The sequence below is a fragment of the Styela clava genome, chromosome 7, assembly GCF_964204865.1.
Source record: "Styela clava chromosome 7, kaStyClav1.hap1.2, whole genome shotgun sequence".
Lineage (NCBI taxonomy): Eukaryota > Metazoa > Chordata > Ascidiacea > Stolidobranchia > Styelidae > Styela > Styela clava.
The window spans coordinates 8,295,554-8,415,633 of record NC_135256.1 but is presented as its reverse complement, the minus strand read 5'-3'; the positions used below and the strand labels follow the sequence as shown (position 1 = coordinate 8,415,633).

General features: G+C 33.2%; 5 protein-coding genes and 2 long non-coding RNA genes across 9 annotated transcripts; 4 read left to right on the top strand and 3 right to left on the bottom strand.

Annotated features, from left to right (window-relative positions):
• Positions 1–29,049: 29,049 nt before the first annotated feature.
• LOC120328472 (protein RCC2-like) lies at positions 29,050–37,980 on the top strand. Its single transcript, XM_039394979.2, has 10 exons — positions 29,050–29,224; positions 30,131–30,224; positions 30,605–30,748; positions 31,289–31,474; positions 31,974–32,120; positions 32,570–32,736; positions 33,891–34,071; positions 34,588–34,670; positions 35,445–35,546; positions 35,983–37,980. Exons 1-10 carry the CDS (start codon positions 29,108–29,110, stop codon positions 36,163–36,165), a joined length of 1,404 nt encoding a protein of 467 aa, XP_039250913.1. The 5' UTR covers positions 29,050–29,107; the 3' UTR covers positions 36,166–37,980.
• A 3,211-nt stretch (positions 37,981–41,191) lies between these two features.
• On the top strand, positions 41,192–65,649 carry LOC120328470 (forkhead box protein J2-like). Its single transcript, XM_039394976.2, has 15 exons — positions 41,192–41,314; positions 41,522–41,641; positions 42,866–42,989; positions 43,219–43,293; positions 43,941–44,018; positions 52,300–52,395; positions 53,054–53,153; positions 53,574–53,672; positions 54,630–54,720; positions 56,809–57,044; positions 57,762–57,857; positions 58,537–58,707; positions 58,784–58,894; positions 61,837–61,939; positions 62,586–65,649. Exons 1-15 carry the CDS (start codon positions 41,232–41,234, stop codon positions 62,656–62,658), a joined length of 1,656 nt encoding a protein of 551 aa, XP_039250910.1. The 5' UTR covers positions 41,192–41,231; the 3' UTR covers positions 62,659–65,649.
• A 910-nt stretch (positions 65,650–66,559) lies between these two features.
• On the bottom strand, positions 66,560–69,267 carry LOC120331939 (cytidine deaminase-like). The gene is made up of 3 exons (XM_039399127.2): positions 67,659–69,267; positions 67,376–67,430; positions 66,560–67,014 (listed from the first exon to the last, which is right to left on the bottom strand). Exons 1-3 carry the CDS (start codon positions 67,904–67,906, stop codon positions 66,895–66,897), a joined length of 423 nt encoding a protein of 140 aa, XP_039255061.1. The 5' UTR covers positions 67,907–69,267; the 3' UTR covers positions 66,560–66,894.
• Positions 69,268–73,745: 4,478 nt separating this feature from the next.
• On the top strand, positions 73,746–77,323 carry LOC120331955 (sorting nexin-10B-like). Its single transcript, XM_039399142.2, has 5 exons — positions 73,746–75,240; positions 75,591–75,680; positions 75,813–75,910; positions 76,279–76,377; positions 76,521–77,323. The coding sequence occupies exons 1-5, from the start codon at positions 75,214–75,216 to the stop codon at positions 76,942–76,944; spliced, it is 738 nt and encodes a 245-aa protein (XP_039255076.2). The 5' UTR covers positions 73,746–75,213; the 3' UTR covers positions 76,945–77,323.
• A 2,203-nt stretch (positions 77,324–79,526) lies between these two features.
• LOC120328487 (uncharacterized) lies at positions 79,527–81,423 on the bottom strand. Its single transcript, XR_005567658.2, has 3 exons — positions 81,274–81,423; positions 80,661–80,765; positions 79,527–80,059 (listed from the first exon to the last, which is right to left on the bottom strand). It is a non-coding gene; the product is annotated as an uncharacterized LOC120328487 (long non-coding RNA).
• Positions 81,424–84,623: 3,200 nt separating this feature from the next.
• Positions 84,624–113,700, bottom strand: LOC120328463 (transient receptor potential cation channel subfamily M member-like 2). Of its 3 annotated transcripts, XM_039394956.2 has the most exons (32): positions 113,534–113,700; positions 112,104–112,271; positions 111,188–111,295; positions 109,692–109,970; positions 109,260–109,340; positions 108,184–108,334; positions 107,652–107,728; positions 107,338–107,476; positions 106,890–107,045; positions 104,625–104,779; positions 104,083–104,246; positions 103,462–103,555; positions 101,035–101,250; positions 100,419–100,586; positions 99,644–99,824; positions 97,898–97,969; positions 97,433–97,569; positions 96,867–96,998; positions 96,302–96,417; positions 94,533–94,665; positions 93,626–93,809; positions 92,963–93,104; positions 92,195–92,394; positions 91,546–91,678; positions 90,784–90,974; positions 89,910–90,011; positions 89,155–89,240; positions 88,443–88,648; positions 87,716–87,908; positions 87,082–87,231; positions 86,631–86,744; positions 84,624–86,543 (listed from the first exon to the last, which is right to left on the bottom strand). In XM_039394956.2, the coding sequence occupies exons 2-32, from the start codon at positions 112,248–112,250 to the stop codon at positions 86,427–86,429; spliced, it is 4,524 nt and encodes a 1,507-aa protein (XP_039250890.2). In that variant the 5' UTR covers positions 112,251–112,271; positions 113,534–113,700; the 3' UTR covers positions 84,624–86,426. The 3 variants fall into 3 exon arrangements, with proteins under 3 accessions (XP_039250890.2, XP_039250889.2, XP_039250891.2); XM_039394955.2 differs by lacking the exon at positions 113,534–113,700 and having other exon boundaries at positions 112,104–112,684; XM_039394957.2 differs by lacking the exons at positions 89,910–90,011; positions 113,534–113,700 and having other exon boundaries at positions 112,104–112,689.
• A 2,274-nt stretch (positions 113,701–115,974) lies between these two features.
• Positions 115,975–119,749, top strand: LOC144425032 (uncharacterized). Its single transcript, XR_013477204.1, has 3 exons — positions 115,975–116,194; positions 116,842–116,986; positions 119,578–119,749. It is a non-coding gene; the product is annotated as an uncharacterized LOC144425032 (long non-coding RNA).
• Positions 119,750–120,080: the final 331 nt, after the last annotated feature.

The window sequence follows — 120,080 nt, the reverse complement described above, 5'->3', positions numbered from 1 at the left end:
ATTTTATTTATGTTTATCAAAAAACTCAGGGACCCCAAAACACCAATAGACTAGCCAAAAACCAGCTATCAATACTTTTAAATGGCAGGGATGAATATTTTGAATGAAAATGGTGGTTATAAACATGTAGGACTATTTGTAAAAGCCAAATGACGAAAATACTCCCAAATGACTAATCAAAAATTTTGCAATGGAGTCGAAGGTTGGTTTCCCGTGAATGCGAAGAAAGGTGTGACTAAAGTAACTTGAACATTATGATTTCTCTTGGAAATTATACTTGAGTACTTTATCACTATAACAAGGAACAAACACGAAGTCGATGTGTTTTTTCACCAGTCACTCGACTAGAATTTTCTGAACATTTTTCATATTATCAGCTGTTTCATCACAAAGTTTCATCAATTTATCGGACGCGAACTGTTATACGAATCGCCTTGTTGGAAACATTGTAGCGATAAAAAAAACATTCTACGTAACCAATTGACCAATCGATTTCAATCAATCAGAATTTAGTACTTGAAGATGTTTGTAGCCGCTGGAAGGCCATCACATTTTTTTCAAATTTTCGCGTGTAACCTGATATTTCGATGATTTAATTCATGGGAGCACTTCAGTATATATGACTTTTCACTTCGGAATGATTATTGCGTTTTTGCCCGGGCTGAATTTATTTACTCATTATTACTCATGTGTTTTTGGATCCCACTCATTTTCCCATTAATATGGTTCTCATTTCTGTTTCGTCAGCTGTTTGTAACAGGAGGTTTATTACGTGAAAATGTAAGTCTATGTTTCGTATTGTTGCTGTATTCTTTGTGATGTTCTTAATGATAAAATAATGCTCTACATAAATTTGTGATTCATTTTTTGGAAATATTTTGGCCAACATTATGTGTTGATTTAAAATAAAAATCTATCACACATTGGCAATTATAATACAGGTCGAATAACTTACTCATTTGGCCTCAAAGTTTATATTCGATATATGCATCATCTTTAACATGATTTCGTTCGGATTTTGACTTAAATTATATGTCTTCGTGCGAGACCAACGACTAACATACCGTGCGAGACTGTATTTAACAAAAATAAGACGTAGGCTATATATATTTTTTTAGTTAGTAGCTGTGTGTAATCATTGATGAGTCGAGTAAATAATGTACATCATGTAATAAATATCATATATTGTTCGACCTTCACAGATGTATTAAATGAAATGAAAATACCTACTGGTAAAAAACTACTGATATAAACAACAAACCTGGTTGAGATATATGGAGAATTGACTTCAAAATTGAAATTGTATATAGACGTTATGAAGACCCTGTATATCTGTGATCAAATGCCGTAGAAAAAATCTAAGAAGCACTCAAAAATATTAAGCCTACATCAGTTGATGCTGAGGCTACTTTTGCATCTGTTGTGGTTACTTGTGCTAATAAAATCAAGGGTCAATGATAACAGCAGTTCCATAATAAATTTATGTACCCATCCAAATTCCGGTACAATACGAAATAACCATTTTCAACAGTCAAACAAAACGGAAACGTACAATCCGACTTGCAACTGACAAGAGCCAACTGGACGTTTTTGTTTGCCGTCCAGTAAACAAAGTCACGTGACCCGTGCAAGTCCTCTATACCTTACAATTGCGAAATTTACGTACAATCCGACTTGCAACTGACAAGAGCCAACTGGACGTTTTTGTTTGTCGTCCAGTAAACAAAGTCACGCGACCCGTGCAAGTCCTCTATACCTTACGATTGCGAAATTTTTGGGGCATATTTTAAGAGTGGTTTTGCGAGTTGGCGCCTGTAAAATGGGGTACTTGTTTCAAACCATCAATATAATTCATCGCATACAGCAATCTGTTTTTTAAAAGTACCGGTAAAGAATTTCAGCCTAGTCTAGCACAGCTATTTCTACACTATTTTTTTTATAACTGCAATCAAATTAAAACTTCTGAGAAGACAGAGTGAACATTGAATTATCTGATGTATATTTAAATTTCCGAAACACACTTGAAAATTAACGAATAGAGTTCAAAAACGCGAGAACGAAGTAATGTTTACGATCACGCCTGAAAACCTGTCTGGGTGATAAAAGTGTCTGAGCGGAAGTGTGAAGGAAGCATTGTTACGTCTCATTTTGAATCTTGCTGATTGGCCAATGTCACGAAGTAAACAAGGAAGTCGATGCCCGGGGGAAGGTTCATTTCTAGACTAATTTTTTATTTCCACTTCCGTGGTAAACACCACCACCAGTGCCGCTGTCGCGTTCAGTTGACTTCGCGCGAGTTCCGATCCAACAAAGACTTTGACAGCCGCTTTGTTTGCGCTTCTATCTAATTCAGACCACTGTGAAGCTAGCAGCACTTTCAGCCAGAATATTTTTACACATTGAATATAGGTTCTACGCGCAAATAGTCTTCACTTATAATTACATATAAAATTGAAAAAGTTGATCAAAATATAATTTTAGCACGGAAATACATGAAAAATCTTCAAACTGACTGAATACAATGAATTTGACAAAATATAGTGTTTAAGAAAAGACCAACTGAGCGAAAAATGAATTTTCAAGTATTCCGCAAATACGAAGTTTCGAAAAATTATCGTATTTAAAACGTCGATTTCTCGAAAACCGCCAATAAAGGCAGCACTACAACACATTCGGAAAAAAGCAGGTACCTTATAGATTCGATTTTTATATGTCAGAACAATAGCAGCACGTTTTGACTTGGCCATATATAATACCAAAAATAGCGTATAATTTTCAATTTTATCAACTATGTAGATATAACATATTTGAAAACGGTTTGGTATTTCAACTGAATTTACTGGATAATTCATCAAATACTTTTTTCTCTTGGTCATACATCAAAATCGTACGTTTATTAAACTTGGAATAAGTGGGCAAATCTTAAAATAACAAAAAATGATTTTACGCCCTCTTGTGGATTTTTTCCAAAATTTTTAAAAAAATATCGTGTTTGAAAAGGCGATTTCTCAAAAACCGCCAATAAAGGCAGCACTACGACACATTCGGAGAAAAGCAGGTACCTTATAGATTTAATTTCATTATGTCAGAACAGTAGCAGCACGTTTTGACTTGGCCATATATAATACCAAACATAGCGTGTATTCAAAATTTTATAAACAATGCAGACATTGGTTATTGGTGTATGTTTAATAGAAAAAGATGTTTGATGTATTATCTAGTAAATTTAGTTGAAATACAAAGCACTTTTTAAATATGTTACGTCTGCATTGTTTATAACATTTTGAATACACGCTACGTTTGGTATTATATATGGCCAAGTCAAAACGTGCTGAGACTGTTCTGACATAATGAAATCGAATCTTTGAGGTTTCTAGTTTTTACCAATGGTGTTGCAATGCTGCCTTTATTGGAGGTTTTCATGAAACGACCGTCCTAAACGACGAAAATTCAGTCATTTTTAAACAACTCTCAAAAAAGTATAAAAAAGTTTTATGCCCTGTAACAGTCGCTTTAGCTTGTTTACTATGTATTAACAATACGAGGAGTGTAGTTAATGATTGTTTTGCTTTATTTGCTATTGTGAAACTAATCAAAATGTACACTTTCTTTTAAAAATGATTGGGAATTCAATTTAATTTTACGCGTGGGTATTTTCTCCGATTCTGTCAGTCACAATTTCGTGTTTTGCTGCTAGCTTCACAGAGGTCTAATTCAGTGATTCCAATAGAATGGAATTGTTATTAGCCTATTGCAACCGGATTCACATGATAGTGTAGAAAATGATATTCTCAATTCTTTTTATTTTGAAGAAATTCCTACAACAAAAGAATTACCTCTGGGAAGCTAGCAGCAAAAAACGAAATTAAGACTGACAGAATCGCAGAAAATACCCACGCGTAAAATTTAATGTTCCCAATGATATGTCTTGTTAAAATATGGTAAACAAGCATAAAAAAGGAAATGCCGGATTGAAGAAAGCAAAGAAAACGTAGAAGGGACGGTTTTAAAATTTCGAATGAAAAATATAATCATAAAAATTGTAAGCAGGAGCAAATGAATTTCTATCAGAAACTCAAAATTTACATGTCAATATTTATGGCGATTTTGGTGTTTTTCAAAGCCCAGCAGCATATGGTTCCGGTCAAGAGGGGGTTGATTTTATTTTTTCAAATTAAAGATATAGTCATATAGATTATAAGCAAAGTTTAATGAATTTCAACAAAAACTTATAAATTTTTGAATTTTTCGATTGAATTTCGATAATCTGACGCAAAATTGACGTAACTCATATATGGCGATTTTGGTGATTTTCAAAGCCCAGCAGCATGTGTTTCCGGTCAAGAGGGGATTGATTTTATTATTTTAAATTAAAGATAAAGTCATACAAATTGTAAGCAAAGTTTAATGAATTCCAACAAAAACTTGGAATTATGTGAATTTCCCGATTGACTTTTGATAATCTGCCGCAAAATTGACATAACTCATATATGGCGATTTTAGTGATTTTCAAAGCCCAGCAGCATGTGTTTCCGGTCAAGAGCGGGTTGATTTTCTTATTTTAAATTAAAGATATAGTCAAACAAATTGTAAGCAAAGTTTAATGAATTTCAACAAAAACTTGGAATTATGTGAATTTTCCGATTGGCTTTTGATAATCGGCCGCAAAATTGACGTAACTCCTATATGGCGAATTTGGTGATTTTCAAAGCCCAGCAGCATGTGTTTCCGGTCAAGAGGGGGTTGATTTTCTTATTTTAAAGTAAAGATATAGTCATATGGATTATAAGCAGAATTTAATGAATTTCAACAAAAACTTATAAATTTTTGAATTTTTTGATTGCATTTTGATAATCTGACGCAAAATTGACGTAACTCATATAAGGCGATTTTGGTGATATTTAAAACCCAGCAGCATTTGTTTCCGGTCAAGAGGGGGTTGATTTTATTATTTTAAATTAAATATATAGTCATATAGATTATAAGCAAAGTTTAATGAATTTCAACAAAAACTTGGAATTATGTGAATTTTTCGATTGACTTTTGATAATCTGACGCAAAATTGACGTAACTCATATATGGCGATTTTGGTGATTTTTAAAGCCCAGCAGCATGTGTTTCCGGTCAAGAGGGGGTTGATTTTATTATTTTAAATTAAAGATATAGTCATATAGATTATAAGCAAAGTTTAATGAATTTCAACAAAAACTTGGAATTATGTGAATTTTTCGATTGACTTTTAATAATCTGACGCAAAATTTACATAACTCATATATGGCGATTTTGGTGATTTTCAAAACCCAGCAGCATGTGGTTCCGATCAAGAGGGGGTTGATTTTATTATTTTAACTTAAAGATATAGTCATACAAATTGTAAGCAAAGTGTAATGAATTTCAACAAAAAATTGGAATTATGTGAATATTTCGATTGACTTTTGATAATCTGACGCAAAATTTACATAACTCATATATGGCGATTTTGGTGATTTTCAAAACCCAGCAGCATGTGGTTCCGGTCAAGAGGGGGTTGATTTTATTATTTTAACTTAAAGATATAGTCATACAGATTGTAAGCAAAGTTTAATGAATTTCAACAAAAACTTTGAATTATGTGAATTTTCCGATTGACTTTTGAAAATCTGACGTAAAATTGACGTAACTCATATATGGCGATTTTGGTGATTTTCAAAACCCAGCAGCATGTGTTTCCGGTCAAGAGGGGGTTGATTTTATTATTTTAAATTAAAGATAAAGTCATACAAATTGTAAGCAAAGTTTAATGAATTTCAACAAAAACTTGGAATTATGTGAATTTTTCGATTGACTTTTGATAATCTGACGCAAAATTTACATAACTCATATATGGCGATTTTGGTGATTTTCAAAACCCAGCAGCATGTGTTTCCGGTCAAGAGGGGGTTGATTTTATTATTTTAAATTAAAGATAAAGTCATACAAATTGTAAGCAAAGCTTAATGAATTTCAACAAAAACTTGGAATTATGTGAATTTTTCGATTGACTTTTGATAATCTTACGCAAAATTTACATAACTCATATATGGCGATTTTGGTGATTTTCAAAACCCAGCAGCATGTGGTTCCGGTCAAGAGGGGGTTGATTTTATTATTTTAACTTGAAGATATAGTCATACAGATTGTAAGCAAAGTTTAATGAATTTCAACAAAAACTTTGAATTATGTGAATTTTCCGATTGACTTTTGAAAATCTGACGTAAAATTGACGTAACTCATATATGGCGATTTTGGTGATTTTCAAAACCCAGCAGCATGTGTTTCCGGTCAAGAGGGGGTTGATTTTATTATTTTAAATTAAAGATATAGTCATATAGATTATAAGCAAAGTTTAATGAATTTCAACAAAAACTTGGAATTATGTGAATTTTTCGATTGACTTTTGATAATCTGACGCAAAATTTACATAACTCATATATGGCGATTTTGGTGATTTTCAAAACCCAGCAGCATGTGTTTCCGGTCAAGAGGGGGTTGATTTTATTATTTTAAATTAAAGATATAGTCATATAGATTATAAGCAAAGTTTAATGAATTTCAACAAAAACTTGGAATTATGTGAATTTTTCGATTGACTTTTGATAATCTGACGCAAAATTTACATAACTCATATATGGCGATTTTGGTGATTTTCAAAACCCAGCAGCATGTGTTTCCGGTCAAGAGGGGGTTGATTTTATTATTTTAAATTAAAGATAAAGTCATACAAATTGTAAGCAAAGTTTAATGAATTTCAACAAAAACTTGGAATTATGTGAATTTTTCGATTGATTTTTGATAATCTGACGCAAAATTTACATAACTCATATATGGCGATTTTGGTGATTTTCAAAACCCAGCAGCATGTGTTTCCGGTCAAGAGGGGGTTGATTTTATTATTTTAAATTAAAGATAAAGTCATACAAATTGTAAGCAAAGTTTAATGAATTTCAACAAAAACTTGGAATTATGTGAATTTTTCGATTGACTTTTGATAATCTGACGCAAAATTGACGTAACTCATATATGGCGATTTTGGTGATTTTTAAAGCCCAGCAGCATGTGTTTCCGGTCAAGAGGGGGTTGATTTTATTATTTTAAATTAAAGATATAGTCATATAGATTATAAGCAAAGTTTAATGAATTTCAACAAAAACTTGGAATTATGTGAATTTTTCGATTGACTTTTAATAATCTGACGCAAAATTTACATAACTCATATATGGCGATTTTGGTGATTTTCAAAACCCAGCAGCATGTGGTTCCGATCAAGAGGGGGTTGATTTTATTATTTTAACTTAAAGATATAGTCATACAAATTGTAAGCAAAGTGTAATGAATTTCAACAAAAAATTGGAATTATGTGAATATTTCGATTGACTTTTGATAATCTGACGCAAAATTTACATAACTCATATATGGCGATTTTGGTGATTTTCAAAACCCAGCAGCATGTGGTTCCGGTCAAGAGGGGGTTGATTTTATTATTTTAACTTAAAGATATAGTCATACAGATTGTAAGCAAAGTTTAATGAATTTCAACAAAAACTTTGAATTATGTGAATTTTCCGATTGACTTTTGAAAATCTGACGTAAAATTGACGTAACTCATATATGGCGATTTTGGTGATTTTCAAAACCCAGCAGCATGTGTTTCCGGTCAAGAGGGGGTTGATTTTATTATTTTAAATTAAAGATAAAGTCATACAAATTGTAAGCAAAGTTTAATGAATTTCAACAAAAACTTGGAATTATGTGAATTTTTCGATTGACTTTTGATAATCTGACGCAAAATTTACATAACTCATATATGGCGATTTTGGTGATTTTCAAAACCCAGCAGCATGTGTTTCCGGTCAAGAGGGGGTTGATTTTATTATTTTAAATTAAAGATAAAGTCAGACAAATTGTAAGCAAAGTTTAATGAATTTCAACAAAAACTTGGAATTATGTGAATTTTTCGATTGACTTTTGATAATCTTACGCAAAATTTACATAACTCATATATGGCGATTTTGGTGATTTTCAAAACCCAGCAGCATGTGGTTCCGGTCAAGAGGGGGTTGATTTTATTTTTTTAACTTGAAGATATAGTCATACAGATTGTAAGCAAAGTTTAATGAATTTCAACAAAAACTTTGAATTATGTGAATTTTCCGATTGACTTTTGAAAATCTGACGTAAAATTGACGTAACTCATATATGGCGATTTTGGTGATTTTCAAAACCCAGCAGCATGTGTTTCCGGTCAAGAGGGGGTTGATTTTATTATTTTAAATTAAAGATATAGTCATATAGATTATAAGCAAAGTTTAATGAATTTCAACAAAAACTTGGAATTATGTGAATTTTTCGATTGACTTTTGATAATCTGACGCAAAATTTACATAACTCATATATGGCGATTTTGGTGATTTTCAAAACCCAACAGCATGTGTTTCCGGTCAAGAGGGGGTTGATTTTATTATTTTAAATTAAAGATATAGTCATATAGATTATAAGCAAAGTTTAATGAATTTCAACAAAAACTTGGAATTATGTGAATTTTTCGATTGACTTTTGATAATCTGACGCAAAATTTACATAACTCATATATGGCGATTTTGGTGATTTTCAAAACCCAGCAGCATGTGTTTCCGGTCAAGAGGGGGTTGATTTTATTATTTTAAATTAAAGATAAAGTCATACAAATTGTAAGCAAAGTTTAATGAATTTCAACAAAAACTTGGAATTATGTGAATTTTTCGATTGACTTTTGATAATCTGACGCAAAATTTACATAACCCATATATGGCGATTTTGGTGATTTTCAAAACCCAGCAGCATGTGTTTCCGGTCAAGAGGGGGTTGATTTTATTATTTCAAATTAAAGATAAAGTCATACAAATTGTAAGCAAAGTTTAATGAATTTCAACAAAAACTTGGAATTATGTGAATTTTTCGATTGACTTTTGATAATCTGACGCAAAATTTACATAACTCATATATGCCGATTTTGGTGATTTTCAAAACCCAGCAGCATGTGGTTCCGGTCAAGAGGGGGTTGATTTTATTATTTTAACTTAAAGATATAGTCATACAGATTGTAAGCAAAGTTTAATGAATTTCAACAAAAACTTTGAATTATGTGAATTTTCCGATTGACTTTTGAAAATCTGACGTAAAATTGACGTAACTCATATATGGCGATTTTGGTGATTTTCAAAACCCAGCAGCATGTGTTTCCGGTCAAGAGGGGGTTGATTTTATTATTTTAAATTAAAGATAAAGTCATACAAATTGTAAGCAAAGTTTAATGAATTTCAACAAAAACTTGGAATTATGTGAATTTTCCGATTGATTTTTGAAAATCTGACGAAAAATTTACATAACTCATATATGGCGATTTTGGTGATTTTCAAAACCCAGCAGCATGTGTTTCCGGTCAAGAGGGGGTTGATTTTATTATTTTAAATTAAAGATTAAGTCATACAAATTGTAAACAAAGTTTAATGAATTTCAACAAAAACTTGGAATTATGTGAATTTTTTGATTGACTTTTGATAATCTGACGCAAAATTTACATAACTCATATATGGCGATTTTGGTGATTTTCGAAGCCCAGCAGCATGTGTTTCCGGTCAAGAGGGGGTTGATTTTATTATTTTAAATTAAAGATAAAGTCATACAAATTGTAAGCAAAGTTTAATAAATTTCAACAAAAACTTGGAATTATGTGAATTTTTCGATTGACTTTTGATAATCTGACGCAAAATTTACATAACTCATATATGGCGATTTTGGTGATTTTCAAAACCCAGCAGCATGTGTTTCCGGTCAAGAGGGGGTTGATTTTATTATTTTAAATTAAAGATAAAGTCATACAAATTGTAAGCAAAGTTTAATGAATTTCAACAAAAACTTTGAATTATGTGAATTTTCCGATTGACTTTTGAAAATCTGACGTAAAATTTACATAACTCATATATGGCGATTTTCAAAACCCAGCAGCATGTGTTTCCGGTCAAGAGGGGGTTGATTTTATTATTTTAAATTAAAGATAAAGTCATACAAATTGTAAGCAAAGTTTAATGAATTTCAACAAAAACTTGGAATTAAGTGAATTTTTCGCTTGACTTTTGATAATCTGCCGCAAAATTGACGTAACTCATATATGGCGATTTTCAAAACCCAGCAGCATGTGTTTCCGATCAAGAGGGGGTGATTTTATTGATTTAAATTAAAGATAAAGTCATACAAATTGTAAGAAAAGTGTTATGAATTTCAACAAAAACTTGGAATTATGTGAATTTTCCGATTGACTTTTGATAATCTGACGCAAAATTGACGTAACTCATATATGGCAATTTTGGTGATTTTTAAAGCCCAGCAGCATGTATTCCCGGTCAAGAGGGGGTTGATTTTATTATTTTGAATTAAAGATAAAGTCATACAAATTGTAAGCAAAGTTTAATGAATTTCAACAAAAACTTGGAATTATGTGAATTTTCCGATTGACTTTTGATAATCTGACGCAAAATTGACGTAACTCATATATGGCGATTTTCAAAGCCCAGCAGCATGTGTTTCCGGTCAAGAGGGGGTTGATTTTAATATTTTAAATTAGAGATATAGTCATACAAATTGTAAGCAAAGTTTAATGAATTTCAACAAAACTTTATATAATTTTAAAACTTTTCGATTGAATTTTGATAATTTGACGCAAAATTGAAGTAACTCACAAATGACGATTTTTGTCATTTTCACCAGCAGCATGTTGTCCAATCAAGAGGGGGCTGAGTTTATTCAAAATACGTATATGTTGTTAAAGATTGTAAGCGAAGAAGAATTAATGTTATCAAAATGTTGTAATTTTGATTATTATTTTGAATTGAATTTTGATTTGAATTTTGAATTTCGATTGAATTTTGATAATTTGACGCAAAATTGAAGTAACTCACAAATGACGATTTTGTCATTTTCACCAGCAGCATGTTGTCCAATCAAGAGGGGGCTGAGTTTATTCAAAATACGTATATGTTGTTAAAGATTGTAAGCGAAGAAGAATTAATGTTATCAAAATGTTGTAATTTTTAGTATTATTTTGAATTGAAAATATTATCTTTAAATCTATAAGCCAATCGAATGAATTTCAGCGGGTTTCTTAAAATTCTCCTCATGGTAAAAAATAGGATGGATATGAAATATTGAAAAAAAATGGCAATCACATCTTACGAAAGAATTTGAGCAAAAAAAAAAAAAAATATCGGATTAGATACGTAGGTCGTAGTGAACTAAATTGAAAATTGGCTCTGTGATTGAGCTGTGAAACGATCAAATTGGATTGGAAAGTATTATTTTGAAAGCTGTAATAATACGAAATCGAATCACTGAATGAATTACCTGGTTATTGTTCCATTGAATACTTGAAATTGATTCTGTATCAAATTCTACATGAAACAAATCAAACTTGAGATTTTTTAAAACATAAATGAATCAATAAAAATATTTACAAAGAAACAACACAAATTTTTTTTATGGTTTTCAATTTTTTACTTTTTTTAGTGAAATTTTTTAATTTTATCGTTTGAAAAATAATAAGTAAACATATAAGACGAATAATAAGAAAATACAAGACGATTACATTGCAAAATACACACTAAGTACAGTTCGTAGCGATCAAGTTTGTAATCGAGTTGGCCTATAACAGTTAGAAAAAAATTGTACGGTTTGTCACAAGCCAAACATTCGAGTCAAACTGAGCTTTGGTAAAATTACTAAAAATGAATTCATTGAACGAAATTATAATAACATTTATAGTCGGATGTGCAGAAAAGTTGCGTATACCTTGGCGCATCCTAACACATTTTGATAAATGACAAATAACGAATTTACAATATATTAAGGATGGGCTCTCTTTTGTACTGGACTCACTAATACCAGCTTCAGTTTGACTCGTATTCAAAAAAAAAAAAAAATTCTAATGTGTATGCAGGCCTTGTTTGTCTATTGGGTATGCGTTTCAAGCTCGCCATTGACTTTTTGAAATTACAACGTCGAGACACTCGAGAGTTTGAAAACATTACTCGTGCTCAAACTATCTCACATCAACAAAAACAAGTTAAACTCGAAACTCCACAGCCAATTTCACAAAATATACTGACAGGTAGCAGTATAAATTATAAATCAGTAAGAAATCAGAAATGACGAATCTGTTTGAATATTCAGTGTTGCTGTGTCTATCAGCGATAGCAAGACATGAAAATTACAAGATAATCGATAATAATATATGTGTCACTTGAATCAGTGAGGACCATAACCGATGTATTAGACAATTTCTATATTTTTAATTTTATCAAAATCTAACAAAATAGAAATACGTAGTAAAACAATTATAAATAAAACACATGTCAAGTGTGACATGATTGAAATTTGAAACTTTCGCTTCTGAGTAATAATAGATAATAAAATACATGATTAATTATGATGACTTGCACCCTGTATCAGGCAAAAACAGGAATAATAGCAACTAGAACCGTAGTTTGAATTGTACAGTGAATTTCAAATCCTTAATGAGGACAAAATTTTTCACACGGACGGCACTTTTCCTATCTCACAAGTATCCCCCTTCACGAGTTTTAAGCCACAATTTTTTTTATCGAAATGGTCGTAGGCATAGCGGTTGAATCGTGGTGGCAATGGCATATAAGATTGTAATGTCTCAAATCTTAAAAATTCAAACTATACCAACATACCGGACACCAGAACAGATGCAAAACTTCGTAAATCGCAAGTGATTACCGTGCATAATAATGTCAATTGAGAAGAGGAACATAGCGAAAAGAGAACAAATAATGTCATTGTTTATAAGTTTTAAAAAAATTGTCGAAAGTATCACAAACACCCAAGTTTTGACCCACATCGTGATATGTGTCATTGGTTTTAGACATGCGATAATAAATCAGTGCCTCATGAACCAGAACCTGCTTTATGTAATTTTTTATATGCTGTTTACCTGATTCAAAAAGTGACACTAAATCACTTCCTCTTTTAAAACAATTAGATTTGTAAATTAACATTTTTGGGGGAGTGGGTATTTTTCTAAATCCCAGACTATAATTTGTATTAATTGCAATTTCACAGTACTTAGAATGTAAGTATTTTTCCATATTTATGAGAAAGATACCCTCACCAAAAACCATATCTAATTTTCTGTTGATTGATGCTAATAGTCTATTATAACCCTGTAAAAACATTGAATGTCGAAACCCGGAGTACTCAATTCTGGCTCTTTCGAATGGAAGATTCACAGTTTTTTCGAGCTCTGAGCAAATCAAATCTAAAGTAGAATTTTTGATAGAAGACCAAGTTTCATCAGACTCATAAATTGGATCAATCTTTTGTATTTTATGTTTTACCACAGAAACACGGTTGTTTTGCGACAAAGATGGGGGAACCCTGTACCATTTTCGTTTGACAGTCTTGATAGTGTCGTGAACTGGGGAATGATCTATTTTTTATGACCAACTTTGACATAAAATAGGAGAACACAATTCTGTTTTATCAATTCAATACAGTCCACGTAAGGCATGATAGAAATATTGATATCATCAAATACAGCAACTTGAGAACTTTGTGGTATAAAAGAGTACGTAACAAAATGACCACGGTCTACTCTTGAACCCAAATGGATAACACAGCTGTGTAATTCATATTCGTTATATGAAGAGGCAGAATCATCATACATCGTGATTTTATCTTGTAACTCAACCGGTTGCGTTACTTTTCCGTCCTCTGCACATCTGGCTACAGCAAAAGTCAACAATAGAGGAGTCAATATAAGTTTACTATTACATTGAGCTCGTTGACCACAATTGTTACAGAATTTATCACAGCTTAGTTGACGATCTATACAGACTTGGGGTGAAACATTGAAATCATTATTAAGTGAAATTTGAAAATAGTTAACATCAGTCATTGTTTGCGAAGTATTGTGACCACATGAATCACACACATTGGTCCAAGAAAATATGCAATTCGTGGTTATTCCAATATACTCCAATACACCTCTTTGTATTAATAGTATTGCAAATTCGACCACATCATGATGCTCGCCAAGATTCCATCTAAACTCCTCACATACCCCCATTAGAACCGAATGCAATTTATCCTTTTCTAGATCATTCCCGTCTTTTAAAATTTTCAAAATACCACATATACTCTCATTCAACCAGTTTTTAGCGGAACAACCTTCTACTTCTACATGTAATTTTGATAGAATAGAAGCAAAAGACTGGAGGGCGGAATTGAACCAACAATTATTCCAATTATTGATCATTTTTGTATGCATGGCGTAACTTCTAATAACAACTTCTGGATCTGTTTTATCGCCATCTCCAAATTCGCCCAAATTGAGCAGTTCATAAGTTATGAAGTGACGGTATTTGAATATCAATTCTGAATTAAAAGCAGGTGGTTCACTCAACGAGCACCAAACATCAGTAGCAATGCATGTACAGACCCCACAACTGCTATTGTCATTTTGACGAATCAAACACCTTTCATTGTATTTGATTTTTTTTTCAGCTGTGATGTTTTTTTCTAAAAACGGAATGAAGTGTTTCTCTATCTTTTCTTTGAGTATTTTGTTCACTTCTCCCAATGAATCGATAACGGTAATATTATGGGTTTTGATTGATAAAGCCATTAGAACAAAATGTGAATTATAAAGCACAGGAAATAAAACATATTCAATAGAAGACATGTTTTTTTCATAATGCAATATTCGTTGCAGAGTATTTTTAGGATTTTTAAATTGATAACCATTTAGTACCTGTCTAACAAATATGGTATCGGTACATGCAAAAATGACCCTATTCAATGAAGCGTTATGGCGGGTAACAGTGCAATAGATGTAAGCGCTAACAGCATTCTCGGTTAGCTGGCCAGGTTCATAATCGATTTCATTGGCATGTTTTTTTAAAGCTGAAACAACTACTTCGTTCTCAATTGGGCATACAGAGCATACATCCATCCAAAAAATAGGGCCATATTTTATCTTGAATGCAATGTGTGATAGGGTCTCTAATTTGTTTGTCCAGATATTTTCTGAAAACGACATTATTTTTTGCATTTCGGTATTGTCAAGATTCCAAACGTAGGGAGCGCACCAAGTTAATTTAGATATATTGCAGTTATTATACGCAGTATCAATTTTGTCAGATGTTTTTTGCTGTGGTATATTGTTGTACTTTTTAACAAATTTCGCCGAAAGATGCTCATTGTAGGCGCCCCTCCCACGACATTTTCCTCTTTTTTTGAACTTGGATTCAACCATTGGGCTCTTTTTGATAGTGTCTTTAAGTATATTTTTACGTTTTCTCAAAAGATAACCACGATGTTTGACCAAGTCACCAAATTGTTTTTCAATAATTTTCAGTTGTTCTATATATCGATAAGTGAAATCATCAAGTCCAGAAGCACGGGTGTTATTGAAAAAGGTTCGCTTCATGTATCCAAAATGCTGTTCAATAGCACCCTGTGTTCTGTTATCCGAAGCGATATTTTGAACAGGGCACTTAGACAAATTGGAATACATCTTGCTGAAATTAGCAAACAATTCTTTCTGTTTAGCATTAGAGGATTCTGTTTGATGTCGAGAAAGGTCGCCAATCATAAGAGCAGAAGTGGCAACAACCCTGCTCAGTACGTACTTGACAACCACCTGGCAAAAGTTTTCATTATAAAAAGGGTTTATTTCATCAGCAGTACCAATGAACTTGTGTGTTAAATAGGTTGGAGACTCAAAAAATTCGTTCAACATTGTAGCATATCTGGCATAAAAGGGAGATTCTATTTATTGTTTCAAGTCCATTTTTTCGTTTGCAATGAGAAATTCATCACTGGATTTTTCAACCCCGTGTGATGAAATTTCACTCAAATTGATATTAGAACCTTTTCCTAAAACTAAATTTAAGAGCGCATTTTTTACATATGTTGAATTTTTACGACAGTTCGTCACTACAAAGAAATTTGCAACTAAATCATCAAGCTCATCGAGCATTGTGCAATTGAAAAATTTGGACATCCACACCATACTATCTGTGACATGAGTGAAATGTTTAGAGCACATGATAAGAGCGGCTCGCATAGCATGGCTATAACAATTTTGAACAATTGAATGATCCAAGTCTGAATGTTTTGGTTTGCCAATAATGATTCGAAAACATCTGTTGTAATATTCAACTCGAGTCTCCCCGCAAAACGATTTTAGGACACCATTCCAAATAGCCATGGACCCATCAATCATAATTCTTAATGGCTTTCTACAATGGCCCAATTCTGCGACTTGAAAGGCTTGGACTTGATCAAGAAACGCACTAATGTCAAGCGCCCTATGTCTCGATGTCACAAAAGACGCAACTGGTAGTGAGAGGTATCCCCGATGGGGGTTTCTCGCAAGCAAAGTGTAAATTTGAAAATCACTACTGGAAGGATTGCGCCTAATGATACCTCCAGTAGCATCCAAATAAATAATATCCTCCTGAGAGCGGGCGGAGTAATATTTCAACTGTGTTTTGCTCATAATTATTATGCTGGGTGGCTCTGCACCAATGAATCTTATGTAATTATCTCCCTCATATTTTTCCATCATATTTTTCAGATTCACGATAGAAAATTTTGTCTGCCTAAAGTCTTTTTTCTCATTTTTTATTTTCCGCAACACGTCACTTGAAGGGGCGTACGAGTGCGAACCAAATTCCCTCTCTTCCTGTGTCAGTTTATCGTAAGCAATATTATAATGAACAGAAGGTGGAATAAATTTCATTTCATCTCTTAGTTTTTTCCTAACCTCACCCCGTACATAAATGCTTCGCTTACAGCCAATATTATGTTTGCGAAAGCCGGTGATTTTTATGCGACCCTCCAACCTACCAATTGTTTTGTAGAACATAATAGCAATATCAACGGAGCATTTGCAGCATTTTTGATGAGCACACTGCAGCTTTAGGTACCCTATTGGTTTCAAGATTTCAGTCAAAGGTTCAGCGACACTTTCTGGGGCATATAAATAGTGATATCGCAAAGTTGGTACACAACATTTATACAATTTTTGCACTTCCGCAATAACAAAATTTTTAGCCACATAGATACCATCAGAGCTAAGTCTATGCTCCGTACGATCACACATGATATGATTCCAGATCGTTGGAGATATTAAAAATACGCTACACAGATCTACTTGCACACATGTGCTATAGATCTGTGTTTCTTCACATGTATCATGTGTTTCAGCAACATTGCTCTGTACTTCTTTGCGAATATCCAAATCTGAAAGATTGCAAATTTTGTTGGAATAAGGTAATTCATCCGAATTTTCAGTCACATGATCAGCAGGAAAAAAATCTGTCTCGCTGCAATCCATTTTTTGTTCAGTTTGAGTGTCTTGTTTAGAGTGGTACGAAGTTTGAGTTTTTTTGTTGTCACTATGTGTAGAATGTTGAGGTATTGGTAACACACTTTTGTCGTGTACAAAAATGTACCCGCTTGAATTTGGACTATGAAAAGCAACTTTCGTATTCGAGCATACGAGTAAAATATTTTCCCATTCTTTATCATTCACATATTTCAAATACTCACTTTGGATGACGCATGCAGGGTGAAACCACCTTTTACATTGGTCGCATTCTACCATTATTTCATCTCCTTTCCACTCACTCTCGCAATCACAAAAAACTTGGCCTTCATAATCGGATACGTTAAATATATCACCTGTATTTTGAGGCGGTATCTCAAGAATGTTACTATTTTCAATGGCCTCAGCGGGAGGGACAAATGGAGCGCAATCCACTGGTTCCATCGAATCAATGTCGCGAATAATTCTGAGAACATTTTTTTCACTCCGATCAAGGTGCTTTGAAGAAATTTCTTGCAGCGCTACTGCTCTCTTGTCTGAGCGCTTCAATGAATCATGGCAGGGCATGATCTTTTGAGAGTGAATGGGCAAGCATGCATTGCGTATTTCGTTTCCATGTTCCTTGAAAAAATTAATTAAAAGCAACTGTCTTGTCTTGTTAGATCTCTTTTCCCAAAATTTATTCATACGAAGAAAGCTGACTTGATGGTCAAAATCCGCAAAATCTTTAAGATTATTTTGTATTAAATATTTGGCAATAGCCGTACATATCTTTTTTATCCATTTAGAATTCCCTGAACATTTGATAGTTTTTTCGCTATTAGTTTTAAAATTAGAATTCAGAACTTCTGTCGTTTCGCCACGTTTTTCCCCTTCAGATTCCAGTAGTTTTTTCGAATTTTCCAAAGAAAAATGCATACTATTTGATATCAAACGGTTAGGAAACCTTCCCTCACTTCTTAGGAAGAGAATTGGACGTAATAAACTCGATTAAATAAACGAACACTTGACACCAATGCGTGCAAATCAAAACGACTTTCAAATGTCGGAAAGATATGAAAGCTTTAGGAAACCTTCCTCACTTCTTAGGAAGAGAATTGGACGTAATAAACTCAATCAAAAAAACGAACACTTGACACCAATGCGTGCAAATCAAAACGACTTTCAAATGTCGGAAAGATATGAAAGCTTTAGGAAACCTTCCTCACTTCTTAGGAAGAGACTTGGACGTAATAAACTCGATCAAAAAAACGAACACTTGACACCAATGCGTGCAAATCAAAACGACTTTCAAATGTCGGAAAGATATGAAAGCTTTAGGAAACCTTCCTCACTTATAAGAAGAGAATTGGACGTAATAAACTCGATCAAAAAAACGAACACGTAACGCCAACGCGTGCAAATCAAAACGACTTTCAAATGTCGGAAAAATATGAAAGCTTTAGGAAACCTTTCTCACTTCTTAGGAAGAGAATTGGACGTAATAAACTCGATCAAAAAAACGAACACTTAACACCAATGCGTGCAAATCAAAACGACCTTCAGATGTCGAAAAGAAATGCGATCGATATTTTTTCTGCTACAGTTTAAGAAGTATGTTTGAACCACGCCGTTGATTATGACGCAGCAGTTACAGCGAACCGAGCAACGCAAGCGTGGAAAATGTTGCCCCGAGAATCGATTTCCTGAACAATACCTCAATTATGACGTAAGCGAAGTGATTTGTCCTGCGGTCCAAGGACTTCTTTCGTTCACAGCCGTACACAGTTTTCAGAAACTAGATGTGAATCACTAGTTGTCATCATGCCTTCCCGGGAGTTTTAGTTTACCAAATTTATTCAGATATAACGTGCACTCTCTAAACACGGTGTATTAATTTTGATTAAAAATTGGTATAAATATTATTCTACTTTACTTAATATACGATGTACTAAAAAGTAACTCAAATAAAAAGAGGTTGAAATGCTACTTGAAACATTTAACACTGACATCTTATAACAGGTTTGAACTACGGTGGAATGCCATCTGAACATTTAGGAACTGACGCTTTTTAACAGTTACTTTTTTGATGCTGTCATGGCGAGAAATTTTACCTTAATTTTGCGTTTTAACACCCTGTATATTACGCATGTATTACGCACATGGCACATCCTTGGTTTTTTTGCATAAATATGCGCGGTATACGCGAATAAATACGGTAATTGCAATATTCAAAAATTAGTCCCAGAAAAGTCATGATAGACTATCATTACCTGTAAGCGGTATGTATTTTTTTTTTCAGAAAATAGATATTTAAAAAAAAGGAAATGAGTTTGTAAGTGCCAACTCTTCAAATCACTTAAAAATAATCATCAAAACTTTTGCAATAGTTAAGTAAAAAAATATTTTTAGAGGGTTCAAGTGTCTAGGAAAAATGAATATGAAAAAGTGTTCCAAAGCGAAAGTTTTGGCTCTTAACGGATGATTAGTAGTCAATTGAATGGACGTCGTGGGGAGGAGAGTTTGGGATGTATATTCGACATTGAAATTAGAATGAACATCATTGATTTGACCGAAAATCGCCATATACGAGTTACGTCAATTTTGCGTCAGATAATCAAAATTCAATCGGAAAATTCTAAAAGTTATAAGTTTTTGTTGAAATTCATTAAACTTTGCTTACAATTTGTATGACTTTATCTTTAATTTAAAATAATAAAATCAACCCCCTCTTGACCGGAAACACATGCTGCTGGGCTTCGAAAATCACCAAAATCGCCATATATGAGTTACGTCAATTTTGCGTCAGATTATCAAAAGTCAATCGGAAAATTCAGATAATTCCAAGTTTTTGTTGAAATTCATTAAACTTTGCTTACAATTTGTATGACTTTATCTTTAATTCAAAATAATAAAATCAACATCCTCTTGACCGGAAACACATGCTGCTGGGCTTCGAAAATCACCAAAATCGCCATATATGAGTTACGTCAATTTTGCGTCAGATTATCAAAAGTCAATCGGAAAATTCACATAATTCCAAGTTTTTGTTGAAATTCATTAAACTTTGCTTACAATTTGTCTGACTTTATCTTTAATTTAAAATAATAAAATCAACCCCCTCTTGACCGGAAACACATGCTGCTGGGCTTCGAAAATCATCAAAATCGCTTTATATGAGTTTCGTCAATTTTGCGTCAGATTATCAAAGGTCAATCGGAAAATTCACATAATTCCAAGTTTTTGTTGAAATTCATTAAACTTTGCTTACACTTTGTATGACTTTATCTTTAATTTAAAATAATAAAATCAACCCCCTCTTGACCGGAAACACATGCTGCTGGGCTCCGAAAATCACCAAAATCGCCATATATGAGTTACGTCAATTTTGCGTCAGATTATCAAAAGTCAATCGGAAAATTCACATAATTCCAAGTTTTTGTTGAAATTCATTAAACTTTGCATACAATTTGTATGACTTTATCTTTAATTTAAAATAATAAAATCAACCCCCTCTTGACCGGAAACACATGCTGCTGGGCTTCGAAAATCACCAAAATCGCTTTATATGAGTTTCGTCAATTTTGCGTCAGATTATCAAAGGTCAATCGGAAAATTCACATAATTCCAAGTTTTTGTTGAAATTCATTAAACTTTGCTTACAATTTGTCTGACTTTATCTTTAATTTAAAATAATAAAATCAACCCCCTCTTGACCGGAAACACATGCTGCTGGGTTTTGAAAATCACCAAAATTGTCATATATGAGTTACGTCAATTTTGCGTCAGATTATCAAAATTCAATCGGAAAATTCACACAATTCCAAGTTTTTGTTGAAATTCATTAAACTTTGCTTACAATTTGTATGACTATATCTTCAATTTAAAATAATAAAATCAACCCCCTCTTGACCGGAAACACATGCTGCTGGGCTTCGAAAATCACAAAAAAAGCTTTATATGAGTTTCGTCAATTTTGCGTCAGATTATCAAAGGTCAATCGGAAAATTCACATAATTCCAAGTTTTTGTTGAAATTCATTAAACTTTGCTTACAATTTGTATGACTTTATCTTTAATTTAAAATAATAAAATCAACCCCCTCTTGACCGGAAACACATGCTGCTGGGCTTCGAAAATCATCAAAATCGCTTTATATGAGTTTCGTCAATTTTGCGTCAGATTATCAAAGGTCAATCGGAAAATTCACATAATTCCAAGTTTTTGTTGAAATTCATTAAACTTTGCTTACACTTTGTATGACTTTATCTTTAATTTAAAATAATAAAATCAACCCCCTCTTGACCGGAAACACATGCTGCTGGGCTTCGAAAATCACCAAAATCGCCATATATGAGTTACGTCAATTTTGCGTCAGATTATCAAAAGTCAATCGGAAAATTCACATAATTCCAAGTTTTTGTTGAAATTCATTAAACTTTGCATACAATTTGTATGACTTTATCTTTAATTTAAAATAATAAAATCAACCCCCTCTTGACCGGAAACACATGCTGCTGGGCTTCGAAAATCGCCAAAATCGCTTTATATGAGTTTCGTCAATTTTGCGTCAGATTATCAAAGGTCAATCGGAAAATTCACATAATTCCAAGTTTTTGTTGAAATTCATTAAACTTTGCTTACAATTTGTCTGACTTTATCTTTAATTTAAAATAATAAAATCAACCCCCTCTTGACCGGAAACACATGCTGCTGGGTTTTGAAAATCACCAAAATTGCCATATATGAGTTACGTCAATTTTGCGTCAGATTATCAAAATTCAATCGGAAAATTCACACAATTCCAAGTTTTTGTTGAAATTCATTAAACTTTGCTTACAATTTGTATGACTATATCTTCAATTTAAAATAATAAAATCAACCCCCTCTTGACCGGAAACACATGCTGCTGGGCTTCGAAAATCACCAAAATCGCTTTATATGAGTTTCGTCAATTTTGCGTCAGATTATCAAAGGTCAATCGGAAAATTCACATAATTCCAAGTTTTTGTTGAAATTCATTAAACTTTGCTTACAATTTGTATGACTTTATCTTTAATTTAAAATAATAAAATCAACCCCCTCTTGACCGGAAACACATGCTGCTGGGCTTCGAAAATCACCAAAATCGCCATATATGAGTTACGTCAATTTTGCGTCAGATTATCAAAATTCAATCGGAAAATTCACACAATTCCAAGTTTTTGTTGAAATTCATTAAACTTTGCTTACAATTTGTATGACTTTATCTTTAATTTAAAATAATAAAATCAACCCCCTCTTGGCCGGAAACACATGCTGCTGGGCTTCGAAAATCACCAAAATCGCCATATATGAGTTATGTCAATTTTGCGTCAGATTATCAAAATTCAATCGGAAAATTCACACAATTCCAAGTTTTTGTTGAAATTCATTAAACTTTGCTTACAATTTGTATGACTATATCTTTAATTTAAAATAATAAAATCAACCCCCTCCTGACCGGAAACACATGCTGCTGGGCTTCGAAAATCACCAAAACCGCTTTATATGAGTTTCGTCAATTTTGCGTCAGATTATCAAAGGTCAATCGGAAAATTCACATAATTCCAAGTTTTTGTTGAAATTCATTAAACTTTGCTTACAATTTGTATGACTTTATCTTTAATTTGAAATAATAAAATCAACCCCCTCTTGACCGGAAACACATGCTGCTGGGCTTCGAAAATCACCAAAATCGCCATATATGAGTTACGTCAATTTTGCGTCAGATTATCAAAAGTCAATCGGAAAATTCACATAATTCCAAGTTTTTGTTGAAATTCATTAAACTTTGCTTACAATTTGTATGACTATATCTTTAATTTAAAATAATAAAATCAACCCCCTCTTGACCGGAAACACATGCTGCTGGGCTTCGAAAATCACCAAAATCGCTTTATATGAGTTTCGTCAATTTTGCGTCAGATTATCAAAGGTCAATCGGAAAATTCACATAATTCCAAGTTTTTGTTGAAATTCATTAAACTTTGCTTACAATCTGTATGACTATATCTTTAATTTAAAATAATAAAATCAACCCCTTCTTGACCGGAAACACATGCTCTTGGGCTTTGGAAATCACCAAAATTGGCATATATGAGTTACGTCAATTTTACTGCAGATTATCAAAATTCAAAAATTCATAAGTCTTTGTTGAAATTCATTAAACTTTGCTTATAATCTTTATAAATATATCTTTAATTTAAAATAATAAAATCAACCCCCTCTTGACCGGAAACACATGCTGCTGGGTTTTGAAAATCACCAAAATTGCCATATATGAGTTACGTCAATTTTGCGTCAGATTATCAAAAGTCAATCGGAAAATTCACATAATTTCAAGTTTTTGTTGAAATTCATTAAACTTTGCTTACAATCTGTATGACTATATCTCTAAGTTAAAATAATAAAATCAACCCCCTCTTGACCGGGACAACTTGCTGCTGGGCTTTGAAAATCACCAAAATCGCTAAATACGAGTTTCGTCAATTTTGCGTCAGATTATCAAAACTCAATCAAAAAATTCAAAAGTTTATAAGTTTTTGTTGAAATTCATTCGACTCTGCTTACAATCTATATGACTATATCTTTAATTTAAAATAATAAAATCAACCGCCTCTTGACCGATACAACATGCTGCTGGGCTTTGAAAATCACCAAAGTCGCTAAATACGAGTTTCGTCAATTTTGCGTCAGATTATCAAAACTCAATCAAAAAATTCAAAAGTTTATAAGTTTTTGTTGAAATTCATTCGACTCTGCTTACAATCTATATGACTATATCTTTAATTTAAAATAATAAAATCAACCGCCTCTTGACCGGGACAACTTGCTGCTGGGCTTTGAAAATCACCAAAATCGCTAAATACGAGTTACGTCAATTTTGCGTCAGATTAACTCAAACGAAAAATTCGAAAGTTTAGAAGTTTTTGTTGAAGTTCATTCGACTTTGCTTACAATCTATATGACTATATCTTTAATTTGAAATAATAAAATCAACCGCCTCTTGACCGATACAACATGATGCTGGGCTTTGAAAATCACCAAAATCGCTAAATACGAGTTTCGTCAATTTTGCGTCAGATTATCAAAACTCAATCGAAAAATTCAAAAGCTTAATAAGTTTTTGTTGAAATTCATTCGACTTTGCTTACAATCTATATGACTATATCTTTAATTTAAAATAATAAAATCAACCGCCTCTTGACCGATAGAACATGCTGCTGGGCTTTGAAAATCACCAAAATCGCTAAATACGAGTTACGTCAATTTTGCGACAGATCATCAAAATTCAATCAAATAATTCACATAATTCCAAGGTTTTGTTGAAATTCATTTGACTTTGCTCACAACTGTATCTTTAATTTAAAATAACTAAATCAACTCCCTCTTCTCCGGATTGTAATGTTCGTCCGACGTCATTGTTGCTTTAGATTTCTTACCGTAGCTGATTTAGTTGAAATACAAATCCATTTTATGATGTCCACATTGTTTATAAAATTGAATAATATACGCTATGTTTGGTATTATATATGGCCAAGTCAAAACGTGCTGCTACTGTTCTGGTATAGTGAAGTCGAATCTATAAGGTATCTGCTTTTCTCCGAATGTATCATGGGGCTGTCCTTATTGGCCGTTTTTGAGAAATCGACGTTACAAAAACGATAATAATCTTGTATACCTGAAAAATAATTTTTAAATCACTTAGTCTTTTTTAAAACACTATTTTGCAGTCAAATTCGTTGTATTCATTCAGTTTAGAAATTTTTCCATGTATTTCCGTGGTCAAATTTTACTTTATCAACCTTTTCAATCTTTATATGTAACTATAAGTGAACTTATATGCGCGTGGAAACTATATTCAATATGTAAAAATATTCTGGCTGAAAATGCTGCTAGCTTCACAGTGGTAAAGAATTGCATATAGCCTAATGTATGAAAAACAATACTGGCATAATAATTTCATTAATACTGTAATAGGAAAGTATTGAATATTGCTCAGATCAGAGGTATAGCATAACAAAATACGATATAAAATGGATAGATATCTGGGATTACTAGACTATATTCCAAAAAAATTGCAAATATTGGGATGGAAAATATCACATACAGACATATGGTACCGGTATGGCATTAGAAACGAGGATAAAATAAGGCAGTACCGGTAAAGCGTCGGGTAGAAAATGATGATGGCTTTTGATGGGTATTTTGAGCTCTGTAATAACTGTAGAAACATTTATTTTTGAATGTGTTTATGTTCGACAATTCTGGGAAAGGTGTAACATTACACCTCTCCAGTACTAATGTTTCTACAAAATGTAAAACCCATATTACTGTATTAGGACTAATTATTGCGTGCGCGAAAGGGGCAATACTGCAATATGGGATTTCCGAAATTATATTATATTTGAAGAAGGGCATACTTACCAATCAACCATGCGAACAATTTTTAAAATGCAAGCTGAAAGCTTCAATCAAATATATGGGGGAAGGAACAAAATTGAAAATAATAAGCGATGAATCCATTAATGTGTTACTTGATAAATCTGTTATGCTTTAAACAGTCTGTGTATAGTGCTATTTCAATTAAATTTATAATATCTACGGTATTTATTGTGGATCATGGTATGGAAGTTTTTCTTATTCCTATCTAATTTTTTGAAAACTTTTAATTTTCCATGCAAATTAATTACTAATGGTAATATAATTATAAATTAACATGATGACGCGGATCAACTATACTGAACTTCAAATGGACATGGATTTAATATATATATGGACTATATTTGATTAATAAGTTGGGGGTCTTGCTACTTACTGAATACAGCGCAAAACACCGCAAAAAGAAAAGAAATAAAGGAAAGTAGCGCAAAACAGACAGACAGAGGTCAACAGGGCAAAACGGGAGACGCAGTCATTACCACCTCCTGTCACGGAAGAACCACGGCGCCTGTCGCCATGGTTTTATAGCGGTATTTCTGGTATATTTACAAGGTTAGGTACCGGATTCTAGGTCATCATGCGAAATTTTAGCTACTTTTTTTTTATCTAACCCTAACCCTAAAACCAAATCAATCCAAACTGTATCCATATGGAAAATGTTCTAAATTATGGTATCAAAAATTAGTCACCAGCATGGGCAGACCTGCCATTGCCATTACAGCCTACATGTCTTGGTTTGTGTTTTCAATTTGCTCAATTTTTTTTCTGCTTTGCGCTGTTTTGCGCTGTATTCAGTAAGTAGTAAGTAAGACCGATAATTTGGCATTTGTATATTATAATTTGTATATGCAATATTTTTTCGAATGGTGACTTTTTCGAATGGTGGTAATTAAAACCATGATATTCAAATTTCTAATGAATGATTAATAATCTTGATCTAATTCAGAAACTAATGAGAATAAAAGTAAAAAAAATAGAAAAAAAAAAAATTTCAGCGATTCCTGGAGTATGATCTTGTTGTAAAATTTATATGACCAATTGCATGCCCCAGAATCCGGATCATGTTGATATCGTAGTTAGGGTAGTGAATAGTCTGGTTGTACTGTACTGTCTGACTGTAGAAGGGCATTTAATAATTTAATTTTAAAAATATTTTCACATTATCAGTTGCAAACCATACAAAATGCGAAACCTGCAGTTATAACTAGTCTATGCGAAATATTCTCGAAATTTGTCATAGCCCTGTAGGCTTGTTTTTGAGGCTTGTGTAGTTTTGTACCTCAAGTACTTCTAGTGCAGAAGTGGGTGTAGTAGCATAATCTACAGGGGTGGTGACTCTTCTACGGCCCATCTAATTGGGCCACATAGGCCGTGGCCCATCCAGCTATGGGCCGAGGCCCATCAGGAAAAATTCAATTATCGTACCAAAATTTTCAATTATATTCGAACCAAAAAAATCACAGGATGCCAGTATGCCACCAAACCTTTTTCTTACAATAAGCCTTTACATAAAAATAAAGCAAAATACCAAGCTACAGAAAAGAATACATCTGAAGTATGTGTACCAGGTTAGGGTTAGGACAAAATTTTGTTCAGATTTTTCTCATTATAGGCCTAGTTCTATTATGAGTTTAGGGAGTGGGTAGGATTTACATATTTATTAGTCTTTATTATTTTATCCCTTTACAAAAATTGATGGACCGCGGCCCATAGCCTGATGGGCCGAGGCCCATTTCAATGGGCCGTGGCCCCGACCCATGGGCCGTAGAGGAGTCACCACTCCCACTCAGCATAACGGTAAGGATTTTTGCACATGTCAATCCTGACTCTGCCATCCAAAAATTATGTCCCAATCACGTCATACAGCTTTCCAAAGTATACCTACAATCGCCCGAAATAGCATCTTCAACGATAAAGAAATCGGGTCTAGTGTAGTTTCGTACCTACAGAGTACTAGTACAGACTACAAAGTACTTCTAGTGCAGGGGGGGGGCAACCTTTTTCGACTCGCGTGTCAAAATCGGCTAAATTTAACGACAAAATTCTTCCGCGTGCCAACCAAAATTAAAAACAATGGTTTGCTGCTTTAAAAAAAATACAAAATAATAAACCTTTTTAACATTAGACAGATTCACTATTCGGGGAAATATCGGTCCGGCAAATAGACTTTATTACTTTTCTCATTCTATATTAGTGAGACTAATTAGTCCCGTATTGAGAGTAGCCCAAAAGATGAAACCAAGTAGTAAGTGTATTCTTTTAAAGTTGTAATATAGACCCAATGTAAAATCTCTATCAGCGGTTAATGCAGCAGCTGAATGAAGTCTTACTGATATGGAATAAGAAAAGTTATAAAATCTATTTTCCGGACTGATATTTCATATTATGACTGAAGTTCATAACTGGAAACAGAGATATTCAGAACATTCAGAAGCATATGTAGATGAAAACGTGAAGAGTAATGCAGTTGCAAAGTTTTTAGGACACAAAATATTTTCGGGAATGGCACCCCAATCACGCAGTAGTTCGTTTTCTGCGCTTTTCTTTTGTATTCCCTTCCCTCATCGCTTATATTTCGAAATTAATTTATAAACGTAGGTAAGCAAGTAACTCTAACCATCATGAGCTGTACAACTTCATAAATCAAGCAGAATGAAGAAAAAGGATGGCACATACAAATCTTATCTCCCCTGTTCTAGTGGGAGAAGCATAACAATTTTTGCATATGTCTGTATGTCAATCCTAACCTCCACATGACTGCACCATCCAAAAATTATATCACTACGAGTCTACGACATCACAGTGACGTAATAAGGCTCTTCAAACTATACGAACTGTCAGTTCGTGAAGACGATCACCCGAAATCGAATAAGCTATTTTTAGCATTTTCTCGACGAAATGATATGACAGACATCGTTGTCGTTAGTGAGTTCTTTATCATCGGCGCAGATGCCATTTCGGGCGATTGTAGGTATACCTTGGCAAGCTCTATAGCGTGTTTGAAGGACGTTATTACGTCACCGTGACGCTGTAGTGACGTAATTTTTGGGTGACCTAGTCAGGTGGGGGTTAGGATTGACATATGCAAAATTTGTTATGCTACACCCACTAGAAGTACCTGAGGTACGAAACTACACTAGACCCTAGTTTTTAGCTATGTGAATAACTAGGCTTCAACTTGATCTCTCATTTACTAATGAAATGATTTTTAAAATATAGGAACTGTTATTTACTAAACCAGTAAACCTAGACATACACAATGCCAAGACGAAAAAATGATCCTAGCAAGCTTGAAACTGAATCTCCAGACGAGAAGAGAATCAAACAAGATCTGTCTACTGAAGATTCCTATGAGGATGATGAAGTGGATGTAATGGTATGTGTCACTTACCACAGGCAGACAGTGATTCCGGAGCCATAGTGTCTGGGTGTATTTGAACTCCGGCTGTGGGTCTACATTTTTTACTTCGGAGGCGGCTCCATAACCATCTACGTTTTCAGGTGTCACCACTATCATTAAACATCAGCTCCAATGCAGTTTCGTGAAAGCTGGACTCTAAGGGTTTTAAACTTAAATTTTAAAATTCATATGAATTTAACTCAAAATTCAATGAAGTAATAGAAAATTATAAATGTGAATTAATAATCGGATGGTTAGGAGCTGCTGCTGGAGCCACTAAAATTTATAGTAACTTCGTCTCCAGCTCCACAATAGTGTACTTTTTGTCCTATTTTTTGTAATTTATTATTTAATTTTTTTCCTTGATTGACTGTCCGAAATTTGAGTTCACCTGAGCGGATTTACCCCTTTATTAATTATCTTAACGTCTCATTGCCATTGGTCTAACACGTTTTTCAAACTTGACGCAAAATTTTGTGCCAAAGAAACACAACTACCGGTAATTGTTGACGTCCTTGTCGCACAAAACATGCATTTGCAGAGGGATACTTGGGAGAGAAGGAAATATAGTTTACTGACATAATACCGATGTTCACAGCCATATAATTACATCTCACTGATGAAAACAATCAGCTTTTGCAACAGAATTCAGAAATTGGCAAAAATTTAGCATTATTAGTGATTTTTCAGTCTTCATGAAATTTCAAATAGAGCGGGAGTCCTAAGTGCAGTGTAATTGTGATCTTATTATGAATGATCTTCACTGCAGAGGCAACTGCCTAGCTATACCTTGCACATATGGGACATTGTGGTGATAGTAGTAACCCATTATGAACTTACTAAAATTCAATCTTCACATGATATTTTATATTTATTTTTTAGAAAATTCCATTACCTACTGAAGAAGGTGAATTGGTTATTACTGGGGGATTGAATTGGAGTACTAATGGAAGAAGAAAGCCAAAAAAAGGAGATGGTACGAATAAATCTTCAGGCTTTAATTTTTTATCTTAAAGGCCGCTAACTTGCATGTGGAATTAGCGTTATTTCGATACATTAATGAGTGCTTAGATATAATTATCCTAAGACTTTCAATTCTTTACATTTTATTATAAGCAAAACTTTTTAAATATATTTTCATGGGTGCTCCTAAAGTATGCGCACCAAGATGTCGCAAAACCTGAACCCTAACCTGGTACACAACCTGAGTTCAGGTTGTGCACCATCTTGGTGCGCATACTTCAGGAGGTCCTTTTTATGAATAAAAATCCAACGCAATTATCATGTGTAAGTAAGTGATGTAGTATAAATATTACAGGACTTTTGCAGTGTATGATATTGTTATTTTATTTGCAGAGAAATTTGCCAATATCGGGAGAAATTTGTACAAACCTCACAGATATAAGGGTTACTGTGGAATAAAAGTTGCCAAAATAATAAGTGGATGTACAGCTAACCACAACCTTGCTATATCAAAAGAGGGAAAACTTTATTCATGGGGTAAATGATTTTAAGTATTTATTATAAACTTATGGCATATATCATTTTCAAGTGAGACTTTAGTGAAACTTGATTGCAGAGTGCAGACACCAGACAGTAATCTTCTTTGTCACATAGCGCTGTATTTTTTGTTTATATTTCTGTGATCTCATTTCCTGCTATGGATTGCTGTTTTAAACTAGGATGTAAAATACAGGCAGTTGTCGGCTTGAATAGCTTCTGGTAATATGAGTTTAATAAATGCCTTAAGCTTTGATGGTAACTTGTCTTTATTATAATATGATATAAAACTGAACTTCCTTGATTAGCTTGGGTTAACTGGCGACAGTTCTATCAATTAATATCAATATATTGATAGCAAAAATTTGTCATAAATGTGTATGTATTATTTGTACAGAGTTTTTGTTGCATTGTGGTTATATGGATTACCAGCAGTGCTTGGATCCAAGCCTTGAACATTTGAGTTTTTGGACTTGAATCGTGATTTGATTAATTATTTTTGGTTTTTATAATAAGTTGTGTCCATTTTAATCTGTAAAGGCAGAAATGAATTTGGTCAACTTGGGCATGGTGACACAGACAGGTATGATCTTCCCAAGCAAGTCGAATCGCTTTCTCATTTAAAAATTGTCAATGCTGCAGTTGGTAAAAGTCACACGCTTTGTCTGACTGATTCTGGAAAAGTTTATGCTTTTGGAGAAAATACACAAGGACAGTTGGGAATAGGTTTGTAATATTCACTTCTTTTTGTTGTTTTCCACTTCAAAGTAGAAGTCAGTGAGTTCAAAGTAGAAACTAGAGTAGGCTATATCATTTCATGGTGCATTTTCACTTACCATATGTTGTGAAACATGTCTCTAGACAAGTAACCTCTGATATATAAAGAACTACTATTTCATGCCGAAATCCTTTACCTTGGGCTGTCCTTGACTTGGGCATTAAACCAAAGATTCTCAACTCTCCGACACCAATATAGTTAGTTGCACTGCTCTACCCACAGCAAAAATATGCTCAAATCCGTTTCGAAACTTTGTGAAGAACAGTTAGATTTGTGACTTCTGTATTTATAATTTGACAGTTAGCATAAATGTTAAACCTAAATTATGCACAAGAATCTCAAAATACCTAATTGATGTTTGATGTTCATATGTCTGATCTGGGATTGATGACAACTTCACATGTTTTGACGTTTGTTTTGCAACGATGTATATATTCAACTTTCCAGGCAAACAAAGCTCATATGTGCCTAGTCCAACTCAAGTAAATATGAAGAGTTTTGTTGTTGATATCTCATGTGGAGGTGAATTCAGTATGATTGTTGATATTGATGGTTATGTGTATTCATTCGGATGCCCTGAATATGGACAGCTTGGTAAGATATTAGTTAAGAATGGCACTATATATAGATAATATTTTCTGACATTTTTCAGAAATATGAGTATGTGCAAATATCTATTCCAGATCAGTATAATTGTGGTAGTAATACATATGCATGATTTACTATTGATATTGCTTTTATATGTTCCAGAGGACATCCTACGAAAATTGTGCCCAACTAAAAGAAATTTTCTAATTATTGGAAAAGCCTTTTTGTTCTGTATGCTAGTCTCTTGTTGCTTCAAAATAGAGTAGGACTTGCTATATATCACTATTTTATTCTCCTACTTCAAAATTCTGAAAATTCAGAATGAAAATTTATTTGCAAAAATGAAAGTATATTTACCGCCAACTTATTATTGCAGCATAGCATTTCATGTCCCCTTCCCAATAAGGCGAGTATTTACTGTAAATATTGTTCAAATGAATTCATTTTCATTGTAGGTAACAACACCGATGGAAAATATTTTGTGGCAAGTAACAAATTGTCTTTTGATTCCGTTTCTTCACCATTTCGTATCCCACTGTGGAGAGAAAAAACTAGAAGTGGTCAAGTTATTCCAGTTCAAGATGTCAAAGTCATCAAGGTCGAATGCGGAAATAATCATACAGTGAGTGAGAATTTTTGGAGCAAGAAGCAAGCACGCAAATAGGGAAATAGGGTACATCAGTGGTTCCCAAACTTTTTTAGAGTTGGGACCCACTATTTATTACCACAGCTTATGGCGACCCATTTAACTTTTTATGACATAACACAGAACACAGCAATGGCTAATCATCGCAAAACTACCGTGTTTCCTCGAAAATTAGACCAGGCCTGAAAATAGGGCCTAATTTGAATTTTAAAAATGATTTTGGTTAAACCCTACCCTTAACATAAATTTAAAATGTCTGGGAGAGGAAAGGTTCAAAGACCTGAGGTAAGGTAAGCTAATCAAGCCACTATTCAAGATTGTGTGATTTCACAATCACAATTATGATATTTGTCACTTGATTTTTGTATAGTAAATACAAATAAAAACAATGGATGTCGGTTTTCATATAATGTTTATTAAAAATCTCGTGATTTTCTACAATGTAGTTTTATTTTGGATAGATGAACACTAAAGACCTCTTCCAAAAAATAACCATGGTGTTATTCTTCAAAAAAAAATAAATATAAATCCTGTCTAAATTTCGGGGAAACACGCTAAGAAGTGCTGTACAGTGTACAAAACTGCTAAGCGTAAAAATGCCACATGGTCATTTTTCGTGTAGCAAATTTTTGTTCCTTTGAAACCGTAAAAGGAAACTTTCACAGATTAGAATTCAAATTTTTTTTTTTTTTTTTGAAGATTTACGTATCCGATCCTAATAACGCGTATAATTAATCAAAGCTTTCTACATCTTTTCACGACCCACTAAGATTCCTTTTGCGACCCACCAGTGGGTCGCGACCCATAGTTTGGGAACCGCTGGGGTAGATTGTTCAAAGAATTTGAATAAAGAGAATTGAATACAACATGATATGTTTATTTGTTAATTGTAAACATCTCGACAACAATCTATGGAGTAAATTTCCTCAAGCATTTATTTCATTTTATTACCAAAGTGAAGGATCACTTTGCTTGTCCCATAATATTAGCTCTCTGCTTATTTAAGCTTTTCATTTTCATCAATTCAAACAAAGGTGTTATAAAATCTCTACTTGATTTGTAATTCATATCATAATAATGGCTTGTCAACATACCAGCGAATTATACAAACATATACTACTATTTTCCAGATTGCATTGGATTCCAAGAAAAGAATATTTACTTGGGGATTTGGCGGATATGGACGACTGGGTCATTCAGAGCAAAAAGATGAACAAACTCCTCGCTTGGTTGAAGCGTTTAATCGAGAAAATAGAGGAGCAACACGTATATTTGCCGGGTCTACATTTTCACTTGCAATTAATGAATCGGGTAATTCAATTGCACTTTTGAATAAACTATAATCTGAAATCAAATAGAAACAAGTTGTATAACGGTACGATTCAGTTTTTGAGCAAAATATGTATAATTAGTGACTAGAGATTGAAATGTTATTTATTTAGTCATAATATTGGATCGTTTTTTTTTTCTGTATTCCTGGCGAGTAAGTGGTCACTTGTGAGTTTATATTGTTAGTGAGTTTTTCCTGATCTCTGAGTGACTGCGTGTGATTTTGCATGAAGCAATTATCCAATTATTTTCCAATTATCAATTTGTACTATAATTATACTTCGGGCTGCATGAATAATAATAATTGTTAGTGGCCCTCTTTCATAAATGCTTCAAAATTAATTATTTCATCAAATTATTCAATTTACCAAATGATGTACCTACCTACCTACCTAAGTATTTTGTACTTCTTATATTTCCCATGAACCGTTTTAGGTAGGATTTGCTCGTTTAAGTAAGGTTAATCTTTCTTATTATATTTATCTACTTTCCTTTCAGGTATGACCATGTTCTGGGGTTTGCAAGGAACTATTAGTAGTCGTGAAACCACAATGTATCCTAAGCCAGTGCAAGATCTAACTGTGAGTCATACTAACACATTTTCAAACCTTTTCTTTAAAACTTTTCATTGCTCTATTTCCTTAATTAGCTTTTTGTCAATGACAAAAAAAAAATATAGGCTATATGAAAGTCATGTGAGTGAGTGCATTTCAGACAAAGCTGCACCTAGTAGTGATGAGCTGTCAGGGATTTACCAAACGGTGAATTCTGTAAATAAATTTATGTTCATTGATTATTTCACTCTCCACCAGAATATACCTAAGTTCTCAAATTACTTTGGTAATACCAGGTCTTTGGAGTCGGGGTTATGCATGTTTACATTCACGTTGGTGCCTTAATTTGACACACTGGAAGCCAAAGACTTATTCCTTAGTCACCGGAATCAGAATTTCTTACAAAAACTAAAAGAGCATTGGGTGGACTGAGCCTTCTTGCTTATGCCAAAAATTTTCTGGTTAAAATTAGATTTACTCGCTGTTGAAGCTGGAGTCTGAATCAAAGACCCCTTAACATGGTTGAGAGTCAGAGTCTGGTGTAATTTGTCTTGACTCTGCTTATGTTCTCATCCCCAACACTTTACAACTTCTAAGTGTGGAAATAGCCAATAGAAATATTTATAGTCAAAGATCAAATTAAGATAGCATAGTCAAGAAATATTTAACTGCTATTCAATTTTTGGTACCGGGCATCTTATCATAATTTCAACGTTTGTGCTTCAGTTTATTACAATATTACCAGTGTTTCTGTTAAGCCACAATGCAGGGTTAAAATAGTTGGTTATCTACATATTTCAGGGATGGAATGTTAAAAGTTTAGGATGTGGATCCAGGCATATTGCAGTATCTGCAGATGATAATGTTATTGTCTGGGGAATTGGTACAAGCAGTGGAGAGTTGGTATGTATTTTTATTTTCTGTTAATTTAATTCAAGTGTTAGTCTGATGTATATTGAACACAATATAAAGGTATTATGCCTGTCTTTTTATTCATGAGTTGTGGGTGAAATGTTCATTAGCAGCCAGGTATACATTAATTTCAAGTTCAAGACGTCAGGTACAAATTATGGTGCTCCAGAAGTGTGTGTCCCAATATGGAAGTAACTGATTTTGTTCGCCTACTTTACATCAAGTTGTGTAAAGGGACTGAAACCTATGGACAAGGGGCCGAACTCGTAATAGAACTAAATTAGGGAAAATCGAAATAAAATTATTACCTAACCCTAACCTGGTACACACACTACAGGAGTACCCAAATTATAATATAAATGAAATTATACAAACAATGTTTTGCTGGAAATAGTGTTAATTTTTTTGCATTATTTCATTATTCCAGGGTTTAGGTGAGCAACGTAAGAGCAGTGCCAACCCACTAATACTGAAGGCAATGGAAGGTTTAAGTGTTCTAGAGGTCGCTTGTGGACAAATTCACACAATCTTCAAAGTGAGAAACGATTCAGAACAGGACGAGGATAGACTGAAGCAACTTCCATTATTCGATAGCAATAACGGGAAGTGATTCAGATGATTTTCGGTTCCCTTGTAGAATCAAAGATTTCAAGATATCAGCATTTACATGCCGCTGGTATTACTTTTGTATCGTCCTAATTGTGTCTAAGTTTTTGACAGTGTGGTAACTGGAATGACCATGATTGTGACAAACTGTCATCCAGCAATTTCATAATTGAGTGAAAAACTGTGTCTTTTTCTGTTTCTCATAATCAGAAAAAACAAATTCTGAAACCAAATGGCATCAATTTCAATTGTCTGAATTCTTGAAATTGACCTTATTTAAAAATCTTCATTTTCTGAATATTTTATCAAATTTGGAGAACATTTCTTATTATAGCAAATAAGGTTTAGGCGACCATTCCCTCTCTCTTGTTTCACTTATGCCACATATGCTGTGTCATTGTGGCTATTATCGATTTTGGAAACATAGCGTTGCATTTTATGAGCAAGGGTCATGAAAAATGATTGTAAAATTGTTCTTGACTTGCCATGCTCTACTTAGGCATAATATGTGTATTTTATATACATTTTGGTGTTGATAATTTTCTGATTTTTTTGTTGAAGATGAGACTTGTGATTGATTAAGTATTAAAATAAATTTGAAAACTGCTAGTAGAGAAATTCTTCACATGAATGTGTTTATATGTCATTATTTATCGTTGTGCAGTACAGTTGATATTTTTTGTTTATACAATAATCTTACTGGCCACAGGCAATGGCTACAAGCCGCAAGCTGAAGCAAGTCCACTGATGCTTCAGTAACTGCGTCCTCTGTCTTGAAAATGAATACACAATTATCTGTTGCGGTTTGTCATTCGATTTGTATCAATTGTATATTTTTTCATTTTGTTTGTGATTTTTTTTTCAATGTTACTTCTGGCCTATTCTTAGAATTTTCAAAGCAGCTGAGTACTGCTTACTACAATTGAAATTTATTTGAAACTGCTGGCACCGCCTGTAAACGGCATGATGTTGTCACCCTATTTTGGTACAAAAATTACCCTTTTTGTATTTTGATACAAAATTATGTATGTTAAGAAGTGCAATCTCACAATTCATTAATAATAAGGTACCATGGATATTTACATAATATTATGAAAATTGTTTTTCTTGAGTACTAGTTGCTGCCATTGTCATTTTTTCTTAATTTCATTTCTTCCATTTTTTGTGTGTTGAAAAAAGAGTTCACATTTTTGCATGTTTTCGTTGTTCGTTCTGTGCTATTATGGTATGTTCAAGTCTGATATGGATTTCTGCATACATTTTCTATTCAGTGAGCGTTGTGTATGGTAAACTGTTCATAAATCATATGCAGATGGAGCTATCTAGCACTTGGAATTGCCGTCTATCAGAGAAGCCATTCAAGTGTTGTTTCGTACAAAGAATCCATCGCTAGTCCCAATTATTTAATGAAGCATGGTTCTATTTGTATGTTTCTGCAGTCTATGTAGATTTCACCTGCTTGTAGTGACCGTGAAGCTATGATATTATTTTAAAATGTTTGTATTTCTCGGTTTGTGGTACAAAATAATCACACTCATGATCAAGCTTAATTTATTTCTGGATAAAGCGGTATTTCCAGATATTTGTGAATGCATTTTTGGATTTGCCTGCTTCATCCTTTCATTGCTTGCCCAATGTTTCATATCAAATTTAAAACTAGTAAATCAAATTGTTTTATAATTTGCATGAGATGCAATTTTCTGATACTTGCTAGTTCATTCCAAAACTGTTTTGCATTAAGTGAATTCTGACCAAACTCAGGATTATGATTGAGTGTGCTTTACCTCAATTTCTTAGAAATAAAAGATGCTGTAAAATATGTTGTTCATTTTTCAATATGAAACTTGAGGGTGGAACGTCGTCAGCCTATTGATTCTGTCTCAAGGCGAAAATCAAGAGGGACAATTCGAACCGGGGCGGGGCGTCTTTTTCTTGGTTAGACGAGTCTTAACCTGTACTGTGACAGGATCACTCTTTTACTTTGATGTAAACTTTGGGCAGTTATAAAATTTCAAGTAGGTAAGTAAGCCGCTCCAAGACGGAGAGGAGTCCTGGAATCCTCTCCCACGTAATCATCACAATAGGATTCGCCACTGCTAACCCGAGCATGTAGGTTATCTCTCAATAAGTGAACGTTGTAGATTTGATAAAAAAGAAGGCTCTTCATTTACTAACGAGGTTTTTTCGATTTGAAAATGTAGCTGAATTATTTCGCATTTCATCACTTTTTCACCTTTAGGTTCCGTTTTACAAGTTGTTAGAGAGAAAACAAATTACTGGGTTTAATATAGGACTGATAGAAAATGGATGCTGATAAGATAGAGGATTTCGCGTTTATCCCTCCCTGGTAAGATGAAAGCCATGAGTATGGCTTAATTATGTGGGAAGCCACATTCTCTCGATTCGCCAGTCCAAATATTATAAGACGAAAATTAATATATTTAAAATTAAATTGCTGCAGGTGCTTAGACTTGGATGGCGGAGGAAATCGTTCAGATTTTTGATCACCCATGCAGAGATTTAAGATATATTAAGAATATTTTTGGTTGTGTTCTTAATTTTTTTTCGGGATTGAGTTCTCGAAATGCTTCGTGATTTAAACATTAATATTGGTTTCTCGCTCTCTGTTTTATATTTGAGCATTGTGTGACGGGAATGGAATACGACTACCGAAACAACTGCTATCAAACAGAATATACGTTGTTGTGAATGGTCATGCTACACGAGCGCGAAATGATGCGTAAAGGAATGTTACTACGTACGCTCCGTATTGCGCGATAAGGCCAGAGAAAGTGACGTTTGACGTTTAGCGGCTGCAACGACGTTCGTTGTTTTCGGATCTGATGTTCATTCGCAGATAAATGTGCAGATATGTGATAGCTTGAATACTAGCCATCTCATATATATAGATTGAAAGAAATAGTTACCGATCTCGTGATATTAAACAGTCTGCTGTCCTGAAAGTGAACTTAATTAATAAACTAGTTTTTCGCGGTTTCGAGGTAGGTGCATGTATCTTACATTTATAAACTTTCCACATTTTATTTCTGTCGGACTGTACCGATACCAAGACTCAGTACAGTATTACTGAGAATGTGGGATATGTGCAAAGCTCAGAGTTCCCCGATATATTAGAAGATATCAACATGCAGCTATTTATGCATAGCGTAATACTGTAATAGAATTTTTCATGGTCATCCCACTCGGGTATAAGAAAGTCTATTACGAGTCTCATGTAGTTTCATACTTAACATACTTCTAGTAGGCGTGCATGACAATTTTTTCACGTATCAATCCTAACCCTCACCTGACTACATCATCCAAAAATTACGTCAACACGACGTCACAGTGACGTAATAGAGCCCTTCAAACTATACGAACTGGCATCCAAGACGCGCAAACGAGTACCCGAAATCGAACAGTAGACCAGGGGTGGGCAAAAATTTCGCCCACCCAAATTTTTTTGCAATCTCAACAAATTCCTTGAGCTATTTTTCAGCTAAACATCAAAATATGGTTTTAGTTCGGTTGTCTGGTTGTGGCAGCATCAGGCGCGCCAGATTGAATTACCCAACGGGCCGGATTTGGCCCTATGGCCTTAGTTTGCTCTAGACCACAACTTTCCTTAACCAGTGAAACGTTAAAGATGTATGGATTTGAGGAAGTATTACTGTAGAAATTAACCAGATACAGGGATATGACTTACTGATATAGTTATATGAAGCACCTTGTGACAATTGAGAGTCCAACAGACATTTTGTACATATTTAAACACACATAATTTGGACCTGCAAATACAGAAATAAGAGTACCAGTAATGATTTTAACTCGCTGAGCACAGATTGAAAAATCAATCAAAATTCTTTATTTTAGATATTTACTAATACTAAATAGGAACATTTTTATGAATTGCAGTGGGAAATATAGTTTTTTGTGCTTATTTGGTGTACAGTGTTGTCATTTCTCTTTTTGTTACATAGCCTGTTGCTAATTAATACTGTAATATGTTTGTTTCAATCGAAAAATGGTGTAACTTTGGTATGCAATCTCATTGTCACCTCAAACTATTTTGGTACAGGATCTCACTTGATTAATATAATTTCAATTATTTACCAAGTTAATTATGTGGACCCAGCTACTGGGGCCCACACTCAGTCTATTCCAAAAATCGAATACTGATAAAATTGAGTGGTGTACCTACAAATACCTTCCAATCTCATCTGGATTATTTTTGCTAACGAAAAATGAGAAAGTCATCCAACGATCTTTTTTTTGCTTTCTAATCTGATATTGTTACAAGGAAAATTTTTTTTTAAAATATTTAATTAAACAAATCATATATATCAGATAACATATTATACAATCACATAGCGAATTGGCACTCAAAAAAATAGACATATATTCACAAAGTTATAATCCTAAATGTACTCATGATTGATTGCCCACATTACTTAATTATGTCTGTGTCTGTAATAGTGCCCATGAGGGACCACCAGGCAATAATTTGTGTCATGGGTCTCCAGTTGCCCTCTTACACACATTCATGAAGGATACTCTGTTACAGTTGCAGACTTGAGCCGGGCTGATATTCATTATTATGCTTTGTGGTATTATATTCTGATTTACATATTTGCTCTGAACAAGGCTTCAGACAAGCAGTCACTTATATGTAGCGATCTATAATGTATTTGAAGAGCCTGAATGAGGTTTGATTCGAGATCTTTAACACCATGGACTTAGTTAGACATGTTTGGTGTGCTTATGTGCTGCAATACCAAAATGGAGTGGCATCTCATTTTTAGCATCATAATAACATGAAATTGATGAAAAGTGTATTATGATATGAAGTTTTCTTGTATGTGTTGGTGGACAAAACCTCTTGGGGGATATATTTCAATTTTTGGATCGCAAAACCATGATTTTTTCATTATTGTTACATTGTTGGCCATTGCATGACAGTATTGGTTTTGTATTTAAAATATTGTTTAAATTAATCCATTATTCATTACTATTATATTGCATTTTTATTCTGTTGATTAAGTTAAACTTTTTACAACAAAGATTATATATATGTGTGACATCCTACCACCCAAAATGTCTGACCGGACTACTGATTTGGAGGCCAGTTTGACATCAATGGACTGGCTGCCGAAGTGAGTGATTTATATTTCTGCATATAAAAAGTCATGTATAACATTGAATATATATCATCTGAAATGTGTCCCATGCATGCAACATCTTTCAACTTTTTCATTTGATGGGAAGGGTTCTTTTGGGATTGTTTTAACTTGGTAATTTTAGCTACAATATTAATTAATCATGAGTTTTCAGATAAAGATCAATTTTTTTGTATAATTCAGATTAAATGTCCGAGACATCAGTGAAAAAGCAAAAAACGAAAAAGAAGAAAAATCAAAGAAAAAAACAAATGGTGATGCAGATGGTGATGGACATTCAAAAGATGGTAAACCTCCTTACAGGTAAATGAATTTGATAATACAATTTTTATAAAGTTTTCATGAATTGTGGGATTCATTCAAAACCACAAAAATTTATCATTTCTTATCCCAGCTTCGTTGCATTGAAAGTATGTTGAACAAACCATAGTAGTTCTGCATTAATATCATTATAAAAATGGATGCATCATATTTTGCGATCAAATAAATCTGAAAACTAGTAGCTTTATTTGTTTAGTTTCGATTATAGCAAATCATTATTATCAGTTATGGTCACTTAAATGACGTGATACTCATTTACTTAGTGTTTAAAAGTTTTATTGCAGATGTTCTGATGACGCATTTGTGTCGTCTGTTTCTTACTGTGGTATGCTGTTATATTATGTAAATATTAGTATATTTCAAAATGTAGTAGTAGTGACGTTTGGCATGTGTCAAAAAATTTCCAATATGAGATTCAAGCTTAGGTATAAGATATCAGATAAAAGGTATCAATTAGACAGAAAATGCCTCATTTAGATTTCTGTCAAAATTCTCATTAAAATTATCATATTCATGTATAAACAATCTTGAAATAATTGTTCATTTCAAATGTGAATGCTTCACTATGCAATTGACTCGAATGTAATGTATACCTTCGAAAAAAAAATTCTATGTCTGAATCAAATTATTCTGATTATTTAATATCTATAATTATGCATTAGCTTACCATGCTTTGTAATGAAAATAGAAAAATTTTGAATGTTTTCTTTTTTCTGCATTTCACTTGAAAACTAAAGATGTATGTGACATATAAGAGCGTTCACACAAACTGATTTCCTGATTTCAAAATCAATTTTTATTTATTTTTCTATCAACCATTTTAACGTCCTTTCCTGCTGAATATGAGGTCAAAATAAACTTATTAACCTATGTTCAGTGATATAATATGGAGTTTAGTTTCACTGAAATATTCGTTTGGCGACTGCTTTATGATTTTTAGTTTTCTGATATATTAAAAATCATACTCTCATTGTTCACCATTCTTGGCTGTTTTTATGATGTGCTTTATTCCTAGACTCTGACCATGTGTGTGTGTCTGATAATGTTGGTTGAGCTATTTTTTTCATTACAAAATCCATCTTTACTTACGGTAGCTGTAATGGAACAGGGAAAATAGTTCTAAATGGTGGCAATTTGCTAGACAATGCGACATAGTGTGGCATATTTCATACGAAAACTAAGAATCTTCATACCTTTTTTTCAAAGTTATGCAAACCTGATCACCCTTGCGATAAATTCATCAAAAAGCAGAAAAATGACATTGAGTGAGATATATAGTTGGATATGTGAGAATTTTCCTTATTATCAAGATATTGGAACTGGTTGGAAGGTAAAATTGTATTTTGATAAATTTGGATCCTGTTGTAATAATATAGATATTTGGTACTATGCTGTTCAATCAGGAAGTTTAAAAGACTGGGCATTGATGTGGAGCTAATGATTTGGGATTATTTTAATATGAAAAGTATTTCAGAATTTTGTTGTCAAAAAGCTTGTATTTCTTATTATTGTATTTCTTAAAACTATTGTTATCCATATTAATATGTATTTTTGTTTAGAACTCCATTCGACACAATTTATCTTTAAATAAATGTTTTATGAAAGTTGCGAGAACAAAAAATGATCCTGGGAAGGTGAGAGTGGAATTAAAAAATATAGATAAATATTTTGTCTACCATAAGGCTATGGCTGTTTTGCTGATTCACTTGTATTGCTTTGTGTCTCGCATCAATCGGTATACCGTCGCATTATGCAGCACCAGCTTTTAGTATTCATTAATCATCATATAACTTTGCACACAGATTAGTCTCATTTAGGGGTGCTCCCGAAGTATTCGTACCAAGATGACGCACAACCTGAACATGGTATTGTATCAGGTTAGGGTTGTTCAGGTTGTGCGCCATCATGGTATGAATACTTCCGTAGCGCCCATTCAGGTGAATGCCCATAACCTTGTTTTAAGCAAATTCTCCTCCACCAAAATTTGAAAGATTTTTTTCTGAGTTTAGGCATCAAGGGCCCAGTGCAAGTTGTGTTGCATACATTGAGGGGCATGGAACTAGCCTTCAAGTTTTTTTATGTTGAATATTATTGATGCTTAAATTATTCGTTTTGATTAATGTTATCGAAGTCCACTAATAATTTCCAATTGTTTTGTGTATCTTTATTTAAAAATTGAATTTATTTTGACTCCCAAATGCTGATTTTCTGAATTTAAATTTGCTTAAATTTCTTGCATATCATTCGTTCAAATATCTCATACAAATATACTTATATATAGGGATCATATTGGGCAATTGACTCTAGTCCACAAGATGAACCAATACCATTCAAAAGAAAACGACATTCTGATGAAATGGTATGTACAGTTTTATAGTATATAATTTATTTATATAGAACAAAAATTAAAATCTGGTCAGAGTATATTTTCTTGAGTTTGTGCTTGGTTGAATACGATAATATTATGAAACATGCTGCAGTGACGCATTTAACTGTGTATGGTATGTGTGGATATCTTTGTTTTATTGTCTATTAGTCATAAAATCATATTTTATCAGAAAAGTAAATAGAAAGAAGATAAACAAAATTATCTCTGCTGTAGGCTGTAGCTAATCAAAGCCTTTCATATTTATAGCATTGATATGAATTGAAAATTAATAGATCATAACGTTTACTTCATCTTCATCACTAGGATCATGTTATTGATTCCCTTGAATTCCCAAATTTTATTCTTGATGTGACATAGTTAGTGGTTATAAAATGAGTACCGGTAGGTATAATATTTGACTAAATATTCAAACTTGTTTGATAATGTCTGTTTTGTTATTTGTACACATAAGATCCCATCTAAGAGAGGCAATGTTCTGTGATATTTGTGATCAGCATTTAAACAATTGTGTATACAAGACCGAACGCTTGTTCAAGATCAAATTCATGTTCAGTATTGTTAATCTATTCAAAGAAAAGTTTATCTATTTCATGAATGAACAATTTTTGTATGGTTTGTTCATACCTCAACACCTGCATCTGTTTGTTTGTTATGAAAAAAAAAGTTACAAGTAAGCAGATATTGTTGTGATTCAGCATATCCCACCCAATATATAATTTTTATATAGGTATATTATGAAGATTATCTTACATGGTAGACATATTGACAGATGGTGGGTGAATTAATGGCATTAGCTTGATAAAGTGTCTGCATAATCATATTATCTTCACTGAGATTATCAAATAAATAGGAAACCAAAGTTTTCAAAAGCAAAACAAGGGAAAGCTTTTTAGTTTTTACATTTCCACCCTGGGCCATCAATTCTAATTATTCTCCACATTATGAATTGTTCTTAAATTATTCCTAGTACCGCATTGTTTTGCTATTTTTTACCCCTTTTATTAGTGAACTTATTATCTAAAGTTAATTTGCAGACAGTCTTTAACTGAGACAGAGTGTCGTGTGGGCGGATTATAATGATACTATTAGTGAAGCGATAAACACAATTTGTCTGGAATAGTCTCAAACTCTGTCAATCCATGCATAAAATCTTACTAGATTGTTTATAATTAGTCATGGTAGATATATCACAGATGAAACATGTTTAGTACTGTTAGAAAAAGATATAAACAAAAATCTGAACCATGCTTTGAATCCAACAGTAAGTATGATTTTGATTATTCATATTATAATTATAAGCGAAGTAAATAGACGTTTGAAATACTCTTTCTCACACATATTTGATTGAAGATCCATTCACTTTGCGAAGCCTAATATAAAATGATAGGCTTTTGGACATATATTTGTTGTTAGGCATTCCAAGTGAGCGCTTGCTGAAAAGTTATAATGTGACCAGTATCTGAAATGCTAAACTGAGCATCATCAAATTATTGATCGCCTTTAGTGTTTGTTGGTGATGAAATATCCAACATTTAATTTCAAGGTTTCAGTGTCTGATTTTAATCCAAATTGTTTCCTTATGAGATGAGGGACTTCTGTCATTATTCTGTTTTAAAGCCATTATGTCGTACAAATGTCAAATTCAAATTTTCTACAGTAGTCTGTCAGTTAATGTAGATCATATATAATGTATGTCGAATATCAGATTAAAATTAAAGAATTTCATACCTGCTCATCTACAGTGTACATCTTAGGTTAGGTTTGATTTGCTAACTCAACAAACACAACTGTTTGCTGTTCTCGCGTCTTTGCGTAAATGAGATTTGGCCGATCTGTCTGTCTTGTCTGACACATTTTACAGATGTTTGTTGAAGCTTTTTACTAAGATCCATTACATTATTTCACAAATGAATGCTTTTGGTATTTAAATTAATGTAAGGCATCCTGTTAATTTCAACGAATAGTTATTATTTTAATTTTGTTTTCTAACATTTTGTGGTAAATCGTTGATATCATCTCTATTACCGTAATCATAGTGTGATCAACAACCAGAAATGCCAAATTATTGGAAACTATGAAATTTACATTTGTCTATTAGAATGATGGTTTTGCAATTCGAAAATGTATATAATTTAATAAAGTTTGTTAAGCATTTTGGCTTGAAAGTCTTGAATACTGTGATTTTTTGTCGTCGGTTGTAACAGAGTTTTCTTCTTGTTCTACCCCCAAAAAAACTTGTTGGAATAAAGTCATTTTAAATATTGTTTATCAGTACCGTAATTACCGGTGGTGATTTTCCTTGTTGTCTATTTGTTATAGTTCTCCATTGAATTATGAACCAAATTATAATATTTCCGTTATTTCATATTAGAAAATTAATTTCAGAATTTATCATTTACGAATTGCCATGTTATCACATATTATATTCTTACCGCATACTCGATTATACATAATATCCATTTTCATTGAGACAGTGAATTGCGGTATTTCAATAATGCGATGGTTACTGCATTAAGAAAACAAACTGCTGCTTAACATCACTTCTTAACCGATTTCAAATTACCTGAACTTAACATGTTTTTAATGGTACTTGTTGCACCATTTTACACAATACTGCTTTTTTTGTTAAAACATTTGCAATTGTTGTTGTCCCCCCATCTATTACATATTTGAAACTTGAAATAGCAAAAGGAATATGCAAAAGATTTTGTTTACTTGAATTCTTGTTAGAGATGACTAAACTGAATCGAATATTGAGATTCGTTGTATTTAATATACCGAAATAAATTCCTGATTTTGGGAATATTTTTAAAAATATGATAAATATCATTTTGAGCATTTGACAATCAGATTGAGGGGTTATTAAATATCTGCTTTTGCTAGTAAACGGTTATATGGATAAAACCTTGGATGATTTCATGTGATAAGGTACCGGTATTTGCCTATATCTTTAATGCAAACAAAGCTGCAGACACGCTAAACTTTGATATGCAGACATTGCAGACAAACATTGTCAAGAAGCAATACGCTATGACTTCAATGTTTTGACCCGAACAGTGCAAAAGTATTAAAGGAAAAACTATATTTCACATTTCTGCCCAAAACGGCACTATTAAAATGGAAAAACAGCTGACGCAGTCACTGAATTAAAAGACATCATTTGGTTATGCAAATTGATGAGGTAATTGAATCATGAATTAAAATTATTCTATCAAATTTTACATTTTCATTGAGAAAATTTCAAGTCTAAATTTAACTAATTACCGAAGATCGCTTTTACATTTGATCCCCCTTGAGATCAGAACTTCTGTCATGCGTTATTTTCAAGTGTGTGGTACAGTTGTTTAAGTGCCCTCAGAAAGTACGGTACTTACAACTAACCAACTTCACTATTACAAAGAATGAATACGTGTGCGATTCATTTGCGTCACTTTTTTAGGGCCATCTTTGTCTTGTGTCTATATCTTGAAACTTCTGAAATAAATTTTGAATTGATCCTTTTTTTAGTCACAAAAATATGATATGCCTCACACACTGATAAATATGATCGGCCATATCGTTCATACCATATCATGGGCATGTTATACCAGTGTCAAGTACCTTGTTATTTAGATAGATTTGTAGATTCAAAATCTGAGATACAATCTTTTTGTTCTCAACTTCTCACATATTGTGATTAATTGGGCAAGTCATGTCAAGAATATTCATATTCTTCCAAACATTGCCACATATTGATTGGCTGATGGTGTAGAAGCTTGCTTGTAGCGGAGATAATGAAAAAACGTGTGAAAATAACATGGCATTAAATTTATATTATTTCCAACTCAAAATACCTTTTGTCATTTAAAATCATGAAAATGTAAATAGTATTCTGTGTCAGTGTTTCATAAGTCTGGACTGTGAATAATAGATAAAAGGGTATATTGGAAAAAACATGAATATTTTATATCAGCAATAAATGTCTTGCGATGAATGTTATCTTTTGAAAGAATTTTTCTTATTGGCAGGTTGAACAAAGTAAAATTGGTTTATAAAAAATTGAGATATGCGATATTATATAAGGTATTTTTATTAATAGTCTTATTAATATTGGACTACACTCGCCCCAAATTCTGGATAAATGGTTTTTGGGAATCATAAAGTAATTTCATGAATGTCTTATGTATAATGATAAATGTAGCTTTCATACTCATATTTTCTGGCATTTCTCATATTTTCTGGTTGCTTTTTGAATTTTGTGATTTCAAGGTTATGTTCTACTGAAACTGTTTTTAGTACATTTTCACAAAATAATGACTGTTTTTATGACTATAATAAAGGTTAAGTAAGACTTTCCATAGCTTCGTTAAATTTTATGTTAGCAATAGTTGCTTTACCTCGGAACTTAAAATGCATGCGGGATGCCAATAGACTGTCAGTGTTGAGCTAAGCAAAACAAATACATGAAATAATATTTAATCGGCCATCAGTTGATTTCATCATACCGTAGCAATCTGTTTTTTCACTCAAGTATGCAATTGTATATTTACTGTAAAGGAGCTTTTTACAGCAATTATATGTTTTTTATATGTAATTTGTTTGTCTAATTGATCGGAACCTTTATAGTTTCATATGATTTCTTTACTTAGCTCCATCTCAGTCTCAGCAGCACTGTAAAATATTTGCCAATATTGAATGTCAACAATCTATGCGTGACATAAAGCAATGACTAATATTATATTATACAAAACCTACATTTGACATATTTTATTTGTTGTTTGTGAACATATCACACAATGTGATATGATGGAAAAGATTTTGACAATGTTATATTTGCTAATAATTTGTTCATTCATGTTTTGATGGCAAATGATAACTTCAAATATAATTTTAGATATGTTGCAACAGGCTTCACTTTATTAATCCTTGTTTGACTGGTTTAATTTTGAGAATTCACAATAGTATTTAATATTTATTATTTTACATTACTCCTTAGCAATATTGTGATATAACCAAATTTAGTGATCTTCAATAGTCATTACCGTATATAATTTTTTCTAACTTACATATTTTTTAATAGTCTCTATTTGGAAGTCATTTAATTTTGAAGCAACACTCACCCACAACCGCTATAAATACATGCTTATTAAGGCTAAATTTAGTGCATACTCAAAATAGGTTATGTAAGTAAACCTGATGCATTAGGTTATATATGTTTAAGAATGCTCGTTAATTGTATAAACTATCACATTTAAAAATCTGATCGGAATCGTAAATTTTTACATACAATATTGCATTTACATAGTTTGGCTTGCAAGTCATCTCTCCTTTCACATACAGTAATACAAACAATAATTCAATGTATTACTGGATATTTATTTATCAACCCATTCTTATGTGATACGAGTACAAAATCACATTGATATGAAATTCAGCTACTGTTCAGTTGTCTGACTGTTTTCAACACTTCTTGAAGAAGGAATTTTAAGTTATATGAGACAAAATCAAAAAAAGTGAAAGTTTCGAAAGAAGAGAAAATTTTCTCATCAATATTCTCATCAGGGTTGCCAGACCCCAGCGATCAAAAAAAGCCAAATCAAGACATAAAAAAAGCCAGAAAAAGCCAACAATTTTACTAAGTACAAAAGCCCCATGATTTGTCAGATTTTAAGCCATTGGCAACGTACTGATGATGATATAGAGTCATTAGTTCATTCAGTGAGGCACACGAATAGAAAGTAAAGTTCCTATACAACTGTAGAAAGTAAAATAAATATCGAGCGGACAGCATTATTTTACCATTCAGTATATACAATACAGGGTGCCGCTTCAGTCTGTCAGTATGTAATATACCTACATGTTTCTAATTAAACTTGTGATATACCTTAAAAAATTCTCCCTATATCTTACTCTACTATTGAGAATTTTTTCATTTTCAAAATTTATAAACCATAAATTTTATTAAAAAATTATCTAACCCCCTGCCGCTCATAGGTGGACCACTGATATCTTATTCAGTAATTTTAGCATAGTTGATTCACATTGTTACTGCAATTGCAGAATTAAACTAAAGCTCACATAAACCATATCAGGCATAGTGAAAATTGAGTTATACCTACAACTATTTTTTGGAAACAGAACGTAAAACTGACAAATAACACGCAAAACTATAAAAACGATGCTGGGTTTACAACCCTGCTTGAACATCTGTCTGAGCAGCTGCAGAAACTGCAATTATTTCTTATTGGGTATGGTTAAAAGTCAATGTAACAAACAAGGAAATCGATGCTCCAGGAAATCCTAATGTTAAGTAGCTAAGTACAGGTAATAGGCTATGGACCTTTCCCAGACCTTTGACCCCCGGAAAATTCTTCCTATACTTTACCATTGCAAAATTTTCAGTGCTATTTTAGGAGTGCTTTTGCGAGTTGGCGCCTGTAAAATGGGGTATGTGTTTCAAACCATCATTATGATTCATTGCACACAACAATCAGTTTTTTCAAAGTACCGGTAAAGAATTTCAGGCTAGTCTATCACAGCTATTTCTACACTAATTTTTATTACTGCAATTAAATTAAAACTCCTAGGAAGACAGAGTGATCATTGAATTATCTGATTTTTATTTAAGTTTCCGAAACACACTTGAAAATTAACGAATAGAGTTCAAAAAAGCGAAAACGAGGTAATGTTTACAACCACGCTTGAAAATCTGTCTGAGTGAGAAAAGTGTCTTAGCGGATGCAAAAAGGGGGCATTGTTACGTCACTTTTTTCATCTTGCTGATTGGCCAATGTCACGAAGTAAACAAGGAAGTCGATGCTCGGGGAAAGGTCCATTGTTCAGTTGTTACACACTAAATATTGTATTTCATATGATTCTAATAATAGACACTAGAATAGACTTGAAAAAAGCCAAAAAAACGCCAAAAAGCTAAACGGGAATTCTGACGCCAAACGCGTTTGAAAAATGGCAAATTTGGCGTTAAAAAAGCCAATATGGCAACCCTGATTCTCATACTGATGCTATTATATTTGCATGGCATAATATGGGAGTGTCATGTTTTTGTAATTTGATTACAGATATCTATTGTCTCTTGTCTGTCATCTTAGACAAGCATATGTTATTAAGGATTTACCGTGCTTGAGACAAAGATGATTTCTTTTTAAATATACTTTTCTTGCATAATTCATACTTGATGACAAAATATTCCACAAACATTTTTGTCACGCACAACTGCTATGATTGGTTTGAAATGTGTTGAATTTCTGTAAGCTAACTTACAATAAATATTATTAAGTTTGCGTATCTAAGTGTACAATCCATGGGATGATAAAAGGAATTGTATTATACATATTTATAGTTGATTCAGTTATTGCTTATCATAGTTTATTATTCTACCCATTGTTAACCAGTGCATGATAGAGGATGTAACTGCTGTAGTATCAGCTTGGCATGCCCAAAAACAATGTTACTGTCACTCATGCATCGTGAATATTCGAAAGATATACCTCTATTCAACAAAATTTCGCCAATTGTGTAATTTTTATAGCATAATTTTTCATTTCAGGAGACGCTCGAGTTGTAATAATCACTTCTTTTCCTTATAACACTAGAAAATACTTCGGTCACAATTTCACAAATGAAAATCTGCTTTATCTACGTGAAAAAAAGCAATGCAACATTTTGGTCACAAGTTTCAAAAAACGACGAAAATTTGACTCTGAATCATAATACATAATCGTTCTCAGTTGCTCTATCATTTTTAAATATATTTTTTTTCAACTTCATATCAGTTGATAAATGTTGGTGTCTAAAAGTATTACTAAGATGATTTATTGAGGCTTTTATGCTTGAGTGAGTGTGTGGGTGGCTAAGAACATATTGTACAGTTACTAATAGATTGTTTGTCTAGTGAGAATAAAGTAGCACACTTACCAAGACAGAAAAACTGTTTGTATATCTAAGAACTCATTTCAATTTGTTTGATATTTTCTTTCAATAAGTTTCGATTTTGTTAATGCTGGGCATTGCATGGTGGCTCTCTAGCTGTACCATTTGCCTTCCTTTATTTGTGAACCATTTTTGTTGACAAAACAACAGTAAACGATTTAAAAAATGTAAAATGACCTAAATTTTCTCTGGATTCACCCAGCAGGCAAATTACGTTGATATCCTCCATTAATAATACATTCTCTCAGTCTAGGCTGGTAAAGTTTGAAAACTGATTTTTATAATGTTGTTGCTGTGTTTCACTTTTTCCTCATTTTTACAGAATCAGATTCGATATGATGAAAGTTCCGGCACAAGTTTTAACAGTTCAAGTGGAAGTCCTACGTTTACGCCGTCAGCACCACCATATGCTGCAATGGTAAGAACTAAGATTCATTATTATATTGCATCTATTGTGATTTCCACTCACATCCGATCCATCTCATCTAATGCTCTAAATGGAATATGTTATTATACAACATTTTCATATTTAATAATTAAAAAAAGCAATCCTAAATAATTTTATGTGTAACACAATAGAATAAAAACTTTTTACAGGATTTCTTGTATATTTATAGATAGGATTTGCAATTTATTCTTGGGGGAAGCTACTGAAATGATTTATCATGAGACAACAATGAACCTTTGTCCTCAAATCCCTGTCACAGACAGTGTGCATGATTTGGTCATTCAGCATTGCTTATGTGGACTAATCTAATTGTGGGTAATCGCGAGGACACCTGAGAAAGAGAGAGAGAAAGTTTATTTCATTTTGTCAAACCAAGAAAACAATATATGCGTACATATATAAATATCAAATAAACAGATGTTTTCGGTACATGACTGGGAGGCATTGATTCGACCTACAACTTTTTGGTTTCATCGGATTCAGTTGCCAACTTGCTAGTCAGTTGCCTGCCAACTTGCATATGATAATCTCTAAGATTTTAGAATCTACGAAAACAAGCTGTTTTTTGCGTCAAGTTTAGTCATTGGTAAGAGTGTTAGTGTTAATGCATGTCATGTATATTTTGCAGACATCACCTGAACATGCAGGAAGTCCTTCACATCACTCGACACCTCTCAATCACTTCCATTCGCCGCTGTTACCTCACAACGATCATAATAATAATCAAAGTAAATCATATTATGCAGATTTTGTTTTGTTTTAGACAAGTTTATTATTTTTTCATTGTATCAAATTGTTTTAATAAATCATTTTTTCAAAATTGCTTTGTAACTGATCTTTTTGAAATTTTTTTAGTTTATATTTTTATTTAATTTATAAGGCTCAATGATGACTTTTTCTCATCTGTATCAAATTACTGTTATGTTCCACATCTTAAACGTAAAGTTCGAAAGAATTATAGTACTTCAAATCCGTCAGGTTTTCTATGAGCAATCATCAAGATATATGCCATCAGGGATGTGGTATATCTTTCACTAATGATATGAATGTATCCTGATTTCTGTTTTTAGTATTTTTCGAGTTCTGGTGTTCTTTTTTTACGAATCTTGGTTAAAATCTTACATTTCTGAATATTTATTTCTTTTCAGATGTTGATTCAAGTTTCAACCTGACAAATCTGCCATTAACAGATTTGAGTGCTTCATTTAAAAGTTTTTACAGATCTGTAATTGAACCAACTTCACAAGGTAATATATTGCGAAATAGTTGGATGTTAGGTTGTACCACTGTAATTCAAGGACTTTGGAATTGTTGTCAGTGTTCTTCGAACTTTTACCTACTTGCTGCTGCGACCAAATTTTTTCACGACCCTGATGGACTAAAATGAAAATAAAGTCAAATTTAATAACACAGCAAAAATAATTAAATAGTAAAATTTACACTACCTTTAATGAGACAAATATGCTTGCATATTCTCGTACAAAAGATAGAATCTTGGCTTAATTTGGTGATGGTAGGTCTGGGTACTGGTTCCAAATCTTTTAAATGTGATCAATATTTTGTTTTAACAAGTTGATGTCAAACAATATTTTTTCCAATCCCTATGGAGCCCTGTCATGACCCACCTTTGGAGTTACCCACCGGCCCCCAGTTTGAAGCGCCTTGGTCTTGATAGTCCAGCGTGTTTCTATTGAAAGTGGAGTCAGATTTTCAAACTCTGACTGCCTTGGAATCAAAACTAAATTCGTTGGATACAGAATTTTGGAAATTTAATGATGATAATCGAAGTCAAAATTCCCAAATAGAGCTCACAATTTTTTTGTCAAACGTGACTCGGAGCCGAATTAAATGGTTTCGAGTGGGAGTTCTGCGTAATTTTTTCAGTGGAGAGGAAAGCTGATAAGGCTGACCCTGTAATCATATGCCAAAGTTCTCATACAGTTACTAGTCCAGATGGTGTGTGGGTATAAATAGTTTATGATTCCAGAAGTATTATCTTTAATTAACCTGAATGAGTTATGTTCAAAGTTTATTTCTGCCTGTATTGAGCCTGGTTCAGAATGAATGTGTAAAAACGTCTCAAAGAAAACCTGTTGGTATATTGACTTTTGTGGATCTATAAACATTCATAATATTTCAATGAATATTTAAATTGGGTTCAATTAAGTGAGAGTAATTTTTTCTTGTCTGCTTGTCTTATCTAGGTTTCAATAGAAGTAACGCATCAATATGTAGCAATGATCCTGCAGTGAATCATTCTTACAATAGTTCATGTTCAGCACAAAGTTTTAACAAGTTAGTTGAATTTTATTTAATATTTTGTTATTTTTTCGTAATTTTCTCTTGAATAATTTATTTTACGTGGATGATGATAAAATTTGAAACTGAGGGATTTCTAAATTATTTAGTTGTGTAATTTTGCTGATTAATAAGTGTATTAATATTTGACGACAAAATTTGCAATGGAATACAAAGCAGTTATTTTGAAATAATACCAATGTTCATTGTTCATATCCAGATAGTTTGATATTATGAATTTGCAATTAATAGTGCAATTTATTTTAAAATCGAATAGTGTATATAAACTTTTAATTTTATGACAATTTATTTGTAATACATCATGTTTTATTGAAATTTAATCCCTAAAAGGCACTCCACAAAAACAAAACAGTAATCTCAAAAAGAGAATTTTTTTAGTTAAAAAGCGTCTTTTCGAAAAAACATCATTTTTTCTAATTCTAATATAAAAATATATATTCCTGGTCATTCTTAATCAAATTTTTCAATTACAATCATTAATTTGCACTCAAAGGAAACCATTTGTATTTTTTAGCATTAAGCATTATTGTAAAGCAAAAGAAATGTCGGGTTCTTTTTTTTCATATACCGGTAGTATTCTATGATATCACCGATTTCAAGAATGCCAATGATATTGCAGTATTGAAGCAGACAATATCACAGAGCTCCTACTCATCGAAATATAAGCAGATGTTCATTGCTTTGAGACAACCGCAATAAATAATTGCTAGTATTTTATTTTTCTCAATTCTGTGCTACAGGACGGTATTGTTTTCAGTTTCAGTGACATTCAAATTTAATCTTATTCATCCTTATTGATTGTGGTCTTCTCAACCTTTAAATGTCTGCCCACAAAGCATGCTTCTGTAAAATGAACTTACGTATAAATAATTAATATATCATTAAGGTCGATGACATTGAGTGTCTGACATCATTCAACTTATTATAAAAGGGTATTATGTGCTTTAATAATGCCTGTTGTTATATTAGATTATGAATTTAATGTTTTCAAGAAATATTGATTGGGTTGAAGGTGCCGATCCTCAGTAGCCAGTATTGGTTTGTGTCTTCCTTCACCATAAAACGTCATATTTACTACATTCCTATCTTCTGTATGTGTTGCACAATGTGTATTTTCAGTGTGCTGAAAAAATAAATTAATGACTACTAAAAAACAGTATTTAAACTGATTTGAATTGTTTTAAAAAAAAATCTAACGCTGTTGTGCTTACATAACAGTTTGATATTGTACAGTTCTTCTTCTTCGATTTTGCAGCACATATTTTATAAAATTTAACGTTCTAATTACATTCACATTAAGGCTTTTAACAATCACTTAATCTTGAATTAGTTTAAGCAATTTTGGTTATTACTTATCGATCTTTTTCTGGCAACTAAGAATATATCTCAATAATTACTGTTCAAGAATATTTTATGTCAAAAAATTAATTAAGATTAATTCATGGCTTAATTTAGTCTTTTATTTTGTAATATAATCCATCAACATTGTGCAAATGTTATAGCTCATTTCAGACGAGCATGCTATCAGCTATGTAATTGTATTAAATAAGTACGAAAAACATGCCTTCATATAGTTTAGGGAAAAGTAAAAATCAACATTTATTAGAATATAAACTAAGATGGATTATAATTTATTTGTGATGGAACAATAATATAAATATTTTGATGAAATGTTTAATCTAAATAAAATATATTTGTAAAAATCATTCAATCATCATCCTTAATTAAAATCAGTTTTTATCATCTTTGAATATACTTATTTGAAAAAAACAGATTCCACTTTCGTGTGTAGCAACCCTCTTGAATAGCATTGAATATATTTATTTTTATTCTTGCTTCATCATCGTTGCATTATACACATACGATTCAACCTGCACGATGGTATAGAGAAAAGATATGTAGTTAGTTTCGCATAATCCCCACAGATAGTTCCCACTTAAAAAGATTTTTTATTAATGCGAGGAAAAAAACACATACAAATAAAAATTCCCCAGTCTGAATTTTTTATGCTTTTTTTAGCTTTTAATATTTATACTTCAAATTATACTTTTGTTTTCTTACCAGCTCAAATTCACATTCACAAATGGATCATCGACGCCATCATATAAATCACATTTCTCCGCTCGCACAAGCACATCATCACAACATGACTCCACAACAACAAATCCATCTTGACAGCTCAACAGAAAGTGGGCGAATGATGCAAAGTCCACGAACACATTACACCAGAAGTCGAGCTCATGATATGAATAATTCTGTAACATTAAATCAAGTTAATAAATCTTTAAATAATGTGTCAGGTATGGTTTCTTGTTTCTTTCATTTTTTGTTAAAAATATCATGGCCTAGTGGTTGGGGTAACAAAGTTTAAAGATTGCTATTTCAAACAGCATACAAACCATTTTACTCAGGTATACCTAACAAGTTCCTTTGCATGCAAAGCCTTTGTCCAAATTCCTATCGTTGCCAATGACGTTTAAATTACCTTAGCAGCTAGCTTGTGAAAAGCGAACAACGCGATTAACAAAGCTGTCCATTGGTGAGCAGCGAGCAATTTGAGGAAAACTGCAGAGCATATGCTAATAAATGAATGAATTACTAATAAGTAAGAACTTCCATTGAAGCAAATTTGAAAAGGAAGTCTGGAACAAAACCAGCTGCAAATTTCCCACTGAATTCATGTTCAAGTCGGTGTGACAATAAATTGGAATAGCAGTTTTCTTCTGGAATTTATGCCCTCCTAACTGATCATTTTTGCAAGGACTCTTAATAATGCCATAGGATCAATAACAAAAAGAAACTATTTTTGTGCCCTCAACTACTAGAAAACCTATGTTAAATAAGGTGCGGCCCGCGGTTTCACCCAGTTATTTGTACCTAGTCGTCCTGTATTAAAGGTTGCACACCCCTGCTTTAAAACATAATTTTTAGATAAAATCAATGTCAAATTTAGTTTCAAAGTTGTGTGTTAATATTTTGGGAAAAATTCAATAAAAACATTGTTTTAATCTGTTCAGGTTCTGGATTCAATTTTGATTTGAGTAATATTGAATCATTGAAAAACAGTTTCATGAGCGTCAATTGGCCAGAAGTTGATTTAAATCAATTTCCAGGTATGTAATCACCGTGAAATTGAGAATATATAAGTATGAACAAGTATCATTAGCTCATTTGTTGATATTGATTCCATTGCCAATTTTTATTCGATCTTTTGAAATGGAGTTGTATGAGTTTTCTTCTGGTCAAATCTGTATCAAGTCTATTTAAGCTCATAAATTTGTAGAAAGTCTCATCTGTTCATACTGATAATGTTAATACTGATATTGCCCTACTGGAACAAGAAAGAAATACTTGAATAATCAGCACAAACTTCGAATGTCTAATGACCCACCACAAAAATTTTGATCAAGTATTAAAGAATATCATGTTAAGGTTAGAGATTTGAACGGTATGTCAAATTTGTAGTGAAATTTTTGGGTCCTGTAGGACTTCAGAGAGGAAATTTGTAGAAAAAAAGTAGTCTTCAAGTCTTGAAAATTTGAAAGAGATTGGTTCATTCATTGTGTAGAAACGTGATTCTCAACAACACCAAAGCAAAAATAACATGGTGGGTGGGTCGACCAACTTCATGTCCAAACATGGACCTTTTCAAAGTTTATATCAGATCAAATGTATTACAAATTCAAAGAAGTATGATGTGTATCTTAATGTTTTTGGCCCATAATTTTGAACACTCTCTAACACTAACATTCAAAAATTCAACCCAAATTTGATTCAAAAACTTCTTGACAGATTTTCTGGAAACAATGCAGAGGGCTGACAGTAATGACTGGGAGTTAGATCAACAGACTGCAATTGATTTATGTAGTAGTTTGAGTCGAGTTTTTCAACAATCTGGTTATGGACAGCAATATCATCATCAACATCCTTCATCATTAAGTGTTTCAACTTCATCTTCTCTTGGTAGGAAATTGCTTCATCTTGCGAGTTAATTTTCATCATATCGAAATGACCTATTAGAAATTTTGAACATTTTCAGGTGACACATCATGTCGTATGAACAGAAGTTACATTACACAACCACAAATATCACCCCGGCAACAACATTTATCGAGGTCAATACCAGTGTCTCCTCCACACACTGTATCTGGTAAGTAATTGCATGATGGAACCTATGTCAAAAATTTGTCCACATTGTTCATGAAAACTCCAATTTATATCCCAGTGTTTCCTACCTTATCTCGACAGTTGCGCTTGCCATCACAGCTAGGGATGCCACTTTTGGATTTACGAATCGGATCGATTCGAATCGCATCTTTTCCGAATCGATTCGAATCAGATTTACGCGATTCGGAAAAAGAGAGCGATTTCCTGAAAAAAAAAATGAACGTTTGTTAATCGTTGCTTTCGGCGACGTTAAAACTGCCTAATGCGTTTATGCGGCAGTCCAAATAACATCAAATTACGGGACGGAAATAATGAAAATGAAATTTTCGTGATTGACTTTATTACTTATCTGCCGTCATTTGTTTCAAGTTCGGCACAACACACTCTTTTACGCATCACTCGAGATGATGTGTGGCATAATTTCCATCAAACTGCGAGTTCAGTTTTCCACTAAATAGCCTAAGTTTCTATTATGCGCAAATTTAAATAGATCGTATACCTAAAATTTCGTGACAATTTTGATGAAAATTTTCAACAGCACACCTGCTCTGCGACCAAATTATTGTACGCCCTGGCATGATTGGATAAAGAATCAGTTACCGACGTCTAGATAATACTTAATTTTGATTCAAATTTAATTCAAACTTTGTTCTGAGTGAAATATCTCGCGTACATTTGAAGAGAACTATAACTGAATGAGTTCACCGGCCGACAATGTTAATTGACAATCATGTTTCTCATCCTAAAATATATATTTATTTTTTTTGCGTTTGTCAGGCCTTCCACTCGCGTGGCGGGCGGTAAACAAAATGAGAGGAACATAACATACGTTTCTTTGTCCAGCTGTTACATTAAGAGAAATGTAATCTTTTCTTTTAATTTTGTTAGCGCGATACAAGCGGGAATAAAACATTTCGGATTATTACTAGCAAATGTCATAACGGACAGGTTGGGTGTAAATAATACTTGAGGAATGGCAACTTGTGCACTGTTTTACATCAACACGTGCCAGAAACCAAGCATACTGTGCAAATGTCGTCTTGCATTAGCCCCAGCGACTATGTTTGATCGAGAAAAAGCGCCGACCAATTATCGCTCGTCAGCACGGCGTTCATTATGCACACTCGGACTTTCTGAATTACAAAATTAAACGTAATCCACGATACTAATGAAGCCCGAGATAGCCAATAACGCTGTTAGCCAACAAATAATATTGTCTCAAATATTTATAGAAATTTTTGTTTGCAATCGTAGTCGGGTGAACGATTGTTTTTCTCGAAATTAATGTCATTTAATCGTGGTTAATTTTATCGTCTTCAATCATATTCTTGCAAGCATTTCCCATTTATAGTAATTGAGATGCAATTAGAATGTTTTTGTCCTATTACCCTATGCTGCTAGCATAAATATAAAATATTGTACTAAAATTTTAAAGATAAAGAATCGGTATTAACGCCGGCCCTAGTTCAATATAACAAGAAGTGAATGGTGTGAGACTAGGGAAAGCAGTGCTGTTACTGTGTTTATGACATAACAGTACAACTGTTCCCTGCTTATTTTCTCATATGAATTCCATCAAATTGCCTCAGTCCTGATACAAGTATAATACAATAATAACTCAGTATTATAAGACTCACAGATAATTAGTTGCAACTGCAAGTTTTTCATCAATGCATTTATTGGTGATATCTATGACCTACATCTTTTTTATCATGATGGAAATAAGTGTGGCTTTTTCACTGAAAAACCCTTATCATCCTTGCTATATAGCGTATTCCATTTTCAAGTTTTTCTCTTCCAGATATGAGCTTTTTTGTGACTTTGAGCAAACATACGCATGCAATAAAAAAAAGCTTAATGGAATCAGATTCGGAAAGATTCGATTCGAAAACTTTTGATTCGAGATTCGATTCGAAAAAAAATGTATCCAGAAGTGGCAACCCTAATCACAGCACTGATTATCTTCAGTTTCAATCACTTTGGAAATAATTGTGTGTGAATCAGTTGCTGAGAGTTATTTGAGTATCAGCGGTTGGTTACTTCCATCATTATGTCTATGCCTCTGATCTGAAGTGATTGACCTATTTACTATGTCCTCCTGTGGCACGGTCTGGTACTGATGGTATAGCTTATGGCAGTTGTTCTCAAACTTTTACTGTCTTCGTATCACTTACGTGTTTTTTACGCTGGCCGCGTACCACCGACAGAGCCCCCTCTTTGGGGGTCGAGAACAATGGCTCAAGAAACAAACTACAGGAATATGTTATAATTTGGCACTACATCCATTTTTAAAGCTTCGTGCAAAGTTTCAACGCAGCGTATATGCAGTAACAACGTATCAATTGCATGCAAAATCTCAAGATAATTACCATCTACCATACCATCAGAGCTGAAAAGCTTTAATTATCACAAACCTCGGGCGAATGTGTTCAGAGGTATACTTTCGCTTCGACATGCTTGAATATCCAGTCAAAAAATTACTGATAATTTAGCCCTAAAACTTAAGTTTATGCCTATCAGCCAACACATACTGAATATAGCAATAGTAACAACCGTATAATGTATCGAGCCGCTATCAGGGTATCTCGGCACATGTCGACCACTCCACCGAACGCTCCCTTCGTTGCCGATTTCTCGATGCAGATGCACTGTGATGTAAGAGGCGAAACAGACGAAAACATGCCCGTTCGTTTTAAGTGGGCAGCAGTAGGCGGAAGGTGATCTCTAAAGACAAGGACTGGTGGAGCTATAAACATCGTCAGCGAATACATACAGGATGGAGGATAAAGACAAAGCATTGCCGGCATATTTTAGCCATCTCAAAAGTTTATTGCTGCAATATTCAATGCTGCTCGTGTACCACTTGAAAAGCTTGCACCACAGGTTGACAGATAAATAAAATCTTATCTTATTATTTGTCTCTAGGTAATATGACCCACATGCAGACAAGAAGTTTATCAGGTAGTGCACCTCCACCTACCAGTTCATCTAGTATGATGCAGCAAAATTCAATAATTCCACCACCCGGGTGAGTTATATACTTCAGCCTGTTATCTGGCATAGATAAATCTTTCTTCATTGCCCAGCTTGTACCTAGTCGTACTAGTGTATCTAGTACTTGTCGTAATGTCATTATTGAACCCAGGAAATGAACAGCTCTATTGGCAATTTGTTGAGAATCTTTATAAATGTTGTTTGTTAGATTAAGGGGGTATGTAAGAGACAACTATGCTCTATGTCAGGGGTGGCCAACCTGCGGCTCTTGCTCCAGTTTCATGCTGCTCTTTTCGCCTTGGTTATTTTAGGGAAAAAATAACTTGCAAACTATGATTCATCATGTTTCGATTAAACATATTATGGTTTATCGCGCATTCTTCTTTTACATCGAAGACACATGTGCTCCTTTATTCATTTTACCATGCAATCGTCCATTATTACATTCTAGCTGAGCTGAATAAAGTTATATCTGATGTTCATGTGTGATGTTCATGCGGCTCTTGGTCTCTGACTGGTTGGCCACCCCTGCTCTATGTGTATGAATATTGAAATTAATCGTATATCTACATTTAGCTATTAGCATTGTTTTGCTGGTTACCTATTCTGAACCTTCTGTATTTAATCATATTGTAATCTATTTTGATTTGAAATTCATCACTGCACTCTTTTTTCAACAGATATATTCCACCACAGCAACAATCTCAACAAGAGGAAATTCCTGATACTTTTGATTGGGATTCAATTTGTTAGCACATAACAATGAATAGAACGGTTATAATAAATTGGATTCGGTGAATTTTCGTATGATACAGAGAACTTTTAATAAAGATAGAAAGACCCATTTGCCAAAATTTTGAATGTTAAAATGACTAGACAAATAGATGTGGTGCCATAAGTAATCACTGATGTTCCAAGAGATACATAAAGATATTATTTGTGTTACAAGAAATGTCACTGTTTGACATATAAAAAGAAATTTAATATTTGGCTATAATGACATATTTAGAAACAGCCCACTCTGGCATAAAATAGATATATTTCAAAAAATTAATATTTTGAATTTTTTAAGATAGTTACAATGAAGAAACAAAGTGATTCTTGTTTTTTAGTAACCTTATGTTTTGAGTTTCATCTATGACAATGACAAAATTGAGATGACAAAATCGAAATAAAATATTATGGTGTAGTGCAAAGAGTTTGTAGGAAGTTTTAACTAGAGTAATACTATAGATAAATTGGACGTAGCTAATCTCCAAAAAAAAAACATATTGTGAACATGTTGTGAGCAAAAATTGTCAAGCTTCATCTTTCTATTCGAGTGTCATATGGTAAGATATGTATGATGTTGCTGATATCATGTATCCTCTTCCATAGCAAACTTTTAATAACATTGATCATGAATGATATATTTAATGTTAAACTAATCTCTTCAATTTAATGAACATTTTAAATTTTGTTCCAACTTGAATTCTGGTGTTCATCCAACATTAGGAGATTTGGAAGAACCTGTTATCTATAAAGTTTGCATTTCGACTATTTGGCTAGTTTCTGTTTGGTGACTAATAATTTTTCGAGTTTTATGAAATCAGAATGTAATCATTTAAATTGATTCAAGGAAAAAACAATGGGTCAATTTTATCATCAAGTTCACATGGTTCCCATTTCATGTGGTTGATTATAATCCAGTTATATTATAAATCGAATTCCATTTGCCACAAAGCATATTGCTTCGAATCAGTTGGCTTATAAGGAATTTTCCCCGAAAGAACAAGGCGTTAACTTCACTGTCACCATTCAATCATTTCAAGAAATTTCAGTCACAGCATGTGTGATCTAACCTAGTTTGGTCAAATCAAACACTTTGCATTAGTCAAGCGTGAGATGGTGATAAAATGCAGAACTGTGGTCTGGTTATTCATACCTCTAGTTTTGAAAAAATATGATATTTTGGTATTATCATCAGGTTTACTTGTTCCTATGAAAATCAATAATTTACCATTTTAGTATAATTGTGATATTAATAATTGAAAAGTTTTGTCAGCTTATTCAAAGCAGAAAACATGGTTTTGTGCACCAACATTAGTGTTGAATTTAGTTCGTCTGCATCCAAGTCAGAATTTGGATCTCACCAAAATAGTATTTGAATCATTTTCAACCCATTATGTACCATACATACTTGAATTATTAGCATCTAATTTTTAAGTTCAAGTCTACTGTATTTATGTTAGTGATTGGACCTTTTTCAGGTTTTTCTCATAATTGGAATGGTGATTCTTTTTTTGTAGCTTTGCTGTCATGTTGCATAGGTATTTACTGATTCTTTATTATTCAATTGCTTTTCCTTTGTGCACTGCACTATAATTATCACTTGTTTGATTGTTGTAGAGTTTATTTTTGTTTTAACTTTTTTTCCCTTTTTTGCAGTGCTTTTTTACTTTGCCTCCCAAATTTTTTCTTATTATGATGCGTTTGTATTGCTCTTTATATGAAAAGTACACGCCAAATCTTTTCTTAGTTTTGTCCGTAAAATTTTCTTTGTTTTTGTTCAATAAGAATTCTAATGAAGTCTCAAATTTCGTCTATAAACTGAAAGATGAATTTGTTTTGCATCGACTCAATTGTCATTCAAATGAAATATTGTTTTCTAGCCACATGACGAGGAAAACAGTATTTTTGAAATATGTGCATGCACAACTAACTACTCCCGTATGAGTATTCTCCATTGTATGTGTATTCTCTATCGACTGATTGTGTGTGCATCAACAAACTTATTATAATATGACTTATTCTATCATTCACATGCACTTAAAAAATTGTTTTATTTGTTTAATTTCTGATTCAAAATTTTCAAGCTTCTCTGAATCAATAGTTGCATGAACTTAATTTGGTCATCTGTTTTAGTGGGAATACTTGATCGTCGTTATATAAATTTTAAGAAATAATAAAATGATAAAAAAGGTTGTATATATTATGATGTTTACCTGTTACTGCCAGTTTTCGATATCGGTACAAAATTTTTATTCTATGAATCAATGTTCGAAATATCAATGTTTGTTTTTATTCTAAATTCGTTTTCATATTTTGAATAATCGATTGTTTTTTGCTCTGTGAAAGTTGGTTGGATGTAAAATAATATGCCCTCTATTCAGTCTCAAATCTCTGTGATCAGTGATTTCACAGAGGAATGCTGTTTTTGATACAGAAGTTTGTATTTGGGTATTCTCAAATAGTATAAATTGGTCTTTGAAACAGTAATACACATAATTTTCTTAAAATTCAAGAAAGTATATCAATGTATCGTGTAGTTCATGCTAGGTAGGAGAATTTGAATGTTCTGATCTTATATTTCATTCTCACTCTGCTCTCAAATGATCACATATAATTTTTTTCCTGCAGCTGCTACATGTTTTCCTTTGTATATATAGCTATGTGGACCATAAACACAAGCTGTAACTTACAATTTCAATCTTTCTATCTATATACACTTGGAATTACATAAAAAATTTGTGTTTTCTGTTTCAAGGCCAGTCAGTTCCAACTAAAAACTTCTGGTTTTTATGTTATTATTTTTGTTTGCACTATCAGTTACTTTTAGAATGCTTTTAAAACTATTTGATTATTTGGTGCTCTGATTATAGTGCCTATTCAACATATATATATATGAATGTATAAGTGGTTGGAAATGTAAATAATATTTTTTCGAAAATTGTTTTAATAAATAGAGAAATATTTGTTACTGTTTGTTTACACTATTAGATTTGTTCCCACTTAAAACTATAAAAAGGTTATTTACAGATAAAATGGAATAAAATTTTTATATTTCCCCCGAGAGAGAAAAACTAGAGCTATGGAGTTGGACTAACTTCAACTCAAGTTCAATTCAAATAACAACTCCGTCTACTGGTTCTTAGAAATTTTGCCTCCGACTCCATTTTGAACTAAATCTCTGCTCAAGCTCTAAAAAAGCAAATTTGGACCACAAAAGCCTTCTTTACTTTTTACTGTGAATTATCACCATTAAAAGACTAAAATGCCAACTTTGAAATATTTGAAATTTCTACCCGATATCCGACAATATCAATAAAAACAGGCTAAGCTCAGACTCCACAGCCTTGAGTAAGTTGCTCGAGAGGAATGGAGGTGGATGACACTATAAGCCTCAATCGATCTATAGTTCAATCCAGCTGTGATATGTAGAGAATACATAGGGTAGACGATTTTCATATTTATACCCAGGGGTGGGGAAGGACGACGGCTTGGCAATATGGCGCACCACGGTCTCTCGTCCGTTTACGTGTCTGGTATGGGATCAGATAGTCAGTTATTTGTTTCGGAGGCGTGGACTTGATGGTGGAGGAAGCCGTAGCCGGCCAGCGGTATCGTGTACCACCCTACGGCGGCGACGAGTCCAGCAGTCCGTTTGCACATAATTATCCCCACGGGATTGGGACCTACCTGCTCCCACTTCGGCTAATCAAAAGTTCGATGACGGGCGTATCCCCAACACATTACACGGTGCGCCAACCGCCGAGAATATGTATCAAAATGTCATTGTTTTGCCTGAACGTCATACGCTTTAGTTTACCACATTAAGCTATAGCTTTATGGGTCCAGTACTTAAACTAATACCCTCAATAGCAGCTAAGAGACGTTGAATGATCATCTTGCACAATATATTTAAACTCTAATAGTAGAATATACTTAAGCTCAGAAAGGAAATAATAAAGTTATGTGAAAGGTCGGGAAGTCTTAAAACGGGGTATTCATCATACCTTTCAAGACCTTCTCATCAATTTTTCAAAAATAAAATATCGGATACAATTGTGTATTTTAAACCATGTTGTAAAATTGAACATCGTGTGTGATGTCACAGTATTTCAACACCTCGTACCAGGTGACTGGGAATTCGGTGTCGTTAAAATATATATAAAACACTCTCAATAGTTCGCCATCCTACCCCACAAAATGCTACAACGACAAATAAATCTACAATAAATACTCTGGGCCAAAAGAATGTGGTAATAATTCTTCCAATGTAAATAGGCGATATTCGTATTTTCCATTCACCGGTGTTGCCTTTGCGCAATATATGCTTTTTATTTGAAACTGAAAAGAAAGTATGTAATCATAAGGGTGAAATAAAACTGGCACAAATCACACATTCGGATGATCACACAGTGGATTATTACACAACCAAATCCGCTCGCCTCCTGAATTATATTAATTATTTATCTCGTATTGAAATAAACCCACAAGACCCCTTTAATCATGTGAAGAATCATGGTCTCGTTTTAATAACTCAAAATTCTTATGCAGAGACTTGATTGGTATACGAGATTTAAAAAAATCATAGCTCCGCGGCAAACACATCTCAGTTTTTTAATGAAAAGCTTGCATGTGCTAACTTTCTCCGTTGCATTCGTTCTTATTTCATTAAACAAAACCATTTTATTCTAATACTACTCACCTCCCTCAACGATTGTCTACATAAGCCGCAGGGTGTCACTGTTTCTTCGCGATCTCTGAAAACGGAGCTTATATTTTATGGACATGTATATATCATTGTTGTTGGTCATTGTATTTGCTAGATTAGTGAATAGATTAATCAATATTTGTGAGTAGTTAGGGCCAGACGCACCATACAAGATGGAATGCGAGAAGTGGCGGACTGACACGAGCAAAGAATTCACAGGACAGAAAACAGTTTTCGAATACAGGCAGAAGTATTTTAATCTAATAAGATTACTCACGTTATTACAGCTATGGCTTTAAATTTTTTATGTCCTTCGGAAACAGCCTTACATATGGCTGTTCGTTCTGCACATACTCCAACTGGGTAGCAAGCGTTTTCTACGTTGCATCCTGTATATACAGTGCCATCGTCACTCAACAGAGCGGCACCCACTCGAAACTTACTGTATGGACAGTGAGCGTTTTCTCGTACTTCAGCAGATTTCCGAATAAGATTATTCAGCCAATCATTCTCGGATTCCGACATACTTAATCCGATCTACACGACCGTATGGAATTGACCTAATAAACCTGCTGAATTTAAATCATATCTGTCTTTGGTTAAGGACGAGTATAAACTTATAATACAAATAAACCCTTTATTTATTACGTCCGTTTAAACAAATATTCCTCGTGGGCAAACTTTATTGATAACATTTGTTTGCAGATCCTTAGTATATATTAAGATTACAGTCCCCATATTCCTTGACAAGAGAATATGTGAGAGATGCAATATCTTAGAAAATCCAGAATTCAAATAATTTTGAAACTAAAATTCATAAATAGAAACTTATAAATTTAAATTTTGGTCATTATATCCATACCCAGGTGGATATGCGCTTTTACCTAAATATCTTTCTATAAACCCTAAAAGTATCAAAATCTGAACTTGGCATTCTAAATCTCCCAACCTAAAATAAACCTATACCAAAATCTATGATCTACCTATTGCAATATTGCTACACTGTATGAATCTTGTGTGCAGGTGTACACTCGACCTGTGTTTAATTGAATCTAACCTTCAAATATACCGACCTTGTTTATAGAAGCTGTTCGAGAGGTTGAAACAAGGCTGATGTTTATTTTGGGGTTACGTTAGTACGTTCAGTATCCTTAAAACCACTTCCTTAAAAGTGTATTCTGTGGTCCCTGCATGAGACACAGAGCATTGGTGGTGAGCCATATATATGACTAGAAACCGGATGTGCTCGATAACATATATTCACGTCTGGCTACACAGGCTTATTGAAACACAACTGATTTTATGTTATATGACTATCTGAAATGAAAGTCTGATATCTAATTGTGCCTTGCCAAGTCTAACAAGCAAATCTTCAGACACCAATCGTTGTAAATGAAAATACATAATGTAAATGATATTGAAAAACGCAACGTTACTCAGCCTATTGTTTCGTTTGACAATATCATAAAAGTCGTTAGCATTGTGTTACGTACCATGAACACTGAATGTATAAATCGGATATTCTAGCAATTTCCTAAATTTTAAACGTGCCGAATCTCTCACTGTGAAGCGGGAAAGCCGTTGTATTAGTATGAAAAACTAACATAATTTACCTTTATTGATACCTGATATTTTACATCTCATAATCGAATCTCAAAGTATTTACTAAGCCCGTGCCTGGATATTATTGTAGCATCATTTGCAAATTTAAACAGCAGTAGACGAAACTGTCGATCTCGTGGCAGCTTTACCCCGGCTTAACTTACACCTTAATGTCTGCCGCATACCTTTTCTCCCCAGTCGCAACAATTTCACGAGAATGTATGACTTCAAAGAACGTGCGAATTAAATCGATGTCCACGCACAACGCAGGCGACAGTCTGATTTCCGGCAGATGATTTAAACCCGGAAAGAAAGTTTGAATTGCTCAAGTCTGGGATATTAATTAATCTCTGACACGATCGAGGTAAAACGTGATTTACGGTTGCATATACATGAAGTGTTTTAGTCATACTTGTTTTTCAGATTTCAATCTACTTGTTTTATACACGTAGTCATTGATATACACAGCATATATATGTCATATATGTACGGATATTATGGAAAGTTTCATGAACTGCTATATTGGATTTAATAGAAGGCTTCCAGCCATATAATACTCATGAAACGAAAAATAAGTTGTGCTTCCAAACAATTGATAGAGAATTTAACGGTGAAATTGATGATCATCGAGTACTGTGTATGATAAAACGGGCATTACTGGTCGTTGTTAGGGCTGGGCATTTCGAATCGAATATTCAAATCGAATCGAATAGTGAATTATTCGAATCGGTTCAGAGCTAAATTTCGAATCGCCGCCACCTTGTTTTCTTCTTTTCGCCAATGGTCGAGGTGAATTCCCCAATTTTTTTTTTCATTGAAGTCATATTTTTTCAACGCAATTCTAACATATGACTATTTTCTGTAGTGAGTTATTGATAAAACGTGTTTGTTATTGTGTGTGAACGCTCAGTAATCTATCTGAGTGATGTATTCTATGTCTTCGGTAATTCGTTTGTTAAGAGGACCAATTACTATAAAAAAAAGTCGCTTACAATTATATATTTCCAAGTATTCGAGATTCGATTCGAAAAAATTATTCGATTCGATTCTGAAATCACGAGGTATTCGAAAATGCCCAGCCCTAGTCGTTGTACATGTTAAACCAATAACAATTGCGAGTCAAACATACATTGCAAATATGAAATATAAGAATACCGAAAACGAAAAAATCCCTTCGAGGTTTTTCATAAATGACAGTATAATTTCTTCACAAACGAATTTCTATTATAAATAATAACTATACAAAAAAAAATCAATTTTAACGTCTGGCATTTGTACACATGTGACCCTGTGGAAACACTAACACTAAATAACTCTGGGTGGAGATTTTAGTTTTTAATAATTTGAAAATTTGACAAATTACAACATCCAAAAATCCCTTGGCCCATGAACAATGGTCAAATATGAAAATAAGTTCGCAGGATGTATGTTGGGGATCATTTTACTGACGATTCTTTTCCCTATGAAAGAACTGGTCTAATTTACTTCAAATTGATCAATATATATATATTTGTAGTTATATAGAATATATATATTAAGCAGATATCTGTACCGATTACTGGGCTCCTTTGTCGTAGCGAGTTTGGTGTAACCACTGGCCAGGGCTGGATTAACCATTAAGCAAAATAAGCTCGAGTTGGTCAGACGACTCAGAGCTCGATATTCGTTCAGTTAAAATAAACTTTTGCTTATTTTTCTTTCTCGAGTATAATTTCAAACAACTCTATATATAATTGTAGATATGAGAACTATTTCCGAAAAATCATGTAAATTAATCATAACTTGACTGGAATTTACTCGTTATTATTATGCTGTTTCTGTTCTTACTGTTCGTTTTGATGGATAATATCTCGTGTAGCTTATTGTATTCATTTTTTTGAAGACACATATAGGGTACCAAAAGTCTTAAGTGCTTAGGGCCTCCAAAAGACGTGATCCTGCCCTGTCACTGGACACGTCTTTCTATAAAAACCAACCATCAATGAGCAGACTAGAAAGGTGTGCGGTTTGTCTACATATAAATCTATTCTATATTACCAGATTTCTCGACTCGTTATATGTTTACGTCGGAAAGATTCGTCGGAAGTTATTTCCCGGGATGGTCATTCTACAGGTCGCATACGTCATTTCTCGTTGTAAATAAGTAAACAAATATTTGTATTGACCTTTGGATTTATAAACCATTCGCGCAGTATTGACTTGGCCATCGCGAAGAATTTGGTCCGAACTGCAGTATTTTACATATCACACTACATTGGCTAATTTGGAAAACGCCGACATTATAGATTTTTTTTCGACTCGTGTTGTTGGCGGCATGACGGAGTTAAAATGTTGCTGTGTCGGCTTCTACAGATGAAATGCGACCATAAAAATGACATTCCAGGGTGGGAGACACGAAAAACCAAAGTAGCGAGTAGCGACATCCTTATAAATTATGTAAATACAACTTTCATATTTTCTATGTAGTTAATTAATACGTAGTAGGCCTATATAATAAAATTAATGTGCGTTCATCAACGTTATTGGTCTCCGTACCTATGTGCCTGAATATTTTAATATACACTTCGCCCGTAAAATCGATTTCTCTCACTGTATCGAATTAATTAGTTACACCCATCCGATTCGGACTGTCAGTCGGACAAGAATCTTGATTCCAACGAGAATTCTTGATTCAACATGTAATATTTCCTTGGAGCGCAGCAATCCCACATCTCTCCTCCTACCATTTCACCATGTTTTGAAATGCTGGAAAAACGATATGCGGTCAACTCACAGTGTGGCATCCTAGTTAGCGCCTGTTTTGAGCAAAGCTTAGCCTTTCCAGCTATTATCAAATAACACTTCATCCATTCTGGCATCCGGATAAAACGAATAAATTTATAGTATAAAAAACATAATTATGAAATCAATTTCATTTTGATATTAGTCATTTAATTCTCATATAATATACCAATTGCATCAACAAGTATTTAGCAAATAAAGAATCCGGCTGGTTGTTTGGCATCGTATCGTTATATTGCGAGGCTTCATTCTATCTTGATCAACTACGTAGTCGTTGTTTATTCGCTCTTCCCTCGTAAACTTTAAAAGACTATTAACAATCAGAGATGGCAGATTAGTCAATAACTACTTTCTATTTTCAAAGCTCGACGTAAGCGTACCGTAGCCGTAAGCTATTCACGGCTACAACATAACAAGTATCAGAGTCAGATAACAATAACAAAAGTCAATGGCGTTTAAATAATGATAACTTGTTGCCATTATCAGATGTAAAAACAAATTGGATTGGATGGCAAGAACACAACATTTAACAAAAATCGGGTGGTGGCGTTATCACTCAACTACTGATTATTATAATATGCAATTTATCTGAACTAATTCATAAAATGATAGACATCATTATTTTTTTCAGGATCAAGATTACAGCATGGAAATTATATTCCTATGCATAACGTAATCAAACCGGGCAATATTCATCTCAAACAATGCAAACTATTATTTAAAAACATGTCCCTTTCCCAGGTGTATTTTCAACGACTCGTCAATATTAAATCTCTGCAGCTTTCGTCCATAACCTTCGTGAAAGTCGAAACTTTTTGGATAAGCTTTTAGCAAGACTCCGCAATGTCGTCATGGCCGACTCGCGGGCCTGATTCGCAGATTACTTGTTTACTTGTGGGTATGTTTTTCAGCGCTCGCCAATGGGCGCAGAGTATAGTTCACTATATATAATTGGCCTCTTTCGCTCTGTTCCGGAGTACAGAACTACGCTGGCGCTATTAGATACCTTATATGAGTACCAACATATACAAAAAATTCCAGACGACGCTGCTTTAGTTTATTAAGTAAAGCCAACGAAAACATACATAGATCAGTCATCTATATAGTTAACATTAAAACAAAAACAATTGAGTGAGGAGTTCATATAGGCGTTATCATCAAGTATCTCAAATTGGCACAATTTGAAAAATAATGTACACCGTCGACCTTCTGTGAAATGTAATTCAGCTGTAACTCTACTTGATATATCAGCTACTTGAGCACGACCGTTTACACACGAATTTCATGCACAACTACATGCGCAAGTGGCGACGACCTCCATTTCTTATTCATTATTTTGAAACAGACGCCATTTCTGTCGTTCCCTTCAGTACCGAAGGTCAGCTCAAGTGCAGTATGCACTTCGAAATCGTAACGACCTTAGAATGGTATTGCGTCCGCTGAATAGCCGACTTGACTTACACCTGGACACAAAGCTTTTTTTCTATTGTTTGGTCTGAACTGATCAGTTGTTGTGTGCCATTAATTTTGATTTTGAGAGCCTTAATAAACCGAATCTTCGCACCTCTATAAATCGGGGGATGAGTATCGCCGAACAATTAATACGGCGTTGTCGTCTTAAAGATAAGTTTTGGCGCCTTGATAGTGATAAGTTCGGGGAATTGTTTAAACGTTAACTTGATAGCGAGTCTGGTCTATGGCACAAGATTATCGAGTTTTTCTAAAGTATGTCCCCAGTTAGAAACTAAAACCCCCAAGATGGCGCCAAGTAAAATATTCTAATATATATTACGACAATTGAAAAATATATAGATGTGCTAATAGCTTGCATTGGCGAAATGATTGTTTAGCCATCCAATCAATCTTGGAAATTGACAAAATAAAAATAAACACGTTTAAACACTTCAGCTGCAACTCCTTTGCCAAAGTGTGTCACATACACTAAATGTCACTTGAGCAACTAGAAATTGATTGATTTCGGTAGCGGATTGACAATATATAGGTGTAAAGAAAATTGGGTGCAAGATGCGCTATTTGTATTTCAACGTGCTCGTAGAACATACAACGTTTATTTGAGAAAGATCAGAGTAATTTCATGTGACTTTGAATCCATCAGTCAGAATAAGACTTTTAGTGTAATCATAATTTAGCGCCTCACAGTTTCGTACGTTATTGGAACATCAATAAAGAAGACAATCAAATAAAAAAGCAGAATATTTAGTCCGGTTTCGAGTTCTGGCAGAATATGAAAATTAATAAATTTTGGTGTAGTGGGTGAAAAAAGACCGATGCCATCAGTTACGCTAACTGTTTTGGCGAGTCTTTAGCTATCACGCTGGGTAATACAACTACAAGACAGCCATGGTGATTACCTTAGCCTAAAGTGCCAGACGGCCGCAGGTACACTGTTGGAATATAATTATTGGGAAAGTTGAAATATGCTAGGCGTTTTGATAAAGTAACATTCGCAAGGAAGCGTTTGACAGATTAAACCTAATTTAACTTGTTAAATTATATACATGAACTTGCTTGGGGCAATGTTATATTAGACCCTGAGTCCATTGCTGTTTATCAAAGTCGATGTAATCAAACTATCAGTGTTACCTGTATACCGTTACAGAAATCATTCTAAACTATCAAAACAAAACGATATGCGTGTAAAAAAGGGGTAACGAACAACCTTAATTTTCGTGCTAGATAAAGCATAACCGATAACATAAATTAATGACGACTTAGTCACTCTGCCTGAGTGTATAAGACTGTGTTGTCTTTTCGTATATCTCACTTTTGCCGACAACATGGCGGTGGCAGGGAGGGATAAATGCACTTGGAGTTCTCAGTCGCTATTTAAAAATACATAATATACCGCATATATGACTGGCCTGATAATTCTTTCCCATGCGCAAGCGTTAGTTAGGGGCCAGAAACAAAAGTAGCTGTATATCATCGTTGATTGGACAAAAATTTAAGTTAAGTCTGATCTCTCGATTCTATAATTTGTTCTATTTATTTTATTTTTATCAATTATTTTATCGTCTATTACTCTATTATGCTGATTATGAAGTTGAAATGAACTTGTACGTATATATACTTGATAGAAGTGTAATGTTTATGGTTGATTTATGAAAAGTTTGGTAAATTTTACACATGGTTCTGTAAACGAAGCTGTCAAAGGTTCCGAAATGAGCGTAATGGATTTATCCAGTGTTTGTTCTTTCCGCATAATCACGAAGATGTTTTATTGTAATTGACCTATGTTTGATCTATTAGTTTAAATAGTCTGCTCAATAATCCAAACACAAATATAGACTTTAATTTAGTAATAAAATTGTGTTTCTTTGTTAATAGTTTATCATAGTGACCTTCATCACTGTAATAAAATCAACGTAACGGCAAGGTTGCAAAGACACTGACTGGAATATATTATTTGTCGTCGGAAAATCTTCAATATGGGAATACAACAAAAAGAATTCAAAGTAAAAACCTTTTTTTATGATAGATAGATTTTATTTCGATCCATCGCCTTTATGTTTAAACTTTCTGCATTTAAAGCCAATGTGCCAGCTGGACACTTGTGCAGTTTATCATGCCGGTTGTAACTTGCTATTTGTTGCGAAAAAGAAGTTTATTCAACCATACGATTGACGAAAATTCTATTATAAAATTGTTGGACTACTGACGACATCATCTAACCTTTTGCTTTTATATTTAACATAGTATGCTGCCGCGATAAACTATAAAGAGATCAAATGTCATTCTGCTGCTTTTAATTTTTAAATATTGTAAGCTTTTCAACTGAACGAAATTAACATGTTTTTATTTATAGGAATACATTCGTGTAAACGTTGGGGATCCCAGAATTATTGAAAATGCCGATTCGTCGAATAAGCACACAGTTTATGAAGTGGAACTAGACGTAAGAATTATTAACAATATTAAAAAGACGTATCAACTTACTGCTAAGCGTTATCGTGGTTGAAAAGATCCGAAGGCAGTTTTATATGTATTAGTAGACACATTTAAAAAATATATATCCTTTTATTTTTAGACTAACAGTCTTTCTTTCACCCATCAACATTCAAGTGTGTGTAGAAGATATTCAGAGTTCGTTTGGCTGCGGAACAGATTGCTCAGAATGCCATGCACGTGAGTTTAGTTTGTTTTAAAACTGAATTTTCGTCGTGACCATAGCGGATTCAAAATACGAGAAGAAATAGATATGAATTTATTATAACATCGCGTTGCATAATGTGCATGACTTAACTACCATTGGTAGTTTAATAAATGTTTGTCTGAGGAAGTCTGATCATGGTCAGATGAAACATTACTGAAATATATTTGTGTTGGAGTGCAGCAAGACTCTTGAATTACTTAGGATATTTATCTTCACTCTTGGTACAGCTTGCTTGCATTATAAGCTTACGGATCCATCAGCACTAAAGCATAGGAGAATTAGAAAAAGTAGTCCCGTAGAAACTCAATCGATAGCATATTTCTCTTTTTCTTTATTGCAGACCCCGCCCACCACGTCTACCTATGAAATCGTTTCCGTGGAATTTTGACGCGAAGTTTTTGAATAAAAGAAAACTTCAGCTCCAGCAGTTCATTTCAAGGTGAAATTTACAATTCTTTATTCAAATCATATTTTCTGTATAAAATGGAACGTGTTTAAAAAACTTGTTTAGTAGGACAACTCGTACAATTATTAGTTAAAATATTTTTGTTAAAATGTTTATTTTATTTGTTTTCCATTCAGAGTCTTGGAGGAAACTTTGTTTATATCATGCAGCGCATTACACTTGTTCCTTCAAACAAATTTGAAGCCAAAAAAAATGGATTTATGCATTGAAAATGGGAAAATAAATCAAGCGATCATGGCATCGGATTGCGTCACACCTAACAACTTAATCCACAAAATAAATAAAAACTGTGAAAGTCAATACACCTGCACACTGTTTACATCTATTACATGGAAAGTTGATAACAACACCAAAGTGAATGTAAACACTGTAACGACGCCTGTAGTCGAAAAAATTGATAAAGCAACCCAGTGCACGGAAGATACGGGAATATGCACCGAAGATTATGACAATTTGCAAAAAATTATCTGTGTACTGCGAAGAGAATTTTACTCAAAAATGAGTCTTGAATTTTTTTTGAAATTTTATGGAAAGTTATAGAAAAAAGAGAAGGCTTTGAACATAATATGGTTTTTTGATTTTGCACTTCTGTTGCACCGGATTCTTGAACACTTCTAAGATAGAGCAAGAGCCACAGAAGCTTTTTATTGGCCCAACCAGTAGACGGCCTTTCCTTTCAATATCTAGTAATTGGATGAATTGATTTAAACAATAATTACGTCCCCGAAATAAGAATTCATTAATCAGATAAATATTTGTTATATATATATATATTATATAATCATGGTAGAATGTTCAGCTCGTGACCCATTTTATTTTGTATTTTTACTTCAGAGGCCTTTGTTGAATTTTTTTTTTCTTATCATACAATTGTTTTTTGTTTTTATGAAATAAAATAATCGTATTTTCTTGTATTGAATTTTATGATGCGAAACATTGTTCTTTTAACATATTTTAGATATCTTCTACCTATCGTTTGAAATATATTCAGCTTCTCGTGTAGGAGTCTGATTGAACAAAAACACACAATTCTTGATCCAATTCTCAGTCTCAGCCGGGTATGAAAATTTATACGCTACGAGAACCGTTTTGGATAAGACAGTTTTTGAGTAGTCCCGTAGTATGTGTACCAGGTTAGGGTTAGGCCATAATTTCATTCCGATTTTCCCCATTTTAGTTCTATTACGAGCCGGGGACTGTCTATGTTAGCCTTGTGTACATTATCTGTCCATAGGTTTCAGTCCCTTTGCACAACTTGATGTAAAGTAGGCGAACAAAATGAGTTACCTGGAGTTATCTGGTGCGCCGTTTTTGCCAATACACGCCCTCAGGCTAATTCAATAGGCAATAGGGTGCTGAGAGTGTATCCAAGTACCGGGTAGCATACCCGTTATCAGATATTGCTGCTAAATTATTCCTACAGCACCAAGCTTTAAACGTACCACGAGTTACCAGCAATACGTTAAGTTCAGATTTAGCAGATGAATTTTTTTCAATAACGTCCTATTAAATTATATTTGTAATTTGTTGCTTACGACCATATTTGTTCACCAAGAAAATTTTCTGTCGGCATCATTTTAATCATTATGAATGAAACAATGATTAGGATGAATATTTGCCTCATTACAGTTGTTTTTTTTGTGTATTTTCGATTAAGTTCTATAAGAGTTACGTCTTTTCAGGATTGGGTTTCAATTGATATATATTTCAATTCATGGTTCGTACAAATGGCTATGTGGCTGAAATTTATAGAACGGGAATGACATTAGGAGTTACATAAACGGGTACTGCTATGAACTCCTCAACTGGAAGTGACGTCCTGGGAGCTATATAAACCTTAAACCTTATGTGATTGTAAGTTGTATGAGCTTTTAAAAAAAAAATATGAAATCGTTTTCGTGGAATTTTGACACGAAATTTTTGAACAAAAGAAAACTTCAGCTCTAGCAGTTCATTTCGAGGTGAAATTTACAAATATTGATTCAATTCATATTTCCTGTATAAAGTTTTACTTATCAAAGGGACGTATTTAAAAAACTTGTTTAATAGATCAACTCGTAAGATTATTAGTTAAAATATTTTTGTTCAAATGTATATTTGATTTGTTTTCTATTCAGAGTCTTGGAGGAAACATTGTTCATATCATGCAGCGCATTACACTTGCTCCTTCAAACGAATTTGAAGCCTAAAAGGATGGATTTATGCACTGAAAAAGGAAAAATAAATCAAGCGGTTATGGAATCGAATTGCTGCGTCACACCAAACAACTTAATCCACAAAATATATAAAAACCGCGAAAGCCAATCCACCTGCACACTTTTTACATCTATTACATGGTTGGTTTCAATTGACATTTTAATTCAGGGTCCGTACAAATATGGCTATGTGGCCGAAATTCATAGAACGGGAATGGCATAAGGAGTTACATAAACGGGCAAAAAATTTCTGTTCTTCATCAGTTATCTACAGACCATTTTCGTTGAATGAAGTCAAATAGAATTAAACGTAGTGTTTCAATTGTTGATAATATTCATGATCGAATCGGAATACGTATATACATTTAAAGCTTCACCTTCAACTAGGCGGAGTAGATTATGTGACAAAGGATCAGGTATTTAGTATTCGGTTACATATTGGGACACACATCTTTTCATAACACAGATCGCTCGCTAGCCGTAACATTAATTCCTAAGCAGGAGAAAATCCAGGCGACTGCTAACTCGCTCTCAAAATATTAGCCTAATTATTGGAAACAGTTTATCCATCAACCGCGTCAAAACATGTGAACATTTTATTATCAACATCACTGGAAATCTGGCGAGAAATTTTTCTAGGCTATAATATTCTATCGACTTACCTTACGCTTCGGTGTGGCGTGATGCTGAAGAGTGAAGACTACCAAATTTCCTGATCTGTTGCGAAATTGAATAATCTCTTGAAAAAAAACATTTTCCGCGTCAAGCAATATTAGAAAATGAATGTATATACTTCATTTTCGGAAAACACTAATTATTTGTGACACAGAATTGAACAAAAGTCTCAAAGTTGTCATACAAAAATATAAAAAAACGTCAACATTAACGTCACAATTGTTGTAGGAGCTTGAAAATTCGAAAAACAGAAGCAATGCTATTTTATAGCTATAAAGTGAAGGTAAACGATTTGGCGATTGTAATGCCACAAAATGAATGTCGAAAAACTTTCCAAATAAATGATGGTATATATTATGGTATTATAACTTCCTGTAGAATTTTTAAAAAAATTCAACAATCATTCTCGCGAAAAATTCGTTTTAAAAATTTGCATAATCTTCTGCATATCTGAGCTTTTCAGACATAAGGCCATATGTTCCCTACACTGAGTCGCCTTGTCCAATTTTTTGGTTACAGCTGGAGTGATGTTGCATATATTCCCTCGAGTATTTTCGGCAAAGTAACCGAAGTAAAAAATGGGCACCCAGATTGAAATTCAGGAATATTTTCATATATTTGCTTTCCAATGTGTTCGGTTTGACGCAGCAATTCGACTTTATGATCGTTTGATTTATTTTTCCGTTTTCAGTAGCCTACATAAATCCACCATTTTAGGCTTCAGATTTGTTTGAAGGAACAGGTGCAACGCGCTGCATGATAAGAACAATGTTTCCCTCAAGACACTAAATAGATATACATATATAAATACATGTTAGAACAACAATATTATCCATCAGTACTAGATCTAGTTTTATTATAAAGTTTTGGGTCGATATATTGAAAGTTTTCGTAAATGAGTTTGTGTTATTGAATAATCAAAATTTATTTAAAAAAAAACTGGTGCTCCAGAAGTATGCGCACCACGATGTCGCACAACCAGAATCCTAACCGGTACACAATACTATGTTCAGGTTGTGCGCCATCTTGGTGCGCATACTTCAGGAGATCCAAAAAACTAGTACTGTTAACAAACAAATCAAATTGGAGAATGAAAATTTCACCTTGAAATAAATTTCTGAAGTAGAAGTTTTCTTTTGTTTAGGAACTCCGTGACTAAATTCAATGGAAACGATTTCATAGGTAGACGTGGCGGGCGGGGCCTTACAAAACATACAATAATTAGGTGATATCTTGTATTTGTATGTTTTGAAACCATAGTTACCAGTTGTGCAGCATACACAATATATTGGTAAATAGTTTAAATAAACTTTTTAGATTAAGGTTACGTCCGTTTTGCGAGAGGAACACTCTGGTCAACTTTATTCTAAAACAAGATAAACTCACGTGCATGGCATTCTGAGCAATCTGTTCCGCAGCCAAACGAATTCTGATTATCTTCTACAATCTACACACACTTGAATGTTGGTGGTTAAAAGACAGACTGTTAGTCTGAAAATGAACAAATATATTATCAAAAAATATATATACTTTTTTAACTACGCTATTACAATTTGAGCTTGGTGTCTCCAATATCAGGCGATTAAAGGAGAGTGCAAATATTTTCCCGGGGATCCAACTGCCATCGCGCTCAATAATACTGCCCGTACAACATTGCGTTAGATTGAATAATCTTGTTCTATTATTATAACAAAATTTGAACAAATGGTATTGAGCTAGGGAAGTGTCAAATGGGTTTTGTTTCTTCTGCGAGAAAAGCAATTGAGCTGAAATCTGAATTCCAATGCTCACTTAAATTATTTGCATAAAGTGTTAAAAATATTTCAACCCAAGTCACATTTCCGAAATCAAATTTATCTACAAATAGTTTGCTTCAAATTTTCTGTTCCTGTATATAAAGTAGCCCACTGTTTCTGCAAATGTGGATTTCCAGGGTTGAAAGAAGTTAAAGTGGTCTATTATTTCTAACTTTATCACAAAAATTCATTTTAAAACTTACATCTAATTCAACTTCATAAACCGTATGTTTCTTCTACCAGTCAGCCTTGTCAAATTCAACTCAAATTCATTTATTTATATTCAATCAAGAACGCATACTTGGTTACTTATACAAACTAATGATTAAATAAATTTACTCGCAAGGGTATGCTCAAATGCCAGGGCTGCCTAAACTAATAAATCAAACAGAGGTTAATTTCAATACAACCACTCCGTGCTAATGCGAGAAAAACAAACGCTATATAGGCCCATTACATTCATTTTAACACCTCCGGTAGGTCCGACGGTTTTTCTTTTTTTTAAATTTTATAATAAATATATACTCTGTATATATATATATGAAATGTGTACGTCGTTTATACGTGGATGGACGTTACAATATTTTCTAACCACTGAAAACTTATAATATAAATGCATACAATTATTATCTCGTGAGCATGGCAATTTTGCGCGGGATACACTCACAGCTTGTAATTTGCGTGATCGGGTAAAGACTAGGTCCGGGCGTAATTCGTTAGTTGTTGTTGCTGATAATTCTCAGAAGAACGAAATCTTTGGCGAAAATAACATTTTTCATTGTGCAGCTAAAATATATATTTTCTTGATGAAAATTCTACATATATATTTATGGAAATTATTACACAACATTTACCATATATATATATTTAAAATTCTAACCAAATATAGGATCAAATTATAAAATCATTTTCTAACGTATTTAAATTTAACCGACAGCAACACATAAGCCCAACAAGACCTTGCTACCAATGTGAATGTTTGAATTGAATGTTTGCAGTGCTCCAGAACATTTCTTCACCCATTTAACGATTTATTACCAGAATTTTAAGAGATGATAGATGCCGCTATTCCGAAGTGGAAAAATGTCCTGTAATGTCACGGCCAGTAGTGTCACATACAATATGCACATTATTGGCATGGATTTACAGTGTTACATTAAGTAACTTGAGCAACACATAGAGGGGTAGTTCAGCTACTGCACCAAAAAATATTATGGGCTCCTACTGTACCATCACAAAAATTTACAGCACAACACAACGTACTGTTAGTGCATGGTGGATTTGCCGTCCTGTAGTGTCACGCTATATTTTACTATATTTTTTTTATCTACTAAGTAAGGTTGGGTGTAACTTTTGTGCAATTTTTTACATATTCAATGAAGCAACTGATTGGACAATGAAACCAAACATGTAGCTGAAAATGTGAAAATATATTGAATTTAACAACATGCAAAATTTCTGGAATTGTCCTGTAGTGTCACTTGGAATAGCCCATATATATATATATATTTGAGGAGAATTCATATAGTTTCGCCAAACGACAACTTCGGAAAGTCCAGAGTAACGCAGTTCCAAGCAAATTAATAAATATAATCTACTCGCATTGGTAGCTCGAGATCTTGTCAAGTATTTTTAATCACGGTCAATGACAGCTAGTGCACGTGACACTTACTGACGAAAAAACTGTTCAAAGATGTTTATTTTGTTGTTTTCTAGCATATGCTTTATTGCCAAAACATGTAAGTAAAAATTCAATTGATCAGATATATGTGTAGCAAAAATAAAAAAAATATTCACTTTTTTCATTTTCAAGCACTTGATTTTTAACTAGCTGTACATATTATAAGAATTTACTGGATGTAAATTAATTTATTTTTAATTGCTTCGCCGACGAGGCGCCAAAACTTATCATCCCGAGGACGACAACTTTATATTAATTGTGCGACGACACTGATTAATTAACCGGACCATTAACAGAGGTGCGAAGAGTTGGTTAGTTTTGGCTGCAAAATACAGATTAATAGCACAAAACAACTGATAAACAGACAATAAGTATGAGTATATATATAAGAAATTTCAGATTACCCCGATTCTCGCAGCACATGTAACATTATTGCCCAGACATTAGCATACCGGGGCTCTCACTTTGACTTTGGGTACTTCATCTCTATTAGATAGCGCCATAGCAACAATAATAAATTTCACGCTGTCAAAGCTGATTGACAAGGACGGCGCAACGTTCAGTTTTCAATTATATAGGAAATCAATAGGAAAAATAAGTTAATAAAAATGTGTGGCTCATTATGAGGGAATTGTTATTTGATGTGACATTCAAAGTGATTTATAATGCATCATGGAATGACATTAATTCTTCGAGATTTTTGTTGTTTCATGTCATTGCTTCAAGTAACTATTTATTTTATACAAATAAATTGAAAATTTGTTACCCGAAGGATCGGTTGACATTTTTCTGTCGCCCCATCATAAATAAGTCCGGCTTCAACTTTTGGTCAGGAATACAACTCGTTAACATATGGCTGAAAATCAATCATCAAAATTATCTTATACAAATATTTAGAGAGTTGGTCACGCGAAGAAGCTTGTCGAACGTTTTCTATCTGAACTCAATCAGATTCACGTGTCTCATAAATATCGTTCCCGCTGGTCCCCATTTAACACACTTGCTCCGTCGTTCTGCGTTAGGTCAGATATATATTGTGGGCAACTGGTTAAAGTAAGCATACAAATTGGATCCGACTAGATTTCATGAATAGTTTGGAAGTACGTTTCAGGATTTATTTATTGGCAATAACTCACTTCTCTTTAAACATCAACTGCGAGTTACTACGAAGTGCCACGAGGTAGTAAATGCCCTGAATATTCATTTATTATTCGCATAAAAGGTCGTCCACGGAAAATATGACCTATGCCTAGTCATAGGCGTTTTACGTATTTTTCTAATATACGTCGAATGTTTTTTTGTGAACTCAAGCAGATTCGAATGTCTCATAAATATCGTTCCCGCTTATCCCCATCGTTCCGCTACATTGTGGGCAACTGGTTGAAGTAAGAATATGAAATGGATCCGACTTGATTGAATAAATAGGTTGGAAGTACGTCCTATGATTCATTTAATGGCAATCACTCACTTCTCTTCAATCACCAACTGTGAGTTACTACCAGGTGTCACGAGGTAGTAAATGCCCTGTATATACATGGTCACCTCCTCGTATTTATTGTGTTTGAAGGAGTTTCGAAGCATAATATGAATACGGATGATTACTGTTGATCACAATATTTTCTAACCACTGAAAGCTAATAGTATGGGCTTTACAATGCAGGGTTCCCTCCCATAAAATCACATTCTTATGCGGTCTCGCTAAAACGAGAGAATAGTTAAATGAAGCCAAATCAACTTATTATCTCATGAGCATTTGTGAGAGTGGCAAATTTGCGTCAGATAGACTCGAAGCTTGTAATGTGCGTGATCGAGAAGACTTATCCCGAGCGTAATTTGTTAGTTGATGATTCTCAGAAGAAAGAAACCTTTTCATTGTGCAGCTAAAATGTATATTTTCTTGATGAAAATTTTACATATTTATCGAAAACATTTACCATATAATTAAAATGCTAACTAAATATAGGATTAAATTATAGAATCATATTCTAACATATTTAAAAATAACCGACAGCAACACATAAACCCCAAAAGACTTTGCTACCATTAAACCATAAAAAATTATTCGATACGCTAAGAATACATTGGTGAAAAGGAATATACAATCCACGTACATATTTCAAGACAATTGATATGGTTGCTAAGCAGACTCTACACGACTAAGAAATATTTAGGACTGAAATATATGTTGATACTAATTCATATTATATCGTACATTATTAAATTTTCTGTTTCTAAGTTTTGGGTATACTTTAGATTAGACTATTAATGCGCGTTGGTAATAATACAGTTCAAATCTAATTGTTTTCATATGAAAAATATAAGTCTTGAAATAATACTGTAAACACAGGTTAGCATTATTAAAAGCTTTCTATTAGATTAGCGGTCAGTTCAGTGGTCTGATTATTATGAGCGACACCAATAAATCCATACCACGGCTTCACCCAGTGTGTAAAGATTACAATTTATCAAGAAAGTTCTGCCGAAAGAAAGTCATTAAGTGTAAACCTGAGACATACGGTAGTTAGCCCATATGCGCCAACCTCTATATACTATTCTAGTTTGCACAGAGTAAAATTATGTGCATATAATGGAAGATACAGAGATCACTTTACAAGATATACAGATTTATAAAAAGATGATGGCATGATCGCATAGTTATGACAAAAAAAAGAAACTTGTTAAAAAATAAAAGTTTGGAACATAATTACAGAAAATCCGATTAGAAGAGCAATTCATTCATATTACATATAAAAAAAATACTGAAAAAAGTTCAATAACGACACAGTATCAAGTAAAAAATCTAGTTCATTTCATTCAATTAATATAAAAAGTAATAAAGCAAAATTCATAACTGATAACAAAATTCATAACAAACATGCACTAGCCAGAACAGTCAAACAGTTAGTTGGTTGTTACAGAGTGAATGTTTTATTCTCAGATAGTACAAGGCAATGTTCCCTCTAATTTTTTGTAGTATGTGTGCGCAGAAATTTTGGTGTGTGCGCACTTTTTTGGAAATGACTAATATTTGTGCAAAAACCAATGAAGAAATTTTGGCGTTCTAACCGGGTAATGGGTGAGCCAACAACAAACTTTCTCAACCTGCCAACCGAGAACAGTGTTACATTACATCGAAATACGTCTGTGCGCAGTAAATCTATGCGTGTGCGCAGTAAATCTATGCGTGTGCGCAGCCTCTGAATGCTGTGTGCGCGCGCACACCTTAGAGGGAACACTGGTGCAAGGGTATAAAGGTATTCATATTTTTTCAAGGTTGATGAGAGGTTCTAATATCAAGCAAAAGTTTTGCACACTCCCTACTTGATCAAACCTATTACAGGGTGTAACAAATTGGTAAGTCTGTGATAAACCTAAAAAAGGGGAACTCTACAGGTATGCCTTGGTGACTAAAATGCAAAAAAATCTAAATATATAGATGATTCTCATCATCATCTTGTTAGAAAAATTAGTAACCTTAGAAACAAAATAGTAATAACTTTAAAATATTGATCATGTTTACAATATCATAAAATTAGTTCGATGAAAAACAAAAAATTCATTGCATAATTGATTAAAAAAGTCAACAAAAACTAAAGTATTCGGTTGGGAATATCATGAGTTGCTATAAATACCTAATACTGGTAGAGATATATTAATTTACACAGTATTGTATAACTAGAAGTACGCGTTGTGCATCTCTGCTGCCTTTTTCAGAATATCACTGTGGGATGCAAATAACTTTATTCTGTGATCAACTTGCTTCCAACTTACTTTGTTTGCCTCTTCACCAGGCTGAAAATAAATATACATGAATATTACATTTTAATTTCTCGTACATTCTGTTGCATTTACCCTTTTTGTTATTATGGTAATACATACATTGAGTTTAATGCTATTGAATGCTGTTCCTTCTTCATCATGAAAATTGCATGCAACGGTTTCAATCCAAGCATTATCAGTATTACGGTGATCATCACAATAACCCTTGAAAAGCTGAATAGAAATTTTCATACATTGAATGTTTCAAATTACAATTAGTATTTTGTACTATTTCTAAATTCCCCTGCAAATCTGAAAAAATACAATAAGTGTTGGAAAACATTGAAAAATATTTAAAAAATGAGTTACAGTAATTTATTCTGATTTCTGATATAAATATTTATTAACATCTGGCAACATAGGGAAAACCTATTTTATTACTTATTATTACAATTTGTTTATTGTTGAGAATTGTATTTTCTACTTCAGAGTGCAGGCTGTGATATTGGTTTATAATATCTACAAAGTAGATTTTTTTCTGATAATTATCTTGACAGCTGAATGAACTTACTTCCAAACCTCCGGACTTGAAAAGATTGAGCACATTTTCTCGAATTCTTTCAATTTCCAGAGGATCATGTGTGCCCTCAATATTTAATGCTTCCTCACTAAATTCCCGTCTCAAGGTGACAGAAACTTTTTCTCCTGGATCTACCATACCCTGTAAATAACAACACTGCGTATGAAATAAAGAACGAGAAAGAACTGTCACTGTGATAGATGAACAAGCTAAAGATAGTTCTATTTCAAAATATTCATATTCAGTATATATATAACATAAATACAAAGAAAAATATTAAGATGCAAAATGCTAAACAACCTGTATTGTAACTTGTATTCAGATCAGTTGAGGTTCAAACAAAATACAGTCCCATTTTAATAAATTTTTGAAAGAGAATTTTTATATTTGGTCATGTCAAAATATGAAGACCACACAAAATGCTTGCACAGTTTGGTAAAAATCTACTTCTTGAAGTATGTCAAATTTCAAGTTTGTAACATATAAACTTCTGTTTTAATTTAATTACATTAAAACTCCCACTTCTTATTTCAATTTTACTTCCCTAACTATTCAGCCACACATGATCAAGGAATTCAAGGTGCAAATATTTTTGGAACTACTTGCAAAATTAAACAAGACTTACTCCAGGAATCGCCCATTCACCAGTGTCTGCACGTTTAACAGCTACAAATTCGAGCACTGGTTTATCATCTATTTTAATAATTTCTTTTTGATAGTTTCGCTTCCATCTTGTTACAACAGGATCAGCTGCATGATTTGGTCCATATCTGCCGAGTAATCCCCTCCCACATATTCCTGTTCTTCCTTTTGGATTTCTGAAAAATACCGATAGAAATTTTGTTTTTAATAAATGACAGTGAGTATGCATATGTTATGACATCCTGGCCATTTTGTTATTGGTAAATACTTTCAAAGCTACTACTCAAAATCACAAAATAAAGTTGTGATCCTAGAGGTGAAATTATGTAGCTACCGGTAGATCAAGTTTCTGTTTCGTACTTCTTTTTAAAGTAAAAAAATAGCTGCTCTGGTAGTGGAATCCGTACTCCCGTAGTATGTGTACCAGGATGGGGTTAGGCCATAATTTTAAACCGATTTTTTTTCTTTTAGTTCTATCACGAGTTCGGGGACTGTTTGTGTTAGCCAAGTGAATATATCCTCTGCCCATAGGCTTCCGTCCCTTTACACAACTTGATGTAAAGTAGGCAAACAAAATTAGTTACCGTAATTCCATATTGGTACACTTACTTCTGGAGCGCCATGAAATCAGCCAACCAATTAGGCAGTCACTAGGAATAACATCAAACTTAGACTTTATGATAGTGGAAGATATACAGAAAAATATTTACTTTGGTATTCCATCGACAACTAAGTATGTTCCTGTATGACTAGCTCTGTTTACTTTATTCTTCTGATCATATTTGTTGAAAGGAAGCCGAGGTCTATCTTTAGTGTCATAATGTTCTAACTCTGCATCGGCCCATATTTTCAATGGTAGAGAAAGGACAATTTCAGCAGTGTAGTAAACAGGATCGTATTCTGGCCAGACAGGTTGCTGTGTTGGATAAAAAAGAAATTGATCTATAATCATATTGCAGACTGTTTCGTGTAAATTGCAAGACAATTTGACAATTGCTCCTGGCAATGCAGTTGTCAGCCTCGACTGCACTCTGAGAAGAGTCACATTATCTTTTGAGTGAATAGGGATAAATATGCCCAGCTCGAGCTATCGTAAATCATGATTAGTAGGGATAGGATAGGATTTACATATTCATCCCAGGTAGAGGAAAGTTGATAAGACGGCTTAATCAAATGGCGAACCACAGCCTCTTGTCCTGTTACCAGTCCATGTCGGGTATGGGATTAGATAGCCAGTTATTTGTTTTCGGAAGCATGGACTTGATATATTAGTAAGTATTGTCAAACTTTCTGCGGAAAAAAAACTTCCACCGTTCATAAATAGCTAAATGCATATTTGCTAACACATCAGGCCATGATTAAATGCAAATCATATAAAGTTTTTAATATTCTTTAGATATCGCCATGTCATCTTCACATTACCTTCCATAAAACTTTGTCATCAGGTACTTCTGTTCTCATTACCGTTGAATCAGGATATGGACTCGATCTTGCTTTCACATGCACAGCTAGAATGCAAGAAAATTTCACTGTATCGCTGATTGTAAATGGAGTAGCGCATAGGCACAAGCTAATAATAAACTAGGTAATACCAAATAGGGTACATTAGAATTAAATATTGATCATCAGGTTGTTGCGAAGAGTAATAATATTTGTCATGCCAATTAAAAGTTTTAGAGGATATTTTACCCTGGTAAGGCTTTATGCAAGCACACAAGAAGACATAAAAGATTTCCCTGTTCCACATGACCTTGAATTGGTTATTTATAGACAAACAATGTACTAACAGGTAAAAATAAAAACAGACTGCTATTACATGAAGCCAAGCCAACATGAGGTATCATATCTTAATAATTTATTCTGAAATTTGTGTATAATTAATATCACCTTATCTCACTTTTAATTTAAACACTTCATTACTTAGTTAACACTTCATTACTCAGTTAAAATCAGTTACCGTGAATATCTCTAAAGAATTCAACAAAATTTTTTGGAAGAAAATTAATTCATTCTTACACATTCATGTTGCTTGTACAATCAGAAATTCAATCGGAAAATTTCACATTGAAAAAAAGGAATAAACAACTGTTCAGACACCAATAAACCATGCTCATATATACACTATCAAATATATTACAGACAGAATAAATATAAAAAGCATCACATATAACACATACGTTCAACCGGCACATCTTTTTTAGGTTCCGGAGGAGACTTTGGTTTTGATGTTTGAGGTTCGGACCATGCTTGTTTTGTTGCAGACTCAAGTACATGTGCAGCTGTATTTTAAAAAAAACATACATGCCCAACATACAATAGGATACATTTTAACAAAAGAAAATCAAATAGGTAGCAACTGAAATAAAAATATCATGACTGTTATTTCGAAAAGCAAAACCTTTGTCGGAATCAGTGTTTTGCAGAGATGTAGTAATTCACATGCATGGAATGTACATACATACTTTTCACAACTCCCACAATAAAACAATTCACCGACAACACACTCATTAGTGCAAGACAAATTTAAAACAAAACATTATGCTGTTATACCATAATATAAAAACATATATTTATATATATATATTACAAAAGTCGACGGGGAAAATAATAAAATTTTGATCCACCTTGAAGTCTATAATGTCGAAAGCTAACCTAATTTAAGACTTAAAATTTTCTGAAGTCAAAAATCATTTAATGAAACACTTGATCACTCATATGTGATGATTTAACAAATCTATTTTTTTCTAACAATCTAGCACTCAAAACAATACTAGCTTTCTATGTTCAAGCTGACTTAAATCCTTTTAATATATATTCTAGAATCCTAAACTGGCTTAATTTGATGTTTGGTAAAATTTTCAATTAAGATCATCTTTATTCAAAAATAAAAAACTAATTAACTAGTTAAACTGAATAATGCAGCAAACCCATGATGCGGTTCATATGTAAATCAGGGAATTTAAATAAAATATTAAATAAGCACCTCTATGGAAGCAAAAACTCATTACTTTGGTAGTCCATACTGACGATCAAAATAAAATCATCAACTACCTGAATGCTTTGGTTCTGACTTCAAATGTGAAGAACTTGGATTTGCTGCATTTATGTTTTCGATGAGTTTTTCCAGATGACGAAACTTGGATTGCATTGTGTTATTGAGTTTGTTTAATCCTTTTCCATCACCTTTTTGTTTTGTTAATCTTTCTTGCATGTCTTCTATTTTCGACATGATATTGTCAATTCTATATATAGATAATACCAAATAAGTTACTCAGTTAACCTAAAAAAAATTTAAAAAAAAACGATATTTGTAAATTATAATCCAAGAATATCAGTGATAAGTTTAATTGCCCTCTACTCAGATTATACTTTTAATTCTTCTCATGTTGGCTTTTCCTAATTGTAATGAACCATCGCATCATCACAGAAACACATAGATAAAACATAATAATCAAAATAATGACAAAAGGTTGGGAACCCGATCAATACATTCACATAAGATTACAGAAGGTTATTCAAAGTTCATTGAAAATATGGAAATTTTTGAGTGCAAAATATAGTGTGGTAAACTAGTGATTACAACTATTGATAACCACATATGCAACTCAGATGGGAAGTTGACATGCTCAGATAATGCTTAATTGAAGCCAATAAAGATGGGCCTGTGTAGCTGCAGTCTGAAGATATCTTTAAATTTATGCTTTAGAAAACGTAAATGACATCTGCGGGGTTTCAATTATACGAATACGTAGTTCTAGTATCTCAATATCTTTTTTACAACAGCCTATGCCATAGTGAATTATTTTTCATCACCTGTTATTCAGCCTTTCCATCTGTTTATCGACTTTCATTTTTTCTTCTTCATGCATTTCATTGATAAATGCTTCCGCATGCCAGTGTTCCCATTTCCTCAATTGCTTGACTTCATCTTCCTTTAACTCGAACTCTGTGAAAAAAAGAAATTCTTTATACCTAGTGGTGTGAAGACTTACACCACAATTTCACAAATTTTTCTATATAATGCAAAATTTCCCAACTAGAGGAATTTCTTCCAAAGAGAAATTTTGTCGTTTTGGGGAGGAATCTCGCTTTGTATTCGCTGTAGTATTACTAATATAAATTTTTTTTTCATTATTACTACAAAACCTATTTCTGAACACATAATAAAATACTTGAACTGTACAAAAATGGCAGTGTGACTGACGCATAGTGATCTATCATTAATGACAAAACAAATAGTGTTATGCATAGGGAGGGAGGAATAAAGAGTTGCAAATAGGCAAAGAGTGAAATTTAACACAAAAGGTTGGGATTACTGATATAATGTTTCAGCAAACCAGCATTGAATTCAACTATAAAGAACTGGTTAAATCCAAGTTATCTTACTGTACAGGGCATCTCAAATATTAGTGGAAGTTAAGTTTGATTTTTCAAAACATTCCTAGTGCTGGTTTGAGCTTACTCAATGCATGAGAAAATGGATCATCTCTTTTTATTCTTAGAAATATTTTTCTGTGAAGGAATCTGAGTAAATGATAAAAATGTGAAAATATGATGAATGGAGGAACGAGAGGAGGTCGGAAGTAGTAGTCGGTGATGAGTGTGTATCGCTGAAACATCCAAATCTCATTTCCTTGGCTTTCAACTTTGTCAAAGGTGTAACTGAAGAAATATAATATTATGTCAGTATTTACTTGGCAAACCAAAACGAGCAAAAGCCTCAAAATAAATGCTTTGAAGTTGCTCATGGTAACACCTGCTAGCCAAACAAAATTAGTAAAAATACATGTGGTCACTCAATCTTGCAAAGTACAAAGTTATGGGATAAAATAACATGCTACCAGAGAGCTTACTGAATATTTAATAACCACTAAGAGTAATAGCAAATGAGATAGAAGATACCTTTCCATCTTTAACTACTGACAAATTGAAAGCAATTCTAAGTAAGATTTATAAGCGTTAAAATAGGTGTCTCTCTTAGGGTGTGTCACATATTTGCTAAACAGTTCCTGGTCTGGGTTAAATTAAATGTTTCCATATAATGTTGTAAACAATTTCAATACCAATCTCCATATAGGCCCATATGACTACAATGAGAACTTTGATGTTAAAGAAAGTGTATGTCCTGGATAAAAGTAATTGTGACTTTGCTTAATGAAAAATACCAGATTCATAATATATAAACAGCATGATACAAATTCAAATTTTTACATCATTTTAAAACACATACCTGAACATTGCAATAAGAAGGTTTAGTAAGAGAACATTGACAAACAGCAAATATATAGCAGATATAATTGGAACAATAACAGATTGTTGCGGACATCTTGGAAGACTGTCATTAGTGTTGGAACATGTAAAAGCATCAACGTCTAAAAAAATAATATAATTTGAAATAAAATATGGATTTCCAAAAAAACGTTCCTAAACCATATCAGTAAACGAATGTGAAGAGACACATTTTATTTTATCCATTTGCTCATGGCATTGCCGTTAGATTAGAACATGTATCGAAGCTTTAGAAACATTGCATATGTCAAGTAGGATGCTTGTTGGGGAATATTTTTATTGAATTTGTCTGGTTAGAGAATTTTCCAGCATAATATGGTTACTCGACTATATATAGTACATATGATGTTAGACTTTTAACTTCTACTGACATTCAATTTGATCTAAATTAAACACGTTATTGTAGCTACCAGATAGTTTTGAATGTTGTAGAATTATTTCATTTTATATACCGGTATATTAAATATATACTATAATGAGATTCTTAAACAGTTGCATCGGTAATAAAATTATTGTTACAAAGTAATATTGGAAAATTATAAGAAAAGAGCAATGCCACAGAATATCCAGTGAATAAACCACCATGTTCAAATTTAACACTCACTCGGATTGTAGTTAATTTCATCCAAGAATAGTTCACCATATATTTGCCAATAAGGTTTATAAATTATCCCGACAATTATTTGAGAAAAGCTTGTTTCGCCTGGATAAAGAAGAGCTTGACTGGCAACTCCATATGCCAACAAAAACACAACGAGTATAAACAGGAAGAATAACAGATCCTTCAACTAAAAATATGGAAAAGAAGAAACACTTGAATGGATGCATTTGCTCGGTTGATTTCAAATATTTTTGTGGCACTTTCCAGTTTCTTTCTAACAATACTAATCTAAGTTTTTATTAATAGTGGAAATTACAAACAAAAACTAATAACTCAAACTCATAGAATCAAATGATAGCTGAAGTATTTTGAACTAAGGCTGGGATTCGGAGTTTGGCACGTTTTTATTGATATCGAAGTCAGGCCAGAATCAATACTGTAAATTCCCCAGATTCAAGTCTGGAATTTTGAGTTTTCAAAGCCGAAATCCAGAGTCAAAATTTCTTACAAAAAATCAATGCGTAACAAGTTGACCAAACATTCTCGACATGCGTCATTAAAGAGAGCGTGGATATACAAAAGCTTTTGCATAATTTGTTATTTTGTAGTTTAGAGATGAAGCTGGAGCTCAAATTTCACTGAAATGGAGTCAGGAGACAGAGTCCAGCGTAGCTTTTTAAATGGTTGAAGTTGAGACTACAGAGGCCTGACTCTGATTTTTAAAAGTTTTAAAGCACTGCTACTGACCACTCGTTACAGTTCACTAACTGAGCAATTAGAGTTGGTGAGATGGCAAAGGAGTGTCTAACACTTAGTTCACAGGGCAGAGGCAACATAGTATAACAGGCTAAAACAAGTTGAAACTGCACATTACTAACATAATTACTTAATGAGTTACTGTTTGACTTACCATTTTACCGACCATGATAATTTTAGGCCCAAGAATGTGGTGAACAGCAAATATATGGACAATTCGGACACATTGAATCATGAAGGAGAAAGAATATAAAATGAGAGCTTCATCCAACAGTGAAACAAACCATCTGAAATTATTATTCAATGTTTATTCAAATGAAACACAATAAATAAATAGAATATAATGGCAAAGCATTTAATTAGCAACAATATTTGCCACATAATATCAAAATCTTATAGTTATCATTAATTGCAGACATGTCACAAAAAATACATAGGAATTAGGAACATTGTTATGGAGAACCCAATGTTATAAAATGCATCGCTAATTTCAATTCAATTACTATCAATCTCAAACAAAAACTGAAGTGGGTGAACTAATTAGTGTCAATTGATTATTTGTTGCAATTCACATTTTCATCAGTGATCGCCATAAATACAAATAAGCAGATAGGTAATTGTTAAAATATTTTTTTATTCTAGCTTATAAGCCCTAGTATTTTTAATCTGTATTAAAAACCTTGTTACAAAAAACACAGTTATAAATATGTATGTTGTATGTTTAAATATGGTTGTTCCAACATTGCACTCGAAGAGCGATGTATAAGCCTAAATAGCACCATTGTTTACCCAAGTTTTATCAAAACTTCGAATCTAATTCAACATTTATGAGCAAAAAGATTGCTAAAATTCTAACAGTCACAGGGCAGTTAGCTATTATCAGCTACTGCAGTCAGTTATGATAATCCTTGCTAATATTGTGCTATGCAACGTAAGTTCCATATTTTATAAGACCACGGTGAAAAATTACAACATCATTGGGTCAGCACTAAAGCCTTCTTGGCGCGCAAACTCCTACCCATTTTGCATGGGTATTTTTAAAATATTTTTTTTGTCACCCATTTAAACCCTAAAGCTTCTCTCATGGCTTTTAAAAGTGTGTGCTAGAGTTCAGCAACATATCTTAAAACACACTCTTCCAAAAAGAATTTTTTATGCAAAAAAAATTCGAGAATTTCCAATAAAAAACCTTAACCTTGAGATATTCTGTGTACAGGGTTAATAATTAATTCCTAATTAAATAATTTTTATTTCAACGTTTTCGTAAAGTCTTTCCCAACAGAACAAAACCAAAACGACTATTATAGCATAAATGGTTGAAAATGGTTACACAATTGTATTTACAGAATTATCATGTTCAAGGCTTCAATTAACAATTTGGATGATGTCACAGCTCTAATTATTACTGCACAGTCCCCCCCCCCCCCCCAATGCAAAAAATGTTACTTTTCTTGACGGAAATGCGTGTAGAAAGACGTAAACAATCCAATAGCGCAGGTATGCGTGAAAATAACCATTAATTTTACGTTTTTTTCACATACAAAAAATCTCGATACCTCTGCCAAGTATTGTGCAGCCGAAATCATATTTATCAAAACATCACAGCGCCAGGGATGGTATGCATGACTGAAAATAAATGCTAAACCAATAAAAAGTCATTATAAATGATTTGATTTCCTGTCTGATTGCGTCAACAATTTCAGACATCTCACACGCGATTTTAAAATCGACGCTATTTATACAATCGAACTTTGCGTCACGACTGGAAGATTTTATCGCTTCTCTCATATAAGGGCATTACGTCAATAAATAGCTAAGAGCGATATTAACAGTAGGTTACCCGTCGCTAATGTACATAGCGCCGGTAAGCTCATAAGCTTTCAGGGCTAAATTACAAAAACATTGTGTTTAATCCTACCCCACCTCAAGCCAAAGCCAATATAAAACAGTGTTAGGCTCAACAGATCCATAATATTCCAAGTGTCAGTGATATGCAACTTAATTTTCTCTTTTAAATATCTGGCTTCTTCATCTGCAAGCTAAATATACGATGATATAAACATTTAAATCCTCAAAGCTTGGTTTAGGGGTTGATACATAGAACACAGACATTATAATAACTTATCCAATGAATGTAAAACATATACCTTATTACTCGGGCAAGCTATAATTGGAGGCATTGGAATCTTTGGTATTCTCAATTACATGCCCAATTTATTACGCCTTAAGTGAGGTATACATGGGGTTAGAACTTGAGATATCTAACATACGAGGGTTCATTATGCCAACCACCAGATTATCACAATTCAATATTGACATAAATGTATGTCAAATTTTACAAAATTATGGTGCTATATCAAAAAGGATGAAAACCTGAAATTCAAATTTTGTGCAAAATAATTTTGTAAAATTTGACATACATTATGATTATACCAATGACTTTGCCTTAGCTAACACAATACTGTATAGGCCGAATTTACTGACTCACTTCTCGTATTTCCTCAAATAAGAACGTTGTAATCCATCCAACAAGAATATACTCAAATACAGAGACAGAAATTGTCGATGCGCTTGATTCAAAATCGCTCAGTATGATATAAGCAAACAATATCAGATAAAGCTAAAAATAAACCAATTCATATATTAAAATTGATTATACAATAATCAAAATCTAGGGTTTTCGCTGATGCAGAAAAGTAAAAGGATGTAGTCTGGTCAGAAAAATGTACTTGGTTCCTGCTTGAACAGATGCAATACAATTATGGCTTAAAAGCCACTTTTTAGTGAAAAAATATCTCTCATCTGTCAATTAACTTAGGATTTTATTCATATACTTCTCTTTCAAACATCAGCTTTCACGAGACCCTGGTTTGTCATATGTAAAGCAACATTATTGACTTTGTTTTTCACAAATATAAGAAGAAAATACTAATAAACCCAACATCGTATTTATTTTAAACATTATCCAAATTTGACTATAAATGTAAAAGCCTGTTGTTTCAACATGGGTATCAGAAAAATTAATTTTTGTACAAAACAAAATGATTTACTCACCACAAAAGAGAAGACATTCAACCAAAATGTGACAACAGGAGCATCGTAAAAAATGACAGTTTTTTCTAATATAGAATAACTATTTTTTGTTGCATTCAGACTCAGTTCAGGATTATTGAAGGCAATAGTTGGAGCCACTAAAGAGAAAATATCAGAACTGAAAAATTGTATTTTGTTGGATTTTCAATATCAGGTAATTTAACGATATAGATTTGAGATTATTTGAGGAAAAACACAGAGATCAAAAAGATCACTGGAATAAGTAAGTTAATATAAAGTTTACAAGATATAAAGTTTTTCCAATAATTCCATAATTCAATGAAACTTCAATCATGAGTTTTGTCATTTCAAACTGGTAGCCAAAGAGTTGATATTCCTAAGTATCAACTTATGACATTTACTTTTTTAACATAGTATTTTACATGCTGATAGACCAATACAGAATACTGTCAATAAATTTCTCACATTCATCATCTGCCTTGGGTGAGATTCTTTGCATTTCAACATCATCAGTACGCGTAGTCTTTGACATTTCACCTAAATTAAACAATGTTTGGATGTTCAACATTTCACAATTTCACACTGTTTATGCATCTGGATAGGATTGTTTTGAAAATGATTTGAATTGATCGAGAATCTATAAAATTCATGATGATTCAGGGATAAGTGAGAATTGGGAAAAAATGAAAATTAGCTTTGAGCTAGTGATCACGAATCTGGATCACATAGACCTACACATTCATTCTCTTTTTATCTCTCCAGTGTATTTCATTTTATAAAATTCTATATCGATTGCTTAGGTGTTGTTACTACTGCTCAAATACTGATAGACTTCAATGAAAAATATCAATTTTGATGATCTAGTTCAGTGGTTCTCAAACTCTTTTGTACTATCGCCCCCTTACAGTACTCTTTACGTTATCATCACGCCCCAGAATTACTGTTACAACAAAACATGAAGTTACAAATGAATTTATTGCAAATCAATGAAACAAATCAACTAATCAAGGTGCATGATGTTTTAAATAAGATGGATGAACTTCAACAAGCTTTTTTTTAATATTTAAAGACATTTGGTCAGGTACAATCTCAAATCATCATTCTTTGATTGGATAACCCAGTTTCCACCAAATAAGATGTTAGAAACGAAAGAATCAACAAATAAACTTCGTCAAAAATGCCAGATAACTTGCACTAAACTATATTTTCGGTAAATTTTATTCTGTATTTAAAATCGGAAACGGAAATCCATCTTATTAGTTTTTTATCATCATCACAATTCACAATAAGGAAGGAAGCCGTGTGCACCCCGGCAATAATTTAATATTGAAATGGATCAACTTTAGGTTACTACGGTATAGTTCCTAATTGAAAAAATTTGAAATTTTGTGATTTAACCTCGTCCAAAATAGAGTTTTTAATCTGTCGCGGCACTTTTAATAAAAATTCATGTTTTTTTCTGTTATGTATATTTTATAATCGCAAAATAACGTCTTTATTGACATCCTCTGGCACATGTGCAGGGGAATATTGTGAGATAGCGAGAATTCACGGAAATATAGTTTACCAATATAATATTGATTTTGATGAAATTGAATTAGCGCCACCTAATGTGGCCAACGTGGCACCATCGCCGAGCGATCTGAAATGTTAATAGTCATGTGGCAAAGCTTGGGTTTTATTTGGTTAGCGTGCGTCAAGGTTGCTACATCTTGTAACTTGTTCTTTTTTTTGTTTTAGTATAGTAGTAATCTTTAAGTTAATAAAAGCCTAGAAAACAGTCTAAATGAGTTTTCCTCAAATGGTTTCACTACACTGATGTTCAGGGCCTAAATACCCACGTCATGCTGGAAAAAACATTCGACGATTTTAACCATATTTGACTTTTCGAGAATGCACAATCAGCCCCCTTTCGCCCCTTTTGATTTTTTAGCCCCCTATTTTATCCCTACTTTGAGAACCACTGATCTAGTTAAACACACATTTTCTTAAAAGCAGTAATTTCATTTATTCTAAGTGATTCCATTAGTTTCATTTAACTTACGATAATTCAGCTTGTTAAAGATGAACAATTTCATATTATCTCCTTTGATTTATTGTGTTGTTTAAAATCCAACCATAAACTTAAATTTTCTAATTTCAAGTGTTTTTAACTCTTACCGAATTCTACAGGAACTTTTTAGTTAACTATTACATAAACTTATTGTTTACCATTTTCAGAAACATCTAATTCCTTGTTGTTATCTTCAGATTGCTCTTTGAAACTGATAGTCGACCATATTAATGGTGGACAAATTCCAGCAAGTACAATATGAATTGCTGTTGGTGAATCTAGTTTATCCATCCATACAGCATCAAGGAAGAATTGGACACCAGGACGTGAAACAAAGAACTGAAAATAGATAAATTAAATGATGCAATCAGGAATATAACATACATTACAAAAGAGCAATGTTGTTAATACAGATTGTTGTTAAATGACTAATATGGCCACTGTGAATCTGTAATGTCAGTAAATTTCTAGCAGAATGTTAAAAAGCTTGTATTAAAAGTCATATGAACCTCTGTTTATGAATGATAAAAACAAGCAAAAATTGGGATGAAATATCAATTCTGCAGAAAATAATGAAGGAAATCTCATAGTACTAAAAATTTGAAAACAATTGGCCCATTATTTTTGCATAACCCCAACCAGAAAAACAATAACTCAGCACAAAACAATCATAGGTAATTTTGCCCGAAAATGATGCCACATGAGACCTATTTCGAAAATTTCAATTTCAAACTTTGTTTTGAATAACAAACTTTTGTTACTTCAGCACAAAATTAAGTCAGTAAAGAATTGTTGTTATGCTCCCCAAACTCTTTTAATTCAAATTCAAAACAACTATTCAAAAAAGTGAAACCAACAAAGGAAATAGTTAAGACTGGAGATGTAATGATAAAGTATAGGTATGTAGATCAGTTGCATTAATTAAGTTCTAACTTTATCATTTGCTTCGATTGCAACATGCAAGCAAGTATATCCTCCCCATTTAGGCAAAGTTTTAACCAGTAAAAAAGTTGTTTTATCAACGTTATCCTCAAAACATTTGGCAAGCACTCCAACAGCCAGTTTTTCATAAAGATCTGCATCAGCTAACATTTGCGTTTTCTGAACAGAATAACAGAATATAATTTTATCATAGTTATAACAGAGAATGTTTGAGATAAATCGAATATTTGTAACTGGTTATATTTGATAATGTTTATTCTTGAAATAATATCAACTAAAAACTCATCATTTAAGCACTTGAAATCTGATGGGCAGACAAAAATAAACTTTATAGAACTTCTGGCAAATGGCCAAATATAGAAATTAAAAAAAAGATATTTGTCCCACCTATTGTAAGCATGCATATAAATATAGAAGCAAATACGTATATATTCTGCCTTGCTTAATTCAATTGTTATGAACATACAAAGTTTTCTGCCAATATTTCTAATGAATGATTTTACCATCTTTTTAACATATTCAACTAAATTAAATCTAAAAATGACATCTCAAAGATCCAATAATGCACGGCCTCGGATAAAAGCTCAAACAAATAAAGCATAACTACCTTCTCTAAATCATTTCTCTTAGAAGCAAGAGTCTTTAGTATCTTTGTTGCAATAATAGCGGCAGACATGGATTCAGACATATATTCCCAGATATATTGTGCGATTTCTCTGTAATTGACCAACAAAGCCCACTGAAATATTTCCCGGTATGGATCATCTAATCTTGCATCGTCTGGCCATGGAGTGGATTGTCGTCTCTCGCCCGAAATATCATCCTGGAATGCATGAGTTGATTTAATCTAGCAACGATCTTGTTTAAATGTACATGTTACAGAGTACATTTTTTATAGATCAGTGAATATAATTTTGTCTCTATGGTTGGATAATTGCTTTTGCACTAAATATTATAAACATAAAAATATTTATTATTTAATTGCATACAATTTTGTAAATGATTATTTTATTTGGGCGAGATCGTTAATTTAAATTAAATTTATCTTCGTTCTCACTTGCCATAGGGTAGAGAAGGAGCCACTCGTTATTACAGATTTTAATTTCTATAATTCTAAGTCTATGCATACTAAATGTGACAGCGTAATTACAAAGTTCCAACCTGGTTGCCAATTCAAGCCAGTATAAAATAAAGTAGCACCCAAATTGAATTACTTTACCATAAAGAATTGTGCGATGTATTTTATCATTGTTAAAATTATTAGAAATTGGCATTCTTTTTGGAACTGTTAACTTGAAGATGATGACAGATTACAACCTCTTACTTCAAATCAAAAATATCAATACAAAAAAAATGAAAAAAAGAGAAATCATGAGCAAGATGACAAGGGTATATGAACTCTTTTCAAATCAAATTTGAAAAGCTTGAACACTTGGCAACATAGTGCATTTTACAGTCACTTTAAATGATAAAATCATACTAAACTTATAGGCCTATCTTAACTCTTTGCAGTCATGAACTAATTTAACATAAATAGAAATACCAAAAACTGCCTGAAAAATATGCGGGTATGAAAACAGACACAGGCATTAATATCTCCAAATCGAATTTTTTAGATTAGAGCGAGGCGGCCCATCATGTCACAGTGATCAGATTGAGTTGCATGACTAAGTTTGATCGAGTATGGGCTGGTAATGAACAGTGCATAATTGGATAAATTAAAATTAGGTACCAGTATACAAAAATTAGCCAGGATATCATGGAAACATTGTAAAATGTCTTCCGCACTTCATACTTGAATTAATTCATAAAGATAAGGGTAACTGTAAGAATTATGAGAGAGCAAATGGATAATTCTGATGAAAAATTATAATCATGCCAGAAAGATAATTTTCCAACTGAAAAATTAAAAAAAACAGCAGCAGATGATAATATTCCACATAAAATTAATCCATTATCTGCATACACATTGCAATATACATACAAAAGAAAGATAACTTTCACTATTACTGCATCTTCGATCTGCTGGTGAATTTGGCTAAAATGAAATTTGCATTAAAAATATTCAAATGAGGAGCGAAGTAAGAGCTGTCGTTCACAAAGTATACAAGAAAAACATATCATTTATGTTAAAGACAAACGTCAATTTTCTTTCCTAATCGTGTGATAATATCTGCCATAATTATCGAATAGCCATTCAGAAAGTGGCGAAACAATCGGTTACTTCATTCCTGACATAGTTCATGATAGCGTAAAAATTTATTTTTGGCATACAATGAAATTAGGATCAGAATAAAAGAGCATCATCAGTGTAGCCCTGGTACTAATCATGCGCTGAGTAAATTATCACTTCAAGGCTGGTGATGAAATTAAAAGATTATTGATAATTAAATTGTGCTTGTATCATAACAACTTGTTTTTATTGCTATTTTCAATATTAAGGAAAGACTGCTTGTCCAATAATTTACAATCTTAAAATTTAATTTTCCTACACAAAGTAAGACTTTGAACAATAATCTTCACAAGCAGAAATATGATCGATTTCAATCATTAAACCAAGTGGTAACTGTGGGCTAGAGAACACAGGTCTAATTCCTGGTTGAACGTCGTTATTAAAAAGATATTTTGTGAACTGAAAAATATTAGTTATTCGAAACTCAGTCATTACTTTGAGGGTGCTTTTGATACAAAGCCTTAAGAGCAAACAAATGAAAATATCTCCCGTGAGACACTTCCCCGTGGAAACATGTTTGACGAATAAACAAATGGATCAAGTCAAAAATCAGGTTGGAAGACCTAAAACATCATTAAGGTGCATTTGTCCATGTCAACAATAATAACTAAAACTGAGTACTGACATTAGATTTTCTAACAAGGACTTCAGGATGATAGTCTTGATTATATCAGTGAACAATACATCATTGACACAGAATTCTCTACCAATATCCCACATTCATATGCTTACTGGCCTAGCTAGAGCTCACATAACTTCAATTACATGACGTAATAGTAGAAGCAAAGGCAGTCCACTCACATGTTCGAACAAGACAGCATTGTACTTCTTCGTAGTTGGTTTTCTTCTCTTATACACAGAAATGTATGAGTGACCAAGGACTTCAATTAAAAACCTAAAAAAAAAATATTTTGACTTAATAAGCATTCTAAATATAATTTTATTTTCATGAATTGATGCATTCATACAAACATTGTCTAGGTCAAATTATATACTGGTAAGTGGTAATAAAGCAATTTATTTAGCCTTAAGCTTCCAATAGCAATTTAGTTGTGTTTTTGGTTTGTGCAGAAACAAAACACGCTTTGCCACAAGTAATTATCATTTTATTCCCGATAAAATTCATTTCAGATCAAATTGTTATAACAAGAAATAAAAAAGGGATAAACTCAAGCTTGTACTTTATCAATACAGTTTTAAAACCAAGTTTACTAAATACTGCTCCCAATAAGACAGCACGAAATAAGCAACAAAATTTTGCTCAGAGCAAGGTTATTCACTAACTCAAAAGCAACAAAGTCAACAATGGTGGACTTTTGAATCTTAATTAATTTGAACTAATATAGTGTAAGCTGCTGCTTGACGATGCGATGACGTAAGGCAAAGGTGATGTATAAGTTAAAAAATTCAAATGCTGTGTACCTCCCTACTGCAGTCAAGCTGAAGTCCTTTTTCTTAGAGAGACGTTTATGCAAAAGAGACTCTTTTGGTGCTGAGGTATATAAGTGTCGCAATTCTGCTATTGTACAATATTCTTTCAAATCAACGCCATAGTCGAGAAATACTTTACAAAATTCATGCTTGTTCTGAAATCAGAGGATTCTTTATATTTAAAGAAGCTATGCACAAATAAAAAGCTGTTTGGTGGGATCATATTATCCTATTTCAAAGTCTGTTGTTTCACACCATTTCATTTATTTATACCAAGAACTAAAGATATTTAGAACAGAATAGTTGAATATTTAATGAAAGTCTACTTTCACAAGTACATATATAATTGATACAACAAATAAATATTTTTTTTAATATAATATATAATGCAAAAATATTTTTAGGTTTATTGAAATATAGCTGAAACATTTTGACTAAATATATATAAAAAATTAGAAAATTCAAATTTATCATTAGTTTAATTATCTAAATATATGTTGGAGCATTTGAAGAATCTGTCTCATCTAACTCACATCTTTCAAAGCAGCAAAAAACATTTTTGCCATTTCTTCTTTTCCAATACAAGCATCATCACTTAGAATATGAGATTTTGCAATATCGCTTCTATTCCATGCCATAGCAAGACGTAGTTGCTGATAAGCTGCTTGATTGTCATCATTTGCATTTGCTGGAATCAAAATACAAAAAATTCAAAAAGTGCAAAACTAAAAATTATTTAAAAGTTTTAAATATATCCAGTTCTCAACTATCGGTAATACAAATTTCAGCCAGTATCAGCATTCAGCAACAATGGTACTTAACAGTGAAGTATAGTGAAATGATATCGGTTATAATATTGCCGTAATTAGGGGATGAAGCCTTATAAAACAGTCTTGTTCGCACAGACAATATATTGTTATGATTATTGGACATGTGTACATTTGGATCATATTTATAAATTGGTGTGGTGATGGGAAAAATCAAACTAATCTTGCAATCATTTTTGAATTTTCAGTAATTAAAATGGTTGAAGTCGCAAGAAGACTACAGCTTTTTAATATTCATGTTTTCAAATTTCCTCCGAGTCCTGTGAGACAAATGATTCACCAACAATTCTTCCTTTTATTTAATTTAAGTGGAACACTTTTTATTCAATCTCAGTATTACGCATGACCACCTCCATCATACTCGTTCATCACTCTTTTCATGAAAGCAAACTTGGTGATCTTAAGATATTACAGACATGGTACATACTGGTACCGATGTAAACTGTTGCAGTGGTGGGATTTTTTGCAATTTTGAATTGAAGCTTTCGAATGATCAGATAACAGGTTTTTAGTGCAAGTTTCATATGCCACTGCAAGAAGTCAATGAATTCTAGGTAGTTTGTACCCATATATTTTTTGAGCATTGCTTTCATTTTGAGATTTGGATCTTGATTTCGCACTTTCACACCATTGTTACAAAACGGTATACCAAGGAACAAGTATGATTCAGGTAATATATACGGTACTCACAACATGATGGTACTCGAAGTAAGTTTCTGTACATCACGATTAATTAGTTAACTGAAGATATTGATTAACGTTTCCTTTTTATCAACCTACACACATGACCAAAAGACACTGATGGTAGTAAACTAGACATGATGAACATTATGCAAATATGAATGCTTCTACTATTTTATAGTCTGTGTCATAAACTAAACTCCAAACTAAGACTTGTCAAAACTTGCCCGAACCAGCCTACATCAATACAGCAAGTCCAGAGGAAGTAATACCGATTCTAATAGCCCTATTCAATAATCGCAGTTCTCAAAAAGGAAATGGCACAAATAGATATTTCGAGAGAAGAATGGTAATTATAGTTTCTTTTGTTGTTTGTAATACTGTTGAAAACCACTGAAAATATCAACAACAATAGAACGTACTGAAACTCCTAAATCAATTATTATTATGGTAAAAATGAAATAGTCACTGATTAAATTTTCTACCTGTTACTGTAAACTTTTTTTAAAATTGCTATGCAACTATCTGAAACCTGAATAGCTGAAAAATAAAACTCAATATCACCATTTTCATCAAGCCTGTTCAAACTTTGCATGTCTGTTATTCCGGTTTGTACAAATATATCAATTACCTGGACAAGTTCCAAATATGTCACAACATGCTACATTTTTAATGGAATAGAGCGATGTAAATTTTATTTAGATATGAAAAGTAAATCAAAAACCATTTATGATGCAGAATAACCTGCTGACTTTGCCAATATTAAAGATCAGCCTTTCTATAAATAAAGAGGAATAAGGTCTGTGAGCCAGTTTCAAGTGAACTTATGTTGTGATGCTGATTTTTAATGCATTTTAATGCCTTTGTTACGAAAAAGGCTATAAACAAGCAACCACTGTTATATAGGCAGCTAGGGAAATTTAGAATTTTTTCTAGCTGGGCTACAATGTTTTTTAGATACACCGCCTATTCACGTTGTTTGCTTCAAAGTACAAACAGCTACTGATATCTATCGATATGTAAGGATCTACTACCGGTATTCGTGAGAAAGAACAGAATCATTGCAGTTTGGCATTGCCTACCCAATTTATTATGTTACGTGAGGTGGTGAGAATGATGCTGAAAGCTTTTGATCATGGTAAAGTGAAAGTTGTCCGAATCACATCATAAAGTGAAATTTGTCCGAAATTTATTGTCATGAACTCTATTAGACCCAATTGTAATTTTAATGCTCGTGACAATAACAATCTAGAGTCTAGACTCTAGACGGAAAACAAACTCAACACTAACCTTTTAATAGTGCTTCCAATATCGCAATATCCAAATCTCTAGATAGGTCATTTGGGTCATAGTCAAATACAGTGAGGAGATTTTTACTTGAAATACATCTTTTTACCATGTCAGTCCAAGCATCAATTTGGTTTTCATCAGAATCCATATTGTGCTCTAAATTGAAACAAATTATCAATCGCTTAAAAAATAAACCATGATGACACTGTCTAAAATATTATTTCAGAAATAGAAAATGGAAGGAAAAGATACAGTATGACAAGTAAGTAGTACTCATGAAGATTTTAAGGATATATATCATAGATCAGCCTCCTGGGGAAAAAAATGCAACCATTTCATGTCTCGCCATGCCATATGGTCATTTTGAACAAAATAATCTTATACAGGATAATTAGCTGTTTGAAGGCAAATATGCTTCTAATGTTTTGCAAAATGCGATACTACCCACCCTCAAGTAGTTCCTCAACTACAGTTCTTCCAATATTTCTAGGATCCATAGTAGAAGCTGTAGCAAGTATATCAGCCCAACCTCCTGACCCGCCCACAACAACAACAGGTGTCTTCTTATGTATTGACTCTGCAACTGTCTAAAATAATACATACAAATTTTATCCTATTTTTATACAAATCATGCATGAAATGTAAACTAAGATTGTAATAATGGAGTCATGGTACAAAAAATCTCTTTTGTCTATGACTTGATCCAGTGATACAGACTGATTAAGAAAAATATTCTGGTCATTATATATTCAATGTGTTGACCTTCAATGATCCAGGGCCTCCTTGAACAATGACGCAAACAATAAGAACCTCTACTCCATCTCTGGTTCGTTGTCTGGCTGTAAAAATATGAAATCATTAGTGAATGGCTCAGTGCAATATAATGATCAGAAGGTTCCTATACCGGGTGATGTACGTAGTATTGTTCATTTCAGATGAATAGATATTCAAGTATACTGCGCTGTTTCAAAAAGATTACGGTAGTCCAATATGCAGCGAAAGAACAATATATAGCAATATGCATGAATCATGGTTTTACATTGATATGGGTAAATATTACTAGTGAAGCATCCAGCTCGATTTTCATTTGTTTATTTTTGAAAAAACTATTTCATTAAATTACTCAGTCATTTTAACAAAATTCTTTGTTCAGTCAAAGTAGTGATCTCATTTAAACAATATAGATTGACTTTACCAATAATTGTTGTATATATAGATAAATATTGGATGGAGGCCTTCTGCTACTGATTCAATAATGATTTGCTTTAAAGAGAAAAACAAAAGTAAATTTTACCAAGGAAGCTTTCTAATTCTGTTCTTAAATTAATTTCAACCCCATATTTATCTTCACTTCCATCATCAACCAGTATAAAATGAGAATGGTTATAATCGAGAATAGAACGTTTTCCTTGCTTTTTCTCATCTGGATCATATTGCTTTGGTAACTGCAGAAGCAAGACATAAATTGTTATGCCAATGGCATATCAAAAAAGACAGGTTTTGATTTATTGTGGAGAAAACTAGAGGATGGCTTTATCAGAAGGACTTCTATAAAATGGTTGAAAGTTTATGACATTAGCTGGGAACCAGATAAACTCAACAAATGTATAGAAATCATTGGTGGACAAGTCATCATCAAACCAGTGATTATATGAATCAGCATGTAATAGCGGGACTGCAGGATTCCTTTCACATATGATGATTTACACAGAACTCAAAACTACACAGAAAAATGGAATATATTACTGGAGCGTGGATTGATTTTCTAACTTCAATCAGCATACCCTCTAATTCAGGGGTGCACAACCTTTTTGCTATTGGCGGCCACATTGCTCATATTTGTATTCAATACGGCCTTCAGGGGGTTGATGAGCTCGGCAAAAGCGCGCAAATTTTTTTTGCTTTTATGACATCATAACTGCGAGGTGCAGTCTGCCCAATTATGAAGTATGTAGGGCTACTTGGAAGTATAATATTCGCATTTTAAACGGATTTTTTTTTCGGTGGACCTATTCTTGAGCAGATATGTTGCAGCAAGTTGCATAATGGTTGCACAATTTTGAAAAAAATCGAAAGTCGGGGAGGGGGGTCGCCCAGCTTGTAAGGCATCGGGTCGTCTGACTTTTTTGCAGTGCTTCAGTTTTGCTTCAATAAACGGCCAGCATAGCCACCAAATCCTATATTTAAATTATTTTTTTTTATAGGATTCTGTGTGTGGACGGCCGCATTATTTTTTCACGGCGGCCGCATGCGGCCACAGGTTGTGCAGCCGCAAGTTGTGCACCATTGCTTTAATTGGATCCTCTTTAATGTATCGTACTGGCATGAAAAAAGACATTTCACATACCTATTATTTATACTAAACCTTACCAAATTTGTACTTGCAATCTGATTGATCAATTTATCATTCCTAAAAACAACTCCCCAAGGCGCCATACCAATAGTAACAACCTGAAAATATAACAACAGACACCTTATTAACATGTTTGTCTCTGATATATAACAACTTCATAATCAACACAGTACTTTTTCACAGTTCGGTTGAAAAATTATCGCTTCCTAATTATACCAGACAATGTCATCCACAATAATTAGCCCTATATTTGTTTCACCAATCTATATTCACAATTCAAAATCAGAAAACATTCGACAAAAATCAAACTATTTAACCTATTACTGGGCTTTTTACCAACTACTGTTCAAATTTAAAAAAAGAACTGCCTTAGTTATATACTTATATACTATTACAGTTAACTATATGTATAAAAAAAAATTCAATTCCTCAGTAGCAGTATAACTTACTTTATCTTTATCATCTCGAATAGCTGCATAATTTTTCACAGCTTTTCCAACATGCTTCATCACTCCCGCATGTGTGCCACCTGATGTTATCCATGCTCCTGTGTTTTCGGCAGCTTTTATCAAACTTTTTCGAAAAACCTCTTCTATTCGACTTCGCAAAGAAAAGTTTTTTGCTCCGCCAGTTACTGATATTATAAGATTTGGTGTTTTCAACTTCCAATGTTTCTTAAACAGTTGATACAGAATATCAACGTTTGTAGTGTCAGCTACTCGAACATACTGAAATGAATGTGAGCAAAGAATTATGCTAAAATATTCAAGAGTAGGAAAGTTTATATCCTATAAAATATTCGAAATTTCTTTTCAGAATCATTGTCTGAATAGAAATGAAAAAATCCCGCAGTTTCATTACTAGCTTAGTAAAAAAAGAAGCAATAGATGAACACAATTAGATATAAATGAACTCACTGAAAGATATACGAGGTGCGGCTAAAATGAAACGGGACTGATGTCACAGATTGCGCAACACGATTAACCATCGGTAATCAACACTTTTGCAGTGTGGCGTAACATGTGTTCTTTGTTTAACGGCTGTTTTGACACAATATCGCAATTATTTTTGCTTTTCAGGATCCATAAGTGAATGTGATAAATTTCTTGTTGAAAAAAAATGCTGTGCGAGGTTTGATTGAGTTTTTTGGCGATAGGGGGTTCAATTGCAGAATGACTATTGAGCAAAGAATTAACATTAAATTTTGTGTCAAACTTGGAAAAATGCATGTCAACTCGACATGCATTCAATCGTTGAGCTTTCTGCTCCTCAGTCAACTCAAGAGCCTTTGGCATCATTCTGGCACACACCTTTCGCATTTCCAAAGTGTCAACCAAAATGGTGCGGACAGTTTCTTTGTCCATCCCAACTTCTTTGGCAATGACGCGAATTGTTAAGCGACGGTCACTGCGAACCGACTGCCGAACCTTTTTGATGTTGGTATCAGTTGTGGAAGTGCAGAGCCTCCCTGACCTTGGATCATTCTCAACATCTTCCCTGCCTTCCACAAATCGCTTGTGCCATTTAAAAACTCTTGTTCTGGACATGGAAAAATCTCCATAAACATCACGCAACATCTTCAAAGTCTCATTCGCCGTTTTTTCCGAGTTTGACACAAAATTTAATGTTAATTCTTTGCTCAATCGTCATTCTGCAATTGAACTGAACCCCCTATCGCCAAAAAACTCAATCAGATCTCGTAAAGCAATTTTTTTTCAACAAGCAATTAATCACATTCACCTATGGCTCCTAAAAAGCAAAAATAATTGCGATCTTGTGTCAAAACAGCTGTTAAACAAAGAACATATATTACGCCACACTGTAAAAGTGCTAATTACCGGTGGTAAATCATGTTGCGCAATCTGTGACGACAATCCCGTTTCATTTTAGCCACACCTCGTATATAGTCATATTTGATATTTCTATTTCAAGATTGCTATAATACCTTCGCAGTCCTTGTTGATGTTCCTCCAAATTCAATTTCACCAAAAGCATCTGTTTGAGTATTGTCAGCTTTCTTTATGAAATCTTTGATAAACTTCGTTGTTTTAGACTAGAACGTAAACATATCATGGTCAATATTGAAAACAAAAATGACTAACAACACTCAGAACACCAGAGAAAATGGATACACAATATCATCAAATAGATCAAACAATAATTTCACACAACCATGAGATGAAAATGTTTAATCAGAAGAAAGCCAACAAACATTTAAATGCTAGGCACTTAGAAGTGCTCCTGAAGGTTACAAATAATAGCTAATAAAACAACATGATTGGCAAAGAAGTTGGCAGATTATGACTGATATTTATTTTGGGATGTGTACATTAGTAAATCCGAAAAAATATAATCTTTGCCATGCTGATCACAGTTCTGGTGTCCATCAATATGAAACACAAATTGCAATTCACACCCTCACTTAAAAATTCGAATATGATAACTGATGCAGTGCTTGCCATAGTGACTCAAACTGGTCATTTATAGTATGCATATGGCATCGCAGCACATATAGTGACATTGTAGAGCTCGAGAAATGAATTTTGCTATTGTATTATTCAACAAAGCAGTCATTTTGTTATTATGAATAAAATGCAAAAAATGTTCTTATTAGTCTGCAGTCAAGCATGAGCCTTAAATAATAGAAGGTAATTGTCACAAATAACATCATGTGCTATCAATAAATTATCATTTAATCCTATTCAAACTTGATAAATTTAGAAATAAACACTACAATAGAACAAACACATTAAATGTTTGAAATATCTTACTGCTATTTAAACATCATGCATATTTTGAGCATGTGCTTAATTAAACAATTTATTTGGACCATACATCTGGCTAAAGAATAAGGTTATTACATCTTCCACAGCATCAGCATCAAATTTTGTTGAAAAGTTTCTCGCCAGTCCAGTCATCCGAGATAATAACGGACGTATAGATGATGATGTATTCGATGTAGAAGGATATACACGATTTTGACTCATTTCATTTTCTCGTTGGGTCATAGTCAATCTCCAAAATATTCCCTGAATGTCACCAGAGTGAAGTATAATAACAATTTATGACGATCAGTTGATACATGATCACAAACAAGACTATAGTATAAAATACAATTCATTATAATAGGGAAGTTATTGCAATAGAACACAGTTCTTCAAATCTGATTACTTCCTGAAATATACAATTTGCAACTTGCAAGGCACATCTGCTAAACGTCAGATGCCGTCTGAAAATTGATGTCATCAACTGCCTGTCACGGCGGTATCCCAAATAATGATAATTCTAATGCATTTGTATTCTATAAATATTACGTTTACTATTGCACGCATTTGGTTTCATTATATAATACCAACATATTTTACATACAGATTATATAGCAAATTTTACGATCAAATAATTTTAATTAAAAAATCATGATGGTATCCCACATAATGATAAATTTATAGCATTTATATTCTATAAATATTACATCTACTATTGCATGCATTTGGTTTCATTATATAATACCAACATATTTTACATGAAGACTATATAGCAAATTTGGGATTATTTAATTTCAATTAAAAAATAAAATTTTAAAAATAAATTATTTATCAACCTGCATTATTTGTTAGTATATTTTATTTGACCTCAACTGGTTTTAAGTTCTTGGATTGAGTTAAACTTAGTCTTTATGCTTTTGGACAATGAATTTGCCGATGTCACTGTTTACTTTGACTATTTTGGCGAAATACATGTTTAAACCATTCTATTCACTCAATATGCTTCTCCAGTGAGTGGTGTTGTACAAAGTGGTATATCAGAAAATAGTAATAAATGCCTCAAAATTTGTACTAATTTACTTTATTATATTTCATAAATGGCTTCCTCGTCTGGAATCGATTAGATGCGGAAAATCCCAAAAGCAAAATTACTTGCATATTATTGCCATGAACTCGTAACATGCGTATTATTGCCTGATGTGATCAGAAAGGGTGAATATTTCCAGCTACGAAGCATGTATGGCCATAGAGATGACAAATTTTGCCAAGAGCAGCTGTGGTGTGAGAAGCGCATTGAACATACAGATATCAGGATATAGTATCCATGTACCACAATGGAAATTTCAGCCAAGACAAGTATGATTTTGCAATTATTAGTTTGTGACATTGTCTCTCATGTTTAAAAGCAACATTAATATATTTTAATGCCAGTCTTTTCTGATAACCCCAATGCTTTCATTTATAATTTTGCTCCTATTAACTCAAAACTGTTTCTAAATGGTAAGGTCTAGTCTTACAGTACCTACCAATACTCTACATTTAGGTGCTCAATAAACCAACATTCACACAATAGTCTGGGCTGACTGATTCAGAATGTACAGCTGTAGAAAAGAACAATAACTCCAGCCTTTTCCAGTTTCCTGTAGGTTTTACATACGGTACCATTCTGCCATTACTGATAAAGTGCTGAAAGTGATATGGTATGAGTAAGTTATATCACAGTATTATGCAGATATACTGATATATGATACTGTACCATAAGTATAAATTTATTTCGACTTCATAATCCTGTAATCACAGATTCAGCATAACTGGCAATATGTATGTATGTATGTTTGATAAAAACAAATAAATAGAAACTGATTATGAAATCAAGGGAGCAAACAAACCTTAGAAGATAAGGTTTAAAACGTACGGTACCGGTACCGGTACGACTGTACAGAATATAAAATCAAAAAATGGAAGGCATTGCCAAGAAGTCGTTCGTGTTCGCATAGGTCAGTAGGTGTGTTGCGACTTGCGAGTCATTTCAGCATTTCATACAACTGTGCAAGAATTAAAGCGTATGTTACCGTAAACCTAGACTACATTCGGGCAATTGCATAGTTCCTCTCTTTTGACAGTTTAACAACAAACGTTACCGGTACCGAATACACTTATTCACATTTAAATACTTCTGGTTACTTAAAACCTGTAATCGTTGTTAAAAATAAACGCTTAACAATAAGCTGAACTTATTGATTACAGGTACGGTAGCGTTATTACCGTATTCGAGCAACTTCGGCTATGGCAGTATGGAAATGCCGCTGTCGTTCGTAGTTACCAACAGCTCAGTGACAAACAAATGTGACAAGAAATTGCTTATACCGATCAAGTCAAAGGTCACCATTTCAACAATCGCCATTTCGCGAACTGTTTTCCTGGCCATTGACATCCTTGTTTATATCAGTAACGATTTCTAATAGCAAGAAGTCAACAATGACCAAACAATCTAAATGGACGGTCAGGCACCCCTCACCTAGACAGATAGTTAATCGAGCGTAAATTGGGACATTTTCTAGTGGTATTTGTTAGTTTTCAGTCAATTATTTTCGGAAATGTAGGCTAAGTCAATGAGCATATATACAATGAGTGGAAACTGCCAAATATTTGCTCATTAATCCATTGTGCCCTGCATTTTTACGTCGTCCAGCTAAATGGTTCGTTGCATATGGAGAAAGCATATCGTTCGCTGCAGAAATCCCTGGGTTGGGTGCGAAATTGGCCGTATTGAGACTTTTATTTTTCGATTCGTGTTCGGTTTTGGGTTTCGAAGTATGGTACGTTGAAAGCATACTAACTAGGAGCATATGCATATTGGGAATGCATATCTATTAAGCAGAAAACGTAGCTACAGAACAGAATATGATTCAGTCGCCACGTGGGGGTGCGGTTATTGCTGTATTTATTCATTGATATAACATAGGACTTACATATTTATCCAGGGAGAGAGGAAAGCCTGAATATATATGGCGAACCACGGCCTCTCCAAATGGCTCTGTGTCTTTTCATGTCTTGTGAATTTACACAAAAAAAAAATTTATCATATTATTTAGAGTACATTTTGCTATCAATTATGATGTTTGCATATATATTATTTAATTTTAACGATCTTTCATATAGTCATATATATATAGATACTGTTGATTTTGGATGCAATTATATATTTGTAATTCATAGTGAGATATAGAACTTGGACAAGGGGCGCAGCCAGGATTTTTCCAACGTTGATTACGGTAGTTTTAAAACAGTGCACCAAAAGTTCAATTCATGACGGCGTAAGGCGGGTAATAAATTAAAAACAATGCGTCGTTCACAGCGAAATTCCACAGTTACGTGTAGCTCGCCTCTGACGGTTTTGGTGAATATATACAAAAACACGCTTGCATGTAGCGCCGATCGAATGCATCAAATGTGGAACTTTTACTTTGTATTTAATGCTAATAAAGTTGATTTTTTATTTCATTCAATGATTATTTACATGCGTCGTGATTAGTGGTGGACAAAATCGTACAAAATCGTATTTTTTTTATATAAAATTATTCGAATATTTTAACGATTATCGGCGAAGATGTTGAAGAAAATTATTAAAGAATGCATTCACAACAAAAATTAATTTTATTCTGATTTTTATTTTCTGTGTAGGAATTGTATCACAGTTACGGTCCCAATTTTGAGCAAACAATATTATCCTTACTGACCCTGGGATGCGATATTTGTGAAGCTGATAGTTGACATTTTTATGTTTTAATTTTATATCGTTTCCGTGTTACTTTTGTATTAAATAATAATTAAAAAACTCCTCAAATTGTTGAGTATTCACGTGGACTCCTCACCGTCGTTGGGTGGTTCACGTAACCACTGGTCGGTTACGGCTTCCTCCACCACCAAGTCCATGCTTCCGAAAAAACAAACAATACAGTAACACCAATGACATTAAACAACATGATGCGCAACTCCGGCATTTTTGGCCGAAGATCGTATTTGATAGCACGCTCCAATGCACATACTTGACGAGACGAAAACGAGCGGATGTGTGTTGCTTTCAAGGCATAGCACGAATGGTGTTCGAGCCTGCTTCGATAGTTGTTGTGGTTTTTAATGATATTTGGAAAATTGAAGGTAAAAAGAAATCGGAAAAAAGTAAGGTAAATACTATTGTTGTATATCACACCCGGGCATCGCACTGTTAAGTACATGCGGGAAAGCCAGCTTTTGTCAAATACTACGAAGTTTATAATTCAGTACGGTACGTAGTTGGCCATCTGCCGAAATTGCATATTTACTTACCCCTTATGGTTTCAAATAGTTCATGCACCTCCATTTAGATTTTTTTAATCAGTGAGGATATATACTTATTGCTGTAACATACTATTGCTCATTCACTTTTATTTGCGTATTGAATCAAAGGGTTAACAAGTTCACCTAAAATTTCACTCATACCGGTCTATATTGTATAGTCTGATCTCTCAAGTATTTGGAGCCACGAATGCTTATAATTTTCTGACTAAACCCCTTTATTAGTTGGTTTATATACCAAATTCAGTAAAACATTTTTACAAAAAACATAAGATATTGGATTTATTAGCTTTTCCATTCTGAATCATATAGACTGCTTTATTTATTCTTAACGAAAATTAATAAATCTCCTCTCCTACAGATGTGAAAGTTGTGGACAGACCTGTCTAAGCATTGTGAGACTCCTGCAGCACAAGAGGCCGAGAAAAATTAGGCCGACATAAAACAAAACTTTCAACTATTCGTCTAACCTCAATTTCCTATTATTTATTCACAGGACAACTGTAGCAGAAGGGGAGATATCAGAAGTCTGGCGACGTATCAGTGACAGTTTGATTCCAAGAAATATGATTAGAATACTCCATAAATGTTTGCAATAGAAGAACAACCTATGGAGGAATGCAAAGACATTTGACCCTCCGGTAAAGTTGTGTATGGCCCCTACATCCTGCAGGGCTTGAGGGAAATAACTAAAAATTCCAAAAGCGGTCTTCTTTGTAAAAAGGCACAAAACATGCCAGACATACTTAAAACAGCTTTGAAAAATGAGGATTACGGGTCACTGACTACACCTGTGTTATATTTGGTTCATCAAATTTTGGTAGTACTACTAAAAGAAATTCAGGAAAAGGTATAATCATGATTCATGATAAAATAATGTTATATATTTTGGACAATTTCAATCTAGACCAGGGATGTCAAACTTGCGGCCCCAGAGAACTCCCAGTGTGGCCCTCGAACGCTTAACAATAATTGTAATAGTATTTTGGAATTTTTTTTTATTCAAATGTAAAAGTATTTTCAAACCTTTTAAAGTGAAATTGAATATTCACACAGAAAACAATTTACTGAAAGTAGTTTTAGAAAGTTATTTTTTTTTTGTTCACATTTTGACTCAATTAAGAATACACATCAAGCTAGCAAAAGAATACTGAATAAAACACTTGAGTGATTAAATTAAAGTACATAAAGAAGGTGGCATTTTCGAAGAAAATGGGAGTTGCAATATTTCTGCATTTCACAAAATTCTGAAGCACATTGTTAAATTTGTCATATTTCCATCAGTACAATGAAAAAACACAATAAGCTCAGCAGTCAATATGACAAATTCGAAGACCAACTCCGAACAGAAAAATTCCATGTGTTTGTATATTAATATAAATATACAACGACTTAGTTACTAAAAATCAATATCAATAATAATTCAAGCAATCCTATGCCATGCAATGTAGCCCGAAATGTCTTGTCGAAAAAATCTGCCATTTGTTTTTTACTGATCTATACATGAAATGATAAAAGTAACTTTTTTGCATTACTGGAATTAATTAAACTTTTGCAAAGATACAGATTAACCCATGATCATGTGACCTCGTTAGTTAGAGTTGGTACTATAAAATCATTTCAGCCTGGCCTTAGTATGCTGGTGACACAAAGAAGATGCCAAACGTCAGGACAAATGTAATTAAAAAAAACATTGAGTTTATACTGTAGTATTTTTGTTAATTTTAGGTTCATATATTTAGATTAAGTCATTTTTAGTGTATGTATTATTCTTTCCTTAACCAACGCTTGTTCAAAAATGATTTTGATGGTTGTACATGGAATTTTATGATTTTTTGTAATAAATACAGTAACTTGCAATAATAGTGGAATGCAAATATTAATATGTAATTGCATTTGAAATTAAAGAAAATAAAGAATATAATAAAACTTAATCCAACTGATTAGTTGCATCACAAAATATGTCACAAACTAAAACTATCTGAAAAATATCGTTCAAGTATACATTATCAAAAACTGTTTGCGGCCCTTTTCACAATTTCCAACATGCAATGCGGCTCTCGAAACCCATGAGTTTGACACCACTGATCTATTCTAGACGATTCAAGCATTGCTTTGGGAAATAATATCACTTCAATTAAATTGAAAAAAAATCTCGCTATATTAAATACAAAACCGTTGCTATCACAAGATAAACCAATTCAGCCATTCGGAATATATTGGCCTTCACAAAGCAATGGAGGCAGAATTGAGAGTTCATGAGCTATGAACTTTTGTTCTTTTCTTTGTCTTGAACTTTTCATACTTCACAGCCTCTATTAATTTTTTTTAAATTTTAATTACCATGTGATGGTCATACATACTGTATCTTTGTATTTTCTGTCATGATGTATTATCTCAATGTGTCAAACTTTTAATTAGTGTGTATATTTTGCTTCCAGATGACATAAATGTATTGTCTTGCTTTTTACCTCAGCTTGGAGTATTGACAAGAAAAAAGTGCCCGTAGATTACGTAAAAAAATGTTTAACTCTTTGTTATAATCAGAATTCACATTTAATAGGAATTATAAACAGCCAACAATCAATGAGAATTATATGCCAAATCCTTCAAAATAAATTTGTCTTCTAAAGTCGGAGGAAGGCAAAACATATAGGTAGTTTCCATTCACACAAGTCTTTCAAGAAGACTTGCTCGAGACAAACTAAATGAGCATCGTCAGGTGATCGGTAAGGCTGCAAGTTGAATCAGCCCTGCAATCTCCTGCATAGAAGATAATATTAATTAGCGGGCTATGAGCTAAATTTAGAAATTTAGACACAAGCCTATCTACGAGGCATTATGTACCAGCAATGTTACCTACGATTAACTGAATATGTAATGTGTCTAATAAATTCACCTACTAAAGCAAGTTCGATTGTTTCAAACTTTGTGTTATGGAATTGTATCACAGCACCTTTAAGAGAAGTAAAAACAGTTTTGCTGTTTTGTATGACACCCTCTTTAAATGAAATTTCAATGTTTAAGCGCAAACATTAAAATTACTAACTTTGAACTTTGTCATTATCTGCAAAATGTTTCACACAAATCTTTACGCTATCGCGTTTGTAATATTCTCTGATAAAAAAAACGTCTATGATGTTCAGAATTACTCTTTACAGCTTGTCTGCCATTCCAGCTTTCCAAATGAGCAAAACTTCTCAGATATAGAGATTGTTTTCTTTCGTTACAGGCGCAAAAAGGCAGGTACTACACGTAAAGAAGACGCCGAGTAGCAAAAGCAAGCGGAAAACCGTCGCGAAAGGCGACGAGAAATATGTGCATTGGAGCGTATCACGAAATACAATCTTTCGCATGTAGTCTTATGGAGTGACGTCAGAGTTGCCTATCATGTTGTTTAATGTCATTGGTAACACTAATCCCATACCCGACTTGGAATGCTAACCGGACGAGAGGCCGTGGTTCGGCATATGGATAAGCCGTCTTATCGGCTTTCCTCTCCCCCGGGATAAATATGTAAATCCTATCCTAACTCAGCTTTGGTTTCAAACACTGATACTAAACACGTGAATAAATCAGCAATAATGGCATTTCTACGTGGTCAAAATATAATTTCTTCACAATATCTCGGGAAATTTGCATAGAATACCTTATTCACATGTCTTGCTTATCTGATTCAACGTTTCTAAATTTACAAAAACGATGTTGACGCGATTTACGCAAAATTAGAAATTG

What these genes read in the sequence shown, in the direction of transcription:
- LOC120331955 (XM_039399142.2), top strand. Translation starts at nt 75,214, where the DNA reads ATGGGAATACAACAAAAAGAATTCAAA. An exon ending in TACAACAAAAAGAATTCAAA is followed by an intron (nt 75,241 to 75,590) that starts GTAAAAACCTTT and finishes TTTTATTTATAG; the next exon opens with GAATACATTCGTGTAAACGT. An exon ending in TTGCTCAGAATGCCATGCAC is followed by an intron (nt 75,911 to 76,278) that starts GTGAGTTTAGTT and finishes TCTTTATTGCAG; the next exon opens with ACCCCGCCCACCACGTCTAC.
- LOC120328470 (XM_039394976.2), top strand. Translation starts at nt 41,232, where the DNA reads ATGTGTGACATCCTACCACCCAAAATGTCTGACCGGACTACTGATTTG. An exon ending in CAAAAAATGATCCTGGGAAG is followed by an intron (nt 43,294 to 43,940) that starts GTGAGAGTGGAA and finishes ACTTATATATAG; the next exon opens with GGATCATATTGGGCAATTGA. An exon ending in TGATTTAAATCAATTTCCAG is followed by an intron (nt 57,858 to 58,536) that starts GTATGTAATCAC and finishes ACTTCTTGACAG; the next exon opens with ATTTTCTGGAAACAATGCAG.
- LOC120328472 (XM_039394979.2), top strand. Translation starts at nt 29,108, where the DNA reads ATGCCAAGACGAAAAAATGATCCTAGCAAGCTTGAAACTGAATCTCCA. An exon ending in AAAGCCAAAAAAAGGAGATG is followed by an intron (nt 30,225 to 30,604) that starts GTACGAATAAAT and finishes TTTTATTTGCAG; the next exon opens with AGAAATTTGCCAATATCGGG. An exon ending in GTACAAGCAGTGGAGAGTTG is followed by an intron (nt 35,547 to 35,982) that starts GTATGTATTTTT and finishes TCATTATTCCAG; the next exon opens with GGTTTAGGTGAGCAACGTAA.
- LOC120328463 (XM_039394956.2), bottom strand. Translation starts at nt 112,250, where the DNA reads ATGACCCAACGAGAAAATGAAATGAGTCAAAATCGTGTATATCCTTCT. An exon ending in TTCGAGATGATAAAGATAAA is followed by an intron (nt 109,341 to 109,691) that starts GTAAGTTATACT and finishes TTATATTTTCAG; the next exon opens with GTTGTTACTATTGGTATGGC. An exon ending in AGATTGCAAGTACAAATTTG is followed by an intron (nt 108,335 to 109,259) that starts GTAAGGTTTAGT and finishes TTGCTTCTGCAG; the next exon opens with TTACCAAAGCAATATGATCC.
- LOC120331939 (XM_039399127.2), bottom strand. Translation starts at nt 67,906, where the DNA reads ATGTCGGAATCCGAGAATGATTGGCTGAATAATCTTATTCGGAAATCT. An exon ending in AAAGCCATAGCTGTAATAAC is followed by an intron (nt 67,431 to 67,658) that starts GTGAGTAATCTT and finishes CTCCGTTTTCAG; the next exon opens with AGATCGCGAAGAAACAGTGA. An exon ending in GTAGACAATCGTTGAGGGAG is followed by an intron (nt 67,015 to 67,375) that starts GTGAGTAGTATT and finishes CTTTCTTTTCAG; the next exon opens with TTTCAAATAAAAAGCATATA.